General features: G+C 37.4%; 2 protein-coding genes across 3 annotated transcripts; both read left to right on the top strand.

Moving 5' to 3' along the window:
- The first annotated feature begins 3,762 nt into the window (after nt 1-3,762).
- Nucleotides 3,763-35,070, top strand: TNFAIP8 (TNF alpha induced protein 8). Of its 2 annotated transcripts, none has more exons than XM_032213629.1 (2): nt 3,763-3,834; nt 33,716-35,070. In XM_032213629.1, coding segments are annotated over exons 1-2 (567 nt in total). In that variant the 5' UTR covers nt 3,763-3,833; the 3' UTR covers nt 34,282-35,070. The 2 variants fall into 2 exon arrangements, with proteins under 2 accessions (XP_032069520.1, XP_032069519.1); XM_032213628.1 differs by lacking the exon at nt 3,763-3,834 and adding an exon at nt 21,001-21,108.
- Nucleotides 35,071-44,245: 9,175 nt separating this feature from the next.
- HSD17B4 (hydroxysteroid 17-beta dehydrogenase 4) lies at nt 44,246-108,661 on the top strand. The gene is made up of 24 exons (XM_032214116.1): nt 44,246-44,364; nt 47,611-47,664; nt 61,668-61,775; nt 63,771-63,830; nt 65,038-65,059; nt 65,165-65,211; nt 65,335-65,419; nt 67,229-67,416; nt 67,525-67,616; nt 68,876-68,900; nt 69,743-69,871; nt 74,592-74,698; nt 77,569-77,805; nt 78,630-78,681; nt 79,577-79,648; nt 81,610-81,713; nt 82,702-82,767; nt 93,018-93,087; nt 94,393-94,499; nt 95,468-95,554; nt 97,650-97,736; nt 99,325-99,463; nt 107,072-107,199; nt 108,144-108,661. The coding sequence occupies exons 1-24, from the start codon at nt 44,307-44,309 to the stop codon at nt 108,231-108,233; spliced, it is 2,214 nt and encodes a 737-aa protein (XP_032070007.1). The 5' UTR covers nt 44,246-44,306; the 3' UTR covers nt 108,234-108,661.
- Nucleotides 108,662-121,896: the final 13,235 nt, after the last annotated feature.

Raw genomic sequence — 121,896 nt, 5'->3', positions numbered from 1 at the left:
ATAGGAATGGACCTAAAGTAAGAAAATAGCTTTATACACTTTACAGCCGTTGCACATATTCAGTTGCTTGTTTATAAAGTATATGTTTAATAGCCTAATCCTGTAATTGTTTAGGATATATGTATACACTTGGGGGCCTGAGCCATCAACAACAGTAATGTTCTGCTATGTTTGTAGGAAAATTACATTGACATAATAGCTAGTACCAGTATTTAGGAAGAGATGTTAAATGTTAGTGTTATAACCATTTATTTCATTTAAGAATATTAAAATTAATTCTGTTGCCCTTCATATTTCATTCAGAAGATTAATGTGGGAAAAATCATTTAATGCTTAGTATATAAAGCCTAATTTACTGAATTTTATATCTGAATTGCAAAATCCAAAATCCGAATTATACCAAAGTTTTAAGAGTTTAGCTTATTTGTAATTCAAGCTCCTTATATTAGATTTAACCTGGGGTTTTGAGAAAAATTATAATCTTTAGTAAACTTTTTGATAAGTTGCACTCAGTTTAAGACTTCAATATTGTGTAAAGCTCTGCATATTTTACTAGAATGATGTTCTACTAGTGTTTTCATTAAGAATAAGCTTAATCTGATATTTTTAAGATTGTCATGTATTTAGTACATACCTACACAAACAACCATGTACAACTTTTACGATGGCATAGTTGCTCAACACTTTAATTGAAGGCTTAAAGATTTAAGTTATATTAAAATATTACGTGCCTCTCTTTTGTCCAATTAGTATCTAGAGAATGTTTTTCTCCTTAATGTACTTCTCCCTTCTCTTTTGTTAGTGTACCAAATGAAGTAGCTGGAATTTTCTATTTTTCTAAAACCGTATTAGAGGTTCAATTTATTTCTTCTGTAATTTAAAACAAGGCAAAATAATCAAATGCTTAAGCATTCTACCGCTAGTAACTGCTCAAAAAATAATAGGAAAGACTGGTGCAATTGTCAATATTGTAGTTGCCATTATTATGATTCTGTACATTTCTCTGTGTACAAAATAAATTACAAAGCATATGCATAGGTTTAGAACCCCCAAATAAAATTTATCATTAGCTAATTAGTTCTGTTCAATGTTTGCTTTTTAAATGGTATACAATTTCAGAAAAATAAACTTCTAACACTATTTCTAATGTTTATGCAAGAGATGCTTCCTTACCCCCATTCCGACTGGCATTGGGCCATAGCATGCCAGAAAATGGGCCATGCAAACAAGCGAAGCCCCATCTGCGGGATGCAGGCAGCACATGAAACCACGTTCCCTTTGGTTCGTGGAAAAACCTCTCCATGGAATGGGTCCCTCGTGCCCAAATGGTTAGGGGTTACTGATTTTAACTTTGACTATATTAGAACCTTCTTGTAATTTACACTAAAATCTAAGAATTTTTGTATTGTTTTGTACTTCATCAATATTGTGGGGCCCACTATATCTCAGGTTTGTGCTGGGCTGCTGTTGAACTATATACCAATATTTACCTGTATTTATCCTGACATTATCATATCTTTATTTTTCATTACTTTAATGGGATCCATTGTTTCTTAAAATCAGCTTAATACTGTTTAAAAGAAGTTATAGAATAAAACAGAATTCTCCATAGAATTAATGGATAACTCATGACATGGAATACCAATACCATGCCATGAATGATCCATAAATGTTTCTTAAATTATGATTTGAGGATATGCCATGTTTTATAATATAATTCATATTTGTACTAGCTGTGCAATTAAGGAGACCAGAACTCAAATATTTTGAAGATAAAAGAATGTCCTGCTTACCACATGGCCCAAGTGCGCCTTTCATTCATATAAGGAGAAATTACTTTTGTCTGCATCAACTCCTGGTCTGCTTTGAAAACAGCAACCTGCAGATAACTTAATATTGAAAATTAGTATCCTAGATTGCTTTACCCTTCAGAATTTTTAAAAAGCAGCCATCACACATTGCTATACATGATCAGCCCAATCAAAGAATCTCCAAAACCATTCCCACCAACATTGATAGGACAAGCCACTAGAGCAAGGATGTCAAACTCATGGTCCGGATGTGTCATGTACTTGCCACGCCCGTTTTAGTGAAGGGAAAAGTCACAATATGTCACGTGATGATGCGAGTGACACCCCTGCACTAGAGTATAAGTACAGAGAAAAGTGCATTCCTTACTTGCAGTGATGATGTTATCTAGTTTGGGTAATGAAACATCTGCAAGAAATTAACCAAGTTCAGCACCAAAGACCCTGAACAACAAATATTCTCCTTTATGGGTGCATACATACATCCATTTTCTGTGTGTTACATAGTATTATCATGTATCTCTTGAGCCAGCTTGCTATAGGGAGGAGGTGATGAATATTTGTTTCCATTTATGAATAATGTAAACTTCAGCTGCCAGTCTGATTTGCGCCTATACATAAAATAGCTGTCTTAGTAGTATACCTTGGTACCAGTCTTTTCAGTCAAAGGAATAGGAGAAAAAGTTAATGGCAAACTACTTCTGTAATATTTTTGAGAAAACAATCAAGTGTGTGTGATATCTAGGGCAACGCTTCTTAAGATTATTTTTGCCTTTTTGCTGAGTTTTTCCAACACCGATGTTAATCTGAAAATACCTCTAGTAAACTTTAATATCCCAGCTTGAGTTCCTGAGCAAAAGTTGTAATATATCAATCTTCAAATGATTCTGTGGTAGTCCCCATTAGAAAAAGGTCCCCTTTAGATTTTTCCAGTCTGCTAAAATGGTCACTTTATAATATCACTCAAGCCTAATGAAATTTAAACCACTGTAAAGGTGTGAGTCTTTCACTGTATGCACTATGTATTCACAGTTGTAAATTAACCATCTAATTTAGCCTAGATATGCAAACCCTACCCTTGTTGGTTTCTAGTTGTGTCTTGCAATTTTCTAAAACTGAATTGAGTAAACCATAGATACGCTTGTCATGAGAATAGCTTACATTTATTGATATTAATATGGAAAATGTGCTGTACAGAACAAGCTTTTGATGGGCAGAATCCTCTATTTTACTACATAGTTTACCAATACCATTTTTAAACAAACATGCACCCTACAAATCAAACATGTCTTTGTATATATAGTGAGAGGTACTACATCTAGCAGCTGACACATAAACAAGAATATGCAAACAGAAGAGAGCACTGACTACAACATTAATTTAAAAGGTCTACAAGAGCAAATAAGGAGTGTTCCCATTGTCAGATTGCTCAGTCGTGACTCATTCCCAACTGATACGGAACTGATAAAAACAAGAATGGGCTGAATGTCCATTTCGGTAAGCATCACACCCACGTTTTCAACTCCTTTTGCAAAAGAAATCATTGAAAAATCCTTTTCGGATGGTTACTCAATCTAACGTTACTCATCGTGCTCTCTCTAGCAAAAGCGAAAAATAGTCTTGCAGAGCCTTAATGACGAACCCGTTGATCAGATCAAATCGGAATCTTTCAGGCCTTCGTGGGGAACGAAGTGGGGCTGTGCTCTGGGAAAGCTGCAGCTCCGACCCCGATCCCCGCTCCTCTCATCCTAATAGGATGAACGGCTGGTTTGCGCGGGAGCGGCCGCGGGATCAAAAGCTGACGGCACCAGTCCAGCACACCTGGCAAACCACCACGCGAACTCCTTCCCCTGCTGCCTCCGCTCACCGCCCGCCTCTTAGATCCTTTTCCAGACAGCGATTGGCCCGAAGTCTCCAGCACCGCCTCCCTCCCCTTCCCTCCTCTCTCCAGAGCCTCGGACAGACTTGGAACTACCTTAAATTGTTGGCATATGCGTTGGGATCTCTGGTGTCCGCGGAGCACATAGTAAGCGGTTTGGATGCTACGGCCGGTGGGGAGCGACGGGGTGGGGTTATCTATGCCTGGCGCGCTGGAGGCACAGCAGGAGTTGGTAGAGGTGGGAGGGCGAGAGAGAATGCCTCGGGTTTAGCAATGTTTGATGTTTTCACTAAGAAGAGACGAGTGGGTGGTCCTCGCCCAAAGCTTTGGCTGGCTGACGGTGAGACTTTTCATAAGCAGTCAAGTCTCCGTTTTCAAGCCAAATTCTTCCTTGTTTAAGTCTCTGGTTTGGGATTAATTACAATTCGTTGTACATTATGAGCGTTCCCCACGTTGCATATTATATATTGCGCAGTCCGCTTTTTCACTGGAACTAAGAATAGGACTAAGAAAGTAGGGAAGGAAGGGAAAGCTCCTCCTATGTAGAAGTACAATGCGGGCTAGATCTTCAAAACCAAATGCTGCCAATATGGAGAGTCCGTTTGATGTAGTGGTTAAAGTGCTGGTTTTAGAAACCTCGAGACGGAGTTCTAGTCCCGACTTTGAGGCAGTCAATTTCACCCACACCAACTCACTTCACAGGGTGGTTGTTGTCGGGGAAAATAGGAGAGATTATTATGGGGGAAATGGGAGAAGGGATTATTATGTATGAAAATAAGATAAAAATCTAATAAAATATCTCACTGTTTTAAATATTCTACTGTTAATAGAAATATCAACTGAAGGCAGGCAGCATGTGTTTGTGTTTTCCAGAAGCTAGTAGGATTTTCAGAAAAAGGGGAGAACAGCACATTTTTAAATTTGACATCTGTATTGTTCAAGGTAACCTGTTGAATGCAAAGCTTCCCCAGTCTGGTGATTTTTCCCTCAGGAAGCTGCAAATACCACAATCAATTAGGAAGACAGCTACTGGTTGAAATTGTGGTTCCTCATAACTGGATGGATACCTGGTTGTAGAAATCTAGATTGGCTTTTATCATTGTGAATACATATCCTGTGCATAATGGCAATCAACAGTTCAACAGCTGAATTGTAGTTTTTAATTCTATTTTTAAAGATTCCTGACATCAATAGGATCTAAGCAGTATAACTGCATATGATTGTGGACCAGGCATTTAGCTGTTAGATACCAGCTAATTGTGTTGTAAATTATGTTGTGACTAAAACTTTTATTTATTTGCCTAATTTATTTAGGGGCTCATCTTATATGGCAAGTAACTTGGTGGCATACAAAACTAAAGCATCAAAAATCATTACCTTTATTTAAAAACTATAAGCACTGAGATTAAAAAATAATAGATGAAGGGAAGTTAACAGTGATGAGGCCACCTCATTACAATACAATACACTAGCAGAGTTGGAAGGGACCTTGGAGGTCTTCTAGTCCAATCCCCTGCCTAGGCAGGAAACCCGTTTCATATAAATGGCTATCCAACATCTTCTTAAAGACTTCCAGTGTTGGGGCATTCACAACTTCTGGAGACAAGCTGTTCCACTGATTAATTGTTCTGTCAGGAAAATTCTCCTCAGTTCCAGTCCCTCCTCAGTTCCTCAGTTCCAGTTAGATCATCTGTCCCCTGGAGCCTTACTGACATAATCAAGTCTTGAGTGATCTCCCTCGCCTCAGGGGAGATAAAACATAAATGATGAAGCTAATCTCACTTTAGGTAATCAGGTGATTCCACAAAATGGAACCCATAACATACTAGCTCTATTTGGATCTGGATCTGATTTAAAACATCAAACAGACTACTTTTGGCTGAATCTCTGTTTTCACAGGTAGTTGTAAAAACACTAAAGTTGCAGTAAAGTACAATAAGCTTTATATTCTGTCCTATATTTGAAGTCCTGAATGGTTCTTGTTTTCTCTTTTTGAGATGTCTGACAGATTTGCAACTTTGTGTTTAAAACATTTTAATTTAAAACAAAGTATGGAAAAAGTGTCCTTTTAATTTTGGAGAAAAAAATGCTAAGTTTATTAATGAATCCCTTGAGAGTTGTAATTATTCAAACTAAAGCGTTACTAAATAGTGAATGAATCATGTTTTTGGTGCTTGATGGTGTCTAATGATATCTAAAAGATCCAAGTATGTTATTTCACAGACCTTGGATGTAGAAACATGTCTATAATCTGTGGTTTAATGGTTTTCTGCTGCAATAAAATCAGGAAGTCTCAGGAAAGATACAAGTGCCCTGTATTTTCCCATTTTTCTAAAGTTTTGGGTGGGTTTGTGTAGGGCTTATTATCTTGCTCTGGAGGCTATGATTTGTGTAATTGTTAAAGGAAGGATTTTTCCAGTATTCTTCCTCTCTTAATAGTGGAGGAATTTAGGAAAAGAAAGAGTTCTAATATTACAGCAGCCCAATGAGTTTCTGAGCTATTGCTGGGGTGAGGGTGGGAGTAGAGAGAGATGCTTGCAGAGTTATTGGGATGGTGTAAAGTAAACAATCCCTAAAATGCTAACTCGAAATAGATTTGATAAAATGAATTAATTATCTAGATAGAAAGCAGAGATTAAACAACTTTGTCTCAGTTATGATTTTAGCATCCACTAATAGAATAGAATAGAATTCTTTATTGGCCAAGTGCGATTGGTCACACAAGAAATTTGTCTTTGGTGCATATGCTCTCAGTGTACATAAAGAAAAATAAAATCCATTCATCAAGAATCATAAGATACAACACTTAGTGATAGTCATAGGTTAGTAATGCGCAATCAAATCATACTAGGAAACAAAATAAACAATATAAGATTGTTATGATTGGAGATTTCCTTTCCTTTGAAGATTTCCTTTTGCTATTTTGTGTCATCAAGTCCTCAAGCTATTCAAGTCTGTTTCTTTTTCTATTTTACCAGAAGTCTTCTAGAAATCTGTTTTATAAGTTGTTGATGGAAACAAGTACCATATAATCCACATCAGGATTGGGAAGACTCAATGCCATTGCTGAACAGAAATTAATTTGGCAACTTTTACCTTCCCTGTAATGCCAAATTACTATAGACCTTTGTTCCTGTTATGTAACCATAACACCTAGTGCCATGTAAAGCTACAACTTGTTATATTCATTTGTAAAATAGTTAAGTACATGCATATCTGCTTTGGATCTCTGTTCTTATTAAATGAAGTGAAAAATTTCATAAGTGTACTTTTTATTATGATGCCAAATTATATATTTAAGATGAGAGTAGAGTACAAAAATAGATGATGTAACCACAAGTTACATTAGGGAAGCTGGAACAATTGATTTTCTAAACAATTGATTCCATATTTTTAAAAACTCCACTACTATTTCAAAGTAGCATTGTTGTACATTGGAGATTAATAGTTTTGCTGTAGCAAAATCTTGGTAATTTGGTAATTGGCTGAATCCTTCAGTATATATTATGAGAGCTAATTTGAAATATCTTTTTTTTTTTACTGTCAATTTAAACTAGACAACTGCTTTGGAATCCGGTCAAAGATATTGATTTGAATATTTTAAGTTATTTAAAGGGGGTAGCACATTATTATTATTTCCAGTGGCCTTTCCTAAAGTGTAGGGTTTTTTTACAAGTTTGTTTTATGGATTTTTTAAAATTCCACCTAATTCTATGCAATATCATCAAAAGTTTACATTTTTCTAGGTGATACACAAGTTGTGAAGTAATAGATACTTTGCACTAAAATGGACACATTTCATATGATACATTTAGTTTTCATGAAGAGCTTGAAAAATGATGTGCCCTAAAGGCATCTATTGACACAAGTGAAAAGAAAGATCTTAGGTAAGCAAGTTCATTAACTGAACCAGTTGGAGAAACAATATTTTAAAAGCTAAATATGAAGTTCTGTTTTTTTTCATATGAATTCACTTGAATCATTAAATCATGTCTGTGAATGAGGTGAACTCAAATTCGTCCCCAATATGCTTCTATCCTGGTGTATAAGAGCTTATAAGTGACAACCAGCATAGAAATACTGACTTATTTGTGTGAGGAAAAGAGTCCTATACTTATATGTGAAATTGCCTACAGAGTAATTAGACTGAGAACTACATAAAGATAAACTAAGGGCCACTATAACCCAGCATTGCACCCTGGTCCTAAAAAGATTGTAGTCCCTTTATTTGTGTTGAGAAGAAGCTACTCTGGTGAAGGAAATTACTCATTTACTCACACTAGTCTTTATTGTAATCTTGACAGTTGACATTCTCAAACTATTATTCATTCATATATGATATTTGTATGAGATGGCTTTGCTAGCCAGCATTTCAGTTTTTACAAACACAACAAGCAGAAGATGTATGATGTTCTCTTTTGTAGAACAATTGTCCTGCTGAGATTAGGTAAACCCTCAGTGTGAGTCTATGGATTATGATACAGTTATGGACTTGCTTTGGCATTTCCTCTTTTTTTAATGGTGTCAGCACTAATTATGATTCTTGTACTGTAGGGTTTTAATTAAAATGGAAACCAATATAAATCTGAGAAGAAAAATTATCCCAACAGAGAAGAACATGTTTTTCTAGGGTTTGTGTATGTAGTCTTCATTTATTCTGCAGTTTTATTTCTTCTCTTTCCACTCTAAAAAGAAATTTATTTACTTAGCTCCTTGGTTGGATTCGTACAGCAGGTTTTGGAATTAGTTTGCTGATGATTGTACAAGTAGACTAAATGTTTAATTCAATTAGTATGTCATAAAAATCATCAGTGCAGCATTTTTATTCTAAGTGTGGAAGAAAAATACCAAGAAAACATCATGTGGTAAATGAAAAAAAACCGGAGCGGTGACTCCGCTGAGAATGAGGAGCAGTATTGCTAAGGTTGACTTTGCCACAAACAGCCACAATTTTCAACTTTTGAAATTGGTCAGAAACAATTTAAATGTTTGTTTTATTAAGAAGAAGTCACATTAGGTAGAAGATAAATCAACTCATTAGAAAAATAAAGGTAAATTAATCAAAACAATATGGTTTAAACTTTTAAGGTAGCTCGACCTAAATTATTTTAAATCAACATTTGTTTACTTGATTTAAAAGGACAGAGGACAAGATTCAAACATGTTTTATGCCAAAGGATTCATTAGAGTTCCAATTCAGTTATGAGCCAAGTTAAACTTTTGAATTTTTAGTCTCCACTTATAGACCTGTTGAGCGTCAACTGAAACTAGTTCCAAAAGTGGAGGGCCACTTTTGAGAAAGTCTTGTTCCTAATGCAAACAACTTTTGAAGCTTTTAAATATATGCATCCAAATACGCTTTCAACTTTAAATATGGCTTGGAAATAAAGGATTAAGTAGTGTAGCTGGCACTATTTTAAGTACCTCTTGATTCAGCTTAAGTAGATGTACTGCATTATTGAGGTTTACAAAAATCATTAAGGGTAATCACTGAAGAAGCTTTTCCTCCTCCATGTTGTCTTACATTCAATTGAAAAACTCTCTCCCCTCAATGGCTTAAAAATTATCCTATTTTTCAATCAACCAGTGGAAGGGAGGAAAAAAAGATAGAATATTAAGCACAGCAACCTACGGGTAGGGACGGATGTGGAAGAGACTGGAGAGAAGCATTCTGAGGGACATCCTTACTTTTTCAGCAGTCCATCTGGCCATGTTCCAAGATTCAGATAGTGTCAACAAGAGACACAGTGTAGGTTTGGGGAAGCATTCATCATAACTTCCTCAAATGTCTGTATCTGAATGACACACTAAAATGTGATTTACTCAAGCCAGGGTTTTTTCTGATTTGCAAGACATACTGAATCATAAAATATCCAGGAAGGCATGCAGAGCTCATTCAATTGTAAACGGATAATACAGACTGAGTTTGCATAATATGTTAAAAAAAGTTTTTGGCTGGTTCATGCTACTGTATATCATAAGAATACAGTCAATAGATGAAAAATAGATTTTGTTCAAGTCGCCAACCTGACAGCAATAAAGTTGGGTGCTACTAGTGAGCAACTTATATTCATCATGTAGTTAAGTTAAATGTAGAAATATATTAACTGTTACCCCATGGCATTATTGAAATGTAATCAACAATGGATGATTAAGTCAAGTTCCAACTCAACCAAGAAGCTCTAAGAAATATAAAGTGACCGTTTTTGTTAGGTTTTTACAACCTATTCTAGAATTCTGACCAAATCATTTTTCTTAAAAGTATTTCACAACCTTTATTTATTCAACCAATTATCTCTCATTAAAGACTCTGAATGACTTACAGAATTTTAAAACAATGCAATAAATTTTATGTAAAACATGAATAAGAATCAGATCAATATAAACAACCATAATAGAGTATCTAATTATCTGTATTTTTTGCACTATTTTTTGCAAAAAGATGCACTTTTTTCCATCAAAAAAGTGGGTGGAAATGCCTGTGCATCTTATGGAGCAAATATTGCCAAAGCCCTGCCCACTCACTGGCCCATCTCATCTTATGTTCCAGAGCATCTTATAGAGCGAAATCTTTGGTAAATGATTGATTCTGTGCTGGGAAAACATGCATTTCTTAAGAGCATTCCATGAAACCAGAAGTGTGACATCCAATCTAATTTTGGGAGGAAGGTTGATCCATAGGACAAGGGCAGTCACAAACAAGACCCTCTTCTTGGATCCTCCAAGATGACATTCTTTGACTTATAAGACTCACAACATGGCTCTCCCATTGGATCTATTGAGAAGATAGAAATAACAAACCATCCTACTTTAACTTGGCATAGAATCAACAGGTACCAATAAAATTATCAAAAGGAAAGGAATTACAACACAAACAGCATTGTAAAAAACTAGGAAAAGGAACAAAAAGAAGTATGTGAAGAAATTAAAGGTATCCAATAAGAAAAGAAAATATTGCTACATCTAGCTTACACCTACACCATTCACTTTATTTTCCTAACTTTCTGTAATTGCAAACTATGCATCATATTTGTTTACTGCTTCACCCATAGTCTTATTTTCTTTACACTTCCCACTACTGCAAAGTTTGTCATCAACTTGGATAATACTTTGTCGATCAGGCTTATGTAGTGTGTGGCTATTGTGAGGAGGCCTGTTTGATTTTCTAATGCGTATATCCATTGTAAGGGTAATAAAAAAAATATTTCTAACATGCACATTCATTTTAAAGGACTGTTGACTTTTTAAATATCATTAAGTTTCAATGTCTTACATTAAAGTACAAATTAGCATAAAAAGGAAAGGGAGTTACATTAAACAACTTTGACAATCTATCTGGAGTTAGATACCATATATCAGTGGTCCCCAACCCCCGGTCCACGGACCGGTGCCGGGCCGTGGAGTACCTGGCACCGGGCCGCGCAGCGGCCGGGGGCCATGATCGCTGCAGCGGCCGGGGGCCATGATCGCTGCAGCGGCCGGGGGCCATGCAATGGCCGACTCTTCACTCATGCAGCGCCGTCGCCGGATGGGGGGAGCTGCGCGGAAGCACAGGAGCAAGTGAGGCGAGGAGGAAGAATCCCCCGCTACTACACCACCTCCGCCCCCTCCCCGAGTCAGCCGTCCCCTCAGTGAACGCCTCCGCCTCTTTCTCCTTTCTCGCCTCAGTCGGCTCGCCTGGAAGCGAGGCGAGGAGGGGGCGGACCATGCGCTGGAAGCGGAGCCCTTGGAGGCCCTGGCGGCTTCCCCGCCCGGCCTTGGCTTGTGAGAAGGAACGGCGGGAGAGGTAGAGAGAGAGAGAGAGAGAGAGAGAACGTCGGGCAGCCGAGGGCGGGGGGGGTCTTTTGAGGGGAGATGGGGGGCAGCGCACGGTGGAAAAGCGGCGGTCTTGCCCACCCCTTCCCTGCCTCCCGCCCGCTCCAGTTGCCGCAGCCAGGGGTGGGGGCTCGGTGCCTGAAGTCTCTTGCCTCTCTTCCAAAATTTCGCCAATGGGCATCGGTGAAGCGCGCTCTTTCTCTTCCTCACAAAACACATTTCCTTTCCCCCCACACGTAGTTATTGGCGATATGGACTCTTGGAGGCTGCGCTCCCGGGTCGCATTTCCTTTTTGCAGCCCACGAGAATGCCTGGTTCTGAGCCTCAAAAAACGAGAGTTCTCTTAAGGCTTCAAAAAAGGAATATACTTTGGTCCTTGAAGCGCTTTTCCTGTTATTTGGACATTATATATATATACGTACGTACATACGTACGGTATGTATATATGCATGTATGTATGTATGTATGTATGTATATATGTGTGTGTGTGTGTATATATATATATATATATATATATATATATATATATATATGTATGTATGTATATATATATATATATGTCTGTAGTCCATAATATAGTGATGCTTTAAAAAAAAATTAGTTGAGCACATGGAATCTTTTTTCTTTTAGTATATTTTGGAGGTGGGGGCCCGCTTTGTTATTTAAGATAGTATCTCCTTTTATATATGGTAGTGAAGATACCTAATACTCCCACCCCCTATTTCCCCCACGACAATCAATGTGTCGTCGCGAACAATGCCCCCCCACCCCTGCGCCAGCGGGCCATGGTAAAATTATCAAAGGCTGACTGGTCCGCGGCGATAAAAAGGTTGGGAACCACTGCCATATATCATTCAATAAAATTTTTCTTTAAATTATAATTCAACATAAATTTTAACCCTTATGTCTATGGATATTCCTACTGATCAAGCGTAGTAGTATAACCAAAATTGTTAAGCCATTTAGCCATAAGAAGAACAATTGACATTTTAAAAAAGCCACTAATTTACAGTGAGTTAGAAACAAACAAACAACCCTGGCAGCAAGACCTTCCAAAAATATTAAACAATTAAAACAAATTAGTATTGCACATTTATAATAAGTTATAAGATAGAAAACAGCAGAGCACATATTTAACTCAATGAAAAGATGACAAGATATTGAATTTTTGCAAGGCAGTAAGTACATGGAATGTATATTCTATAGCTTGAAAACTCTATCAAGAATGAACTTTCTCAGGTTGGAGGTAAAAATTCACTGCCCTATGTAATGTCCTGAAAAACAAATTTTAGATGATTGGCTGATATGCAAAGAAGCAAGTTATATCTTTTTTATGTATCTAAATATGACCTTATAGGTTCCTTGAATGTAGTTCAGTTGTAAACTGCTGGTAGCTTATATTGATTTTGGAACAGATGCAGAACCTTTGCAATGGTAGTTGCCTTATCCTAGTGAAGATCAAAAGGAACAGTATAATTCTTGTTTCAAACATAAACAAATGAATGTTTGGTGTTATGCTATCAATCAAGGCTGAGCAACTCATGAGCTCATGGTTCGTAATGCTGTTTTAAAAAAAAGCCCTGTTTCTTCAAGGTCCAGTAACTATGGAAACTTCTAAATACAGAAACTAGAACATCTGATACTCTTGTTTCTGATTTAGATGGTTTTATGATCACAGGGCTTTGCAGAAACAGTACTTACTAAAAGGAAACTCCTCTTCCACCTCATTGCATTAGTTCCTTCTTTACATAAATATTAACATTAAAATTAGCAAATATTATCATTTTATTGTTTAATGTATTATATTGTCATTTTCATCTTGTAAATCTGCTCAGAGCTGCTTAATAGCAAAATGGGTGGCAAATACATTAAACAAACAAACAAACAAACCCAAACAGCAGCAACTATGATAATAGAAAGTCAGGATACCCTGATGAAATTTGACTTTCCTCCACAGCAACCTTGATTATATTGAAGACGTTCTGTGAAAGGGTTGGTATTCGTATCTATGCCTACATGAACAGGTGGCAAGGGTCATAAAGACAGTGCTGTGGTCATTAAGGGAACCCCATAGTTGTTAAGTGAACTCATTGTTTGCTATGAGAAACCAGAAATAAATGCCAGTTTGTGGCAAAAACCTCAAAAGTCGTGATCATATGGCTGCAGGATTTTGCAGACACCTATAAATGTGAGCCAGTTTCCAAGTACCAAAATATGGTCACAATGAGTATATGAGGAGTAGCTGTTGGAACTTGAAACCAGATTATTAGTAGCTTTTGTTGGGTCTGTTATAACTTCAAATGATCACTGAGTGAGCATTCTTAAGTCCAGGACTGTTTGTATAAAACTCTTAGATTAGAAATTACACAATTCCAATTTAAGTAATAAATGTGATTTCTTGTTTTTCTTTATGCTTCCCCTGCTGCATAATATTCTTTTGGTACAGTTTTATACATTATTGATACAATACTGTAACGATTGGCATTGGTACAGAAGTTAAATAGAAGATTTATGTGGGGAGAATATGATGCGCCTTTTGGTTATCCATTCTAATAATCTTTTATCAGTTACATCAACTATACCTGGGGTTGCTGGATTATTAATCCTTGAGTTCAACATGATAAGATCAGGATACAAGTACCAGCTCAGACCCTGTGCATGACTCACCTCTTTTGTATATGTTGAACTTTTGAGTTTGACTTTAATATAAGATTGGGAGAAGTCCATGCCACCAAAGAATTGGAGAAATTGTCTTGAGCCTTCAGAAAACCCTTGATTTTACAGATGCTGCTTGGCAGTTTTTAGATAGACTTATGCCTATCTTATGACAGAAATCTTTTTCAAGTTCAAAAGCATCAATACTTTCTATCCTACTTTGAAGTTCAGCTCTTGCTTCCATAGAGAATCAGAGGGTATACTGTTGATTGCACTGTTCTGAACTTTGTAGGTGTATGTTTTAAAGCAGTATAAATTACAACTAGTCTAGAAAAAAAAGATGTTCAGAATATCTAAGGAAGACAATCTTGTGCTTTGCAAATATTTGAATGTTAGTCACAGATTGCACAACAAGGGATTTGGAGAGTTAAGAGTTGAAAAGTTTTGAAGGACAACAGATTGCCTGCCTACACATGGTGGTATTCTACTACTCTTACTTTCAAATTAAATTCATCATACATGAAAATGCACACCAAAAAGCAAACTAATGATTCATTTTTTCTTCGCATTTCCATATACTTGAGTATAGAATTTGTGTAGTTCTCACTAGAGCCAAGAGTTGAGTGTTAATGCATGGATTGAAACTTAGTGAGTATGACACAATATTTCTCTATCAATTTATCCTTTTTTGAAGTCTCAGTAATGAAATTCTTTGTTCCCCCTGCCCTCAAGTTGAGTGTATTGTTTATGCTCATCCAAAGATGGTAATGTAGCAGTTTCAGTGAACTTTTAATATGCCAGAGCCTTACTTTGATGAACAGCTTTTAAAGCTGCATCCTCTGAATTACTGGCTGAACTTACTGCATACTAGCTCCCCTGTTTTAGCAATATATTGAATTATACCAATTTATTTACAAGTAGAAGTAAAAAGATGAAGACTCAAAGTGATCTCAACTCCTGATAATTGCCATGGCATCTTTGCAGCAGCACGAGAGAAGTAGTTTGCCACTAGATTATTTCTGGGCATTTTTTACTTCTGAATCTAGCTACCACACTGGGATTTCTTGGTAAAGCACCTCCCAAATCCAATTCCTGCTAAGCTTTTTATATCAGCCACTTATAAAGATAGCTAGATTCAAACAGCAATGCTGCAATTAGAATCATTTAACCAGGATCCATTTATAATCTGATGTTGCTTTACAGAAAATAGAAAGCTTTCAATGCTAAATGCAATTCTCAGGATGAAAGCTGAGTTCAATCGTTTTGTGAGTGTGTATGTATTTTTTTTTCTTCATGCCTCTGAGTCAGATTGTCTTTACTTCTGATGACTGCCTGGACTAGTTCCTGCAGTTATTTTGCCAAGGTTTTTCAGAAGTAGTTTGCAAATGTCTGTTTCATAGGGCTGAGAGAGAGAGAGAGAGACACTGGTTCAAGGAAATCCAGCTGGCTTTGTGTTTATGGTGTGATTAGAACTCACAATCTCTCAGTTTCTAGCCTGTTGGCTTAACTTGCTCTCTTTTGTGTCTTTGGGGATATGCTTTTAATATCAAAATGAATGCAGGCTTTTAAACAGCCAAAATTAGGTGCCTGCCTTCATTGTTTAATTACCCAATTAAGTAAGCTGATTTATTTACTGATATTTGAATCACGACACAATTTATTTCTCTGTCTTAGGAAGATGAAAACCAGTTGAATTTATTTTAATGTATTAAATTCTGGAAGACAAGATATAGATGGGAGTGTATATATTACTAAAACTCTCATGTCTGTTTGTAATCTTCAGTTGAGTGAATTTGGGAGGTATAGAGCACAGGTGTCACATCACGTGACATATTGCAACGTACCACGACATTCGTTGCCTTTGCAGAGGCAGGATAGGTGTGGCCTATGTGTGATGCATCCAGCTCATGGGCCGCCAGTTTACCCTGGTATAGGGCAACAATTTTGAATCAAGATAATTCAAATGGACTAACTTATGACTCCTGTGGGAGTAAAAATTTGGAAAGGTGTGGCCAATTCAGTGCTACTGCATTGTTGCTACCTTCGCACTGTTTTGGGCTACCAAGATCAGCCCATGTGATCCTCATTTCCAGTGTTCCCTGATAGCTTTTCAGAAATCAATTGGGAAGCCAGCAGAAATTGTAAAGTTGTTTGTGATTGCAGGGAGAAAGTAATGGAGAAGCTAGCAGGTAAGGTAGCAAGTTCCTCAGGAAAGTCTATCCCACCTACCAGTCTCCCCCAGTCTCACAGTGCTTATACTGCATTGGCCACTCTCACACACACACCCCTATTCCCATCCCCATCTGACAGCAACTCCTTACCTGCCTCTTGGCTTTGGACTTGCAATGTCCCCAGGGAAGCTGCAGGAATTCTAAACTTTTCTGGGTTTCTCAACACAGTAACACTTTCAAGAACAAGGCCTCAAAAGAGAAAGAGCAAGGCAAACCAATTAATGAGTTTTGCAGGATTAGGAACTAAATGTCCCTTAGTTAGGAAAAAGGATATTTCTTCAGTAAGTATGAATAGCTTGACATCAAACTAACTAAATCTCTGATAATTACACAGAATTCAGTCATGGCATATTGCTTAAAATGTACTCATGTCAGGCTTCAATTTGATGAACAATAGTAACACAACTTTTCTCACACCATCTTCCCACTAACTGGAGTAAAAAAAACAGATGTTAAAGCACATGCCAAAGTTTCAAGTGTACCGTATCAGGATTGCCATCTATTGGTGGCTTATAATATTGGACGCATTATTTTCCATTAAAAGTCCTCATATGATTCTGAGCTTCTCATCCAGCCATGAGAAGTTGGAGGTTACAGTTGGATCTATGACTGTCCATCTCTTGCATTTCAGAAGTGCAATTTGGGGGGAAATGGTCCTAGAAAAATTTAATAAAATGCATCCAGTAGCAAATAATTCTGTAAATTTATTCACATTTCTGAACTGCCTCCCTCCCTCAAAGTGGAGCCTGGCTGGCATACAATAAAATTTAAAAATATAAAACAGTATATGAGGACCCAGGTTGTTGGGCGCAATATGGTGACTCTGTAAACCGCTTAGAGAGGGCTGTAAAGCACTGTGAAGCAGTACCGTATATAAATCTAACCGGTATTGCTGTATATAAAAGTTTAAAAACATTAGGAGAAGGCAAGAATGATTAAATTTAAATTTTAAATTAACATATTTTTAAAAAGTTGACAAAACCTTGAACTTTAAACAGCCTAAGCAGATTGTGGAGACTATGTACAATATGTATGACACGATTCTTACATACTGCTCCATAGTCAAGCATTGGCATTCTGCACTACCTGAAGGTTAAGTAACCCCATAAAGTGCTTATTTCAGCAATCTAAATGTAGAATTACTAAGCAAGGATATTTTTGTTCAAGCAGCTAGTGAATGGAGCTAGTTTTTATAAAAACCTGAATCTCTGGTGACAAAATTTGATTAGTGTATATTCTTTAGCTTCATACCTACTTTTTAAAGAAGGTAAAGGTTTTCTCCATCCACTTGTGTGTGTCTGATGAGCTGAGCTGGGGATGGTGCTCATCTCTGTTTCTTAACCGAGGACACCAGCATTATCCAAAGACATTTCTGTAGTCATGTAGCCAGCGTAATTGTACACCGAGGCGTACAGAACACTGCTACCTTCCCAGCAAAGTAGTACTTATTTATCTACTCACATTTGCATGCTTTCAAAGAGGAATGCAACTCCATCCAGAACAGATCACTTTTTCATCATCTTGAAATTTAACAATAGCAGTATCTACAGCTTGTTAAGATTGAATCTCAATTGAATTGTTCTGTATCCATTATCACATGTCATAAAACTATAGTTATTATAATTATCAAGAAGATGATGAGTGAATAGAATTCCAAATTCACTGGTACATATTTGCATAAATGTGGCAAATATCACCTTCCAAAGCAGCTTGTCTTATAAGATCACAAGCAAATGTATGTCATCCAACCACTGGTACCATTTTCCAATAATATCTTACTCAAAAGATTGTCAAATAGTTGGAAGCTGTTTAGAACTTTTCAAAAATTATATAATGGTCATTTCTCACATAGTTTGCAGTGTCTCCACATAAGGCAAATATATTCAATAATAATTACCATAATTGTGACAACAGCAGAAGCCCTTAGAGGCTGCAACAATCCTTGGGACCGTAATAGTCACTAGTTTATCAAGGTTATATTGTTGCATTAAAAAGTCGTTAGTCTTAAGTTGCTGAGTTACACTTATTTGTCAGTTGTATCATGGCTATATAGAAGTTATTCCAGGCTCAATTTCAGCCTCAGATTCTCATGTCTAAGTCTTCACAAAAACCTAGTAATGCCTATTGAGAACTCATTAAGAAAACACATTAGACATGTCACTAGTAAAACAATTGGTGGATATTTTTTTAAATATATTTTTATTATTTTTACATTTAAAACAATGCAATACCGCGAAGTCAAAGTGACCATACATTCAGATTATATACAGCTAGTTTCAGCCATTAACAATTAGCCTACTTAATACATTGTCTATCCTTCTGTCCAATCACAATATATAAATTTTGTTCCAGTCTTGTCACCTTATCTTATACCAATCATAAAATCTGTTCCAGACTTCAAAATATTCTGATTCCCCTTTATTTTTAAGTTCAAGAGTGAGCCTATTTGCGGACAACACTTTTCTGATTATATCTAGCTCTGATTGTGTATTTTTTCCCAATATTGTGCATAAGTTATGCGCGCCGCAGTTAGTATATGTATAATTAAATAAAGTGTATCTTTCTTAAACCCCTCCGGTATTATACCTAGGAGAAAAATTTCTGGTTTAAACATAAACAATTGGTGGATGTTGTTCACAGAGAAACACCCATGCCTTATACAACAGGACAAACACTCAGATGTATGAAACAACCTACTAAGCTACTTCAGGACTAAATACTGTAAATAATGTCACTCTAAACTTTTTGAAATCATGATTTGTTGAACAACTTAACAATGACTATGTTAGATGGGTTTACATGTTACTTTAAGCCAAAATGAAATAAATAAATTTATATGAATAGATTCTTTAATGTTAAGACTACTCAGCACTGTGGATTTGAAAAACAAAATATATTTCAGAGCATGCAAGTGAAAGCTAATAAATCCATCGGCAACTCTTAACTCTTATCTTTTCCCAGGATCCTGCTATAGCTATAGGATTCTTGGGAATAACACAGCTGCTTCCAGGAGTTGCAGACAGATCTTCCAGGAGTCCCGCCCTGCCCTCAAGATCACATTGTCCTCTTTGAATCTGAAATGCTGCCCAGCCTTGTTGAATATAGTAGAGACCCAATGGCAAACTATAATCCATAAACATTTATAATTTTTGTAATATCTGAATATACAAATTATGGTTTGCCTTTGGAAATGTTTGTGGATCCATTGGCTATCTTGGAATACCTCCTATAGGAATATAGCCATAATCCAATGTGACTTGAAGATTCTCTTATTAGAGGCAATTTTAATAAAAGAAGTGTTAGCTTCCTGTAGACTTAATTTTCTGGTCTGGTTTATGTAGTAGAGTTCCCTCCCCTTATAATTTGCCTATCATGGAGAAAGGAAGTAGTTGCCCCTTCCCATGCCATCCCATGGGCTGTTGTCTCTGAATCTGCCAAAACAACAATAAGTTAATTTGACATCCTTAATAAAGTTTGGTTCTCTTGATACCCAAAGCAGTAAAAGAGGAAGAAAAGAAGAAAATGATTTACAAATCATGCTGAATTGTAACTCTTGTTTAATGTAAGCTAAACAAGTTGCTTGAAGCATTAGCTAAATAAAATATAATGGAATGAATCTGATAAATCTTGATATTTTAGCTTGTATAGGTTGGCATCATCCTGAAGATCTTTCTATGTCAGGGGTGTCAAACTCACGCGCTGTGGGCTGGATGTGGAACCCACTCGCCATGCCCACGCCCATTTTAGCAAAGGGGGGGAAGTCCTTATACATCACATGACAACAACATTATGCTGCGAGTTTGACACGCCTGTTCTATGTGGTTATTAAGCATTATCATTCACTGGGCATATGATTAGTATTAGTTTCAGTCACAAATTTTATTATAGTATGGTTAGTGGAACTGTATTTGTCTATTTAATGGATAAAGACCTTAATGTAATCTTCAAACTAAATCCATAAAGTATCATCAATGTAAGTCAGGTTTGTTGCAGTGTTTGAGAAATCATAGTTAATGTATCACTCTGCTCCCATAGGCTGCTCCCCTGGAACTTGACAAATCAGTGTGAGCTGTGAAAAGAAACAAATTTTCTCAATATGTTTTTGAAAACTGATTCTGTATGTGTGTGGATAGAATGCTGATCACCAGTCATGATTTAGGGTGATATCCTGGAAATTAAAACACAAAGCAATAATGTGTGACACATAAGATGAAAAAAAAACCCCCTCTTTATTGTACTAAAATTCTAGCAAAAATTAATGGTTGATTTAAAAAAAAATGTGGGTTGTTTTTTCCAGCCAAGATGGAAGAAACAAGTCCAATTTCTATTGTTTGTGTGATATGGACTCGCACTACTCATCAGTCTATAAAACAATACTTTAAAACTGGGTATTCTTTTTCTGCTGCTTGGCTTGCAGTGGTTTCACATTGTATCACACACACACATTGAGCTGAACAGGCAGCCATTTCTGGCAAATGAAAGGGGTGTCTGAAGGTGCTCTTTTTCAGACGATTCTCAGATGCATTCTCCAAGAGGTGGGACTTTGGAGCACCGCTGAGCTCTCATTGGTTGATTTCACAAAACTTTTCCTCTCTTAGTCCCAGCCCCCTTTTCTTCTTTTGAGAAGTTCAGTTTGCTGCTTCTCAAACAGGCACGTCATCTAAATCTTCAAAGATTTAGGTTGCTATCATGGGTTCCGAAGCAGATGATTCCAAAGAAGGTATGCTTTTTAATTATTTTTTCTCCCAAGGAGGTTTTTAAAAAAAAAAACAAACGGTTGCTTTCCAAAGCTGCTTTTGAGAGATGATGAATAGAGGTTTGTATTTGCTGTAATACTGAACTGTTTTAAGGGAGGGGAAAGAAAGCAAAGGAATCCGAAAGCTATCTGCATTTCACTGAAAATGCAGCAACTAAGCCCAAGGATGTTTTGTTGTTTGTAGAATGACAAGCATGCACAAAGTGTAACTTATAAGCTTTGTGTGCCTATGTACTCAGAGGCAACAATGGCTTGAAAAGGGGAAAGAGATAACGTTAGTTTGAACACCCTCCGACTTTTGTAAAAGGAAGTTGTGTAATTCAGAGAACTGAAAGATCGTTATTTTAAGAAGGAGCTTTGGAAAAACAGCTTTACTGGTTGATGCAAGTTGAATTGAATAACAGTATGTCTGTGGCAAAGTTTGTCAAAAGGGAAATATCCTTCCTTTCTTTCCATGGTATGATGAGCATGTGGAAGATCTGGAAACGTTCCAAGAAAACTGAATATTTACCAGAGTAAATGTGGGTTGGGTAGGGAAATGACTGTCTGGTGAAAGAAGACGACCCCCCCCCTCTGAAAATTTAATGCGATAGCCTACTTAAGTCCAAAGACAGGGTAAATATCTCTGAAAACATGGGCATATTTTAAACAGTTCAGAGTTTCTGATTTGCTAGGAAGCCAGATAAGCTGCTAGTATAAACCACACTAAGTAGATCTTCAGTTTGATAGTGAGCTAGGGAACTTCAAAATATTGCAGAGAGGCTGCTTTCTTCTCATCTGACAATCCCCACAATAGTAACATTTTCCACATATCTAATGTGAGTTAAAAGTTTCTGATTCAGATTCAAGCCATTTGGCTGAGCAAAAGTTACTAAATTTAGTATAACTGGTGGAACAAATTTATTCAAATGCTCCCATATGCTAGTCCTTTCTGTTCAGGGAAGGGAATAACTGAATCTAAATCCAGATAACTATGCTAAACCCTTTTCCTATCACTGCTTTAGAATCTAGCATTCCAACATGCTCATTTCATTTCTTTTGTGTAGTAGATGAGTAAGGAGCATGCATGTTATGACAAGACAAGGACTAGGAAGAAAACTTGAAAGTAATCTAACTTTACCTGCAAATTCATTTGACTAAATTAGCACAGCTATCTGTGTTCAGGAGAATTATAGTGGTATCAATACCTTGAAGAAACAATTCATTGTTTCTGTTTTTGAAAAACAGCTGAAATTAACACAGGGTAGACGATGAAGAAAACTAGTGTTGGCTTTGATTCTAATGAAAATTAAATTTATGTTACGTTTGTATTTTGCTTTTTAAAAAAATATGAAACATTAAATATTTTAATAAAAGCGGTGAGTCTGAAATTCTGGTTAAGCTCTAAATTAATTTCTAGGGTATTTCCCAGTTGAGTTGCTGTATAGTTTTACACCTCGTGGAGAAAATCTATATGGCGACTAAGACTGACTTGATGGGACACCACAAAAAGTTTTGAATATATATGTGTCTGATGGCAATATTCTGTATGTTTCTCATGGATATCTTTTGATACTTACAGATATACTCATGGATATCTTCTGATATCTTATACTCCTTCCATTAAAAAGCATTCAATGCATTTTATTTGTCTTTAAATTTCACTGGATTAAGGAAAATTTATTTCTAGGTAAATCTCTATAGGATTACCCATTATTCAGTAACTTTAGTGTTTAGATAGTGTTTAGTTAATGGCTGCTGCTCCTAATTTTATTTCAGCTGTATGACTGTTACATACATCTGTTTTTATTTTATTTTAATTGTTTCATAAACTGGAGAACTCATGAAATATATGGGATGAGGGCTTTAATATGTATGTATGTATGTATGTATCTATGTATCTATCTATCTATCTATCTATCTATCTATCTATCTATCTATCTATCTATCTATCTATCTATCTTATCTTATCTTATCTATCATCTTCCAAAGTGATAAAACTGTAAATATCATTAAGTTACATTTTATGCATTTTTGTATAACTTCCAGAAGAATAATACTTAGATATTAAACTTTTAACAGCATTGAGTAATACACTGCTGATTCTACAGCTAAGGAGCAATTATACTGGATCTTTATAATTGAACCACAGTGCACTGCCAGAGATGTGTTTTTATCATTATTTTCCATTGCATTTTAGTTTATGAAATATTAATGGAACCTTTGTATTGATCAAACATACATCCTAAGTGAAATATAATGTACTATAACACAAATTCTTGTCTTTTAGAGATGGAAAATATCCTGATCAGGACATTTGTTTTCTAGTTCATTTTGAACAAATATTTTCATCTCTTTGGTTGCAGTTCTCCTTTGTGCAAAACACACAAGCCTTACAACATATTTGGGGCTGGTCGAAATGAATACCTATCTCATCTACTTCCTTCCATTTGGAATAGTTGAAATAGCCAACAGAATGAAAAGTTGAGAAATGCTTTTTAACATTTATATATCCGGGATTTATAGCTTTCAGTTCTTGGGCCTAATCTCGCCTGTTAGGCCAGCCCTACTTTTAGGTTATGACTCCAGCAGCATGAAATGCTTTAGTTATCTTACATTTTGTGATAAAGCAACAATTGTAGGTGGCTGATCAATTTGAAGGGTGATTACGCTTGAACTGTCCTCCACTATTCCCCGATTGTAGAAAGCATTGGTAACAAGCTATCTTGCCAAACCATCAAGTGGGATCTAAGTCAGAGAAACATACATGGAGTTGTAGTATCAGTCTTTGGTATTATTCTGACTTGATGATTTCATTTCTCTTTAAAACTGTCCAATTGTCTTAGCTTACATGGAATTGTATCTTCTTCAGCTTTCTAGTTCAGTTATAGAATTGATATATTTCAAAACCTTTATGTAATATAAGGGTATAATGCAGTGGTTCTCAACCTGTGGATCGGGATTCCTTTGGGGGTCAAACGACCCTTTTACAGGGATCGCCTAAGACCATCGGAAAACACATATTTTCGAAAAAATACAGTAAACATAAAATAATTTTATGGTTGGGGGTCACCACAACATGAGGAACTGTATTAAAGGTTCGCGGCATTAGGAAGGTTGAGACCCACTGGTATAATGCTTCTTGTTGATACCTTTTCCTCTCCCCATCAACTGAAATTACCCTCAACGTGAAATTTGGAGGCATTTTCTGGGTTTTAAGAATGACATAAGAAGCAATTTGTCTCCTGGAGGCCATTTACTCTCAGTTCCATGCTAAAAACACACCTCAGCCCATCAGGAGATGTCCTTCCACAAAGGTTAGGCACAATTGTTGTTCCTGAACCCTCTCAATGCCATTGAAATACACCATTCTGTCCAGCCATCATATAACATCCCAGCACAAGAATGGATTTAAAATTTGGCTTGTAAGTGAACCTACCTGACAGCACAAAGAAATCTCTTGGCAGTCCCAGTCTTTTTCTCAAATAAGTCACAATGTTAGTAAACCTATTTCAATTTTTTCTGCTATTGTGGACCAATTAGCAAGTGATTACATAAGCTGTCTTCAAATTAAAGCACCCTAGGTTGCTTTATTATTGTTGCAGAAGGACTCTATGCCAGCTATTTTGTACAGCTACAACTTTCTTAGGTTTTGCTTGAAGTTACATCACATATTTCTAGTGTTTAAAATACATATTATTTTTGACCCATGGCCTGATAAACATTGCTTACTTATTTTCATGATAAGCTAAAATTACTTTAAGCACATCTGTACAGGTTAACTCTTAGGTAACATGATAAGGCTTGATGATTATAGCATATGCAATGTAAAGCAAATATAAATGTTGGCAGTGTGACTATGATATTGGCTTAATTGATTGCTTAATATGTTACAAATGATATTCTCAATCTCGTATATCAAAAGTATATTAAAAGTTTATATACAGTATAAAACTAGACAGAGAATTCAATATGAAAATTGATTTACTAAATATTTGAAAGCTAAGAATGAAGTTAATTGTGAAGAATAACTGTAGTTGAAGAGTTGAAAGATGCATTAAGCAGTTAATTTCAAATGGAAGCAAAAGGTTCTGATTTCTTATATGAAAGAAAAGGAATAGTGAGAACAAATGATCTTGTAAATTGTCTGGAATCACAGCTGTATTTACCAACCACAAATTAGTGTTTGTTCTCAGCATTGGTTTATGAATATATGGATAAATACCAATGACATGTGCTCTTTTCATTACAGTATTTTCAGCCTTAAACCTTTCATTTAAAGTTAGTTAATAATCCACAAAAATAAGTCAGGTTTATAAGCTGCAAAAAACAGGGTAAGGCTTGGACTCTCAAACTGAATAAAAATGATTTGAATTATCATCTTATATGGCCACTGTCTTCTAAATAAATGTTCACTAAAAGTGTATAAAACACTATTCCTCAAAACACTATTCTGCAGGTTACTTGAGCCCCAACTTTACAGTCTTAATAAAATATCTGTCACAAGTTATCATTTTTATGTTACATGTTTATCTGATAGTCCTTGAAGGCTGTATGTCATAAACATAGTTCTTCAAGGCTGCATGTTATAAAGAATTTCAAGAACAAACCTCTGCAATAAACTACTATATCTTGTTTCTTAGCTGTAAAAAAGAAGATGAAGCTCCAGTTCATATTTTTGGAAAACAAAGCTGAGAGTTGTTTTGTTCCATCATTGAGCTGGAGAAATAATATATAAGAAGTCTTTGTTTAGTGACAACAATTTAAAACCAATAGCTTGATCATTAAGCAAAGCAGTTTGTAAGTGTAATTGTGACTGTGCTTACAATCTTACTTTAGCATTTCTTTGCTTTAAAGATCTGCAAAGGTTGTAAATGTGACGATTAATCATAAAATTACTTTTCTGTCACTTTTGTAACTGGAAACCGTTACTAAATGAGGCAGTCACTAAATAAGGTCTACCTGTAGTATGAAATAAAATTTCATAATAACTCCCATGCAGTTATGGTGTCAAGGGAGAGAAATAAAAAGAGAAGAGGTATGTGAAAGATCTTGAAAGTATGAGACTAGTAGATAAAACAGGGGTGTCGAAATCAAGGCCTGCGGGCGGGCCATGGGTTGCTTAGTTCTAGCCTGCGGGGCTGCCCTGGAAACAGCGAAGGACCAGCCCACGGTGCCTCAACTAGTGAAAATGGAGGTTGGGAGGGCCGCACGCGGCCCTCCCCAGGCTCCATTTTCAGCTGTGACAGCCTCCTGTAACTGTCTGCCAGCGAAAATGGAGCCGAGGGAGACAGCGCACACCCCACCAAGAAGACCCGTGACAGCCTTCTGCAGTGCAGGCTCTTATTTTTTTTGGCAGAGGGCTGCAGAAGACCGTCGCAGCTGAAAACGGACCCTGGACAGGCTGCACACCTCCTCCTTGGCCTCCGTTTTTGCTGGCAGAGGGCTGCAGGACACTATCATGGCTGAAAAGGGAGCCTGAGAGGATCATACTTGGTCTCCTTGAGCTCCATTTTCGCTGACAAAGGGCTGCAGGAGGCAATCACAGCCGAAAATGGAGCCTCGAGTGATGTCAAGCTGGCTACACATCCAGCCACACCCCTCCTGGCCCCCCAAGATCAAACGCAACCCTGATGCGGCTCTCAATGAAATTGAGTTTGACACCCCTGAACTAGAATATGGATTGACTACAATGAAATCATGGTTCAAATTTGTATGCCTCTTTCTTTCTCCTGTACAATGTAATAACTAGAAGCTACTCTATTTTGAATGAAAGAAACATTTCCCCCCTGCCTCTTGTTTCAATATTGGACTGATATCAAATTCATTGATTGTGATATGTAAGAATTATCCTCTTACTTATTTAGCATGGTATAGTTATAGTGGTCATGTTTAAAGGATTTGTGGCCCAATTCACTCATTGGAAGCCTTTAGAAAGGTGTGTTAGAATATTTAATTATATACAAGGAAACTTAAGTGACAGTTTAGGTGCGATTCAGTTAAATAAGAACAGACAAGAGTGAAACCTTACAAAAAATCTGATTGTCTCCACTAGTGTGAATGAGCCAATGCTTCTTATAGCTATGGTAGCTCAAACCCTTAACCTTTTCCCACTGTTCTTTTCATTAACATATCATTAGTGCTTGGCCTTGAAGCTAAGTGATTACTGTATTACGAGAACCACCACATGTCTATTTAACTTTAACACTTGGAAAGGACAACAGGGTATAACATAATGAGAACAATATATTTAAAAGGATGAGGTAAGTCTACTGAGTCTAAGGAAAGTCAGTTGATGTAGTAGTCAAAATATTGCATTGGAATCAGGGAGCCTTAAATTTAGTAGAAGTTGACGGATTTTGGAGTAGTCATTATGTCTGAGTTTATATTATTTTCAAAAACATAAATGAAGAATGTGCGTGTTTAAATTTTATTCAGAATACAGTTTGCCTTGAAATCAGAAATTTGAGAAAGTGCAATTATTATTGAATGTAATTGGGGCTTGCAAAATCAATTCTAATTACTAGTTTAGTTTATTCAAATCATTACTGTTCACTTTGACTATTTCCTTATTTTTCTATTAATTTTACTAACATACACACACACACACACACCAACCAATATGTCTCCTAACTCTGAAAGGTTAATGTAGTTTTAGTGTATTTACAGATCACATTTTAAAAGAACTTCTTTCTGGAGGATAAATAGGAAGGAAATAGTTTCACTACTGTTTTGAATAACTGACTGTGCAGTAGGAATGGAAAGTGAACAACTTCATTCCATTATTTTCTTTATACTACACTTGTTTCAACTAGAATATATATACTGTATCCCCAGAGGTGATAAGAACCCCTCCATTTTGTATGTGAATGACACAGACTGCCAGACATTAAAATCTGCAATAAATGATGATATACAGGTAGTCCTTGACTTATAACTATTTAGTGACTGTTTGAAGTTAGAATGGCACTGAAAAAAGTGGCATGACTGTTTTTCACACTTACCACCATTACAGCATCCCCATCATCACGTGATCTAAATTCAGACGCCTGCCAATTGATTCATATTTATAACAGTTGCAGTTTCAGGGGTGTAGGTGTCATGTGATCACCTTTTGTGACCTACTGACAAACAGAATCAATGGGGAAGCCAGTTGCATTTAACAACTATTACTAACTTAAGAACTGCAGTGATTCCCTTAACAACTGTAATTAGAAAGGTCGTAAAATGGGCAAAACTCACTTAACAAATGTGTCGCTTAGTAGCAGAAATTTTGGGCTCAATTATTGTCATAAGTCGAGGACTACCTGTATATATACAATACAATACAATAGCAGAGTTGGAAGGGACCTTGGAGGTCTTCTAGTCCAACCCCCTGCCTAGGCAGGAAATCCTATACCATTTCAGACAAATGGCTATCCAATATCTTCTTAAAGACTTCCAGTGTTGGGGCATTCACAACTTCTAGAGGCAAGCTGTTCCACTGATTAATTGTTCTAACTGTCAGCAAATTTCTCTTCAGTTCTAAGTTGCTTATCTCCTTGATTAGTTTCCACCCATTGCTTCTCGTTCTACACTCAGGTACCTTGGAGAATAGTTTGACTCCCTCTTCTTTGTGGCAACCCCTGAGATATAGAACACTGCTATCATGTCTCCCCTAGTCCTTCTTTTCATTAAACTAGACATACCCAGTTCTTGCAACCGTTCTTCATATGTTTTAGTCTCCAGTCCCCTAATCATCTTTGTTGCTCTTCTCTGCACTCTTTCTAGAGTCTCTACATCTTTTCTACATCGTGGCGACCAAAACTGAAAGCAGTATTCCAAGTGTGGCCTTACCAAGGCATTATAAAGTGGTATTAATCCTTCACGTGATCTTAATTCTATGATCCCTCTGTTGATGCAGCCTAGAACTGTGTTGGCTTTTTTGGCTGCTCATGGCTGCTCATATTTAAATGGTTGTCCACTAGGACTCCAAGATCCCTCTCACACTTACTACTATTGAGCAAGGTACCAACTATACTGTACCTGTGCATTTCGTTTTTCTTGCCTAAATGTAGAACCTTACTCTTTTCACCATTGAATTGTATTTTATTAGATAGTGCCCAATGTTCAAGTTTGTCAAGATCCTTCTGTATCATAAGCCTGTCTTCTCCAGTGTTGGCTATTCCTGCCAGCTTGGTGTGATCTGCAAATTTGATGGGTTCCCCATTTATTCCCTCATTCAAATCATTGATGAAGATGTTGAAGAGTACTGGGCCTAAAACAGAGCCTTAGGGTACTCCACTGCATACTTCCCTCTATGTAGATGCAGTTCCATTGAGGACTACACGTTGAGTGCGGTTGGTCAGTCAGTTATGAATCCATCTGGTGGTGATGCTGTCCAACCCACATTCTCCTACTTTATCTAGTAGTAGATTATGGTCTACCTTATCAAATGCCTTACTGAAGTCCAAGTACACCTATATCACCGGCATCCTCTGGTCCACTAATTTTGTCACATTCTCAAGAATGCAATAAGATTAGTCTGCATGATCTGTTTTTGACAAACCCATGTTGGCTTTTGGCTATTACTTTGTTTACCTTCTAGGTGTTCGCTAATTCCTTGCTTGATTATCTTTTCCACAATCTTTCTCGGTATTGAGGTCAGGCTGATAGGTCTATAGTTTCCTGGATCTATTTTTTTTCCTTTTTTGAAGATGGGAACAGCATCAGCTCTTTTCCAGTCCTCTGGCAGTTCCCCAGTACTCCAGGATCTCTGAAAAATATAGTTCAATGGTTCTGAGATCTCGTCTACCAGTCCCTTCCTTATGTTTTAAAAGATTACATATTTATGTAATATGTAATAGAATTATATATTACATAAATATGTAATTATATTAACAGTGCCAGCCTTGCTACTAGACTAGAAACTAATCATAGCTAATGTTTTCTGATGTATTCATTTTATTAATAGTCCGTGTCTCCCTTCACTTAGCGGAATTAGTGTGTTTCAGAGTAACAAGCACATTTATAACTACTTGCCTTGTGATTATTGTCAGCGGTAATAATTGTAATGTTGTAAAATCTTTCAAATAAACAGCCAAGTTGTAAAATGAAATTCTATATAAACTAGAAATCCAGAAGTCCTTTCTCAGTGGGCCATAAATATTTACCTTAATAATAAACTCCGTCTGACTTGTTACCATTAGGCCCAGGCTACATAAGAGTACTAATTTTTCTAGAACATCTTACGTCATATAGCAGGACAAGCTGTGTATCCTACAATTAAATAAATTATTCAGAGTTGCATTATTTGTCCATCTGTTGTATATGTTCAGAAAAAGTATTGAAAAGTTAATTTACATAACATCTGCTGTAGCAGTTACATATTTAAAAATATGATACATCTTTGACCCATTGGACATTTGACAAATAGGTAACTTAAAGAAGGGTTCTAAATGATCAAAGAACTATGTCCTCTTTGGGTATACTCCATTTACCTTCATTTCCCCTCCCCCTCTGCATCCATTAACTGTTTTAAGTTATATGTGCCCTTAGCATCATAATTTTCCAATAGTATTATTTGGTAATTGCATTGTGGGTTGTCCCAAAACTGTTGGTCCTTTTTTAGTTCATTTTGGTAATACTCATAAAAGGATCTTAAAAAAAATAAATGAGCAGTTTCTATCATAGAACTTCCTTCTTTAGTTCTTCTCCAGTTAGTTTTACTCCATACTCTGTCACAATTTTCTTTCACAATCTCCTTTGGTTTTCAAGTAGAGAAATAAAGGGGAGACTTCAACAAGAGTTGGCAGAAGGAAAGAATCAAGGAGCAAGTCTGGATTTCTCTGTATTCTCCTTCCTGTTCTCATTCCTTTTCTTGAATAAAGATTTATTTTTATAAAGTTCTGCCTATGTAGCATTCCCATTTTCCCCATATGTATTCTGAAGCAATAGCTGTATTAAAGCTTGAGAAACACTAAGTCATATGCAAAGTCTGAAGCTCCCACTCAATGTATCTGCTTGCAGCTGGATAAAACATTTAGTTTAACTTTCTCAACAGTTCCTTGCTGAATTGCCTGTGGTAAATTATTGTCTGTGGAAGCAGTTAGGTGAAATAAGAATGAATTAGTTCTTTGGGATTCCAGAAAGTTGCAAATAACTACAAATGCTCCGATTCTTATGAAACTATGAATATTTGTGGGGAAAATGTTTGATTTTTTTTTGAGGGGGTGGGAGACTGATTAACAAGCAGCAGGCTTAATCCAGATGAATTATCTTGAGAGGTTGAAACTGTTCAGATAGGTGAAATTCGAATTTTTATTCTTCTAATATAATCCTAAATTCACATTTCTTGCTTTGAATTATTAGCTTTTCTCTGAAGTAAGTGGAGAGCTGCTGCCTGACCTGAAAAGATCAGACATTTCAGGCTGTTCCAGTAAAAAAGGAAAATCATTATTTCAAAGGCAAACTTGATTGCTGTAATATGCATTTCTTGGAATACTTCTTCATAAACACACAGTGTTGAAAGAGGGAGTATAGATATATCCATAGTTGGAAGAGGAGTATGGAGTAGCAAAAAGAGAGAAACCTAAAAAAGTGTAGCTACTGACAATGCAGTCACTCTCTGTGTGGAGTTAGGCAATTGTGGCTTATGGTTTGCATCTTTAACGGCTCTGAGATCATGCCAGTAAAATTGCATAACAAAACCACTAAATTTTCGGTAACACTTTAAAAAAAAAATTCTTATGGCATTTAAACTTTTTAAAATTATTCCTGCAATTCCAAAAAGCCTTTAAGTGGCTTATAAATAACATAAAAATAAAATGAAAATGTAACTACATCTCAGAATTAAAAACATTAAATCCTACTGTGCATTAACATAAGGAGGACAACAATCATTGCCTACTGCAAGGACCTGCTGCTGCATATTCAAATCCCTGAGGCTTTCCAACAAAATTAAAGTGTTAAACTTGATGCACTGAGTCTTTGGCTTTCAATAATTACTATCAGGTTAATTTAATATCTGATTCTGGTTTGTAGAGCTGTTGCTATAAGTGTTTGCCACCAGACCTGTAAATATTTGCTATACATTGTATAATACAGGAAGTACAAACATAAAGCTTTGTGATAATTAATGCCTGTCCAGAAGAAAAAGGATGATAGATTTGACCATTTAATTAGGCATTGTATTAACATTTTTAATATATTAGTTTGTACCTTTATCTAATGTGTCATTCATAAATAAAAAATTACAGTGAAATGTATTTATTAAAACAAAAATGGAAGATTAAAAACAAATGTGAAAACAAAGATTGTATTGATTGGTTAATTTAAGATAACTTATAAAAGAATTAGTTAAATCTAATGTGTCATGCCAAGTTGTTAAAGTCATGTTTTGTCTTTTTTTTCAATTTTATATTTCCAGTATTTTATTCAGTAGAGGCACTTCCTTTGGCTGTTTTCTTCAAGGAAGTGAAAATGTTTTATCAACATGCTGCAGAGATTTAGAAAGATCAGCTAAAATGTAATATTGAGCTTCACTGAAATGTTCAGGCCTAAAGTGTAAAGAAGAGTAATGTAGGTGTTGTCACCCAAAGTGGATTTCCTAGTTGGTTCATCAACTAGAGTGCCAATCATTTGAAGGCAATTTTGTAAGAATTGTATTATAGTGGGGAAAAATTTCAAAATAGTGGAAAGCACAGACGTACCTTAAGTTATGTATGTGTATGTAGAGTATGTGAAGAAAAAAGGGGGGGGCGAGGAGGAGTGCAGAATCTAGATCCCACACATGCACAGTTTTGCTCACCTGCCACTTACCTCCATCTGTAGACACTAGACCCTAACAGGCCTCGGATCAGTACCAGTCCAGAGTCCAGTGGTTGGGGATCCCTGATTTAGGGCACGTGAATATATTTCTATCGTATATATATTTACAATAGATTGCAACACTTTCTCTGGTATATATACTTGGGGAAATCATTGAGCATTAAAATAAATTGTTTAGACTATGCTTAATAGCATAGTTTTGTGATGAGTAGTATTAGGACTTCTTAGACATATTCCAAGTTCCAGGTTTTGATCTGTAGGAATCTTTCAGAGGGAATGTTAGATGATAGTTTAAGTCTAATGCATCTCAATAAATATTTGTTTTATAAAACAAATATATAGAACTTTGTTAATTTATATTCATGTGATAATTTTTGTTTACATGTATATTAAATAAAGCAATACTTATAGTCCAGAGATGGGTTTCTCCCAATTCAGCCTGGATCGGGCGAACCAGTAGTGGTGGCGGTGGGAGGCTGCACCCATCTGTCCAGATGCTTCTGGAACATTGTGCGTGTGCGCGAATGAACCAGTAGTAAAAAAAAATAGATACCCACCACTGTCATAGTCCTATAGCTCCTTGTAATCAATATATTTTAGCAGTTATATGGGGAGGGGAAATCACACTGTTTTTGTTTGTACAGGAAATATGTGTATATTATAAAATACTTTAAAATAGTTACTTTACTTTTATTTTTCCTTGTAGTGTTTTTAAAATGTTTCAACTGTAATTCACATGGAAATGACTGAAATGTCTGATTTGTATTCGTTTGTTTTCTTCTAGTGGCAACAGATGTCTTTAATTCCAAAAGTTTGGCCATTCAGGCCCAAAAGAAAATTCTATGCAAAATGGCTTCCAAATCAATAGCAATTGCTCTGATAGATGATACCAGCAGTGATGTGTTGGATGAACTCTACCGAGTGACAAAGGAATACATACAAAACAAGAAGGAAGCTGAGAAAATAATTAAAAATCTCATTAAGACTGTTATCAAATTAGCAGTCCTCCACCGGAATAACCAGTTTAATCAGGAAGAGACTGTACTTATGGAGAAGTTCAAAAAGAAGGTTCACCAGTTGGCTAAAACTGTGGTGAGCTTCTATCAAGTGGACTATACCTTTGACAGGAATTTTTTATCAAAACTCTTGAATGATTGTAGAGATCTACTTCACCAAATAATTCGCCGTCATCTGACTGCAAAATCTCATGGACGTGTCAACCATGTGTTTGATCATTTCTCGGACTGTGAATTTTTGGCTGCCTTATACAATCCATTTGGATCTTACAAGACTCACCTCCAGAGGCTTTGCGATGGTGTCAACAAAATGCTAGATGAAGACAATATTTAGTTTTATCATTATTAATTGTGCATATAATCAAAGGCTAAGTATTGTTGATGATCTTAGGGAGCCAATGAAAGAATGAAGAAAGGCTAGATAGTATTGGTGGCAAAGAAGAATTTAATATCAATTGAAAATTATTCAGCAGATTTATTTATTTATTTGGAATTTACCTTTTTTCAGTTTTAATTTTTTTAAATAATACTATGCTTTAAAAGATGGATTTATAAAGCCATAAAATAGGAGTACTCAAAATAAATAGGACTTCATGAAATGGGCAAGGATAATAAAATGTCATATTCTAAAAATATAAGATTTATAAGATTTTCAATAATTCATGATTTACAGATTGTATCTATGCATACTTGCAGAGAACTGTGCTACCTATGTTGAATGAAGTTAAGACTGAATAGATTTAACAAAACTTTTTTTAAAAAATTCATTTAAAACTGTCTGCGCGATGCATAAATGTTTAAGTTACATTGCCATAATTATACTATTGAAAAATTTAAGTGGCTCTTTAAGGTGGCACGCAGAGCCCTCTCTATGGGCATGTGTGCCGTCACCAGCTGCTCTTCTGGTTTCTAGTGCACACATGCGCACTGGTCTTTGCAGGCACCGAAGAACTGGAAAATGGCCTGAAAACTACCCGAAAAAATGGTCAAAAACAAGCCATTTTTCAAACTGCTTTCAGGCCATCCATCATTCAGACTGTTTTCCAGGCCGAAAAATGGCCTGAAAACGGCCTGAAAAATGGCTGAAAAAACAGCCTGAAAATGATCTCAAAAACAGCCAAAAAAACGGGCATGCACATGCCAGCCAGCTGGTCTTTGGGTTTCCAGCACTCCGACAGGTGCATACATACACATGCATGCACATGCATTCCAGTTTGAGCATTCGGTGCTGAAAAGGTTCGCCATCACTGGTCTAGAGCTTAATTTTTTTAAAAATGTTCAGGGCTTCCACTAGAAAATAATTTAAGTGGTCTTTAAGTTGCTGTCCTCCAGCTATTCTTCTTGCAATAAGCTTCCCAGAAGAAAGGACTGATTTCATATAATGTGCTTCTGAAAAGCCCTGAACTAAATTTATACTTCCAGGGCAATAACACTGGGCTTCTTTTATGTGAACCTTTCTTTAATCACCTTTATGGCTTGATTTCTTTATCTGTTCTGGAATAATTTTGTATTATTTATCAATGTGTATGTATTTGATAATCACTGAAAAATTACAGACATTCTCCACATCCTAAACATGCTTAATAGCACCACTCATATATAGTTAAAAGTATAAATGTTTCCAGTTATATTTTGTAGAAAAAAATGTCCTTTCAGATGCAATTGTTCAAGAAAGATAAAACTGGAATATGTGTGCCATCTACATGTATAGGTAATCTTTAACTTACAACCCCAATTGGGACCACAGTTTCCATTCCAAAGCAAAGCAGTTGCTGAGTGAGTCATAACCAACTTTTTTGCCACAGTTGTTAAGCAAATCTGGTTTTTCCCAGTGATTTGCTTTTTTGATGCTGATGTCATAAATGACAATCACATAACCCAAGGACACTGCAATCTCATGCACACTGCAACTATTGGAAATACATACTGGTTGCCAAGGGCCTGAACTTATATCACCTGACCATAAGGATGTTGCAATGACTGATAATTGTGAACACCAGTTGTAAATTGATTTTTAAATGCTGTTGTAATTCCCAACTGTTGATAAGCAAATAATTGTAAATTGAGGATTATCTGTATGTACATTTTAGGACAAGGTAGAGAATGTAGTGATTCTTAGAAAAAGATGTGAGTAGTAATCTGGATGTAGAAACTACAAGTCTGTGAACCAAATTTGTAATATTTGTGTATTTTTGTTTTATTCAGAAATCAATATATATGTCATGTAGGTTGAATATATAACAAATATTGCAAAATATATTGCAGCAGCTTAAATAAATTTGTTTAATCTTTGTACTGTTGAAAAAATGCTGAACATGTAATGCTTTATACTTCAACCAAGTGTTTAAAACTTTTTCTTTGTCAGATTTTTTTTATTTTCTGAGTAAACTGAAGAATATTTGCACTCTTAAGTTTTATGCATGATTTTCTCTATCATTGCAGACATGGGCAATTTAATAACATCCAGATCAATTTTTAACTTGGCTTTATAATTTTCTATTGATTACTGTAAATTATTCCTCTTTTGCTATGACACTTTCCCCTCGTCCTCCTTTCTCTCTTTGCACATTACCGTATTTTTCGGAATATAAGATGCACTGGAGTATAAGACGCACCAAGATTTTGAAGAGGCAAATTAAGAAAAAAGTTTTTGCACTCTACAGACCTCCCCAAAACAGCCCATTTTTTGTGAAAATGGGCCCGTTTTTTGTCAAAAATAGGACATGAATAGCTTTTAGGAGGCTTGTAGAGTGTTCCTGGGGGTGGGGGTAGGGCAAAAATGAGCAAAAATGCCCCATTTTTCACGAAAATGGACCCTTTTTTGTCAGAGAGGATGCATAGCTTTTAGGAAGATTATAGAGTACTCCTGGGGGCTGGGGGGATAGAAATGAGCAAAAAAAATGGCCCATTTTTCACTTATTTCTGCCCTCCCAGCCCCCAGGAGCATTCTGGAAGCCTAAAGGCAATCCACGGCCATTTTGGTGAAGGGCGGGGTTTCGGGAGGCAAAAAAATGCTGTATTCAGTGTATAAGACGCACCCAGATTTTCAGCCTCTTTTGAGGGAAAAAGTGTGTCTTATATTCCGAAAAATATGATATGTTCTGTATATAGTTCCAAGCAAAGAAATCCCCAAGTAAATATAATCTAGAAATTCAGATGTTACTGAAGTAAGTGTAGCTGCTTTAACTTTTAGGAGTGTATAATACTTTAAGGCCCATATTTAATAAATAACTTTTGCGATGGGCCAAGGAGTGAAATGGATAGAGCGGAATTATGCATGTCTGGGATATGTAATTCTCTCTTTATAAAATCCTTTTTAAAGCAAGTTTTACCTTTTCCTTTTTAATTAGAAAAAAGAATTGGATTGGGGTTTTATTGCATCAAAATGGCAGACATCTATCTGTCAAGACTATCTGGTCATTTTTTTGTGGTTTAAGCATTTTATCTTGCAAAAATATTAGGGTATTTAAGCAAAATATAACCTGATCATAATATAATAATGTATATGCTACTAAAAGTTAATGTCCATAACATTTAACTGGATGAAACGGGATCATGTCAATCACATCACTTCAGTTAGGCTTAAAAAAATGCCAGGACTTAATATACATCATTCTTCCACTGTTCTTTGTTTATATTAATTTGATATTTCCCTCTAATTCACTCTTATCCTCAGCAATTTTAAGAGGGGTGGACTTCCCCAGAACTCCCCAGCCAACTCCCAATTCTGACAGCTGCAATCCACTCGTTTTGCTGAGGTTGGGAAACACTGCTCTAATTCTTCATTTCATTTCCTTCCCCATCAATGTACCATGGTTATCTTATTTATTCAGGAAAACATTCAAGAGAAAATTTCAGTGCGATATTATGCAGTTTATAAAGGCTTCTACCACAATTAGATGCATGCAAAATGTTTTGAGATTAAAATACTTTGTGCAGAAATTGTACATTTGAAATGTTTCATGCACCATGTACAATAATGGCTTTGCTAATATTCAAAATAGCACAAGACATTTTTATTTTACATTTTAACTACAGTAATTACTATATTTTATAGCCATAAATTTAAAACCAGGAGCTCTACTGCTTTTTATTACCCGATGCTATTGACCTGAATGAACTCTAAATTGAGAGTATTGAAATTCAGTTGATGTTAGTGTGATTATTCTATATAAAAACATTTGTTCTAGCATGATTTTTTTCACTTTCCTCATTAAAGATATGTCATTTCTACAAAAAATCTAAATAAGGACCTTGAATTGATCCGGCGGCACACTCTCTTATTGAACACTTTTTCAGTGTATTTTTTCAGTACAGATTAGGTGAAACCTGGCTTAATAACAATAACTGTGAGAGGGACTTTTGAACATGAGCCAGCAGTGTGTGGCAGCAGCCAAAAAAGCTAATACAGTCCTTGTATAAACAGAGGCATAGAGTAAAAATCGTGTGAAATGTTAGTACCGTTTTATAAAGCCTTAGTAAGTCCGCACCTGGAATACTGCACCCAGTTTTGGTATTCACATTACCAAAAATATGTTGAGACTTTTGGAAAAGTGCAAAAAAGAGCAATTAAGATGATAAAAGAGTTGGAGACTAAAACATATGAAGAACGGTTGCAGGATTTGGGTTTGGCTAGTATAGAGAAAAGAAAGACGAGGGGGGACATGATGGCAGTATTCCAGTATTTGAGAGGCTGCCACAAAGAGGAGGGGGTCAGCTTATTTTCCAAAGCATCGGAGGGCAGGACAAGCAACTGGATGAAAACTAATGAAGGAGAGAAGCAACCTGGGATTAAAGTCAGTAAGGACAATTAACCAGTGGAACAGCTGCCTCCCGAACTTGTGGGTGTTGTATCACTGGAGGTTTTTAAGAAAAAACTGGATAGTCACTTGTCTGAAATGGTATAGCATCTCCTGCTTGAGCAGGGGTCTGGACTAGAAGACCTTCAAGGTTCCTTCCAGCTCTATTCTGATTCTGTTTCTTAGCCATGTCCCTTCATTTTACATCTTTGTTGAACATCTTCATCAGTTACATATTAAAGTACATAAACCTGCCCAACAGAGCAAGAAAGGGGCAATAGTTAACTCTTATCTCTGAAAGGTTTCCCATGTTAATCTGTTAATCATACTTTTTAAAAATCAAAAAGTTGCAACGCTATTTGTAACTTTAAGTACGCTATAGTAAGAGATATGTATATGTATATTTCTGTTTCTGTTTCCCAAGTGGCTTTTAATATATAGCATACTGACAATTCTATGAATTAATTCACTCAAGAAAAGCACGTGGTATTAATAAAAGGTATTAACATTATGCATTTTTTTCTTTTTTGAATTCTTTATAACTTAATTATAAGCAGTCAAGTTGCCATGTGGGTGTGCGCATGTGTTCCCTAGGACCAGCCTAACAAGAGAAACCAGTATGTTAGGTTTGTACCTTAGGCGCTAGTTATTTTAAAAATTAATTATGCACTGCAAGTAAAAAGCTCAGTACTTACAGCTAAACAGAACAGATCAGTCTTAAGAAAAAGGAAAGTGAAGTGCTTCTCAAGATATTTGCATTTGCCAAATTGTTTTGAACTATGTCAACTATTGCACAATACTTCTTGCTTGCCATCACATCCAGGCAGAAGATTAAAAAAAAAAAACTTATGTTGATGACAGATGGTCAACTGCATAGGTCTGACAAATCTATGACTTTGCTATTTTTGAAGCACACAATAAGAAACTTCAAGTTATTCTAATGCATCTGTACTAAATTAGCAACTTGTCACGCATTGCAGGAAGTATTATTGCCACAGAAACTCCAAAAATATGTTCCAAACTGCTGGAAATTATTACTTTGAATCAGACCTCTCCATCTTAGTATTCCTCAGATGTATGATTTAGCTCCCCAGATTCTCAGCAAATACTGCATGCTAATTGCTAGAAGTTCTAAGAGTGAAAGTAGATGTTTCTGAAAGTTTCCAAAATTGAGCAAGCATTTTTGCTGTTAACAAAAGAAGGCACCTGATCCCTTAATGAAAGAATGATGTGTGGTGTGGGCTTTTGCAAGCAGCAAATTTCAGGCCCAGTATAATTCATTTACTTTCCATAGGATTTTTTACTGCAATCAAGCAATTAAAAATAGTCTCTTGACTTAAGCTCAACTGAAGATGTCTGTATAGATTAGTCCATCTAGATGACAGAAATTTGCTATTGCTTTCTATCAGTAGTTCTTCTTTTACTATTTAGTCCAGCCAATAACCATAGTCTTCTCTATGATCGTGCCTACTTAAAAAAAAAAAATCAGAATTAGATAGATGGTGTCACCTCTTGTGATAAGAAAATAATTATTACTGAAATAAAACCCTATTTGCATATGTGCTGCTCAAAACTTTCTGAATATTTATAAAACTATTTTGTCAGAATTTATATCAACAATTATTCTTGAAAACAGATTCATTGTGTTGAAAAGAAAATGCCAAATAACATTCATAACTGGCTTAGGTCAATACAGTGTGTATCTATACCTTTCAGTCTGTGATGATTCCTCATGATTGCCTGGTGTAGTCCCTTGGCAAGATTTTGGGAAGTGGTTTGCCATTTTTTTCTTTCTGGGGCTGAAGATAAGTGATTGACTCAGTTGACTTTGTGTCAAAGGCAGAACTAGAACCTGTGATCTCTTGATTTCTAGCCTAGCATAGCAGTCAAGGTCAATACAGAAAGAAAAGTAATTATGAAGTCTAGTGTTATACAATTTTTAAGGCTTGAGTCTGGAAACATTAAATATGGTATTTCTTTAATCATATTCAATAGGTTTCCCTCACTGCTGAATAACAAAACATGATAGAGGCATATGCTATTGTTATACACTATGCTGGCATGCAGGGGTGAAATTCAGCAGATTCTGACTGGTTCTAGAAAACTGATAGTGGAAATTTTTAGTAGTTTGGAGAACCAGCAAATACCACCTCTGCCTGGTCCCAGTGTGGGGGGGAATGGGGATTTTGCAGTATCCTTCCACTGCCATGCCCACCAAGCTATGCCCACAGAAAAAAAAATGAATTTCAACACTGCTGGTATGGATGAGCTTGGTTGTCTTCTTAAAAAAGATGTTTCTCTGCTCCTTGGAATTGTCATATCCTTTTCTAAGCCTAACCTCTTATCTTTAGCAGGTAACAGCAATGTGGTTAGTTGGGTTCTGGTCAAAACACTGTGCTTTGTAAATTCTGGTTTTGCAAATTATGTTTTGCTCAATAAATTATGGCTAAACTATGATGTATGCATACCTAGACATCAAATAACAGGCAATAAAACTTGCCTGGGAAGACACAATGACTTGAGGTTTGTTCAAGGAAGCTTTCTCTTTTGCACTCAAAACATTGATCAAAGCACAGCTCTTGCTCCATGTTTTGGTATAATTTGATATCCATAAGGCATTTCAGATATAGAAGAAAAAGTATCAACCAAACAAATGATTCAGATCTTAAGAAAAGCAAAGGCAAGAAGATCAATGAACAATATAGTATTTGGCTGCCTTTCAATGAACAATATAGTATTTGTTCATATTATTGTATTTATACTCCATTTATACTAAGTAAGGTTTTTCAACCAGGTTTCATATTGTGTTGGTAGTGGATCTGGGTACTTGAGAGACCGCCTTCTGCCGATTACCTCCCTTCGACCGATTAGATCGCACAGATTGGGCCTCCTCCGGATCCCATCTGCCAGTCAATGCCGACTGGCGACTACACGGAGGAGAGCCTTTTCTGTTGCAGCTCCGACCCTGTGGAACGATCTCCCCGTTGAGATTCGTACCCTCACCACCATCCAGACCTTCCGCACGGCCCTTAAGACCTGGCTCTCCCAGCAGGCCTGGGGATAAGTTCTTAAATTACCCGCCCGAGTGTTGACTGTTGAATGCAAGTTGTGTTTTATTATTTATTTTGTTTACTCACTGTTTGTCTTTTATTATTGCACCCCCTTCCCTGTGATTGTAAGCCGCCCTGAGTCCCCTCAGGGAGAAGGGCGGCCTATAAATCTTAATAAATGTCTAAATGTCTAAAATGTTGAATTTATATTTACTGACAAAGAAATAAAGGGTTTCATATTGTTTTCTAATTAATTCAACCAAGCTTATTTTTCCACAGCAAATACATTTGTTGTAAGTTCAGGTACCCCATTCAAGTGTTCAAGCACAGTCTTTTCTATATTAGAACCATTCTTAGAATAAGTCTAGTACTTTTCTCTAAAATCATCAGATTTATTTTGAAGCAATTATATACTAATATGCAAAGTTTAAGATTGCCTTCACTTTTCAAGAGCTATTCACACATCCTGCATCAAACTTTATTTAGAGAAAATAAGAAATTCCAAACAACACAAAACAGAGAAATGATTTCATCATTATATAGGTGTAAAAGGTACATCTTGGTTAAGCATGTTTCCTGGTGACATAGGTGTGACACCCCTCTCAAAATTTTGAGGATTTGTGCTTGTCATCTTTACCTTTGTGAATTTGGATAAAATTGCTGAATAGTTATTTTCACCCAACTACTATGGAAGCAGTTCGAGCCTGCTATTTGTTTGAGCTTTGCCCACTGAAAGCAAATAATAAATATATTTTTATCATCCTGCTTCTTGCATTTTCTGACTTTTAAAGCGTAAGAGTAGATTTCCAAAGTCATAGAGCAGGCTCTCAAAATATCAAACGAAAGGAGTTCGAATATAATGAAACCATGGCAATACTCCCTCTACTGGGTTTAAAGAAAAACATGTATTTGAAGAGTCTTGAAATAGTTTGGTGATTTTGCTTATGCTGAGGGTTTGGTACCATACAACTATTTCAGAGGTGGCATTCAGCCAGTTCCGACCGGTTCTGGAGAACCAGTAGTGGAAATTTTGAGTAGTTTGGAGAACCAGCAAATAGGTGGGGCCTGCCCATGCTGCCTCCCAGCCTATCTTCTATTGTTGTCCTGAACAGGAGAACAGAGCTGGAAAGCAAGTTAGTGGGGTGGGGAGGGAATGGGGATTTTGCAGTAACCTTCCTCCAGGAGTGGGGAGGTAATGGGGATTTTGCAGCATCCCTCCCCTTCCACGCCCACCAAGCCACACCCACCAAGCCATCCCATGTCCATCCACACCCACAGAACTGATACAAAAAAAAAATTTAATCCCCACCACTGAGCTATTTCTAGCCTTTTTAATGGCCCCAGCCTTCAATTGTGGCTTGTGGACGCAGGGAAAAAAGAGAAGCAGGTCTAGGACTGGGCAGATGGCTTCTGCAAAGATGATTCCCCAGGAGAAACATTTTTTAAAAGTCTGTCTTAGAGAAGTACCTTTCACTTTTATGCATATGCACCACCACTCCTACATTAGACATGGGCATGCAGTTCTGATGCAAAGAAAGTCTTAAACTGTCATTCTCTGTGTAATATAATATAAGGGGGTATATTCATAATTTTGTATTTATTTATTTTGTGTATGTAGTATATATTGGAAGTATAAATTTCATTTTAATGTACGCCGATTAGTGTACGTTCAAAGTGACAAAGTTTTCAAACTTGGCAATTTAAAGGTGGGCGGATTTCAACACACAGAATCTCACAGCCAGCAAATTGAGAAACACTGGCTTAAAGAGGGGAGGAATGTTTTCGAAGTCAAAGGGCTTTACTGAAGTGCTTTGCATAATAACCACAATCTGGATCTCAGACCTGCTTTTAGTATATGAGGGCTCAGTTCACCTTAGTACCTTCCAGATGTAGTCGATTCTCGGTCTCATCTCATGGTACTCTCAGTTATAAATTAGCCCACCACTAATTAGCTTTTGCTTAGTGTGTTGTGAACAGTATCTAATTCCTCTGGTTGAACGTACTCAGGAATTGGGGTTGAATATGCCAATTTAATTTAACTATCCATAAACACTCCCTATAATTATCCTTATTCCCATTACACAATGGCTTTACCCCGATTGGGGAGGCTGCTATAGTGAAACTAGTGTGGGTGGGTGGGAGCGGGATGTACGGTAATTATACAATGAAATCCGCCTAACTCAGTGTAGTGAACTGGTTAACAGAAGAGAGGACTCTGTGCGGTAACCGTGAAACAAGTAACTTTTATTTTAAACAGCAAGCTAACAAGAGAACAAGTAATTCAGCCCCACGCTCTGCTTGACAGCTATTTATAGAGGAGCTGTCAAGCAGAGCAACCAATAGGGAAACTGCAAAAGTCCCGCTTGAGCCAGGTGCGCCATAGAAAACTACGTTTCCCAGGATGCAGCAAGCTATTGCGCGCGTGCGCATTCCCCCGTGCCCTTTGCCCAGATTCTATTTAGTCCAGCAGGACTCATCGGAAGGCTGATATTGCGTTGATCGGACGCAGAATGTCTTCTCCCTTGAGATTTGACGGGCGGGTAGTTCTGGTGACCGGTGCTGGGGGAGGTAAGTAGTGCATCACGATGACTGTTGATTTTCCGGAGTTTTCTTTGTAAGTGTGCTTGATTGCAAAGAGGCTGCAAGGAGATCTTTGCAGCTTTCGCAAAGAGGCTGCAAGGAGATCTTTGCAGCTTTCTTGTATTGTTGTTTGCATTTCTCCTTAAGGACGAAGATATGTAAACCGCCCTTTTAAGTGAAGCTGAGATTATAATTCTGTCCATGCCTCTCCGGACTTTACTTTTAAGTTAGATCCAATGATAGACCTTTGTAAGCGCAGCTTGTTTTCCGTCCAGAAACAAAGTCGTTTATTTAGTGGTGACGATTCGTTGTTTAAATCCTCAGCCTAATAATATCTGTTCACATACTTCTTGTTAGTTTCTGGATTGAGCCTGGAAGTTGGGAGATATCCTACGGAACCCACCTGGCAGTAAATTCTGTGAATTAAGTCTAGTAATTCATGCACTCAAATCATAATTCAAAATGACATGATCTGGTCCCTTTGAATCCATTTTTCTTTGGTGATTATTTCTCTACTAACATTAAAACCTTATGTACATATAATATTAGAACTGATTAAAGAATAGTTAAAAAAAATCCTTTCCATTTTTTAAAATGTCTGTAAAATATTCCTAGTTTTAGCTAGGCAGAGATTTGATAGTTACATAGTTTTAAAGCTATACTGCCTATTCAGAGATGAAGAAGCTTGACACCAAACAGGGATGACCAAGATAGAATATGTGATAATTTATACTCACCATTGACTTGTCAAACTAGTTTTATGGAATAAGATTTTTTGTATCAGTCTTTCTCCATTAGCAATTCATTTGCTGATAGTGATTTTTTTGTTTTAATGGCATTACTTATGCACTTTTTGTCTTTTAAGTTATGGAAAATTGACTTTAGGAGACAGAGGCTAATTAACATCTATTAATACTTTAGAATAAGGTATGTAGGTTCTGATTTGTCATGTTCAGTACAAAATAATCACCCATCTGATTTTTTCCCAGTGCAATGTATTTTAAAATTAAATTGAAGAATTACCACTATGTATTTGAATTTGACAGAAATTTAGCCAAGAGTATTGAAACATTACTGAAATTAGAGAATATTTTTTTAAAAAATGGATGAGATTAGCAGACTGTTTAATTCATGCAACATCAGATGTCCAAGTACACCACTTTAATAAGGGTTTTGGACTTTTTACTCTCAATCTCTGCTCATGCCCAGATACTCCAAATCAGCTCTGTAAGATCTCTCAGGTCTCCAGGGAAGATTTAAGATCTTTGGAGAGCTGGAATGAAAGGAAAATCTGTTTTACTTGTAAATTGTTAAGTATAGTTTATACTTATTGTATATAAAACAAAATGAAATTACACTCCTAAATATAGTGAATTGAGGGAGCCGCAGAAAATTTATGAGATTTTTGAGCAATATGTAGAGGATTGCACTGACAGATGTAATACACTGAAACTGTTCATACAAGATTAGAGTCATTCTCACCAAAACAGACTTGTTTGGATTATGAAATCATCAGTTAATAAATTCACCAAGTTGTTAACTTTGCTCACATTTGGAAATAGAATCTATCACTAGCTTTAACTACAATTAAGGAGAGGAAAGATACTGGCTTGCTGAGAGTCCCTGGGTTTTATGTCCTCTGTTGGGCCTATCTCAGGGCCTCCCGCTCCTGTACAAGAAATGCACTTTGATTGGTTCTCACTCCGATAGGGCCTTGCAGGGCAACTCTGTAGGCTGTCCTGAGATCCAAGCCTGTTTGTCCTGCTGACTGATGCAATCCTCCCAGGTGCTATGCTGTGAGATGGGTAGAAGACTAATCCTACTGTTGTTATGTAGAATAGACTGGCCCATTGACAAGAGGGGGGAACAGGGAGCTGTAGGGAGCTACTTTGTCTTTAAAAACATGTTTCTCCCTTTTCACATCCAGGCAAATATAATATTCTTAATATTTTGAATATTTCCTAGGATATTTCATTCTTCTAGGAGAGGGGTGGGTGCTACCTTCCTACATTAGAACCACCAAGATCTCAGTTGAAGTTTGCTAAAGAAATACAATAATCAAAGATGAATTAATACCTTGTCAGCATAATTCTTTGGAACTTTTCATTGAAAAAAGGACATTGAATCATTCTGTTTGAAAATGATATATCTCATATATTCTCCGATATGTTCAGATCAGAGATTGCCTATGTAAAGAAACTTAATTATCAATCTTGTCTCAGTTTGAAAATGTGATTTTAGTTTCTAAATGCTGTAGATATCAGAACTGCATAGTTTATCTTCACAATAATTTTATCGGAGTGGAGAAGACAGCCTCAAGAACGATCTCAGGATAAAATTCAAGAAAAGGACACTATGTGAAAATATTTCAGATCATATGTATCCTTTTCTGTTTAGTCGAGATGTTTTTTAAACTATTTCACTTATACTGAAAAGAACTTCAAGTAATTTTCTCACGTGTCAAACTTTTCTTTAAAAAAGGCTTACAAATTTACAGTAGTATCATGCAGCTCCTTTTAAAGAAAACAATTTTCTTTTTCTCTTTAATGGAAAATTTATTTCTTTGGATGTATAAAAAGGAGGATACCTTCTAAAGTTTTGGAGCTTAATTGAATTGTATTAATCTGCTGTATTCTGAGTAGTTCTTTGCCTTTTCTTCTGTAGTGACCTATTTGGAATTCCCAATTGATTCTACAACAACGTTTCTTAACCTTGATAACTTTTAAGACATGCTCCTGGGAATTTATAGGAATCGAAGTCTATGCATCTTAAAGTTGCCAGGATTGAGCAATACTTGTCTAGATCACATGTCATCAAGACTGAGCATTTTTCTACTTCTGTTTAACCCAATGCATCAGATACATGCATCAGAGGAGCCATGGTGATGCAGTGGTTAGAATGCAGTACTGCAGGCTACTTCTGCTGCCTGCCGGCTGCCTGCAATTTGGCAGATTGAATCTCACCAGGCTCAAGGTTGACTCAGCCTTCCATCCTTACGAGGTTGGTAAAATGAGGTTGGCAATATACTGATTCTGTAAACCGCTTAGAGAGGGATGTAAAGCACTATAAAGCGGCATATAAGTCTAAGTGCTATCACTATACTCATATCTAAGAGCAATACCACATTTTGCTTTTAAGTATATAATTGTCTCCTTTGATGTTGACTTCCTGTGTGGTTTTTTAAAAAAACGGTCAGGTTATAAAATACTTTACTTATTTTTTTCTTTATGCTAGGACTGGGCAGAGCATATGCATTGGCTTTTGCTGAAAGAGGAGCTTCTGTGGTTGGTAAGTATTTTTTTTTCTGCCAGTAACTGTTAAATTCATAATTGTGTTTTAAAATGAAACTTATTCTAATCATCTTCACCTTTTTCTTAATAAAATTATTTTCTTTACTCTTCAATTATTTTTGCTTCTTTTCCATTGAAATTCCTCATGACAAAAATGATTTGCTATGGTAATGAAGATCCAAGGAGGTTTGTCACTTAGCATACTAAGATACTATTGTGTTTCCCTGAAAATTTGACCTACTCAGAAAATAAGCCCTACCTTATTTTACATATGTGCCGAATATAAGCTCTATCCTCAAAATATGCCCTAATTAAGACCCTGTCCACTCCAGGGTACACAGGTAAAATTAAGCTAGGGTTGGGATGGAGCTATTGTACTATGTACCTTCAGACAATTGCAGCCAGGCCTTACACACCTCGAACCATTTCTTTTGCAGCCGGCAAGATTTTGCTGAAGGTCTCTCTAGCCGATAACACAGCTCCAGATCCATCCAGAGCTCTGTTATCGGCTGCAGAGGTCTTCAGGAAAGCCTTGTTGGCTTTGCCAGACGAAGAAGTTCCTGAAAGACTCTGATAGCGAAAAGAGGCCAGTGCAAGGGAGATGAGTCAATGGACAACATCCTCCCAAAATAAGACCTGTTACCTTTTTGGGGGGCAAAAAAAATATAAGACAAGGTCTTATGTTCGGGGAAACACGGTATTAATGTGCCATCTTACCCACTACTACTTATTTATGCGGAACATATTGCTAAGTTACAATGGTAGTTACGGTTAGAGAATGTATAGTTCCTGAAAAACAGGTTCATTTAATATTATGCTTTCTGAAATGCCTTAGAGGACTGTTTCTAAATCCTGTGTACAACACTAGCCTACACAGATAACATTGTGAAAGTTAAGAGATTAATTTGTATATTTGGCATACATTTTTATTTATAGCTCTCTTTTGCAACAAGTATTTCATAGCATATTAAGAAATATTAAGGAATTGCTTACCACATATATTTGTACACCGACTATGTTAGTTTTGTCCACTGAAGAGGTAACAGGTTAACCAAATAATATTTACATGACTACAGAAGACTAAATCAAGTTTAGCTAATGAACTGGAGAAAATTGGAAGATAAAATGCAAATGTTACAAAGTCCATATTCTGGTGTAACTCAATAATGAGTGTAGAGTGTCTAGTAAATTGGCATCCTGTCAGAAAACCTCGCAAAGCCAAATCTTAAAAACTATACCTATTTTGGGAACAAAGAACAAAATAGCTTGTACAATAGTTTATTCAGCAGGAGCTGGCAAGAAATTTTATAATGCAAATGTACAGTTTTAAGAAATTTAGGTAACATTCCAACTTGCTGGTGAGATCCCTGACACTAACTAACCACAGAGGATATTGTACTTTGGAATTAAATAACTCTCAGTTTCTGATTTTCTCATATTCACATTAGTCTCTGAAAAACTAGTATTGTTTTCAATCTGAATGTTTTTGAGTGGGACGTAGCATTTCTCCACCCTCATAATCTTTGAACCCTAGTCCTGTTCAAGTAAATAACGTCCAAGAAGCTAAATTATTTTTTTTCTTTTTTGACTTCAATTTAGAATTGTGTATTTGAATACTAATTCTTGAAAAATAGTTGAATTCAACAAGAGTTGAATAATAACTTTGATTTAAAAAAAGGTTTTCCACAGTTGTATTAAGAATTTTTTAAATAACCAATTTCGTTGTATTTATTTTGTACAATGACAATAAAGACTATACTATACTAAGGTCTTTGTCCAATGCAGGCTATGTAGTTTCACAGGTAATACTTGTGATCTTTGAATTTTTAACTAGTATTTCTAGACTTTTATAAATAAAATCCAAAGTATCTTTTAATTTTTTTCTTCCCAGCTGTGCTATAGGGACTAATGTTTTAGACTATTCAGCAGACAGAGTAGAATAATGAGAAACTTTAAATGACAACAATCTAAGTTATATTATTAATGAAATGATTTTTATTTTTATTTTTTTACAAAAGAATGAATGTCAGTAACCCTCAGTTTATTAAAATTCCTACAGATACATAAATCTGCTTTAGTGACATGTGTTTGTAATTCCCTGTACTTTTTCAGTATTAACACTGCTGTCCTAACTGGGCAATATATGTTACTGAAATCCATGAGAACTGTTTCTGAATAAAGAGATCTGGGATTAGCCAATAGGCACTTTGGCCAACTGGATTTAGTAACATCTAATTCTAGTTTCCATTTAAGCAAAAATTATTATGATAGCTTGAAATTACCTGGTACTTAGAATGAACGCCAAACCATTACATCCTGACTGGATAGTTCAGCCACTAACTAATAGGGTTATCTTTTGAACTTCAGCTTAGCAGTAATGGAAAAGATTATTAGACTGGCAACCTAATTTAGCCCAGTGTGCTTACCTAAAATGTGATGATGAGCCTAATTCAGAAATTCAGTAATGTAAAATAAATTAAGCATCACTGCTTAATTGCTGATTTGCAAGACTGTGTATCTTGGTTCATTTAAAAATAATTTGGGGCTAAATTTGTTGGTGATAGAGGTGTTAAATTTCCAAATAATGATGAAAAGTAAATTAGGTATATTTACAATATTTACACACAGACACAGACACACAGACACACACACACACACACACACCACAAATTAAATGATGAGACACGGATTTTGAAGGTATTAAATGGAAAAAATATATGTATTTTACGTATGAAGTGGGTGGCTCTGATTGGAAGAATGCATTGTTGTTCGCGTCTAGAAATAGAGACGTAGCAAAAATGAATCCAAATTTAAAGGGAGATTATTTTGTAAGTATGCCTGGAAAGCTATTTGACCAGTTTGTGATTATTTGAAAGTTATTGTACCAGTTTCTGATTATTTCCCCCTGCACCCTTTTAAAGAGCAGAAAGTGAGGAATGCAGGGAATATGTAGTTGATCTTCAGCAGGTCATTGAGAAATCAATGTGAAAAAAGTATACATTTTCTTGTTTAGAATAAGATTGCTAAACTGAAACTGCAATTATTATGAGGGTTCTCTGAGGATTGGTTTATTAGCCCAAAGGCTTCAACTTTAAAGGTTTTTCATTCTTTGATACAAAAGTCTCCAGTGAATGAAAACGGAAAAAGTATTTTCATGGCATGTCATTAATCTAGTTTAGCTAACCAGTTAACTAACTAAATAAAATAACCTTTTTTTTGCAAAAGAATTACTTTTTCACCATTTCATTTTGGTTGCCTATCTGACAGTTTTTTTCATTATTTACAAGACTGTTTGGTTTGGTTGTTGAATAAAATGAAAATATAAAATCCCTTGGCAGGATTCTTCTACTTATAAGAGGCAATTATGTTATGCCTGAAAATTATTTCCAGTTGTGCCCAGTAATAGAAATGGCATTGGCAGTTCTCAAAGGAAAGAGGAAATCATGTTTTGTCTTCCATTTGGCATGTATTGTATCACCCTCTAGTAAGAAGCAATCATTTCTGCCAATATTGCTAAATGTCAGATTATTGTTGATGAAAAGCAGGAAAATACAAAAAAGCAAATAAGTACACTCTTGTGATGTAGAAAAAATATTTTGGCAGTTGTGGGTCTTCCAGGTACGTATTTACTTATTTATTTGCAGGATTTATATTGCTGCCTATCTCACATCTAGGCCCGTGATGGCGAACCTATGGCACGTGTGCCAGAGATGACATGCAGAGGCTTGTCTATGGGCATGAGTGCCGTCGCCAGCTGCATTTACGGGTTCCATTGTGTGGATACATTCTGGCCAGCTGGTCTGGTGTGCATGCGCATCCGGACAGCTGTTGTCTTCTGGGTTCCATCACACGAATGCGTGCCGGCCAGCTGGCCAGTGTGCATACGCACATTGGAACCTGGAAGTGCATCTAGCATGGTATGCGTGCGGTGAGCCACTCTCTTCTAGGTTCCAACATGCACATGCACACTAGCCAGCTGGTCTTCGCACATGCATGCAACAAAACCCGAAGTGCAGCTAGTGATGGCATGCATGTACACGTGGCCAGCCACTCTCTTCTGGGTTCTGACATGCACATGTGTGCAGACCAGCTGGCTGACACACATGGATGTGATGGGACCCGGAAGAGAGCGGCTGGCATGCTCACTGGCCAGCTGCTCTCTTCTTGGTGCACTGGTCCGTGTGCGCTAATGCAAGTGTGACACTTCTGTTTTGGAACTCCATGCCAAAAATGTTAGCCACCACTGATTTAGGCAGCTCACAATAATTCATAAAAATTATAAAAATTAGAATATTTTCTCTCCCCCCCCCTCCAACTGTCACACCAAACAGCCTACCACTCAAAACCCAACTTAGCTTCACGGTCCTTCAGAAGGGTAGGGATCCTTCTCAGATTTTGGACAGGGTAACACACATTTGATGGGAGTCAGTTGGGTGAATCACATTGGTCCTTCTTCCCACCTCTGCCCTTTTCCCCAAAGTAGCCGTTCCCAAACATCCTGACTTGAGTGGTTGACAGACAAGGGAGAGAAGTGAGGAATTGATTTTGCTTGTTTGTTTGTTTGGAGCACCAGCAAGCAAACCTATTTTCCCCGTTTCCCCCCATATAACCCTGCAATGAGATAGAAACAAGACTTGTGTATGGGGGATGTTTTGCCACATATCAGACTCACACAAATCCTAACTTTCCGTTTTGTTTTCCAGGACTTTAGATTTCAGCCAACTTAAGTCCTATTTGGAGTTCACTTTGAATTCTATTTTATTTTTGAACGACCTACTGAGCTATTAAATCAAAGGATAGAATAGTAGGCTAGGAAGTATGAATGGATGGGAATGTTACCATGTCTTTAAATGTCTTTGTTAATGAGTTGAATTAAGATATGGAGCTGAAGCTTTGCAAATGTTTAAGTACCTCCGAACCAGGAGACTTCATATTTCTCAATACAAATACAAGTAGTCCTCAACTTATGTTCATTTATTGACCATTCAGAGATACAACAGCACTGGGAAAAAAATGACCTAGAACTGTTTTTCAACCTTACGACCGTTGTAAGATTCCCATTGCCGCGATTAACATTTGTACACTTGATAACGGTCTCATATTCATGATAATTCCAGTATCCTGGGATCATGTAATCATCTTTCGTGACCTTCTGACAAGGAAAATCAATGGGGAAGCCAGATTCACTTAAAAGCCATGTTAAAAGAAGATCAGCTGGGAGTCTGGGAGGCAGCAGGGGACAGGTCTAGCCTATTTGCTGGTTTCCAAACTACTCAAAATTTCCACTACCGGTTCTCCAGAACCTGTCAGAACTGGCTGAATACTACCTCTGATGTGTGGACTTCAACTCCGAGAATCAGCAGCATTGCCGAGGTTGACCAACTTTGCTTTACAGAAAATTATTAAAAGTGGCTAGAACAAGCCTTTATCACTTTGTACTAAACCTATAGATTACATACAAAAACAAGTGTTTTATAGCAACAAAACTCCAAGCTGGATAAATTTTGTTGCTTCCTTCTTTTTAGATCTTTTTAATTATCTATAAAATGCCCAGAATTATTGGGAGTTAATCGGAGTTGGAAAGCGTAATAATTATTTATAATTATTTATAATTTAAAACCATATTTTAAATAATGGAAAAAAGGATTTTTCCATTTCTGTTACTGAAATAACCATAATATTAAATATTTATGATTGAATATTTTATATAGCTGCTGTATTGAGCAAATGACTATAAATATAAGCAGAATAATTTTACAGATAAATGCTAAGTGGAATCAGAATCCTTGCCAGAAACACTGAATGCAAACAGTCTTTTTGAATAAAAATCCAATTTGTATGAAGCTATTTTTTTCTCAGTAGCTTTCATGAATTTTGTATTGGCCTATGAGCAATTTTGTTTACTATTTTGCTTTTGTGAGGATCAGGCCTCTTTAGAATGAACAAGAGTGGAACAAGGTTTTCTGAGTTGCCATTAATAAGATTTATGAGTTCTTATGAGTTTTATTATTATTTATAGGCCGCCCTTTTCCCTGAGGGGACTCAGGGCGGCTTACAAAATATAGGGAAGGGGGTACAAAACAGTAAACATGAAACAATACATGAGTAAAAATAATACACAACATTCATTCATCATTCAGGTGCGGACAGATTACGATCTTTATCCCCAGGCCTGACGGGATAGCCAGGACTTGAGGGCTGTGCGGAAGGTCTGGACGGTGGTGAGGGTACGAATCTCCACGGGGAGGTCGTTCCAAAGGGTCAGAGCTACTACTGAAAAGGCTCTCCTCCGTGTGGTTGCCAGTCGACACTGACTGGCAGATGGAACTCGGAGGAGGCCTAATCTATGCGATCTAATAGGTCGCAGGGAGGTAATTGGCAGGAGGCGGTCTCTCAAGTACGCAGATCCACTACCATGAAGGGCTTTATGGGTGGTAAGTAGCACCTTGAAGCGCACCCGGAGATCAACAGGTAGCCAGCGCAGCTCGCGGAGGATAGGTGTTATGTGGGCGAACCGAGGTGCACCCACAATCACTCGCGCGGCCGCATTCTGGACTAGCTGAAGTCTCCGGGTGCTCTTCAAGGGCAGCCCCATGTAGAGCACGTTGCAGTATTCCAGCCTAGAGGTCACAAGGGCTCGAGTGACTGTTGTGAGAGCCTCCCGGTTCAGGTAGGGCCGCAACTGGCGCATCAGGCGAACCTGAGCAAATGCCCCCCTGGTCACAGCTGACAAATGATGGTCGAAACTCAGCTGTGGGTCCAGGAGGACTCCCAAGTTGCGGACCCTGTCTGAGGGGTATAAATTTTGTCCCCCCAGCCTGATTGATGGAACATTAACCAAATTTTTGGGAGGAAAACACAACAGCCACTCGGTCTTTTCCGGGTTGAGCACCAGTTTGTTAGCTCTCATCCAGTCTTTAACAGCCTCAAGGCCCCGGTTCATCACTTCCACCGCTTCATTGAGTTGGCACGGGGCGGACAGATACAACTGTGTATCGTCCGCATATTGGTGGTATTTTATCCCGTGCCTCCGAATGATCTCGCCCAGCGGTTTCATGTATATGTTAAATAGTAGGGGGGATAAGACTGAACCCTGCGGCACCCCACAAGTAAGGGGCCTCGGGGACGATCTCTGCCCCCCCACCAACACCGACTGCGACCTGTCCGAGAGGTAGGAGGAGAACCACTGCAGAACAGTGCCTCCCACTCCCACCTCCCGCAGTCGTCGCAGAAGGATACCATGGTCGATGGTATCGAAAGCCGCTGAGAGGTCAAGGAGAACCAGGATGGACGCATGGCCTCCATCTCTGGCTCTCCAGAGATCATCGGTCAATGCGACCAAAGCGGTTTCTGTGCTGTAACCGGGCCTGAAGCCAGACTGGAAGGGGTCAAGATAGTTAGCTTCCTCCAAGGTACGCTGAAGCTGGAAGGCCACCACCTTCTCAACAACCTTCCCCACAAAGGGGAGGTTGGAGACTGGACGGTAGTTGTTAAGAATTGCTGGATCCAAGGACGGTTTCTTCAGGAGGGGTCTCACCACCGCCGCCTTCAGCGCGGTGGGGAGGTGTCCCTCCCGAAGAGAGGTGGTAACAACCGCCTGGATCCAGCCTCGTGTCAACTCACTGCTGTTGGCAACCAGCCAGGAGGGACACGGGTCCAGTATACAGGTGGAGGCGCTCACAGCTCGCATAGCCTTGTCCACATCCCCGGAGGCAACATCCTGAAACTCAACCCAGAGATGGTCTGCCAGATCATTCCCCTGTGTCTCGGCTGGATCTGCAAGAGTGGAGTCCAGGTCCGATCGAAACCGAGCAACTTTGTCCGCCAAGAACTGTACATATTCCTCAGCCTTACCCTGTAAAGGGTTCTCCGTCTCCCTCCTATTTAGGAGGGAGCGGGTTATCCTAAACAGGGCGGCTGGGCGGGACTCGGCGGACGCTACCAAGGAGGCAATGTGTGATCTTTTGGCTGTTCTTAGAGCCCGAATATACTCCTTGGTGCAAGCTGTCAACAGTGCCCGGCTCGACTCAGACCTATCAGACCTCCACAGGTGCTCTAGGCGTCTCCTCCGGCGCTTTGTCTCACGGAGCTCCTCGGTGAACCAAGGAGGCCTCCGTGGGCCGCTGACCTGGAGGGGCCGTAGTGGCGCAATCCGGTTAAGAGACTCTGATGCTGCCGAGTGCCAGGCAGCAGCAAGAGTCTCCGCCGAACTGTGGGCGAGAGCATCTGGAATAACCCCAAGCTCCGTCTGGAACCTTACTGGGTCCATAAGTCGCCTGGGGCGGAACCACCTGGTCGGTTCCTCCTCCCTACGGTGGGGGTTTGGCCTCCGGAAGTCTAGCCTCAGTAGGCAGTGGTCTGACCACGACAGGGGAATGGTCTCATTTCCCCTCAGACCAAGATCATAACTCCACTGCTCCGAGAGGAATACGAGGTCGAGCGTGTGACCCGCTGAGTGGGTTGGGCCTCGAATTACTTGGGTCAAGCCCATGGCTGTCATGGAAGCCATGAACTCCTGCGCTCCATCAGAGTGTTCACCGAGCGAAGGCAAATTGAAGTCCCCCAGAACCATAAGCCTAGGGAACTCAACTGCCAGCTCGGCTACTGACTCGAGGAGCGAGGGGAGGGCTGCTGCAACGCAGTTGGGAGGCAGGTACGTGAGCAGCAAACCCACTTGACCCTTGAGGTCCAGCGTCACCAGTAGGGACTCACACCCGACAAGCTCCGGAGCAGGGATCCTACGAGGTACTAAAGACTCCCGGATTACAATAGCCACACCGCCACCCCTTCCCTGGGCTCTCGGCTGATGAAGCACCTGAAATCCGTCTGGGCACATCTCTACGAGGGGGACTCCTCCTTCTGTGCCCAGCCAGGTCTCAGTAATACATGCCAGGTCTGCGCCCTCGTCTGTTATCAAGTCCCGGACGAGGGGAGCCTTGTGAACAACAGACCTGGCATTTAGCGACAGCAGCCTGAGACCAGGGTCCTGACTGCTCGCGCCATCTGACCTTGGAGTGGGACTCATAGGGCCGGAAGGAGGGATCTCTGTGATATAGCGAACCCTCCTTCCCCGGTAATGGCCAGCCCTAAAGTCCCCGCCGTATCTGCCCCTCCCTGTTATGACCGCAATGCTCCGACCCTCTCCCGTGGATGTAGTTCCCCCAACCACCCCGGTGGCCCCCGCAAATCCCACCAGGTCCTCCGAATCATACATACTCATTCACTCACTCAAACAGTCCCCACATAGTAATTAAAACACAAAAAATACAACAGTAATAATGATAAAAGTGGGATCATTCATTCAATCTCATACATACTCCTAACATATCCCAAACACAGTAAGAAAAAAAAAGAAAAGATAGAAAGATAGAAAAAGGGAGAAAAAAATAGAATTGCGCACTTATTACGTTGTTAAAAAGCGAGTCCAGATAGAGCCAAATGGCTCTCCATAATTAAAGTAAGTAAAATAGGTGGTGTGATTAGCGTCCAGTTATAGTCCGAAGAAGGTATACGGTGGGGTAGATCGTATTCCCCTCTTCTATTGGTCTGGATAAGTCCAAAGAGTCCGGAATAAATAAAGGGGATAGGAGGTAGTCTTCCACCAGTGCTGCTCCAAATAGAGTTCCCAGGATAATAGTGGTGAGTGATGTTACTGATGGTACTCAAAGTCCGATAAAGCTGAGCTAGCAGGTCTGGAGCCAGATGAAACTGAGATAGCAGGACCAAAGGCAGATGGAACTTAGCTAGCAAGTCTGGGTAACCAAACACCACAATCAGATGTGGCTGGAGGTTAGTAACCCACCATAAGGGGGCGACAGATGGTACGTGGAAGACACAAGGCAGAGCCTCACCGAAGCAAAGGGAGGCAGGAAATAAAATACGTCCAGGGAGCCACCTGACTGGGCAGGGATAAAGAAGGGAGGAGGCAATGCTGGGAGGGAAGTAAGGCTGGATGGAGAAAGGGGCCATCCGGAGGGGCTGGTGCAGCATCGGGGGAAACCACCCATCCACTCTGCTCAGTCCCCCCACTGCTCCGATACGTTCTCTCTCCCTCCAAGATGATGATGGTCTCACACAGCCCCAATGAGGCAGTTCAATAAGCCTGGTAGAAAAAGTTCGATAAGCCAGGCAGAGAAGCCAGGTAGAAAGGCGAAAAGCCACCACCGTTGCAGCCGGCGTGATGTTACTCCTCCCACCGCCAAGTAATGCAAACAACTCGCGGAGCCCAAAACCCCAAAGTTGTAAAGCCCGGGGACGTCTAGAAACGGCGACCCCTGCAAGGGGCTGGGCTGGTCCTATCAATTTTCTCTCCTTCCAAGGCGGCAATAGTCCCATAGAACCCCAGTGCTGTGGCTCAATAGTCCAAAGGAAATCGCCTGGATCGAAAAACGCTGACACGACGCCGCCCCCCCCACTGTCGGATAACGCGGGCGGCTCGCCGTTCACAGACCTTCGAGATCGCACTGTCCGGGGTCGCTCAGAAATGGCGACCCCCACAAAGGTTTGGGCTCCTCGGGTCCCCTGGATTCCGGACATCCCCGGGACCTTCTTCGGGCGCATAAATTTCAAAGTTTTCAGATGTTTTTCCGGCGTTTGCTCTCCTTATCGTCTGGAGCAAAACGCCTAGGCGCCATCTTCCGTTCTCGCACATGCGCAGGATAAGCCAAAGCAGAATGAATTTTTAAAAAAGAAACAAAAGTATAAAATAGAAGAACAAGTGCTGTACATATCTCTGTTTCATGGCTATATTTGGTGTTTGGAGTCAGGGCTGACTCCTGGTAACTACCTGGACATATTCCTGCAGTTTTCTTGCCAAGATTTTAAAAATAGCCTGTTTCCCTGAAAATAAGACCTTTCCCGAAATAAGATCTGGCATATTTTTTATATGTGCACCTAATATAAACCCTACCCCCAAGTAGGTCCTATTTAAGAGCCTATGCAGCAATTCGCTCACCCATTCCGTCTGGTTGTTGTGCCATAGCCACGAGGGTGGTGGAGCTTACCCCAGGGCTCCAGTATCCATGCCATCCATGCCCTGACACCTGCCTCACAGCAGCAGCACCAGCAGCCATGTGCAGCAGGAGCCATGTGGCTGCCAGCCCACTTCTGCTTGCTCACAGCCGCAACAGAGCAGGAGGCCAAGCGGTGTGCTGATGCCACAGCTGTGAGGTGAGGCAGGTATCATGGTATGGGTGGCCTGGCTGCGGAAGCCCTGAGGTAAGCTGGTGCAGTATACATGGGGCAGCTCCACCACCCCTGCCTCGTGGTGGTGGCACTGGCACAACGTACGGCCTCCTGCCTCATCGCAAGCAAGCAGAAGAGCCTTTACATGGAAAAAAGGACACCCTCCAAAATAAGCTCTAGTGCTTAATTTGATGTCCAAAATAAAATAAGACCCAGTCTTATTTTAGGGGAAACATGGGTAGCTTGCCATTGCCTGCTTCCTAGGGCTACAAGGAAGTTAGTGACTGGCCCAAAGTCACCCAACTGGCTTTGTGCCTTCTGATTTCTAGTCTGATAGCAATAGCAATAGCAGTTAGACTTATATACCGCTTCATAGGGCTTTCAGCCCTCTCTAAGCCATTTACAGAGTCAGCATATCTCCCCCACAGTCGGTCCTCATTTCACCCACCTTGGAAGGATGGAAGGCTGAGTCAACCTTGAGCCGGTAAGATTTGAACCGCCGAACGGCAGATAACAGTCAGCTGAAGTGGCCTGCAGTAAGGCACTCTAACCACTGCGCCACCTCGGCTCCTTTAATGATGCTTTAATCACTCCACCAAACTGGCTTTCATGTCATGGATAGTCTGTACCTACTTGGAAGCAAAAAGTAGACTAGCTAGCAAAGAAAATGAAGACAATTTTGTAAAAAATGCAGGATCTCATTGAAATAAAAAAGTAATGCTAGAAATTTAAAATTGCTGATTTTTAAGTCAGTTTCCCCCAAAATTGGTTCCCTTCAACTATACTGCCAATTAAAATATAAAGACTCACTTGAATCAAGCTCAACTCCTGGTGACTAAATGTATTCTGTCTATTTTGAATACATTCCATCCAGTGAAATAAATGATTAAATATATTTTTCTGGTTAAAACATTTTTAGGTTTGACCACACGGGGGAGATGCTGCTTCATAACAACAGATATTTTTTTAGTATAATTGGTTCTATTTTAAACTCTTCTAGGTGAATTGTTTTCTAGTATTATTGCTTAATTTGGAATTTTCTGTATTATTTAGATAGCTAGCAGTCCATTTATCATGAAAAAATGTAGTGTTTTGGAATTGCTTTTTGGATTAAAAATAGTCTGTGAAGGGTAATAAATTATTGGATCTGTCAAAGGTTGGTGCACTTTCAAAAGAATCGGTGACTTTTGTGCTTATTGCCACAAAAAGTTTGTCCAGGGTTTAAAACACATATTTTTATTTTCAGTTTGTACATCAAACACACACCTGTTCTCACAAATGTTTTTACTTATCAAAAATATGGATTACTTGATGATTCCTCAAGATTCTTCAACCAAACTATTTTCACCTACTCCACAAAAGTAAAATTGGACTTGTGATGTTGTGTGGGAAAGTGTTTATATATTCTTTCTGAAAATCTTTTTAAAATGTATAATTTATTTTATCCCCTCAGACCTTTTGATCTGAATGTACAGTAAAACTAAATCAGTAAGGGCTATCTGTATAAAAGTAAATTAGATATGAGCCCTAGTTGAAAAGAATAACTCCTTTGACCTCATGGGCTTTGATCTGTTAGCAAAGAAAATAAATAAATGAAGTGTAGCGCTACTAAATGGATGAGTGTAATTAAGTTTGAAATTACAGTTGTATGTTATCCTGGTCATTAAGTGGATCACCATGTGCCTGCCTGCACCAAATTTTAAGATTTTTTTGTGGGTCATAAAGTGAATCACCATGGTCATTAAGTGAATTCATTATCCACAATGGGTATTTTTTGCCAGGAATTGGACATAAATGCCAGTTTCAGGTAATTTTTTTAAAATAAATTATGACTGCTGGATCCTGAAAATGGCCATAAATGGTGGCTGGTTGCTGAGCACCCAAAATGTGATCATGTGACTGGGGGAGGGGGGAAATGCTTTCCAACCATCCAGTTATGAATCTGGATTATAAGTAATCCTGGAGAAGTATGTCATAACTTTAAATGGTTACTAGGTGACCAATTATAAGTTGAGGGCTATCTAAACTCTGGTATTCATTAAAATAGCCAGATTTTTTTCAGGCTTCCATGCAAATCTTAAGAATAATAATGCTGTTTTGAAGAAGCCATTGATTAAAATTAATGAAATTGATAAATCACTTTAAATACAGGAAATTATATTTATTTATTATTAAATTTATATTGTTGCCTATTTACCCATGGCATAATATTTAATACTTAGAGCAGTTGATTGGATAAGACAAATTGCTTAATATCTACAAAACTGCTGCAAGAATAAATAGACCTCTTCAGATAGCAATTTATGGAAAGAGACCCAAATATTAACAGTATGTTAAATATAAACACTATTTCTTAACAGAAAGACTCAGTTCAATTATATTATTGTCACACCTTCATAGGAGATGCTAACACTTCTGATATTTGACCTCACCAACCTGAAGTCTGAAATTCGTACATTCATTGCAGCATCTGGAAGTTGAGTTATAGCAACTGGATCTCTTTTTTTGTTGATTTGAAATGTTTTGTTGCTTATCCAAATAGCTTCTTCGGTCTGGAAGATAAGAATTGAATAAGCATTGAAATGTTTCAAATCAACAAGAAAAGAAATCCAGTTGCGATCACTCAACTTCCAGACAACTCTACCTGGATAACTGAGAATCTTCATCGACATTCATTACAGCATGAAATCTTCACTCTACCAGTGAGGCAATGCCTGAATGATCACTGAAGGCTGCAGAGAATGACAGCTATTTTATTTAAGTACTAGTTGGACTCAATTTCTCTGACTCTCTTTGTCTTTTTTATATCTGTCACAGTGAATGATCTTGGAGTTGACATCAAGGGACAGGGAAAGAGTTCTTCAGCTGCTGACAAGGTGGTTCAGGAAATACAAGCCAAAGGTGGAAAAGCAGTAGCTAATTATGGTATGTTTCTCCCACTGTATTCCAGTGAAAATATCTGCAGATAAATTCTACGGTAGAATTACTATGGTAATTCTACCATAGTTAATGCTAGAAAGAAAATCATCTGCCATTTATCATTGAGATGATTGTTGTAAATGATAATCAAAATGAAATCAGAAAGTTCCTTGAAGATTTAAATGACTGTCCCATGATAAATTATTTCAGCCAATAGAAAGTGCCTTGAATTGCATGATATTTAATGAACTCATGAATTGTTTGTGATTGCAAATCCATGTTAGATTCATAGCGTTTAGTATTGAACCATGATCGGTAATTCCAAAATGTGATAATTTTAAACTGAGGTTCACTGTCCGTTAGATTTTTATTCTTTGTTATGTTGTGGTTGTTTGATTTTGAAATATATATTATATAGATGCATTACATGAAAAAAATTCAGGTAAAATAGTCCTATTTTTAAAACTTCAGGATCTTTGTGGATAAACAATGTATTCTTTAGCTTGATATATTCATTGTGCTTCACAGAGTTTTATGTTCACTTAAAGATATAATAGTGCAGATTATCACATGCCACTGTATAATGTGGAGGTTGTTGATAAATTCTTATATCTGAACATTTTATTTTGTTATTTGAAGGCAACTGCATTCTCCTAATTTCATATTCAAGCTTATCTGTGTGTCATTAACAGTCCGTGTTTTTCTGAGCATAAGAAAGTTTGGATACAAACTCTCATTTGCACATTTACTGCATCTAATGCTATCAGAAGCAGACCCATGTGTGATGACCCGGGGCACAGCACAGAGGCAACACAGTCAGCTAATAGTTCAAACCTCCCTTTTATTGCTCCAACTTTTCCCCAACTGCTCTCATGTTTTTATCAAGTCCCAGAGCAAAGTGAACACACACACACACACACACACACACACACACACACACACACACACACCTCCAGCAGCCCCTGGCTGCAAGTAGTCCAGCACAATGCTGTGAGCACAACTGCTGCAAAGCAAGAAATCCAGCAGGGCAAGGGAATAAGTCAATGAGTCCAGGAAGCAAAGGAACAAGGCAGTTAATCCAGGAAGCAAGCAAGAAGTCCAGAAAACGTTGGCAAAGGCACACGACACTCCATGAATTCAGCGTTTGTTCCTGACATATGCCCCTCTCCACAATGTGTCCTTAAGTCTCAGTCCTCAGATGTGCCTTGTGAAGAGGGGCAGGGCGCTTTCCTCCCAAGTTGTCAGGTCATCCAGCGCTCTTCCCTCCTCCTCTCCAGTTTCCGTGATCGAGGAGGGGATGGTCCTTCCTCCACTCTGTTTCTCATATTCACTGCTTAGCCTTTCTTGGTCAACCTGCCCCTGTTCCTCCCTGACTACAAGCCGCTCCAATCCTGAAAGTCCTGGACTGACTCTGCCTGCTCCTTCCCACATTTCTCCAAAGCCAATGAAGTTGACCCCTCGATCTCCGTCAGCTCCAGTTCAGGCTCATCTTCCTCCGCAGATTCATGCTCCGACGGGGGCATGACACCTGTGTGCCTATTTTTGTAGTTATTCCTTAAAGGCATATCTTTGGAATAGCACATTTTGAGGAGATGGCAACATAATTGGGAAATGAGGATATTGGCTTTTATGACTAAACCTAAATTTTACCACTCACAAAGAAGAACATTTAGAATCCAAATCAGCATTTCTTTCCCCTGTGCATCCTGTCTTCCTAACCATAGCTATCCACTTTTGTTAGTAACACCTCAGGGAATTATGAATACAGTTGAAAGATTTCAGTAGCTGCAGTCATAGGAGCAACTTCTGTCTTTTTTTCTGTCATGAACTTGCTATCTTTGGTAAGTGCATACCAATGAATAACTTGCTTATGAAAGAAAATATTCCCTCAAGATTACATTCTATTACCATTTTGTGTTCCTCTCCCATTATGCTAGGATCTCCGTCATTTCAATAGATTCTGATCTGTGTTTCTTTCTTTCCTGTTTTTCTTCTTCTCAGATTCAGTGGAAGCTGGTGAAAAGCTTGTGCAAACCGCTCTGGATGCTTTTGGGAAAATAGGTACATTTCAAATAGAGGCATAGTTTGTTAGATTAGATAGCTGGAACCTCCTTATTATTATTCTGTATTATTTCATGAAAAAAATGAAGCAGTCTATTATTCAGGAGAAAATCTGCCATAACAAAGGAATGGCTTTATCAAGCTCCTTAACAAATTTACTTTTTGATGAAAGCTGTAATTACTTGTACTAGTAGTAATCAAGATATTTTCTCCAAGATGAGTTCTCTTTAAGTTTTTTTAAGATTAAGATTTATTTATTTTTTCTCTTCCATCTGTAAATTTTAAATTATATTTTTTGATATCATTAAAGCTTTATCATGGTCAACACAAAATTCTGCCTCAGAAGAAATTGAACTTCCTCTGAAATCAAGCCAAATATGTTTGATCATGAAAAGACCTCTCCATCAAGTAGAGGAGGGGTTGTCAAACTCACGTCATCACGTGACATATTGGGACTTTTCCCCTTCACTAAACCGGGCGGGGGTGTGGCCAGAATGTGAGTTTGACAGCCCTGAAGTAGAGGCATGAGCAAAATAAAAATAATAAATTCTTTTTGTTTAAAGCCACATTCCATTGATGGAAACAAAGCAACAATAAAGAATCCTCATAAGAATTTTCACTTTTCTCCCTTTAAACTACACATACGCAAAAACTGATATGGTTATTCTTTTAGATAAGATCTTTTTCCCATTAGCAGCGCAACTGCATATTTATGCTAAATTGAATGGTGGCCTGAAACCTGGACTTGCTTACCAGCAAATAGCTACAATAGTATGCATCAGCATGTTCTTTTTTCTTTATTTTATAAATGTTACTTCATAGAGATACAGAAATGCATTTGAATTACAATGAGGCTGTTAAGCCTGTTTTAACTTATTGCAGAAAGCAAGCAAATGGCTGTCTGCTGCACTTGCCCAGAATTCTGAAACCATTAAATTCATTCTACGAAAATGCAGTGTGTCCCTTTCTATGTCTGAGTTCATTTTTACTGCTTAAGAGATGATCATAGTTCAGACCTACATGCAGTGTCAAAGGTGTTTGCCAGCCTTTGATAACCATAATAATTCTGAAAGTCTTTTTTCCTTTATCTATTTGGGTAAGGACAAAATTAAATGCAAATAAGGTGTTAATAAATGTTATCCTTCATGCCAGAAGCAAGAATAGCTAGATTTGTTTCTTAATAATTTTGTATTGATTTAATTTACAGATATTCTGATCAATAATGCCGGGTAAGTTGATCTAAATGTTATTTTATTTTTTTCCCCATTACACTGGAATATTTTTGATTCAATTTATGACAATTTCTCTCTTCTTTTTTCTTCTTTGACACGTAGGATATTGAGGGACCGTTCCTTTGCTAGGATCAGCGACGAAGATTGGGGTAAGTTGTACCCCAGTTACAATTATATACATAGTCCATTTTTAAAATGAACATATGATATACTTAATGTATTTCATGCCTTTTCGATGTCTAGATATATTCTATGGCTTGAATTGTTTCTAGATATAATTCACAAAGTTCATTTGAGGGGATCCTTTCTCGTAACCCGAGCTGCATGGAACCATATGAAAAATCAGAAATTTGGAAGGTAAGTAGACATGATTGCTCACCAAATATATATACTGATCAGACTAAAACCATTAGATTAGACACAGAGAATATAGTTTGTGGTTTGTGATTCTACTGTACCAATAGTTATTTCTCATAAAAATTTCAGCATGAAAAACTACATCTAAAGTAGAATCCTCATCTCTACAGGCAACCAAATAGAGGTCTATTCATATATCAGAATATTATTAGATTTTTTTTAAAAGCAACAGTATAGTTGCTAATACTAATCAAGGTAGTATTTAAAGTGCTGAAAAAAACCTGCATTCTTTATCTATAAACTTTTCCACAGCCATATAAACTACATTTTCCATGTTGTAGCTGCTGCAACTGAACCTGGAAATCTTGCCTAAGATTTCCAAATGTGGAGTTGATAGTGGAATTGAAGCTACCATGAATGGTTTCTTACTGAGTACTGCAGTAATTTGAAAAAGAAGCATGGGTGGTACAATTCACAATAGTGTTTAATTGGAAGCCCGGAGTACAGGGATGAAATTCAGCAGCTTCTGATAGATTCTGGAGAACCGGTAACAGAAATTTTGAGTAGTTCGGAGAACCAGCAAATACTACCTCTGGCTGGCCCCATAGTAGGGTGGGAATGGGGATTTTGCAATATCCTTCTCCTGGAGTGGGGGGGGGGGATGGAGATTTTGCAGTATCCTTTTCATGCCACGCCCACCAATCCATGCCCACAGAACCAGTAGTAAAAAAAATTCACCACTGTCAGAATACAACCCTTTCTGATCTTTTATGACATTATGGAAATTATGATTAGCCACATCTGAAATCCACAAGTTGGAAATTATGACAATGGAGGTGCTGGATTCTGAAACTCCTATATACCATACACATTGGAAGTTGTTTTTAATTAGTTTTTTCCCATTAGCCCCAAAGCCAAAACATTGCTAACTAGCATTTCACCCAAACAGCAAGAATAGTTCTCAGTAAGAACTGAAAGCTACTCCTGTTGTTTGGGTAAAATGCTAGTTCTCTGAATAATTTTAATGCTTTTAATGTTGATAGATTGAATCTAAAATTCAATATTTTTTAGGAAGATATTTCCCTATTACATTACATTTGCGTCATTGGTTGCACTTAATCACATTTAAATATGATACAGTTTAGAAATAATGATCATATTAAAAAAGAATTGCTTGTTCTGTTTTTATTTTGTCTGCATTCACTTTTCTCAGTTTGTAAACTGCTTTCCATAAGTTGTCCCTAAATAAGGACTGTGAGTTGTTTTTTTTCTTGCAACTCTTTGATTCTATTTTGATCTACATTCAGCTAATTTTCATTACCAATAGCACGTTCTGAAAGCAAATTTATTTGTTCTGTGAGTTAACTGGGACCTATCTCTGTATTCAGTACTTATGAAATATAACCTTTGTAGTTACTCCATGCCTATCAGTTCTTCAAAGACGTTGGATTAAAAGTTGTCTGATGGTAATCACGGTAACACGCTAAATGGGTCCCTTAAACACAGCTACTTCAATATTTTTTATGAAACCTAAAGCAGAATAAGAGAAGATATTGAAAACAGTTTATTTTCTGTTTAAAGAATGTTCATTGTCCCTTTAAAACTTTGTTAAATGGCAATGTTGTCTAATTAGCACAATTTTTACATCTTGTTGCTGCTTTTTATAGAGAGGTTTATGTATTGAGCCAAATGTTTTTTTATGCAGTATCACCCAATTCTATTGCTTTGACTGATGCAATCCCCTTCAACCTTCCATCAGGCTTTTTGTTGCTGTATTCTAATCTCAATTTCCTACTGTTTGTTTTCAAGAATAATCATGACTTCCTCAGCTGCTGGAATATATGGGAACTTTGGCCAGGCTAATTACAGTGCTGCCAAACTTGGTGTTTTGGGTCTGGCAAACACACTTGCAGTTGAAGGCAAGAAGTACAACATCCACTGCAACACGATTGCTCCCATGGCAGGCTCCAGGATGACACAGACAGTTATGCCTCCAGGTAAATAATTGTAAACATTCGCAACAAATTAGCTTGAGTGTATGATAAAATATCTCTTCTGTTCTCTACTCCTGAGGCTTGTTTTTGCATAAATTTCATTTTCCCTAGCTATGTTGGATGCCCTCAAACCAGAATATGTGGCCCCTCTTGTCCTTTGGCTGTGTCATGAAAGATGTCAAGAGAACAGTGGACTGTTTGAGGTAATATCCATTTATTGTTCTTTCCTAGCAATGGGCCTTGCATCCATCACATTTTCCTTCTCTCTCTCTCTCTCTCTCTCTCTCTCTCTCTCTCTCTCTCTCTCTCTCTCTCTCCCTCCCCCTCCCCCTCCCCCCTCTCCCTCCCTCTCCCTCCATCCCTCGTCCCTCCCCCTCCCTCCCTCTCTTCACAATTCAAATCCATGCAGAAATCTGTTCTCACATTACAGATAATCCTTGACTTACAACAGTTCATTGAGTGACCTTTCACAATTACAATGACACTGAAAAAAGTGACTTACAAACATTTTTGACACTTATCACATTGTAACAGTTTACATTCAGATGCTTGACAACTGCTTCATATTTATGATGGTTGCAGTGTCCTGGGGTCATGTGGTCCTGGTCTGACAAGCACAGTCAATGGGGAATCCAGATTCACTTAAGAACCATGTTACTAACTTAATAACTGCTGTAATTCACTTAACATATGTGGCAAGAAAAGTCCTAAAATAAGGCAAAACTCAGTTAATAATTGTTACTTAACAACATAAATTTTGGGCTGCGTTGTGGTCATAAGTCAAGGACTACCTCTATAGGATAAGTTGAACATATCATGTGAATATCATGCTGAAAAACAGCAATGGATTTGAAATCAAATGTTTTATCACAATGGTGAAAAGAATATTTATTAAAACGATTCCAGCACATATTGAACCTTAGGGACAATAATCACCATAAGAAGAAGGAATTCAGCCTTATCCTACATGATCACCTTATATTCTAATTCCATACTCCAGATAACACTACATTCACATCCCAAATGGCAAGGACCAAGGGAAACAGAGAAATATTACTAGACCTGCAACAATCTCACTTTTTGCAGAAATATGAAAAAGTTTAGAAAATCATCTTAAATAGAGAATACCCTGAGAATGAACATGCTCAGAACCTAAAGTTGACTGATGTTGAGCGGAAAAAACTGAGGAGACAGGACATAAAAATCAGATCAATGCTTTGTAATATAAGAAGCTAACGCTGTTTAAAGCTGGTCATGTATTGGTTGAATTGAACTAAATCTAATCATAAGGCCTTTTGTAAGAATCAACTTCGTATGGAGGTAAAAAGTAAATGCATATTTTGATCTATTGGAACTAATCTGTTGTGATTAAATGGGAGCTACTCCCATAAGATTTGCTGTCCATGCTTCATTTTCAGTTTTCTTTGTAAATTATATTGATTTTTAAAACTGTATGTTACAGGTTGGAGCTGGCTGGATTGGAAAATGTAAGTCTTCTTGCTCATTTGGTCTAGTGAGAAAGAATCTGAATTTGACACAAAATCCAAACTAATGTGTTAAACTAGATTATAACAACATTAAATCATTTCATTTTAAGAGTGGTAGAATTTGAGGATAATTTCACTGACTCTCATCTGAGCCTCCTGCCCTTGCTCTCTTTCTTACTATATTAGGATTGGATTTTGTTCATTTGTTTGTTTATTTGGTTTGGTTAAAAGAGATTAATCATAGATAGTTGGTAAATGCAGTTTGCTTTAATTGCAATAGCACTTAGACTTAGATACTGCTTTGCAGTACTTTATAGCCTTCTCTCAGCAGTTTACAGAGTCAGCAACAACAATCTGGCTCCTCATTTTACTCACCTCAGAAAGGATGAAAGGCTGAGTCAACCTTGAGCCGGGTGAGCTTTGAGCTGCCAAATTACAGGCAGCTGGCAGGCAGCAGAAGTAGCCTGCAGTACTGCACTCTAACCACTGTGCCATCACAGCTTTACCTTCACCAGGGCCCTCAATAAATTTTTTTTTAATTCCACCTTTAACTATTCTTAGCTGTCAAAATGGTTCTGGTGTCCAGCACAAACAAACAATGTGTTGATGACAAATCAAGAAAAGCTGCTGCAGTTTCAGATTGGAATAAATACTCTATTCAGAGTTCTCAAGAATGTGCATAGTATGCTAAGTTCCAATTTGCTATCTGCAGGGAAGATAATCCATACTTTGTTTTGATCAGAAAAAATTTAACATTTATAAAAGGAACTAGTGATGCAGCTACACCTGAATGGTTATTTTTAATTGGTGTTTAATAACCTTTCTAATTGCTATTTGCTTAGTACGCTGGGAGCGATCCCTGGGAGACGTTGTCAGGAATAAAAACCACCTAATGACACCAGAAGCCGTGGAACATAATTGGGAAAAGATTTGTAATTTTGATAATGCCCAAAAACCTAAAGAAATTGGAGGTACAAGCAACTTTATATTCATTACATATTTTGTAAGGTTACAAACTGTAAATATTACAGTATATAAAAATAAAAGTGCATAATGATTTATTTTAATTTTAATATATGTGTGTTTGTGTATGTCTACTTATGTCTTACATATAGCTTTAGAAAGTAATTTTTTTTCATAATAATTCATTTTTCCCAAAGTTTTTGATTTTTTTAAGGTTATACATTTTGTATAATATAAGTAGATATTATAAGTCATACCAATTTGCATAAAATGTTTCCATTTTCTTTCCTTAATGTTACTAATTTATAAATTACCTTTTCCATAAAGACTAAAGTCCAAAGTTTCATCCCAAAGCTAATCAAATGGGTCTGTGTGTAAATATATGCTTAATCATTTATCAATTCATCCAGACTGATGTACAATTTATTGTATATAATTCCAACAACAGATCAATAAAATGATAGCAGGCATATACATTATCCAACAGGATCACCTATTCATCCTTTTTCAAAATTTCAGCCAGTATTAAATGACAACTAAGAAATTGCTGATAAATCATTGACTGTCAATTCAATAATCCTACCTTCATTATTTAACAGTGAAAATCATTTTTGCTGTGATTGGAAATGGCCATGAGATTTCTAATTGATTGAATTTAAAAAAAACTATCTACAACCTTATTTTAGAACTGATCATTTGGCATTTATTGTACTTTATTGTATTGTAATTGTGGACTGAATGCTGAAAATTAGGTCCAGATTATGTTTCTGGGACAATTTGAACAAATAAGCCTAAATACATATTACAGGTACTAATTTTTGGAAGAATTAGGGGAAAAAAGCATATCGAGGGGCAAAGATGGTGGTGCTCTCTTTTATCTCCATATCTTCATTTCAAATAGACACTTTAGGTATTAGTTTGTTTCATTAACAAAATATAATTTATTTCTAAATAGTTGATCAATAGTTCAGGAATACAACATATGCTTTGCATGCAGTAAGCCCCCTTGGTAAGCTCAAGAATTGGATCCCCCCAAATCAAGTGGTATGCTGCCAGTTCGCACTGGTTCGGGCAAAGCTGTAGTGGCAGTGGCGCGAGGCTCCGCTACCCACCCTGATGTCATCAAAGAGCTTCGCGTGCGCTCCCCCTACCAAACTGGTAGTGAAGAAAATAGAATATCATCTCTGCCCCAGATCCTTAAAAATCCTTACTGTCAGTGTGGACAGTATTGGGTTAAATTTATGAATGATCTGAGTTAATGTAAGGTTGCTTCCTATGTTTTTAAGCTCTGATTACTTAATGCAGAAAAGAGCGATTTCAAGCACTTTCCCCCCTTCTTCATGTTCTTTCTAGCAAATCCAGGTGGACTCTAGATAGGTCAATCTGTCACAGACCATTGCTACCTAGGTATGATAAATAGGTATCTTAAGTAAATATGCAAGTGTTTTAAGATTAGGGCCAGATTGCTAACAGTTGACACTGACTTCATGGCATATAGTCAACTTTGAGAGTCTGATATGAAATGATACCTGATACAAAAATTATTAGTTCTGCTTTGCATTATTCTTTTTGATTTGGACACATCAATAAGAATATAGCTTGTTATATATAGCGGGTCTTTTAGTTTTCTACTAAAAAAGGCATTCTGCGTGGTTTTGGGATAAGAGTCCAACTTTTGAATCTTCACCTGTGAGAATAAGCAAAAGAGGAAAAGAAAAATGCTGCACATATCTGATAGACTATTTAGTTTTTCTGTATTAGAGCATTAGGAAATTAGACAATTAAAAAAACTTTCTCCCTTAATGCCTGAAGACACTGAAGTAAGAAAAACTAATTAAGAGTATTTACATTAAAATTGAAGCCTTTATATCTGCAAATTCAAGCTATCCTAGAAGATTTCCTTAAAAACTATCACAGCATTAATGTAAGTAAATTAATGTTGTGAAAAGCTGTTATACACTAAACCATTGCATATAATTATACAAAAATATCAATTAGCGTAAGCCTTTACCTATCATTTGTAAGGATTACCTAGAGTTGTATTTATTTGCAACCATAGGATTTAGCAAAATGCATATAGAATTTCAGCCGTTCAACACATGCTCTCTAATATTAACAGTACTATTTGCCGATGTGGTTTCATATGTTTCTTTGCAACCATTGCAAACAAAGCAATTTGTTTTGTTACATTTGTCTCTCTCAGATTTTTTTTCTTCTAAACTAGACTGATTCACTTGGATTAACGAGGGTGAATCTAGCTCTAGCTTCCTGATAAAGTTTGCACAGTAGATCAAATCTTCCACCTGTAAGTTATTACAAATGCATAAGTGATGTGTAATTGGCAATCCTTTTTATCTTCCATCCAAATAAACTGTTGGCATTGTTTGAAAACAGCTCTGTGAAGGCTTTTCTCATTGGTATAAGAGACTAAATAGTATGGCATTCCTTGTCCTTCTTTAAAAAAAATAGATACCATTTAGCTAACTTAAGCTTTCAAACCTGCTTTATATCTTGTCTAAAACCTTTAAAAATAAATAGTTCTTCAATAATGTATGCTAATTTATATCACTCAGAAGTTTCTGATCTAGTCAGAATTGTGAGAGTAGTTTTAGACACTAATTCATCCATTTGTTAGCATTAAATTGTTTGTGAAGCATTATTGTGCCAAATAAGCATCGGGCATATTCCAATAATATTTCTATAACATAAAATTATTGCTTTCTTTTCTTTATATTTATTGATGGAAGGCCCACTTGTAATCCCAACATTGCTATTGGCATACATGGGAATAAGACTAATATTGAATTTATGAATTTACTCTGGACTACCTCTAACTCTTCTGGTTTACTAAATCCCCAAATTGGGCCTCATATACGATTTCGCCTCAGAAAGATGCTAAGCACAGGCTGTACTAACCATAGTTTATATAATTATAAATTGTGGCTCAGAATGATATGCAGATATTTTAGTCTCTGAAAGCATAATATACATTTTCATTTTCCTGACTTTAACAAGCATGAAATGTTGAGTGCTGTATCATTTCAAAAGTGATTTCTTTTTGTAATGATCTTATTAAAATGATTATAAGCCTTAATAATGGATCAGTGTTTGTATATTTCCTTGCTAGATAATTACTGTATTTTTTTGGAGTATAAAACACATCTTTTCCCCCCAAAAAGGTGGGTGAAAATCTGGGTGCATCTTATACACTGAAGCATTTTTGGCCTCCTGAAACCCTGCCCCTTCACAAAAACAAACATGCAGAGGGTTCGGAGGCCTGCAAAGTGCTCCTGGGGCCTGGGGAGGACAAAAATGAGTGAAAAAATTGCCTTTTTGCTCATTTTTGCCCACCTCCAGCTACCAGGAGCGCTTTGCAGGCCTCTCAAACAAAAAAAAATGAGGCGTGCAGAGGGTTTGTGAGGTCTGCAGAGTGCAAAAACCTTTTTTTTAAAATTTACCTCTTCAAAATTTTGGTTGTCTTATACTCTGGTGCGTCTTATACTCCGAAAAATATGGTGTAGCATCTTTGTCCAAAAAATATTATTAAAGAAGTAAATAATCAATGATGTAAGTTACTGTAATAAGTAAGTAATGTAATAAGTTACTATAATGTTCCATTTAGATATATGCTTATGTGGAGGCCTGCCATATCTTAAGACTAGCCAATTATGTTGAGTTGGCTCATGCTTGGGAGTGAAATTCTCTTAGCTCTTAAGTTCATTTGTCAAGTTGCCATGTCTTAAATATTGTGATCAGTTAGAAGGTCACACTGAACTTTTGAGTTAAGATGAGATACAAAGGTAACAAGGAATGAATACACCATAAATATATCATATATGAAGCTGGATAGCTTTTCAAATAGGTTTTTTTCCTCTTCTGTGTGGCATTCTCTTCTCTGGTATCAAACATTTTGGGCCAGATGGGACTAATAATTGGCTTGTAAAGGCCAATTGTAAAGGTTTGTAAAGTTAAGAGCCAGTGTTACTCACTTCAAAAACTAAAACAAAATCTCACCATAACCATTTGCGCAAGGTAAATTTTGTCCAATTGTATTTAAAGAAATTAGCAGAATAGGGCTCCGAAACATATCTTTTTATTAATCACACTGAACCCCTACTTTGTTTCACTTCACACAAACAATATGAACAAGATATAGAATTAAACCAAACTGAAGTAGGTCACTCATTGTGATAGCATTGGCTAAGAAATACAACATATATGTATAATCTCTATCTAAATGTTCTAACACCACCCTCATTTAAAAAATAATGATTCTGCTTCCAACCACACCTGTAAAAGTATTGAAAGATGTTTTACGATGTTTAGGAATACAGACTCCCTTTCTTCAAATGATTTTTAGCCTCAGTGTGATTCTTTGGAATCTGATTGCAGCTGTCCTCCTTTGTGGAGACAGAAGCAGTTTCCAAAGCACCCATGTGAACATTTATTTATACTGTGATAACACAACATGCAGAAATAGCAGACTTACCTACACCGTCCCTGCTTAACTATAGAAGTTTCTTATTCATTCGAATCAAGTAACACTTCTGCAATTTACAAAATGTATCTGACATTCCAAGTATGACGCAGTTAAAAAAAACACACCTCTTCGTGTGAAATCAAATGCCATGTAACATTTTTTGTTGGTCGTGTTACAGCTCCAGAGATAGCTATGGAAAGACTACTTTATTTTTATAGCTTTGAAACCACTATTTTTTCTATTTCCAGAATCTCCTATTATGCAGAATGAAGTGCTGAATCAAATAGAGTCTCAGAATGTCTCTGCAAATCCTGTAAGCCACAATGCGCCCACATCCTCTACTGACATTAACCCTGTAAGTAAAATGCATATGCCCATTATTGTACTGGAAGACATTCCACTTGCCTGAAACCACAAGAAACTTGTTACAGATGTGAATCAGAAGATGCAGTGTATAGTCTTAAAAGTTCAATTTCAAAAAGACAAAGGAACGAAAATATCTTTCTGTCACTCTTAACTGTTTTATTCCTTAAATAGCTTTTATAAGAACCATTGCATTGATTAGGTGAGAGATGAATTGGTTTTGCTCTGGAGAATTCCAACTCTTAATGTTTGTTTTTTTAAATAGATTTAATTTTTCTAAGCAGTAAAACAAAGTACAGTTTCTGCCAAAAATAAAAGTATTCCAATTCATGATTATTGTGACTTAATATCCCAGACAATATACTGCAGCAATGCCTTTTAAACAATTAAAAGTAGAAAGGACATTTATATCCTAGGGTTATTTGTACCTTGTAAGAGGGACACGGTGACTCAGTGGCTAAGACACTGAGTTTGTCGATCATAAAGGTCAGCAGTTTGGCAGTTCAAATTCCTAGCGCTGCATAACAGAGTGAACTCCTGTTATTTGTCCCAGCTTCTGCCAACCTAGCAATTCAAAAGCATGTAAAAATGCAAGTAGAAAAATAGGGACCACCTTTGGTGGGAAGATAACAGCGTTCCATGCGCCTTCAGCATTTAGTCATACTGGCCACATGACCACAGACATCTTCAGACAGCGCTGGCTCTTCGGCTTTGAAACAGAGATGAGCTCTGCCCCCTAGAGTTGGGAACGACTAGCACATATGTGCAAGTGCAACCTTTACCTTTAAGCTGTCTTACTACATTTCATTTTGCAGAATATGATAATTTAAAAAATGGAGCTGGGTCACCTAGCAAATAGAAAAGTGGAACTTGTTGTTTAATCATACAAGAATTGAGTTAAAGAAGACATGGAAGAACTATGGCTGAATCCCAACACATTAGCTGCCTTTTATTTTGACAAGTGGACTTTCTCCTGCTTTCCCCACTTCTAAAGCCCACCCCACCAGTCTTCCACAATCAAATATCATGATCACTTTGGGGGATATTTGACCATTCTGCTTAATAAAGTCATTCCTATAACAAGCATTGTTAATTGGAACTATCTATTTTGGTAAGTGTTTCTCATTGGATACACTCAGGTCCTCTATCCTTTATTTCTAATATTTGAGGGACCGTCACAAAGAAAAGGGGGTCAATCTATTTTCCAAAACACCAGAAGGCAAGATAAAAAATAAAGGATAGAAACTTGTTGTGGCCCAGCAGGGGCCATTGGAGCTGCCACCAGACTCCGACAGCTAGGGGCCCTATGAATCAGCTCTGGAGATGTGGAGGACCCTGGACAGGGTTCCGACTCCGAGCAGGGCGCAGAGAGACTGGTTGGCCACCAGGTGGCACCTGAGCCTTGGACCAGTGGGGAGGAGACAAGGGAGAGTGATCCAAAAGCCAGCAGTGAGTTGTTCCTCGATGCCATTGAAGAGCTACTCGGCGTCAGGAACAATTACACAATTACAGGAGGTAATTGCACTCAGCTGGTGGTCATTAGGCTCCTCTCCAGACTATAAAAAAGACTGCTTGTGACACGCCCCTCTTGCAGACGTCAATGCAGGATTGAATGTTGGAGGACAGTACTGGGAGCTTGGCAGGCTGGATTGCTGCCAAGCCTTATCTGTGTTTATTGCTGCCTGAGTTTGTCTGAGTTGCTGCCAAGGTCCTTATCTGTTTGTTTTGCTTGGCTTTCAGCCACCGAGGTTTTGGTGTCTTGTTATTAAAGGACATTCCATTTAAGCTTGTCTCGGCATTCGTTACTGGACAGAGGAGGGGGTCAGAAAAGAAACTGATCAAAGAGAGAAGCAACCTAGAACTAAGGATAAATTTTCTAACAGAACAATTAACCAGTGGAATAGCTTGCCTTCAGAATTTGTGGATGCTCCATCACTGGAGGCTTTTAAGAAGATACTAGAAAGCTTCTGCTTGAGCAGGGGTTGGACTAGATTTCCAAAGCCCTGCTCAACCCTAACCCTAACCTTACATAGAGATATTGAAATAAGGGTGCATTTGGCTTTTGGGTTATAATTAACCCATAATACATTTACCTTCAGCCTTCCTGACATTTTAATGCTTAGAATCAAAGAAATAATTTGTTATGTTTGGAATGATTTAAATCTTGATAAGATTTATTAGGATTATATGCTAATTTCTAAAATGATTTTTTATAACTATAGCAATAGCAATAGCAGTTAGACTTATATACCGCTTCATAGGGCTTTCAGCCCTCTCTAAGCGGTTTACAGAGTCAGCATATTGACCCCAACAACAATCCGGGTCCTCATTTTACTCACCTCGGAAAGATGGAAGGCTGAGTCAACCCTAAGCCGGTGAGATTTGAACAGCCGAACTGCAGAACTGCAGTCAGCTGAAGTAGCAGAACTGCAGTCAGCTGAAGTAGCCTGCAGTGCTGCATTTAACCACTGCGCCACCTCGCCAACTGACCCACACCTTCATTTACATTCGGAGTGTCTCACTCTTACACTGACTAGAATTACTGGCAGTGGGGGTTCAGCAACAGTGTTGCCCTATATGTTAGTTGGTAAAATGTATTAGTCAATAAAATGCTTAATGTGTTGTTATTTATATAAATAAAATAGATGTTGTTAAAATATGTAAAATCCTTTTCTGAGAAATGTGAACCAAGTGTTTTCCTGTAAGTATGTATACATCTTGAAAGAACTAGATATGATTATCATCACTTATGGCAAGTGTTTATTTACAAACTTTAAACACTTTAAGCTCCTTGAACTAATGGCAAATATTAGTAGCTAAACATCTAAATCAACAAATAATGTGTGTGTTTAATACCCACAGGCAAAAAGCATTGGCCACAAGTTACCCGAGTTTGCATATGAATACACTCATTTGCAGCCCATTTTGTATGCGCTTGGAGTGGGTATGTCCACCAAGGATCCGGATAATCTGAAATTCCTGTTTGAAGGGAGTGAAGAGTTTTGCTGCCTTCCTACTTTTGCAGTCATACCAGCTCAAGCTTCCACGATTGATGGTGGTATAGCCAGTATTCCAGGACTCAATGTTGATTTAACAAGAGTAAGGATGCAATAGAGCAACTAATTTGTTTTATGTTACAACCTAATAGAAAACTGTGTTCATTGCCAGTACAAAATGGGGAAATGGAAAGAGTTTTATAAATAAATAAAATAAAATAAAATAAATAAAACTTTAAAATCAAAGTACCAAATCCATAGTTTGGCTTCCCGTTTTTCCTCAGTGTCCAAGATAATGTGGAAGTTTGGGAGTCGGGTGGACTCAGTTCTGTAGCATTGATATGAATATCACAGCAGCCTAATAGCCATCACAATAATTTTATTGGGATGGAATAACAAAGTAATTGGATATGCTTTGCTAGACATTTCGTGTAGGTGTTTTTTCAATGCTTTTTTGAAACCAGACTGAAGTAGTAATGAGCTTGAGGTATTTTACGCTTTAATTTCTACTTTCAAAAGAAAGAAAAAATAAACAAACTATGAGGGATACTGACAATATGATTTAAAAAACAATACCCAATCACTGAAAGTTTAGTGAAAGGAAAAAAAGGAAGTGAATTAAATGAAAACTACTTTTTAAATTGGACCCTTGGAAGAGATAAGGATATTTTGCATCTAATGGCATATTCACTTCCAGACAATGAAGATTTACAAGGCCATAAAATAGTAATGCCTCATTACTTTCATTACTTTTCAACAAATAAAAAAGTAATGTCTTTTATTGGGAAAATCCTCAATTTGAACTTTAGTCCTGTTTCCCCTCCCCCCCGCCCCCCACTTTGCCAAATTAAACTGGTAATGTATTTAAGAAAATAGTTTGATGTATATTTCAGTTCTATATTTTGTGAAAAATATTTTTCCTCTTAGGCTTTACATGGTGAACAATATTTGGAGTTGTACAAACCGTTTCCTACATCAGGTGAGACTTTTACATATCTAATTAGCTTCATTAGAATATATTGTATTTCCATAAATGTACCGTACTATTTCTCTTCTTCTCTTCTAGTTATTGTTTTTCTCTCTATGTAGTTATATGAATAGGAGTTCCACTGGAATTGAACCACTCCTGAATACTATAGAGCTATATCTAAGATATAACTTTTCTTCCTGCTCTTAAGGGGAGATTTTCTAAGTACTATCATGCATCAAAGAGCAGAGCAAGTATTCAATATAATCTTCTTCAATTTAGTGTCTCCAGATTGGTTAAGGTTCAAATAATCCATGCCACCTAGGAATAATGGAAGTGAAAATGTTTCTGAAGACTATGTTTTTGTAGGATGAGTTAATGTTTTTATGCAGAAGAATGCACCTTTTGCATGCAAGGGGCCCAAACTGTTCAAATGATTGCCACAACTCTCCAGTATCACAATGGAAGTGAAAAAGTCTTGGGGCTTCAGTCACATGGTTGCACATGCCCTCTTGACTGTACTTGGTTTCCCTCAAATGTCCTTGGTCCAAATAAAATTTTATTGTTTCATATCTATTCTGTGCTGTATTAATAATAATCATTTATACTATGATACTATGAAGAAAACAGAAAAATATATGGGTTTTTTTTAGTACTTATTTGTTATTAGTCATCCAACCTTGTTGAATTATTGTTAAATTATTGTTAAATTATTGTTAAATTATTGTTAAATTATTGTTAAATTATTGTTAAATTATTGTTAAATTATTGTTAAATTATTGTTAAATTATTGTTAAATTATTGTTAAATTGTTGTTAAATTGTTGTTAAATTATTGTTAAATTATTGTTAAATTATTGTTAAATTATTGTTAAATTAATTATTATTGATTTTGTTTTACATTTTAGGAAAACTGACTTCACAAACCACTATTGCTGACATTCTTGATAAAGGCTCGGGAGCTGTTATACTTTTAGATGGTAATTCTCTTGGATTTTGTGATGGATAAATAGCTGGAGATGTTGGGATAGAAACTGCCCTGAAAACTAGTTGATGATAACTTGGAAGGCCGGGAGCCATCTCAGGTGAAAGTCGTATAAAATGAATTGGAAACACTCAATTTTACCATAAGCTTCAGTTTTCCCTGGCTTGTCCAAACCATTTCCATAGCATTCCATTTCTACAATGTAATATTGTGGCTCTTTTTTTTACAATGCAAGGCAATAATCTGAAAAAGTAAATGATATGTGTGTTCATATATAACTGGAAAATTTATAGTTATGAAGTCCAAACTTTTAGAAGGCATATTGAAGCCTAGAACCTCTTACACCAACCAAACATTCTTGTTTTCACTTATAACCCTATTCTTGATACATTTTAAATGTAATCTGTTGTATTTAAAATACCTTTACAATTCCTTTTAGCTGTTCCTACAATAGCTTGTCGAAATCTTAAAATGAGCAATGAAAACAAACTACAAATTTTAACAAATAGGTAGAATAAAGTCTTGATCCAGTTGATATAAATAGTAAGGTCAGAATAAAATAAAAACATTCAAAACCAAAAATAATATAGAGCTGGCATATTCACCAGTAGCTAGTTTCCTGATCTCAGAGGGAAAAATGATAGAGCGTATGGAAAAGCCTCATGTAACTTAAATTCCTCTAGATGTACTAGGGATGTTCAGTTGTCCCAAAGTATTAGCTCTGTATGGCTTTAATTGAACATGCTAAGCCTTGACATAAGGGCTAAAAATAGAGTAATAAAGGTAGTACTTGACTTACAACAGTTCATTTAGTGACTGTTGAAAGTTACAACAGCAATGAAAAAAGTGACTTACGGCCAGTTTTCACACAACGATTGCATCCCTGGGGGTCACATGATCAAAATTCAGATGCTTGGCAACTGTCTCGTATTTATGATGGTTGCAGTGTCTCAGAGTCATGTGTTCATCTTTGGCAACCTTTTGACAAGCAAAGTCAATAGGGAAACCAGGTTAACTTATTGTAGGTAACTTAACAGCTGTAGTGATTCACTTAATAAATGTGGCAAGAAAGGTGGTAAAACGGGGCGAAGCTTACTTGAAAAATGTCTTGCTTAGCAACAGAAATTTTGGGCTCAGTTGCGGTCCTAAGTTGAGGTTGTCATTGGAAATGAATGGGGTGAAATTCATGATTTCCAGCTCGATAGAGTCAATAAGTAAGATCCTGGGGGTACCAGAACAACAAAGTGATTTTGGTTAAATAATTAAATTGAAACTAAACCTATAGTAATTCTGATTTGTCCTAGTCCAGTCCTTGTACATTGCCGGAACAGTCATGTCCTCCTTATCTTCCCTCTGAGGACAGAGAAATAATTCTAGTTCATTCTTCTGCCCTTCATAGAACTAAAAAACCCTCATCTATATTATACAATACAACTCAATACTATAATGTACCAGCAGCTGCTATACACATTACTTATGCCAGCGGTGGGCCCTTGTATGACTTACGGACTTCAACTCCCAGAATTCCTGAGCCATAAGCCAGATTTCTGCCTACCAGTGTTGTAAAACAGAAGCCAATCTTCCCCTTCTAGTGTTTTATAACTAGCTCACCCAGTACTCAGTTCATTCATAGCTCTAGTCATGATGATATATTTCATATGCCAGTGATAGAGTTTAGGATAGCAAAAGAATCTCTTAAGAATCATCAATCTTTTTAGTGTCATAGTTCTATCAGTTTCAAAACAATATAGAATAATAATATAAGCTCAAAGCATGTGAATATTTCTCTTTCCAGATTGGACCTTCAGCGAAGTTAATGCTCTCCCAATGATTTTAGTTTTTTACCTTTGAAAAGTGTAACACCCAAGCCACTCTATTCATTTTTTTTAAAAAAAAAAACAAGGTTAAAATTAAAATTTAAAAAGGCACCTTTTTTGGCTTCCTCTTCCTCTCTAGTACACACATACCATGGAAAGGATCTTTTGTGCTATAATCAGTTCTCTATCTTTGCTATTGGAGCTGGAGGATTTGGTGGAAAGCGATCATCTGAGAAAGCCAAGGTAATATGAGTTTTGTGTTAGGCTACTGAATTTCAAATGTACTGCCAATTACTTAACAGTCATAAAAAATAATTACTCCCTGAATTCAGTTCACTCACTTGGAAGTTGATTTTTTAAACACTAAGTTCTGTTCAGCTCATAATATGCTCCCTACCATCAGCCTCTCAAAATGTATCTATTTCATTGGTTAAACTAAGCAGGGCGGATGGTAGGGCACTGCAAGTAAACTCCTTGGCAACATTTGCTATTTAGGGAGGGTGGTCAGGTTGCTGATCTTTGAACTAATTTTACTTTGATGTATTATTACCTCAGTTTAAGATTTTGCAGTATACCTAAGAATCAATTGGTTGTCCTCTGGAATCTACCCTGAAAATAAGACCTCCCTGGATAATAAGGGCTTTTGAGCATATGCCAGAGGTGGGTTCCTACAGTTCAGCTGAACCAGTAGTGGTATGCCGGGCTGGGTCGCAGAACTGGCAGCCACCCAGGCTGGCCATGCCCCCAAACCAATTTCCCAGTCGCTGCCATTGCCATCTTTTTTTGGAGTTCTGCGCATGCACAGAACAATTTGAACTGTGCATGCGTGCACACAAGCGAACCTGCAGTAACGCCAGCTAGAATCCACCCCGGCGCATGTGCTAAAATAGCCCTCCCCGAAAATATTGCAGCAGCCATGAGGTGACCACGGTCGCCGCCTCCTGCACCTCAAAAATAATAAGACCTCCCTGAAAATAAGGCCAAGCACTTATTTTGGGGGTCAAAAGAAAATAAGACCCAGTCCTATTTTTGGGAAAACACGGTATATTCTAAGTACTACCTCTTGTAATTTTCAGTACAAGCGCTCTACCTGAGAAACTGCCCACTCTAGTTAAAGCTTTAGAGTTCACCAATTTGTGTAAAACTATCAAACATCCAACATTTCATAAAGAAAAATAATGTTTCTTCTTTTTATTTCTTCTATATTCATTTATTCATTCCTCTCTTTTAGGTCACAGTGGAAGCCCCCAAGAGACCACCAGATGTTGTAATCACTGATGCCACTACAGTAGATCAGGTAAATACTTTAATTCTTAGTGAAAAGTTCCACCTGTACAATTTCTTATGATGAATCTCAGTTCACATTTTTTAGAAATACTAAGTTACTATGAGCCAAGGTGGCGCAGTGGTTAAATGCAGCACTGCAGGCTACTGCTAGATCAGCAGGTCAGCGGTTCAAATCTCACCGGCTCAGGGTTGACTCAGCCTTCCATCCTTCCGAGGTGGGTAAAATGAGGACCCAGATTGTTGGGGGCAATATGCTGACTCTCTGTAAACCGCTTAGAGAGGCCTGAAAGGCCTATGAAGCGGTATATAAGTTTACTGCTATTGCTATTGCTATTACTACCAAAATTAGAGGAGTTGATTAATGATTTTAGAATTTTGCAATACAGAGCTTGTGAGCAGTACCAGTTGGTAGCTAACTGCTTGAATCCATTTGGGTCTTGGACTAACTTAGGTCTTGTATTCTACTGTAAACATCCCCCTTCCCCAATGCTACCTTTTTAAAACATGCCTTAAACATCCATTAATAGAACTTTGTTTTTTAAATAAAAATATTCACATCTAAGAGAGTCCTATTTAGGGTACGTCCTTACATAAAGTACAGGTAGTCCTCAACTTACGACCACAATTGAGCCCCAAATTTCTATTATTAAATGAGACATTAGTTAAGTGAGTTTTGCCCCATTTTATGACCTTTCTTGCCACAGTTGTTAAGTGAATCACTGCGGTTGATAAGTTGCTAATCTGGTTGTTAAGTGAATCTGGCTTCCCCATTGGCTTTGCTTGTCAGAAGGTCGCAAAAGGGGATCACATGATCTTGGGACACAGCAAAGGTCATAAATATGAACCACTTGCCAAGCATCTGAATCTTGATCACATGTTCATGGGGATGCTGCAAAACTTCGTAACTGTGAAAAATGGTCATAAGTCACATTTTTCAGTTCCATTGTAATTGTGAACAGTCATTAAATGAACTGTTGCAAGTGGAGAACTATCTGTAAATCCAGGCATTTTTATTGATGCACTGCCGCATGTCATTTAAGGACGTGCTCATTTTAAAGGACAATATGGTTGTATTATTTTTTTATTTTTTTTAGATTAGTATACTACGTTTTCCCAAAAGCTTGATGTGGGATACAGATCTAATGATGTCCTTTGTTTAGTAAGTGCCCCAGAAGCAACACTCTGGGGTAGGCCAGGGCCAAAGTCACAGACCGATCTTCCATGAAAGAGAAAGAATTTGAACCCAGGGAATGAGAGACGATACCAGCTCATTTCAACAACTCTCTGAATCTAGGATTTCATTTGCACCATATTTTATTCATGGCATTGAACAGCAAAGGCTTTAACCAGCCACAGTACAATTTTCTAATATATGGCTGAATAACTGTTGGCAGGAATTAGTCTTTCTCTCTTTGCCTCAGTCATACCTAGAGAGACAGAAGGAGTCAGAGGATGAAGAAAATGTTCTTAGGCAGACGTTTATGTCATTGTCAAAACCTTTGTTGCATTCACTCCATACTGAAAATCCCCATCATCTGTCACAGCTTGCATTGGAAAGCATGAAGACAGGAGTGATGGAGGTAGCAGGGGTTGCTGTCATGTCAGAAGCCTTAGGTCCTTTTCTTTATCTCTCTCTCTCGGCCTTTGAAGCATATAGCAAATATTCTTCCATCTGCTTTTGCACAGAGTGACTGACTTTGCCCCTAATCTGTTAAAGTCAGGCTTTTGGCCAGTGAATGAACACTAACCAAGGAGAATAGGACCAGCAGTGAAACACGAGGCTCATTTCCTTGACTATGAGGAGGGATAATGAAGGAAAGAATTTAATGAGCTGAGGGTAACCAGAAGAGTTTGTTTTATAACTTCTTCCATACATCAAAGTGCAAGAGAGCAAATATTTCTAAAAAGTCTCCCATCTTCTCTAGCAGCCCCATGATTTGAGGCTCTCTGCCTTAAAACAGTGAAGGAGGAGGGAGAAGAACACTAACAGCTTGTCCTAAGAATATATAGTGATCTAAAATCAGGCTGGATTCTGGATGAATGAAGTAATGTGTTCTAAAAGTTTCAACATAAATTTAAAAAGATTTTTTTTGTTCAGTCATGAAGAGCAAGTGCTGCCTTTCCCTCCCCTACCCTTCCGGTTGCTTCTTTGTAATGTGAGCTTCTTTCAAGTGTGTTTTCTTCTGTTTAATCTTCGCATCATGCAAAAGTGTTGACAGAAGATTAAACTAAATCTAAAAGCATTTAATTGTTAACAATTTGTGAACCGATGAACATACCCATTTCAGTCCCACAAGGGGATGCTCTTACTACAGAGTTTAAAAGCTGCTTCTCAGTACTGCCAAATATCAGAATGAGGTTTTAAATCAATGAAAAGATAAATATTTTGTCAAGGGATTTGTTTCCCTATTGGGAGTCATCTCTTGATCTGTCTATGATGGCTTTTGGAAAAGGGTTAATAAGAAATCAATTTTCACAAACTCCTATCATTTGAAGGCACTGAGGAGAAAATAAATTGTGGCAAAGAATAACGGCAAGGATCATAGGCAGCCATTTGGGCAACAGTTGTGTCATTGGTAACACATATAATGCCCTGTATTCCTCCAAGATTAACTTAATGGAGTTTTAATTCCATTCTTTTCCACAGAGTACAAATACCTCTGGTATTAATGCCGGATATAAGACTGATATATTCTCAGTTTTCATGTGTTGCTTTTTAATTCCTTTTTGTTTGATTCTTTCAACACTTATTGTGCAAATATTATAAATTGACCTAATAAGTGTTGATTGATAAAATATATCTATGCATGTCTAGGAATTAATTAGATTTCAGCTGTTGTAGTTATACAACTATATTGGAATATACACAACCTTCCTAAAGCTGGTTGAAGCTAGTACCTAAAAAGGCATTTTATTAGGATTACAGGGTTTTCTTAATATGTACTATAAACCACTAGAAAAGAATATATGTAGCTCAGAATTGAGCTGTGGGATGCTTGGTGTTTTCTGAATGTGGTTGTTTTCCTCTAGAAGTTTCATTAGCCAACTAGGTAACATCTTCAGTCCTAGGTGAAGAAAGTACCAAGGACTTTGCTATAAAGCACAGATTCCACGAAATACTGAATTTTCAACAGCTTTGCCTTTAAATTTGTTGTGTAAAACTTTCACTGTTCAGCTTCCATCTTTTGTCATACTGCTATGTAAAAATAGGGTTTTTAAATTCTTTGTTAGTAGTTTATTTATTTATTAAATATATCAACTGTTCAACTCCAATATGACCCTAAGCATGATACAATATATAACATTTAAATTAAAACATTCCACAACTGCAAAAACAATGTCCAGAGAAAACAAACGCTATCTCCTAAATTGGTTTCAAACAGCTGCCCCCACTCACCTTGTCCTTGAGCAGGAACAATAAATCTGAGAAGATTCCTCAAATTGTGCACCAGTCCTAAAGAGGGAAGTTCAACCTCCCCTCAGATTAAAGGTGGAACATCTCCCCCCATCAGGATGGTCCAAATATCCTGTCATACTAGAAGCTGTTCTTAAGATTGAATACAGAGTTGTATAATAATTCAGCATAGATGTTAACGCTACAAGGCAGACAAGATAAAGAAATAAACTTCACACAAAACTAAACATTATTTTTATTTGGACTGGCTATAGTAACATCATCCTGCAAGTTGATTGAGCTTCCGCTTCTTCCTTTTTTTAATAATAGTGTAAATAGAGAAGGTGGCTGAGAAGTTTGTGTACACTTTCCACATGTCACAGATTCCATCTAAATTTTCCTTTTCAGGCCCTTGGGAATGGTTTTCCCGTCTCTCCTTCAATGCCACCTTCTTTACTCTCTACAATAGAGCAATTCAAACCCAGCATTGCAATAGTTTTTAAATGATTCACAGTGGAGAAGATTATGAAAGAGATTGAAAGGATCTATCAATAGTTGCACCTCTATATATTGAATGGACATACAGAACTACAGCTTTGTGTCAATGTGAAAGAGACCTTTACTGAGACAAAGGTACATGCAGAGAATTTCTCTGTTTGAGGAACCCATCAACACCTTTGCACTGAACCGATGCTTAGAGAAAAAACATGAGATACTTGTATAGGAGGTTCCACTAGTAGGTACCATTTTTCAGCCAATTAAATTTTCCTACCTCTTGTTGTTAGTTGCAAAGTCGTGTCCGACCCATCGCGACCCCATGGACAATGTTCCTCCAGGCTTTCCTGTCCTCTACCATCCTCTGGAGTCTATTTAAGCTCATGCCAACTGCTTCAGTGACTCCATCCAGCCACATCTTTCTCTGTCGTCCCCTACTTCTTTTGCCCTCCATCTTTGCCAGCATTAGGCTCTTCTCTAGTGAGTCCTTCCTTCTCATTAGGTGGCCAAAGTTTTTGAGTTTCATCTTCAGGATCTGGCCTTCTAAAGAGCAGTCAGGGTTGATCTTCTCTATGAGTGACCGGTTGGATCGCCTTGCAGTCCAAGGGACTCGCAGGAGTCTTCTCCCGCACCATAGTTCAAAGGCCTCAATTCTTTAGCGCTCAGTCTTTCTTATGGTCCAACTTTCACAGCCATACATTGCAACTGGGAAAACCATAGCCTTGACTATACGCACTTTTGTTGGCAGGGTGATGTTTTTCCTGTCTAGATTTGCCATAGCTTTCCTCCACAGGAGCAAGCATCTTTTAATTTCCTGGCTGCAGTCCCATTCTGCAGTGATCTTGGAGCCCAGGAAAATAAAATCTGTCACTACCTCCATTTCTTCCCCATCTATTTGCCAAGAGTTGAGAAGGCCAGATGCCATGATCTTAGTTTTCTTAATGTTGAGTTTCAGGCCAACTTTTGCACTCTCCTTGTTCCTACAACAAGCGGCGCTTTAGTTCCTCTTCTCTTTCTGCCATTACAGTGGTATCATTGCATATCTGAGGTTGTTGATACTTCTGGCAATCTTAATTCCAACTTTTGATTTATCTAGCCCCATCTTTTTCATGATGTGCTCTGCATATAAGTTAAATAGGCAGGGTGACAGTATACAGCCTTGCTGGACTTCTTTCCCAATATTGAACCAAACAGTGATTTTGTGTCCTGTTCTCAGTGTTGCTTCTTGACCAGCATATAGGTTTCTCAAGTGACAAATAAGATGGTCTGGTACTCCCATCTCTTTAAGAAGTTGCCACAATTTGTTATGATCCACACAATCAAAGGCTTTAGCATAGTCAAAGGCTCTACCTATAGGCTTTATTTATTGGTGACCTGTACAATTCATACTGTTCCTAATCTGGGTTCAGTTTGGCCTCTGTTATTATGTCTCTTACTGTAATTGCATTGAATTGTGCTGGATATTAAAATGCTGCATAAAGTATACTATTAAAGATTGGGGGAGGTGGGAAACTTCAGATGTTCTACATATGGCAACCTCTTTGTTTTCAACTCTTATAGTAAGCATAAACAAGCAGTGGAGTAGCATAGCAATAAACAGCATAGCCAGGAATCCAGACAGCAGCCTAGTCACATAAAAGAAAAGAAGATTTCAAAGGACTTAACAGACCAAACAGGTCTTTTGCCAACTCAGTAGCAGCAGCACCTGCATCCCAGGACTGTATATCTTACAGCAGAAATTTATGAGCAGAAATATGTGCCTGTTAAATATTTTAAAAGGATACTTGTAATAGCCTCTCTGATTCAGGAAAACAAAAACATTCTCAGAACATGGATGTATGTGCAATGAACATCGGTTTCATTACCTCATCTTTAGTTTAATTCTCTTCCTCCTATCCTTCCACATCTCAAAGTTTTGCTCAACTTCAAGGAAGGCGAGGGAGATTCATTGTCAAACTGAAACCTGTGGGTCTTTGTAATATTTGCTTTTAATTTGGTAACATGACATGCCGCAAATGTATGTATATTGTTTCTGCCATAGATTGATTTTTTCCTCTACAAATTACACAGGCTTGGATGCTTTGGTGTTCTTTTATTTTTGTTTTTCTTCCCTTGCTATTTCAGCTGCTCTTTGATAGGGTTATGGAGTTAAACAAGAGGGCTGGCCTTAATTCACAGTGCTGCTGTTTGTTATTATAGAAAATAATCTTGTATGGGATTAATCTTGCAGAAGGGCAGACCTAATTCTAGCTTAGAGGGTTTTTTTTAAAGTGTCCTTTGGTCAGTGTGTTGATTTCTAGATGATAGGGGATAAAACTGTAGCTTAAGGGATTTGTCAGACATTGTGTTTTCTCTCTTACACAAATGTTTAATATTTGACAACGGAATTTATCTTTATAGCATCCCTTGTTATATCAATTTTCAGAGCAAACATTCCTTTTTAAATGTGTGTGTGTATGTGAAGCTACTGATATTTTTTCTATCCGCAAGTACATTCTCTTATACAACATATTTTGCTTACATAAAAAGTCAAACTTTCAAGAGCTTTATTTTAAACTTTAAATATGTGATACTTTCAAGACATTCAGTTTTCACACATTTTCTTCTCCACTATAAATATTTTTGAAACTATTTGGTGCTCAAGCAGAAAGTCAAATAACAATCCTAATCATTTTACTCTGGACCAACTTGAATTTGGCTACACTAAATGTAGCCTTTCATTGGTATGTTTTAGATTGATAGCAAGAGGCCAATGAGAACCTAGTTCTGTGCAGGTGTTCACACAAGAATAGATAAATGGGAAAATGTGCACGTGATACTCCCATCCACATAGCTTCTTTCAGTTTTTATTATGAAGAGCTCTATAAAATGCCACATGTACACTTGCATTGGTATGTGTTATATTTTGTAATTAAGGGAAGAGAAGAATTTTCAGTGCTTTTGTAAAAAAGTACTGCAACAAAATTCTTCACCATTTTCCTTTTTTGAGAACTGTAATCCTCCACCAGATAGGGGCAGGACTGCTCTTTATCAAAGTGGAATGGGATAAGAAATTAAGTTGTGGATCCACATATCTTCCAATTTACCTTTATTAATTATTTATCTATACTATGCCACTATGATTGTTTGTTTTATTCTAGATCTGGAGGTATATTTGATTAAAACAATTTTTACTTGAGAGAAAGGGAGAGACTGGTTCATTTTCTCTCATTCATAAAATAATGCATGCTGATATTGTTGGCTTCAATTTATGTTAGTTTTGCATGTAACCTTTACTGTTGACAGCTGGCAATACTGAAAAATTGCTACAGACAGACTGGATATTGTTTTTCCACTTTTGATCTGGCAGAACGTCTAAATTGTTAGGAAATAAAATTTGACAGTTTCTGTTATTAATTGGAGAACAATCGAACCATATCACAACTGACTTCAGTCTATTGCTCCTAATCATTTGATTTTTGTCATGGTCCAGAGAGGGATCCATTTTTACATGATATTGAAAATGAAAGGAAATACCATTGTTGTGGGCATGCAAAAATTGCATATTTTTCTTTCTTTTGTTTTTCAGTTCCCTTTCACCAATTTTATCTGTGCTTTAAATTACTTTTAACTAAGACAGAATTTGAAAGGCTCATTCGACATGGCAAAGTGATTTTTGGAAGTATGAACATTAATTAAGCAAGTGGCAAATTTGAAAGCCAGTTTGGTCTATTGGTTAAAGTACCAGAGCAGATACATGGAGACTGTGATTTCTAGTCCTACCTTAGGCATGAAAGCCAGCTGGGTGACTTCTGACAGGGTTGTTTTAGTGGGGAAAATATGAGAAGGGAGGAGTATTAGATACCAGTATGTTGAATTATTTACAAAAATAATAAAGGCAGGATATAAACAAACAAATGAAGCCAAGTTGTATATAGCAATCTATAAAAAGCGATTTGTATGCTTCTGGACGTAGTGGCTAAGATGCTGAGCTTGTTAATCAGGAGGTCGGCAGTTCAGCGGTTCCAATCCCTAGTGTCACATAATGGAGTGAGCTCCCATTACTTGTCCCAGCTTCTGCCAACCTAGCAGTTCGAAAGCATGTAAAAATGCAAGTAGAAAAATAGGAACCACCTTTGGTGGGAAGGTAACAGCATTCCATGTGCCTTCCACAGGACCATGGAGACATCTTTGGACTGTGCTGGCTCTTCGGCTTTGAAACAGAGATGAGCACTGCCCCCTAGAGTTGGGAACGACTAGCACATATGTGCGAGGGGAACCTTTATGCTTCTGCAACAATTCTGCATTCTTATATACTCTAGTTCTACCTTAAGAAACATCTGGTTGCTGCCTGCTCCCCATCAGTCCTAAATGTCTCAGTTATATAGTAAAGTAACATATACTAACATATGAGCAAGTTCACTCTAACTGTACATCAGCCTTCGTCAACCTCCAGATATGGTGGACTGTTATTTTCTTCCATTGAAGATTCCTCCAGTGCAGTTTATAGACCAAAGACCAAATATGTCTCTTTAGACCTGGTTACCATGTCACTATATTTACAATTAATTCTTTTATTCAGATGTGGAATTTAGTAAATATATGTTCTGACGCAGATGACCTTACTGTACCGTAATATGGATTTTTTTTAATGAACTGTGGAGAATCACATGCAAGAACCTAAATGATTCTTCTGGATCTTCACAGCTTAACAGCATTGCAGATCTGATCCCATTGAGTTCTTTCATGTGTCAGTTATCTTGTCAAAAATTTATACAGCAAAACCAGAATCTTAGCTTTCCAAAATTAATAGCAATTCTTAAGCTGAAAAGATATAAATATGCAGTAACAAACAGCATTTGGATTATCAGGAAGAAACATGAGGCATAAATTTAAGGTTAGTTCAGTTGCACATATAGCTTATGGAAAAAGAATATTAATATGTGCCTAAAGAATATTCTCTGCCCAGAGGGTCAGTCTGAAGATGGAAAAGAAATAAAGAGTGGCATAAATGCTAAAGGTTTTCATGGAAGAAAAAGAATCCAAAATGTTGCTGTTGGTTATATTTAGAGCATCTGTCTTGATTTTGAAGTGTCTCTTTAAATATGAATTTGGTACAACTATATATCTCCACCCACACAAATTCCACACGCACACTCACACAGTCACACACACGTGTTTGTGTGTGCAACAAACACATGTTTGTATGTGCAACAATAGCAAACTCATTTTTCATGTGCCAGCCCCTATAGCAAAACAAAACCAAAAACAAAACACCACAACTTAATTACACACAAGACAGACATACCTGAAGGCTTAGGAAATCTTAAGTTTTGTCATACTCCAAATAACATTTGGTCTCTTCTTCAAATCTAAATTCAATGAATACTAGTCATTCTCCTTAGACAGAAGATGGTTCCTCATTATTATCAAACCAAAGCAAATATTCTGTCAAACAGATCTTCATGGTTAGCAATGTCGTGTTGTTTATGTGGTTTCATGGCGATAATGCAGAAGTGGCTTGATGTTGCCTTGTTCCAAGATTTGGAGCTTCTCTGTCTAGCCTAAAGCCCTAGGATTTGGGAGTGATCATCTAAGTTCTGTATTAACTGATTTCACTCTTCTTACCTGCTTTTCTTTTTTCCCTGAACCCAGTTCAGGTCAGATAGATGCTATCACCTCACTGGACACTGTGAAGAAGAAGAAAAAAAGTCAAATAGAGCATTTGGAAGAGTCTTGCAAAATAGCATAATTGACTTAGCTGACATGTTAAATAAAACATTCCAAAAGCATTGTATTTCATATAGATAGCAGTAGTAGTATATTGAAACAGAACTGGAACCAACTTCTCAGATTTTGACACTGTAATTAGTAGCTCAATTGACATGCTTCAGTTTCTTTGTTTGTTTGTTTACAAATTGTTGTGGTTGAGTAGTTGATTCAAAATAAAGTTGTATAGAAACCTTCTCCATCTCTCATTCTATGTGCCATCCCAGCCCGTTGAGCTGAATCAGGAGACATACACTCCGTACACTGCGTCAATCTGTTCTGAAGGATGAAAACACAGAAGACTTTCCATTCTGGCTTGATGGTTGTGCCAAGAAATGCAACTGAATTGAGCCTGTTTGGTTGTGTTACAGCACCAGTGATGTGCCTTGTGACAGACACCTCCTGCTTAGCTTCTGTTCCTTGAAATTTGTTGTTGTTTGTTTTTAACAACTTTTGTTTTATGATGTTAGTCACTTTATTTCCCGTCGGTATGGAAAGAGAAACTGTAGAGTGCATTGCAAATGAATGCATTTTGGAGCAGATTCTGTTCTTAGTCACCAGGAAAAAAAGTAAACTTTTATTTATTTGTTGATCATGTTTTTCGAATTATTTTTGTTCTGTAGGCTGCCTTGTATCGGCTTAGTGGCGATTGGAATCCTTTGCACATTGACCCTGGGTTTGCAGCCGTTGCAGGTGAGTTTGAGTAGCTTCTCCAAGAAAATGAATGACTATTACTTTTTTAAAAAAAAAATGTCATTTTTTGAAAAAAAATATATAATTAAGGGTTAGAACAGTGTTTCTCAACCTTGGCGACTTTAAGTCTGCTGGCTGGGGGGATTCTGGGAGTTGAAGTCCACGGGACTTAAAGTCGCCAAGGTTGAAAAACACTGGGTTAGAATGTTTGAATTGTAGCAAACAGTCTTCTTTCCCTGGTATAAAATGGCTGTAAGTTGCTTTTGTTTTTCCCTTATGTAAAATACGATGGTGTTTTTAGAGACATGAAAGAATGTTTCAAATGTATAACAGTAACAACCGTTTGGGGGGGGGGGGAATTATTGTTCTTCAAGATTAGAGACAGTCATCAAAAGAAATATTGAGTGCATTGAGAAAACTAAATTTATCTAAAATTAACTTGTGGTGATTGAAACAATGAAACGTTGAAGGGTGGGAGAAATGACTAATTTTATCTAATACCAAAAGAAGAAGAAAAATAACGCTGCGTTCTTGGAAAAGATGTTCCATAAACAGGGAGTCACCAAGCAGATATTTTTAGCCACTTTTTCAGCCTGGAAGTAGAATGTAATAAAGAAGAAATTTCCTAAAAGGGAATATTGTCCTTCATACACTGGAGGTCAAGACATTCATAGATCACAGCATTTAAATACAACCAGAATTAACTGCACAGTACCTTTTATTTCTCCAAAAAAATAAAGGGAATTTACTATTGCAAGATATGTTGCCAGTTTTAACATCAGGTGGCTTTAAAGGGAGATTGGGCAAATTCATAGGGGATAAAGCTGTTTCTGAGTCCTAGTTACAAGGCTATATATTACAATATATGCAACTGTTGGAATCCACAAGCAGTGCTATTATAGTTATGGCCTGTTTATTGGCTTTCTGTTGGCATCTTCATGGATCAAAAAACTCCATAAGGCAGGCTTTGATCTGATGATATATATATCCTTTGTTCTCTCCAGTTCCACACTGTGAATCCTGGTTAGCAAATTGGCTGCTGTGTTATGCACCAGTTGAGGCTTTGGAGAGTGACTGGATTACAGTCCTTTAGCCAGCAATGTGTTATATTGCAATTATTTCATGTAGCCATCTGTACTAATTTCAGAATTTTTGCTGGCAGACAGATTCTAACTCTGTGTGCGTGTGTGCATATGAATAGGTTTGTAAAACAATAAATAGTCATGATCCCTAGAGTCTGTGTTTAAACTGAGGAATGTAAATAAGAAATAAACTCTTAGAAAAAAAATTGTGTTCTCCTAATAGGATTTCAGAAACCCATATTGCATGGACTTTGCACTTTGGGATTTGCTGCCAGGCATGTTTTGAAACACTTTGCTAATAATGATGTGACCAAATTCAAGGCAGTTAAGGTCTGTATGTGTTTGTGTTTTCATTAAGTATAGAAGATTACTTTTCTTAAATACAGTTCTTAAAATTACAAAAGTGGTATGCTATGCTGTTCAAACAAGCCAGAAAAAGTCATTGTTTGGTTTTTAAGTTACTATTTTTGTTTAAACAAACAAACCTCAATTTCCAGTTTGGTACATCCTATGGGGAATCTATGGCTCCTAAGATGTTTCTGACTTATCACTGCCAGAACCCTTTATAATGGGCCACACTGGCTCATCCATCATTAAGATGTCATTCAGCAGGCTCTGGGGTCCGTACATTTTCCACTCCTGCAGTGATAAAGCAAGAATTGAACTGTAATGACTTTTGAGCTTCTCCTGACTACAGGAAGGAACAAGTGGATTTCTTGATAATTCAAGACTCTATGGTTCTGGCTTATTATAATATCCAATCCTAGCAATTATTCCACAGTGAGACTTAATTTTGAGAGTAGTTTCACAACCATTATTCGCTTTTCTTAATATTAAATTTCCAAATGTGCCTCAAATGTACAAATATGCACCAATCATATCTTTTTTTAGAACAGCTAATGAAATACTTTTTTTTTTGCTTTTCATTAACTCTTAAATACAGTTTACATATTCCAGAGTGCTTTATAAAAGTTTCCATAAAACTGTTTTCAGTTTTTATTTTCTACATGCTGATATTCAGTTATTATATAAAAAAGAGGAGGTCATAGCAGTAGGACAGTCTTTACCAATTGCCCTAGCCATATCCGCATGGCACAGATAACGCCTAACCTAGAACACCTTAGATGCCCATACTGGCTTGATGAAGTTATGCAGGATCTTCACAACAAAGTTGTCTGCATTTTCTTTCTTTTTTACATGTGACTTCTTGTAGCAAAAAGGCAGAAATTGCAAATGTTTGTGTTATGCAATTATGTTTTACCTATATTTAATTTCTTTGATTTTTTTTATTATGACAGATTCGTTTTGCAAAACCAGTTTTCCCAGGGCAAACTTTGCAAACAGAAATGTGGAAGGAAGGAAATAGAATTCACATTCAAACCAAGGTCAGAGTCTCAAAAGTATAGCATTTGTACAAATCTCACTGATTTCATTGGGGAATAAACAGAAGAAACTAAGATGCGTCTTTTTGTATCCAGACTTCCTAAACATATAAGCATGAACTTCTTTTAGTGTCTAAAACAGTTTAAAACTGCATGTGGAGAATTCTAGATATGGGATAAGGAAATTTTTTTGATGAAAAGTGGAAGGATAAATCATGTAGGCATATATTTAAATTCAGCCTATAGATTTTGATACATGTTCACATTATTCATATTTTGTTTTTAGATAATCAATACTAACAATAAAAACACTTTTAGAATATAATGAAGATTTCTCATTCCCTGAACATTCCACTTTAATTACCAGCATTTACTGTACATGGTGTATCCAACAATAACCCCAGTTCCATTTTTCCATTTTGAAACCTGTTTTAACACTACACTGTGTCTTCTGGGTGTGCTGTGTTACAATTCCAATCCTCATGACCAAGAATAGTGTGAGTTGCCTAACATATGTCTAGGTTTCATGTTGAGGTGGTTTGCTTGCACCAGTATTATTTTTTTTCAGTTTCAAAAGTGAATAGTTTCGTATTCCTGGCATTCTAGACAGTCCTCTCTATTCCCATCTGATAAGCTGCTGTTGCTTGTGGGCTAGAGAAGCAATGTTCGAGATTAAAATAAATATCTAGACAGATGCATGTATGGCCATGGACAAAATTGGGTTGGAGCCATAATGACATTTATTCTTAGGCACGATTTGTATTAAACCATGGGCAAACATAGGAATGGACACAAGGACAGGACAAGTCAATGTGGAATGGAACTCTGGTTCATGGTGGCCTTCTCTGCATGTCTTCCAACTAGTTCTCCAGCTTCCTGACCAACCTGCCCCTAAGTAACGCCCTTGAGGAAATTCCACTTGACATTCTGTTGTGTCCTCCAAAACTGACTGATTGGTCAATGCTACTGTCTTCCCACTAATGAGTGTTTAAAAATAAATAAATAATAAATAAATAAATAAATAAATAAATAAATAAATAAATAAATAAATAAATAAATAAATGGAGAATTTAGAGTTACTTTATATCGTAAGATACTTGACCTTACTTCCTGCCCTAGCTGGAGGGAGCAATCTAAGGTTTAAAGAAAGTTTTTCTGATCATTTCCCCAATCCTTATTTTTAACTGCAGATAAACAGAAACTAGGATTTTTGTCACGTGCTCTGTCGGATTGCTAGATAATCACCTTCACTTCTTTTTTTCCCTTCATAGGACTTGATATAACAATTTAAGTGCCATTGCTTTGAAGAGTTTATCTTGTCTTTTAAACTTACATTAAAAGTCAGGGAGAAAAGAATTAAAATAGCTTTTAAAAGCTCCTGTTTCATGTGCTTGAATCTCTCTTCTCTTAAAAGCTGCACTCAGACTTTCTTGGCCTTTAAAAAAAGATCCATGTAAATAGGCTTTGTTGATACTGCCCCTGGCTTGGAGTCTCTTGGCATCACCCATCCCCTCCAACTTTTATTTTTCATTCATCTCAATTTTTCTAAAACACATTTTCTTCCTGTATTTTTGTAAAAAGCCCACAGCAAACTGAGAAGAGCTATTGCTGTGGAACTGTTTTGAAAAACGTAAAGTGTATTTTATTGAAACAAACAAAACAGATTCCAAGTTAAGTGGCTGCAGTTTATTAAATGCTAGAAGCTTGTTGTTCCATTTGCAGTTTGCTTAAAATATGCAGCCTGCTCTTTATAAATCTACATTTAATACTAGAAGTGATTCTTTTCTGTGCGTGCGGGTTTTATCCGTAATTGTGTCAGGAGTTGTAGATTTTCTTTCATTAACTGATACTTGAATTATCATAATGAATAGTTGCAAGCACAATTGTTTTATGTTTAGGAAGGTTTGCTTTTTTATGATTTCTAATTCTTTCACTTTTTCATTCCCCTCATACTGTTGCTTAGTTTGTTGACCTAAATTGTGCAATGAAAGGAATGGAGAGGATTTCTCAATTGACATAAAGCATAACAATTAACCTTGTTTATAATTGTGATGTAATGGAGATGAAAAACCCACTTCCATTTTTTCCCCTTCTACAGGTCAAAGAAACTGGGAATGTTGCAATTGCAGGAGCTTATGTGGATCTAGTGTCATCTTCTATGCAGCCTTCAGCTAAGGAGCCTAAGGTAGGAAAATCACAAGTAGCCTCTGGTATGATGGCCTCCAGATTTATGTTTTCTTATGTCTGCTTTCCATCAGAAATAGCAACAGCTTTTGCATATAGCATTCACACTTCCACTAAAGTCCAAATTATATTGCCTGTTTACATGTAGCCAATATCTGTTTATTTGCTCTGTGAGAATTCTGGCTCTGCATTTTATTTAAGCTGTTGAGGCCACTTTCATTTAGCCACTCATATTCTTCTTGCTAGTTATATGGTCAACTCTTGTGTTTTCTAAATTGAACTCTTTCTACATATGAGCATCAATGCTTATTAATAATATTCAAACATATAAGAACGCTGTATTTTTAATCCAATAGTCTTGGCATTTTCTTTGGCGAGTGAGAGATTGAGAACATAAATTGGAAGGGAGGATAATCTGAATATTTCAGGTTAGAAAAAAAGACTTTTAAATTGTTTCATATCACTTAAATGGGCTACATCCCAAAGTGTATAAGAGCATTACAATTAGTGAAATAGACTTAGATATCTACACCCTGAATATACCTCAATCCTAGAGGTATATAGAGTCATGACAAAAATATGAAAAATGCATTCTATTGAGAGATGCTATTCTATAATTTGACCAATATATTTGGTTGCTACAACGTTCAAAAATACTTTGTCTTTAGACTGTACGATAGGCAAAATGTTTATCTGCACAGTAGTCTTCCATAATGATTTAGCTCAAAATCTGGTATGTTTCTACTATTCTGTTACATATTTCTATTTCGTACACTGCGCAATTGATCATAAGAAAAATATTAGAATTATAAAACAGTACAGCAATAAATGGTGAAATGGAAAAAATATGGATGAAAAAACTAGCAACAAATCACACACCTCCTCAAAAGAGGCTATGCCCTTCCTAGCTAAAGTCATGGGCAAGGAGCCAAGTCTTGAAGGCTCTCCGAGACATTACTCCTATGAGAATTACCTGAATCTCAGGAGGAACCTCATTTCACAAGACAGGAAGGTGCACTTACAGATGGCATTGTTCAGTTGAAGGAAAGAGCACAGAAACCCTATTGGATGCAATTCAGCAATAGCAATAGCAATAGCAGTAGACTTATATACCGCTTCATAGGGCTTTCAGCCCTCTCTAAGCGGTTTACAGAGAGTCAGCATATTGCCCCCAACAATCTGGGTCCTCATTTTACCCACCTCGGAAGGATGGAAGGCTGAGTCAACCCTGAGCCAGTGAGATTTGAACCGCTGAACTGCTGATCTAGCAGTAGCCTGCAGTGCTGCATTTAACCACTGCGCCACCTCGGCTCTTCGAAGAAGATAGGCAGTGCCTCAAAGTAGCTGTATCCTATGCCATATAAGGCTTTTTAGGTGATCAGGTTATGAATGACTTGAATTGTTCCCTGATTTAATGAATAGTAGCATATTAATCTCATTTCTCTTTCAGTTTAGTTATTCTCTATTAGTGGGGGAGGGGGGCATAATGTTATATAAAAGTGGCTGATTTAAATAATATGGACGTGAGCCGGGCTTGGGTGATTTGGTAACCACAATATCTCTCAGAGAACATTCAATTTATATGCTAGGCAACAGAGTTGCAGAGCAATCTTATTTTTGAAGAAATTGGTCGCCGTATCAAAGAAGTTGGAAATGAGCTGGTGAAGAAAGTAAATGCTGTATTTCAGTGGAACATCAATAAGGATGACAAGCCTGCAGTACAGTGGAGTAAGTTGCAAAATTAATTAATTTATAGAGTGTCTTATTATGTCCTCTAATGGAATTAGTGAATCTTGTTTCTAAATCCCGCTACATGAAAAGCAGCAACATAATGTTCACTTCTCCTAGAGCTGACAATTGTAATTGTGCCTTTGTCGGCCATGGACATTCATAAATTTGAGCCAGTGGTTATGTCTTGGCTCAACTTGTCACATAGATTTGTTGCAGGAAAAGAAATGGACACAAAAAGGTTTGTGCAACCTTGAATTTATGAAGGAAAGGCAGCATTTCAATCTAATAATTGAATGAATGCCATGTTTTGTGTTGCTATCATAATTTCTTTTATATTGTAGCCCTCACATTATGTAGATTCTGACTTGCTTAAAACCTGCTTTTAACCAACGTATAATAATATTAATAATTGATTGATGCGGCCCTGGATAGCTGGTAATGTGGCTCCACAAGATCATAAACATTTAATATTATTATTATATATTTTATATGCGGCCAAGATTTACATTCAGAAGTTACCTTTAAGAAGAAAACTAAAACAGTCTCTATAGAATATTCTATGTGAGCAAAAATAGTAAGTGCATAGGGAATTGACTTACCTTGTCTTTAGGCGAAAGCAGAAATGTTTCTGGAGCCACCCTTGGATTTCCATTTTAAAAGGCAAAGCTTCATATGCCGAAGCCTCTGGATCAGCATCTGTCTGAGGAAGATTGGAGGGGGGGGGGACAAATGCATAGGTTCTGGCTAGTTAATATTTCAATTCAGACATGAGATAGATTGACCAAAACATTATTATGTCCTAAATTCTGCTTTTTTTTCATATTGAATATCCCAGTGGTGGGATTCAGCCAGCTCACACGTATCCGGGAGAACCGGTTGTTAACTTTCTAAGCAGGTTGGAGAACCGGTTGTTGGAAGAAATCTCATTTTGTTTTTTCCCCACTTTACAGGGCTAATCCCGTAAGGAAGGCAGAAAGGAAACATTCTGGTGCTGTTTCTAGCCTTATTGCCCTGCTTGCAGAAACTGCCTCTCTGGTTAGCCCTTAGTACATTGTAACAGCTAAGGCGACGCGCCCATCGACCTGAATGACGTTGAGTTGGCCATGCCCACACGGTCACATAACCACTGAGCCATGCCTACCCAGTGGGTCATTAGGGCAGAGAACCAGTAGTTAATTTATTTGAATTCCACCACTGAATTTACCCTTTCAGAGTGGCATTTTTATAACAACAAACCTAGGTATAATCCCCCTCTATTTTTGTTTAATTTTGGATAACGCTTGCTTGCTTGCTTGTTTTTACTTGAGTTTTTGTCACTCCCCACAACCTTTCTTCTTGGATCCTCTGTTGTTAATAGCTAGTAAAACTGAAATTTAACTACAGATGTTAGCTTCTGGCACTTTCTTTTTTCCTGCCTGGCCTGCTAGGTTTGCTTGTATTGTTAACCATGTGTTGCAGCCTACCTTGGCTTTGCCTTTTCACCGTTCCCTGGCCTTCTGCTGTTCTGGACCCTGTGGCTGCTGAAAGCCCTGGCTACCTTCAGAAATCCTGCAATTTGTAGCTGTTGTGGGCGGTGATTTAAACTCTGGCAACTTTGCCTGATGTCCTTGGGCTGCATGTCAGGAAGAGGATGGGGGAGAGAAAGCCCTTAAGGAAATGATTTGCAGTTCTGGTTGACATGGCCAATAATTTTATTCTTCCCAAATTCATGACTGCCAAAAAAGCTTTTATTGCTTTGTGCAATTGTCTGTAGCCTCCTCCCTCATATCACGCCAACCTCTTCATTTCATTAGTGTCCCTTAGCGGCTGGAGTACGTGAACTAGAATTAATATTTGCAATGGGAATGGGAATTCTTCACTGTGAAACTTTTAGCAGCTTATTTTAATAATAACAAGATTATATTTGCAGGCTGAGCAAAAATGTGTTTGATATATCAGGATAATTCCTTGTCTCTACCTCCTTCCCTCCTCCCACAAACAGACATACCATGTTTAAATCAGGACCATTTTCCTTCCCTGATGAACTAGCTTTTTGAGGCTATTTAGCATTTATATTCATGCAGCATCTTTCAAGTGTCCAGAACTCGGTGTATATGAACACCAATAGACCAGTCCTGTACATATGCATGGTAAATTCAATTAAACAGAAACTATGTAGAGTTGGCCTGTACTACTATATGATCCCATACTGCTGATGATAAACAGAGGTATAGTTTAGCAAGTCGCCTAATGTTTTTGTAGGTAAAGTGAAATGTGAATCTAGGATTCCCTGGGTATGTACTGGTGTAGACTTTCATGGCAGTGTTGAACTTCAAGATTTATCTGGACAGTAGTTTTTATTTTTATTTTTCACAGACAAGGGTGGCTGGCATTTTCAGAGGCAAGATGGTCTCTTCACAGACCACAGGCAACTGAGCAGAAATTGACTGGGCTTTATATAGCCAGGTGATTTGACTTTTGATTGATCTTTAGCTGAATTAGTTTCCAATTGGTGCAAGTGAAATTAACCAACCAGCATGGACAATAGATGAATCAGGTATATACACCATTAAAATGACCAATCAAGATCAGGCACAAAGAACCAATCAGAGATAGTCTTCACCAATCTGCACCAAATGTGGTCTGCGTAGTCATAACTGCTGGTTAAACTTTACGAAGTCTGTCTGACCATAGCTACTAAATCCTGACACTCAATACTGCCCAATAGCATTTTGACCGTTGCTTATACTCTTGTCCAAAACATTAAATTATTGATATACACATGTATTCAGCTGAGTTCTAGTATTTCTACCAATACATCCTAAAATCTCTCTATCAAAAAATAATTGTTTTCTGTTTCATTAACCTTGATCAAGCTCTGTTCTTCAAAATGAGTAACATGACTTAGCCCTTTCAGTACATGTATTATGCTATTGTAAATGGAGCAGGTTTTTAAACAAACTAATAAATCAAAGCAGATTTTTCATGTGCATTGGTAAATGTAAAACTATTTTATATTAAAATATTTTTTAAAAATATAAAATTGGTTTAGATGAAAATATTTGTAGGAAAAGAGTAAAGCAGCTTTCAAATTGTTGCCTTATGATGGCAAGATTGCCACAACATCATAATTAAATCTGCCAGGTTCGTACAAGAATAATAATTAACAGTCTTTGGTTTTCCACTCCTTATATGGAATGAGAGGAAAAAATAACTGAAAGTCCGCAAGACATGAAAACGAATTGTCAGAACACAATTTTGTCATAACATTCTCCATTGCTAACATCATGATACCTTACAATTTAGGTACCTCGCAGTAGATCATTTTGGCAGGGCATCTTGTGCAAGAAATAGGACTTTGAAAATCAGACGCTTTGAAAAATAGTAGTATTTCTTGAAGAAAGGAGATATACATGGCTGAGATTCAGGGTACTGAGTGAAACTGTTTTAAAGAAAAAACAACAGCAAAAAATACTGCATTATTGCATGTGTGTTCACTGAAGAAAGCCTGTGATTTCCTGTCTAGGAAATCAGAATTAAATAATAATTTCTCCTTAAATATTTATAAAAGAATAAATGTATGCTGCTTTCTGTTTTTCTCAATCACAACTGTGAAAAAAATCCATTTATTAAATATGCTATTTGATTAGAGTCTTGGATGGTTATGTCTTTTTCAGTAAGAATGCAGTGGAGAAAATTCAGCATATTTCCATGAGACTGAATGATAAAAATATGTAATAATTTGTAGAGCCATGTCTCTCTTTTTCAAATATAAGATTTAACATTGAGTAGTTTATGCCCGCAGTCTGAGCAAATGCCTTTGTGTATTTCTTTTCCACTCTGCAGTTTCACAGCACTTGTGAGCACCAATTAAAATAGAATAGCAATAGCACTTAGACATATATCATTTCATAGTGCTTTACAGCCCTCTCTAAGCAGTTTAAAGTGTCAGCATATTACCCCCACCAATCTGGGTCCTCATTTTACCAATCTCAGCAGAAGGGCAGGCTGAGTCAACCTTGAGCCAGTCAAGATTGAACTCCTAGCTATGGACAGAGTTAGCCTCAGAGATGGGTTCCGACTGGTTCGGTCCAGCTGAATAACTAGTAGAAATCTGGCGTACCTTTCCAAACCAGTAGTAATGATAGCCTGACCATGCCTCCAAACGGTTCTCTTGGTGGTGCCATTGGCTCCGCCATCTTGGATTTTGCTTCTGCACATATGCAGAGCAATTTTTATTGCACTGTTTGGCTATGCTTGCCTGCTCTGACGCTCGCCCTCCCTCACCTTCACCATGTGGACCCACAGAGCTTCCTCTTCCTGGCTCCTGCCTACACACAGGTAAGCAGCATTCGCGCTAGCCTAGCTTTTAAAAGCCCTTTTCCCCAGTTGATTTGCCTGAATGGGCAGGAAAAAAAGGCTTTAAAAAGTTTTTTTTAAAAAACTTCTGACAATTGCGGAGCTCAGCTGTGAAGTGCACGATTGTCAGAAGCTTGTTTTTTTTTTTACTTTTTAAGAAAGAAAGAACTGTTTAAGAAAGAAAGAAAGAAAAACAGCACACCAATTTAGGACTAGAAGACTGCTCGGAGGTCATCTAGTCCAACCCCCTGCTGCAGCAGGAAACCTTACATTGTTTGGATTATTTTGGTGCCTCTAACAGAGGAAAATTGCCTAAAAGGAGAAGCAGTTTACTAGGACAAAGCTGCATGCAGAGGAAAGCAGGGATAGTCCTTATGACTGCAATTGAGCCCAAAAGTTTGGTTGCTAAGCAAGAGCATTGTGAAGAGAGCTTCACCACATTTTACCCAATCCATGACATCTCCTGGTGAGTGACATCAAGTTGGCCATGCCCACCCAGTCACATGCCCACCCAGTCACATGACCGTGGAGCCGTGCCTGCCCAGTCACATGACCAACAAGTCAAACCCACCAAACAAGCCACGCCCACAGAACCGGTAGTAAAAGTTTTTGAAACCTATTTCTGGTTAGCCTGCAATACTGCATTTTAACCACTGCACCACCATAGCTAGAATTAGAATTAGAATACTTTATTTGACCAAGTGTGATTAGACACCCAAGGAATGGTCTTTGGTGCAGAAGCTCTCAATGAACTTGCAAAGCAACAGAATACCAATACCAATAAGATGGGGTAGTAAAGAAGATAAGAAGGATAATAGTAATATTACAGCCACACATACAAATAAAGGAAATGAAAAATGAATGAATGACAACATGGGTAAATATGCATAGACCTTAGACAATAATGTGAGAATTGGGTGTTCAGCAGAGTGATGCACAAAGGAAAAAACTGTCCCTGTTTCTAGTTGCAGTTGTACAGCAGCGCCTGAGGGGAGGAGTTGAAACAATTTATGTCCAGGATGTGAGCGGTCTGTAGTTATTTTCTCAACCTTTCTTCTGGTCTGTTCAATATGCAGATCTTCTATGGAAGACAGGCTGGTTGCAGTTATTCTTTCTACAGTCTTAACTATCCATTGGAGGCTGTGCCTGTCCTGTTTGGTTGCTATACCAATCCAGACAGTTATAGAAGTACAAAAGACAGACTCATTAAAAAATTCCTATCAACAGATCCTAGGGTAATCTGTTGATGCAGGAAGAACATTCTTTGTTGTGCCTTTTTAATCATGGTTCTAATTTTGGGTGCCCATTTCAAATCCTGGGAGATTATAGAGTGGAAAAACTTGAAGTACTCTACTGCTGATACTGTGTTGTGAAATATAATAAGAGATGATAAAATAGAAGAGCTCCTAAAATCCATTCTGAACTAGAAATAATACTTTCCCTACTACATTCTAGATCCGTGATGGCGCGCCTATAGCATGTGTGCCACAGGTGTCACATGGAGCCATTTCTAAGGGCACGCGAGGCATTGCTCTGTCAGCTCCAGCACACATGCGCGCACTGGTCAGCTGATTTTCAGCTTTCATTTTTCGCCCTCTGGAGGCTTCCCTAAGCCCAATACACAAACCGAAAGTTCGGGAACTGACTTCTGGTTTGCACGTTGGGCTCTTTTGCACCCTCAGGAGGCTTCAGGGAAGCCTCCTGAAACCTCCAGAGGGAGAAAAACCGCCCAACGGGCAACCTGGAAGTCCGGTTTTTGTCTCCTTCAGGCTCCTTGAAATGGCGAAAAACAGACCTACCAGGCCCACCGGAAGACAGAAAATGGGGTATTTTTGGCCTCCGGGGTGGGGAGAGGCTGTTTTCACCCTCCCCAGGCTCCTACAAAGCTTCTGGAGCCTGGGGAGGGCACAAAACGGACCTACAAGGCCCACCGGAAGTAAGAAAATGGGACATTTACGGACTTCAGAGGGCCTCCGGATGGCGGGGCAGGCCGTTTTCACCCTCCCCAGGTTGCAAGGAAACAGTGCGCACATGTGCAGGGGGGTCACACACCCATGGGCCGGGGGCATGGCATGAGGGGACATTAAATTATGGGGGGGCGATAGCACACACGTGATTTTGGCCCCCAAGGCATAAAGGTTTGCCATCTAGATAATCTAGAAAAGTAGCAGGAAAAAAAGCCCATGAAGAAAAATAACATTTTTAAATAGAATAAAGAAAGAACCCATGGTGTGGATTGGACTTTGTCCTATGTTCTGCCCTTGTAGGTTGGGGTCAGATGACTTTCCATGACTAATGTTGTTGAAGTAGTTGATATTGGCATATTGAAGTGGAAGATTTGTTCTATTACAGTTATTAATCATAATATAAAACAAACTCTTTTTTATTAATTTCATGGCTCCTCTCTTTAAGGCATTTTTCATTTATTTACTTAATTGGAAGCTGTATTCAGTGCATGCTCAGTGAATAACAGTCACATGGAAGGATTTTAGGCAGACATTGAACTTAAATTCTGAAAAGCCTGTTCGGTTCATTTACTATTTACATTTGGTCACTTTCACTGGTTAGAGGGTTACAGAAGAGAAGAATATGTTCATGTCATAATATGATGCATATCCCGTGTATAGATAAATCAGCAAAGATGCTATTCAAATTTCAAACTAGAAAGTGATTCAAGATTCAACTGGAATTTGTGAGTCATATTGAAAGGTGACGATTCTCTTTGAATTGCTTCAAGTTCCAATTGGATAAAAAATACCACTGGGGAAAAGTCGGTATAGATAGCTTTGCATTTATCCCTAACTCCAACCATTCTGTTAGCACATTAATACAGAAACTAGAATGATTAATGACTAGAATGATTGCACGGGATGCACATAATTAGGTATATGTTATTACTTCTGTGCTTTATTAAATTAATTTAAGAAGTCTATGGTTTGAAGTTTGAAACTAAGTGGGAAGAGGGTGGTTTTCATAATTTCTGTAACTATATTATTTCCTATTTAATGTTTAGTTTTTAAAACTAATTCAATGTATAAATTAAACTCATTTTCTTGAGTTACTAGTATTCTGTCATCTCCTATAGCACCCATCTTGAACTAAAGTTTTTGGGTGGAAAAATATGTTTTCCAAGAAGCATGAAGAAAATCCTCTTATTTTCTTCATTAACTTTTTTCCCTCCAATGCCCTACAGATAGTTTTAAATAATTAATTCCACATTTCCTCCTTCTCTTAATGTTTCTTTTTGGTATCTTTTTTTCTCACCAGCTATAGACTTAAAGAATGGTTCTGGAGATTTATACCAAGGACCTGCCCGTGGAAAAGCTGATACTGTTTTCACTGTGGCAGATGAAGACTTTATCGACATAATACTAGGCAAGATCAATCCACAGAAGGTATACCATTGTAACTTTGAATGGTCATTAAATGAATGGTTGTAAGTTGAGGACTACCTGTTTTTGCAAAGTGGTAAAAGGAGCCCCTGCGGATTTTAGTTGCCTAGTCATTGCTGACTGTAGAAGGTGGCGCTCATCTTCGTTTCAAGGTCTGTTGAGCTAGCACATGTCCACGGCCATGGGGCCCACATGACATCAATTTGCAAAGCGAGAATAAATGAAAAAAGAAAAAGAAAGATAAGTAGGAAAAAAAGACATAATTGTAGGCCAATCATTTTCTTTCGGCCTAAATCCAGGTTTTTACTTTGGGGAAAATGGAAGGAAGGAGCAATATATTCATGTTCTTTTAACTGAAAAAGGACTGTTTTCACTGTGCAGAGAGGAATATATATAGAAGTCTCTTGTTAACCTCATATAATTTGGTATGCCTAAACGTGCAAGTGTTCCATATATGCAACAAGTCTCATTCCCCCCCACCCCAAATTCTTCCTTCTCTTGGGGTTGTGTTAACATGGGATGTGCATCAATTTTGAAATATTTTCTATCACAATAGCTCAGGTATCAAAGCCATTTTAAAAATAAACTTGGCCAAGAATTACACATCAGTTGAGATTTCAGCGACTCCAGATTTCAGCCTTTTTTCTTAAAATTGTGGGATTTAGTTTTTGGTTGTGTGTTTAGAGATATTGGAAGCATTACTGATTTCTTGAATACTTCTTATGTCTTCTCCATAATCTTGGCAAGTTATCTAATGAAGGTGACCACGTTGGATATTGAAAATAGTCATTATGTCATTGGGTTTTATTTCTTTTCATTGGTTGCAGTTGAAGTATGTGCATAATTGTGGTTTATTGTACAAATTTGGTCTTAGATGGTTTTAACTGTTTCTAAGGTTCCACTTTCAGGTACATTTAATTGTTTTTCTTTCCTCTTCCTACTTATAGGCATTTGTCACTGGTAAGCTAAAAGTTAAAGGAAACATCATGCTGAGCCAGAAACTAGGGACGATATTACAACAATATGCAAAGCTGTGAATTCCCTGCTGAAATGATTTACCTTCTGAAGCAAAAAAGAAACAATTTCAGCTAGCAGGAGAAAAAAGTAGTTCTTTCATTTTTTTTAGAACAATCTGAAATGTTATGCTAATTCTGTATTAGATAATTTCCAAACTACTTTATTGCTAAGATGAAAGTAGTCTTGATTCTTGCAGATTCAGACAGTTGATTATTACTGTTTCTTCTCTTTTCTTCTATATTGCGAGGCTTTGTACCAGATCTCCTCAGGCTGGTATCCTTAATATTGCAGATGATGGGGTTTTATTATACAATTCACTGTGAAAGCATCTTATGGGAGGATACTTGATTTATGTCTCTTCCTTATTCTTCTTTAATTAAAAATGTAATTAATATATTTCTTATGAAATCTAAATGTAAGTAAATAAACTTTGATACTAACCAGCTGATTTTGTTTCTACTTCTTTTCTGTGGCGTAAAACAGATTTCTTAGTTAATTAGATCCTTAGCCTATAGAACTCATCATTTGCTAAAAAGCAAATTAACTGGGGATTGATTAGTGGTTATATTAAGGGGAGAGGAGAGGACTGTATTTTATTGTATTTTACTTTGATATGCTGGTTAGTCTGCAGCCTGCAATAAAGACAAATAAAATAAGTTGTTATTTAGAAAAAAACATATATAAGTTGAAGAATTTTGGAGATTGGTGCATTCATCTCTAGCCTATGATAGTTCCTAGGAGCTACCAACATAGATTCAGTTCACACATAGTGCTAAACTGAAATGCAATTTATTTAGCATATTACATAACTTCTGGTAAACATTTTGTTCATTAAATCAAAGTTAATCAAATGATGGGTTAGCAAAATGTGTGAACCCTGCCAGTAGAGAAGCTTCCATCATTTGGTAGCTTAAAAGCTTGGGAACAAAAGTCATAATAAAGAATTTAAAGTAATCCAGCAGCAAAAATTACAGTATATTTTTAAACATGCAATAGTTTTAATTTCTGCAATTGGATTAATGCTGAAGTTACTGGATGTCATATCATTTCAGTCTCCTGTGAATTCCTGTGTGTGGCCCGTTTCTTTCTGGCTTCTGTTGTACTATCAAGCATTTCATTCTGCTATTCCCATTCCCTATGATTATAATCATTAAAATTGGTCTTGAAAAGTAAAACAAAATATGCAGATGCACTCAGATCATATCTAGCTGAAGCGGTTTAGCACATACTCTCTCTAAAACATCTGTATCTAAAGGCACGTATCTTGGATCTTTAATCAAAAGTAGTTTGCAACAATTAAGATTGCTCTAGCTGGGAAAAGCAATAGACAATACATACAATGGATGGTATACTTTAAAAAATATCTGTGTAGCCCATAAGACAGCTGTTTTGGTTAGTTGCATACAGAATTTTGGAAGGTGAAAAGGACAAGTTGCTTTCATTTCAGAAAAATAGAGGACGAGATGCAAATATGCAGAGGTGAGATTCTACCGGTTCGGACCTGTTTGGGTGAACTGGTAGCTCCGACCATAAGCTGGGAGCAAACCGGAACATCCCGCCCAACCGCCCCTGTACTTAACTCACCTATACCTCATATCAGCTGAGTTGTGTAGCAGAGCAGATTGCCACGCCACAACTGTTTTCCTTCCCAGCAGTAAAGCGGAAGGTACTTTTTCTCAAAACTGCACATGCATGCAGCAAGCATTAGGTGCACGTGACAGCAAAGTCAGCGTCCGTGCGCAAACCGCGCAATCACCAAACTGATTGTTAAACTGGTAGTATCCCATCACTGCAAATATGTAATAAATTGAGAAGGGCAAGTAAGTTTAGTGTTAGGATTAGTTGAGTAGAAACCAAATAGGATATTCTGCATGGACAAAGTTAAGGAAAAAGATGTAGCTTTTGTTGGTATCTAGAGGATTAGTTTTGATTCAGAATTTTGAATTTGCTTGACTGTGTCTGACCTATATACTAAGCCCTAGTTCTCAAACCACATCCTTCTAAAAAGACAAGAAGCAGGGAATAGCTGGAGGAAGGTGGTAAGATGAATCTTGATCTGGTATGGTGCAGAAGAAAAACAAGATAGATGCTAGTCTTCAAATAGCAAAGAAATCCATAAATTCTAAGAAAAGAACCAGTTTCAACATATCAAATCTGAGGGAGAAAAGGACTTAAAATCATTCTTAAAAACTAGATGTTGGATAAAGGATTTTCTAGCAGGATCAGAAAAAAATAATATGGTTGTAAATGGGGAATGTATGGTGCAAAAGTGCAGAGTGCAATAAAATTCTGTTCAAATTTTGGTACTTTTATTATGTTAATAATTTAGTAATCCACCTAGAAGGCCTTGTTACTGATAAAAGATAATTAACTTTATTTGATAAGATGACAAATCAATGAACTTAGTCCCAGGGTTTATATCTTTGTTTTTTTTATTAATTGCTTAGCAGAAAAGTCATTTGGTCTTTGTTTAAATTACTCTTGTGATAAATTACGGATCTAAAGAAAATGAGAGTTTCTGAATAAAATGAACAATTATGAGCTTTAGCTTCTGCTGAATTTCTTCCTGGTCCAAAGTAATTGAGAAAAAGAGTTATGTACAGTTGCATAACACTGTAAAAGTACCCATTATTTGCACTCTTTGATTTGAATTTAACAATCAGAAAATAATTACAATTCTTAGTGATTAATTCACAGGAAACTAGAAAACATCTGATTGGAAATATTACTAAAGTCCTAGAGATTTTAAAACTGTTACAATCAAAGTATTCAAGATTAAGTGACTTCATTACAGAGTCCGTCTTGTAATATGATTTATGATTCTTAAGCATTCCTCATAATACTGAACTAAAAAAGTCTCTTTAACAGTGTTTGTGGAAGAAATGTATGTACTTACATTTACAGCAGTTGTAGCACAAATGTGAATTGAAAATTTATTCCGAAGGCATCCATTTTATTCCTTTCCATTTCCATTGAATACAAAAATCTTGCCCTGTTTCAAAAATCTATAGCACAGCCTACTATTCCGCATTGATCTCAGCAAGCACTGTCATTATCTATATACTACTAAAACTCTCATCATGACCTTTAACTGTGCAAAATGATGCTTCCTAGGGCAACAATTTGATCCAAGTACTTCAAATGAGCTAAAGTACAGAATGTGTCTAAAATCCCCCCCCCCCCAGTGCATCCCACTGCATAAGGGGGAAAGGGAGGGGAGCTGAGAATAGAACAATCAGCAAGTTTCTGAGCAAATATAAATTGATACTCTGAGCACAGTTAATGTAAATAATTGAAAAGAATTCCCAAAGTCTTCCTTCTTTACCTTGTCTGAATAAAGCTTCTCCAGCTTTGTTTAATGTGGTTTAATTTTGAAAGACTGCTGATTATGGAAAAAAATCCTTTTAAACGATTATCCTGACATGTAGATTGTCTTGGCAAATAATACTGACCCTCCCAAACAATTTGACTTTGCAATAGAGTAACAAATCTCTAATGCATTAGAGTACACAATAATTGATATTTTAAAGATACATTCAAGAAAAACTAAAATTGCCAGTGGTGGTCTCACTGGATAAGAAAAGAAAATATTGAACATGGAAAAGATCTTCATTTTGACCTTTGTTTCTCTGTGAGACCCAAGGGCTCAACTACAGTAACCACAATAGGCATAATTAGAAGGCAGTTTTATATCTTGGCAGGGATTTGGTTCTTTTTCTTAGTCAAAATTGAATTGGATTTCCAGCATTGCAGACTGCAAGACATACATGGATGCTGTTGGGATAGAAATATAATTTTACACTTTCTGTTAATATACCAACATTTTGGAATATACCAATATATGAAAGACTGGTTTATTTAACATGGGATATTTTTAAAAAAGTTTTATAATGGGATTCCTGGGTCCTGGATTTAAAACTTTTATTGATGATATGTAACCACATTCTGTTTATGAACTTGGTTCTTTATTGATGTAATAGAAAATATTGTTCCCTATGCTCATAGTTTATATGTTTAAAAACTGGCTTGTCTTTTATATATTTTACAATCTGTTTTTGCATCTTCCCCCCTTTCTTTCTGCTTAGGAAAGTGATACAGCTTTTAAAAAAATAAATACAGTACTTAATGGTAGTGGAAATGCCTTAGGCGTGTCATTATCAGAGCTCTAGTCAGCCAATTAAAATGTATATATCTTCTATGACTGCAAATTTTTGAACAAAGCTGTTTCCAAACCACATGTGTGCAGGGACAAGTCAGGAGCAGCCTCTTGGGTCAGCCATAGATGCTTGGAAAAATATGTAGTTACTTCAATTATTTGAAAAGAAGCACTTCTTAATACAGACCCCTGTATATTCTGAAGAACCTTTTTCGAACAGTTCTGACACCTAGATGCTTTAGACACAGGGAATAGCCATCTACAGAGGGCTTCAGGTTACTTGCTTAAAATGTGAAACTACAATAATCTTGCAGGAGAGTAATAATGCTCTGGGATTTTTGAATTTTGTATTGAGAAAGTCTGCCACCACCACCCCGCCCAAGCCTTAAGGATGCAACAATATAAAAGAACTGTAAGGCTACTTTTGCATTGGTAAAGTAAAGTATTAATACTTCTTCTCCCCAAATATCCAATTTTCTTTACTTCTTGAAGCAAAAGGGACTTTAACCTAACTAAAAGGCTAGAAATAAGGAGCTTGTATGATTGCCAGTGATTTTTAAAGGAGCCTTTATGTTATGGTGTGCAGGTTGATGACTCAACAGTCACAAGAGGATTAACAATTCTTAAAACTGGTCTTTTTGCTGACCACTTATAGTAGCAATTCCAAAGATAGCTGTCAAATACATTATATTTTAATAGATAAATGAAATGAATGCTAAGAGTACAGAAAAAAATTATGAAGTCATTTTTGAACTGTATTCTTTGTTCAATGAAAGCTCTTTAAATCTCTTGTATGGAGTTTCGTGGATTTTTTTTCTGCTGAAAAATCTGTAATAATTAGGTTTATTTTCCCCAGTGTAGATCCAGCTGAGCTAAGATCAGAGGTTTACGGTCCTTAAAACACACTTTGCATAGCTCTACATGAATTACAGTAGAAGAAGAATATATAATCTTTCTGATTTTTGCCTTGTTTCCATGAAATTTGAGTTATGGTAAAACACATCATTTTCCCTTGCAGGAAATGGTTGCATTCCCAATGCATAGACAGAGAGGTAGGCATAGATATGGTTTGGATGGCTAAGGATACTTACATTTGATTAGGCCTATCTGTAACAAAAACAGACGTGTTTTCCTCACAAAAACACGAGGTTAGTAATGAAATTACAGTCACGGAGAATATGTATTTTTCAGATGGTAGATAATTATATGAGCGAGCAGAAGAAATGTGAGAAAGACTAAGGTTAGGCGTATAACTTTTAAAAGAAGTGTTAATGAGAGTAGCGCTTATATAAAAGAAAAAAGGTAAGTTTGATTTAGGCAACAATATAGACACAGGAAACACGAGTACCTACCTTTAGTACTACAGTTAAGAGCTATAATGTGCTGTCCTCTATTATGGAAAGACAGCTAGTAGGCAAATACTTGAACTGCATAGATCAGATCTGAAGAGCAAGGCTGAGAGGAACTGTGATGAAAAGCCCTGAGAATATTGGTGTAATCAAAGTATATCATCTATCTTTTCTATGGGAAGAAAGAAAGCACTTCAGCTCAGCCAGCTCATTGTGCTATATACTTCGCACATAATGATTGATACTTGATATTAAAGTACTTTCTATGTGAAATAACTTTGGAAATCGGAATTCAACTTTATTGTCCCTGTGCATAATTGCCTCTTTCTTGGCTCTTCCTTCTTAAAACGCAATATCGGTTTGTAGAGCCAAGTTAGTTCTTGACAAACTTGTGCTACAGATACGTATTGTCCTGTAGATGAGAGGGCAACTTTTGACTGATTTTTTTTCTTGACTCTCTTTTCATCCTTACACCACATAATATATAATCAAGATAAATTAAAACATATGTCTTTTTCTTATTCTAACATCTGGCATATGAACAGGGGCCAGCTTGCCTTGTGGGAACGTTGCGTAAAGCAACAGTTGATTCAATTTTTCATTCCAAGCACTTCCTGCTTATTTGAGCCCATAAATACTATTTTGGAACTTGTTCAGGATTTTTTTTTCAGGCTCTGTGAATCATAGTGGCTGTTGCTTTTATGTATGTTCCTCAGTGTCTCTGTCTTTATATATTGTACATGTGCTTGATGAGCATCAAACTGCAATATGACGATGCTCTAGTTGAAGTGTGTAGAAGTTTGAAGACGAATATACATGTTCCAGGATAGTGTTGTAGGATCCAATCTAGGTCAGGCACTGGACGCAAAGGTTTTATCTTCCAAGATTTCAGGTTCGTGCTGGAGTCCATCCTCAGAGAACTTCTCTGTGTGATCAGGGCTGTTGTGTGTGTGGTGTTTAGATGGTGGTTGTTGTGTGTCTTAGATGTAGATTGGGGTGTTGATGGTTGGCTATTAAGTCCTTCCGCCAACCATCCTAATCACACAACAGCCACCATATAAATACTTTAGCGCACTGGCTGAATGAAATAGCACTTGACTACAGCCACAACTGGAACTGGAACTTCTGTTGCTATGTTATGCCATTGTAAGCATGATGCCCCAATTGCCCTTGTAACTTCAGATGTGTGGATTGTTAAATGGGAAGCAGGAAAGAGAAGCTGGAAGTGGGAAGTGCCAGATAAGAAACGTGGAGGGAGCCCTGGAAAGCCTGGCACAAGGCATGTGTGAGTTGTGGGGAGGCGTTACTACAGTGTGACTTTAAGGAGGCCAGGGAAAGAGAATATGGAGGGATATGTGCATGCATGTGTGCAAGTACAGGGAGGCTGGACAAAAATATATGCTGTGGCTCTGGGGCTTTTCAGTGCAGTACAAAGAGGCAGCCACTCCTAGAAGTCTTAGCCACCCCAATCTGATCCAGTAGCACAGCACAAATCTACTGTACCCCAGAAAGCTCCTAACAGCATGGCACAAAGACCTATGCTCTGGCAAGTGCAAAGGGGCTTTATGGTGTGCCACAGCTCTTACACTGCAAAATATTAAAAGGATGCTTACTGAGATGTAAATGTAGGACAGATGTACTAGGAGAAGAGTGGGAAAAAAGGAGGTTTAATGGAATTTACAGATTGAGGGAAGTTGTGGGACAACTCGCTGTAGCCAACTCACCATGGCCATCTTGCCACAGTCAATTCACTGCAGTCAACTTGACATGGCCAACTCACCATGGGACTCATGTGATCTCATGGTACTTTAGGCCTCCATTCACTACAAATGCATCAAAGGCCTGAAGCACTGAAGCATGCCAAGAAACTGAAGGCTCATTAGATCTCCCAGTGCCTCTGGAGAGCTGCTCAGAGGTGGGGGGAAATAGGCAGGGCAAATGTTACAGTGTCTCTGTGGTCATTCATAAGGGTGAACAACTGCCCTGGTGCTGCATCATTCGTAACTCTGGTACTGTAAGTACTTTTTTTTTGGGGGGGGGTTAATATCGTAACTTCAAATGGTCGCTAAGTGAACTGTTATAACTCAAAAATTACTTGTGTAGCAGTTGGTAGCCAGGATGCAAATACTGTACAAGGCACCCGTCAGACCCAGGAAGGGAAAGTCATTCTAATCACAGCAGACAGTGCATAGTGTGGTTATCACTAAAGTGGAATGAAGTACAATAATCTAAGAATGTGGAAATGTTAAGGCAGCTCAGGATGGAAATGTGCATTTGAAGCAGAATCAGAGATATATTTATGGTGGGTTGTTCCTGGATGGAGAATAACATTGTCAGTTCCTAAATTAAAAAAAAAAGGTGAGTGGTTCATAAGTGGCAATGGACAAAGAGACAATGCAGGAAATAGTTTTCCTTCCCCTTTTTTAAAAAAATAGTGTTAGGTTCTTAGCTGTTCAGCTAAGAATTCAGCTGTTTTCCAATTTAGCTATTGGAACATCATTCTCTCAGAGATAAGTTTGGCTTCCATCTTCTTGCTTCTTTGCAAGTCTTTGAAAATGTGGCTTTGTCAGCTAGTTTGGAGACCCGATTTGGAGCCAATCAAGTGATTTGTCGGATTATCTTGTCACTGCCATGGAGTGGGACGGGGGCGGGGGGGAGGAGAGTTAAACTGTGGCTTTTTAACTGAGGGTTTTTAATGTTGTATAGCGCCTGGAGTCATTGTGTGTCAGTTGGACGGCTATATAAATTTGTTTAATAAATAAATACAATAAATATTGCTTCTTTATATTCCTACCAAATTACACGAGTTATCGTCTTTTTATGCTCCCTCATATTTCAGAAGTTAAAAATCATAGAGAGGAACATCATAGGAAATGTATCAGTTTATGCCTACTTTTTTGCAAGTAGAACTTTACTTCTAGGATCTTTAAGACTCTGGATATAAAACACAATACAAAGTATTTCAGCTGGAAGCTATATGCACTGTAGAGTCCCAAATAACCAGGACGTAAAATATGCTAAACAAAACTAAATGTTCCAATTGACTTAGCATGTCACAATCAAATTTGTTTCTTGCACTTTTAAACCACCCATTACACACAGGATTTGGGTTCTTATTTGTTCAATATGTATGGAAATGGTGTTGCCAAAAAGGATTGCTGGCATTTTTCTCTGTCAGGCTTACTACTCTGCGGCTAGCTTTGCATTAATATTCCATTGTTCATCTGAGTACGGGGGTTTTTTTGCATTGTTTTTATTCTTTACAATCCAACAGAATGCTGGAAATGAATTATGCAAAGAGTCTCGGGATTCTGTCCAACCATCTGCCTGACCATCATCAGGTTAAGTCTTTGAAAACAGAACAGAATGGGACAAATTCTGATGTGGTGGGGAAGCTAAGATGGGAAAGTTTGAAAATGGATCAGAACCAATGATGCTTAATTATGTATCTTGACATAACAGTGCAAAAGTCTTCATAAAGTCAGTGCACTGAGTTTTGCTAAATCATTTTTCTTCTTCTGGAAGATGGAGAGATATGAATTGAGTCAAGCTATGAGTTTCAAAGAAAAGAAAAAAATGTCCCTGCTGTCTGTCTCAAGGCCTTTTTGTATTTTCTTTGTGCCAATGTTATGGATTTCTAGAGGTTTTTGTGATTTTTTTTCCTGCAAATCAGTAGAAGAATTGCAATGGAACATTCCCTTAAGTAATCCATGTAATGGCTTTCAGATAACATAGGAGAAGCAAAAGAGAACTAAAGCTTTTTTATGCATTTGTTTCAGCTTAATCTAGCTCCATGCTGCCGACTATTATGCCTTCAAGCCATTGGTTTGGCTCTTAATTAGGTTATTCTGGAAGATTTCCCAGCACCTAAGAACTATCTTCAGGAATTGGCATTGCTTATTAATGAATCACTTTAAAAATGAATGGGATGATAAAGGGATGAGAACGTTGTAGCTTGGAACTCCTGGAGCTGCAACGGGCTTTGAAAGGGTGAACCATTGAAATACTTCCATACACTATGGAAAGGAAGTATCTTCCCTGGTGTCATATTTGGTAACCTGCTGCAATTCCCACAGATTTGTAAATGTAAGATAGCTATACAAGAGCTCTCTAAACACTTACTTACATAATTTGTTCCTTTTATAGACATAAAAGGTATTCTTGTAAATATCCCAGCTACCATATCCTTAAGAGTGGTTCCCTGGCATAAACCCATAACTTCCCCAGTTACAAAATCTATGGAACACAAAATTTGTAACATGCCTACAAAAACAATGCTTCCTCAATGGGAATGTGTGGGACCAGCAAAGTCACCCATCCAGATGTTCAATTTTGTCATGTACAAATAGTTTTCAGCATATGGAACAAGACAGGGTGGGAACCAGTTTGGGCAAACCTGTAGATTTGAAGATTGGCTGGGAGCGAACTGGTTTGGTGCCACAAGCAAGTGGGCCCACCTGCCCACCCCTGCATTTTACCTACATTTATCTTCTCAGATGAATCACATGGCAGAGCAAATTGCGGCGCCTCAGCTGTTTTCCTTCCCAAGCAACAATCTGAAATGTAAGTATTTTGTATACTGCGCACACATGTGCAGCACTCAGGAAACCAGTTTTTAAATGGGTAAGAACCTACCTCTGGAGCAGAATGTCAACCATGTATTCCTGTGCAGAAAATGAATGCCATCAAGGCAGTCCATATGTTAAGAAGTCAGGTCTTCCATCTTTTAAGCTGGTATCCTGAACCCGTTCAAGTGCCCTATCTCTAAACAATAACATAATAATTGCAGGTGAGATTAAGATAGTTCACTTCAGTCTTGGAGGAAACCTCAAGAAAAATATGCTAATCTTTGCAGCATTTTTATTGAAAAAAATGTAACTTCTAATATGAGGGAAAATACTAAGATATGCTAAGACCCAGTTTATTTCTCTTTACCCAATCAACTGCAAAATAAAATTTGTGGACTGCATTTGAAGATTGCAGAGCATAACGTTTAATCAAATTCCTTGTGCTGATCTTGGACTTTTGGAAGATATTAATGCCATATAAATCTAGGAAAAAGCATCTTTCTTGTTTTCATTCCTTTTTCCCCTGACAACATGGATGCTTTGGAGATGTTGTTATAGAGTTAGGGAAAACCAGTCCTTCAAAATAGATCAGATCAGGAGATGGAGAACAGTTCTTAATAGAAATAGGCTATAGTAACAGGGTTTTTTTTGCAAATTTTTCTCTGTCTGCATTCTCTCTCTTTTATACCCAAGGGATTCATGTGTTTATGTGTATGCATCTGCAACTGATTTACCTCAACCTATGTTTGAATTTTATTTCCCAGATCATTTCCCTGGATGGAGTGAAGTTTTATGCAAGAGGTAAATTATTCCCAAATCTAGTTGGGAACTGTGGGTGACATCTCAATTCAATTAAGAAATACATAGAAAGCTATGTTTACACCCAAAATTCTGTGTGAAGTTATTTTTGTGAAGTAAACAATTTAAAAACTGTTCTCACTAAATCGACAGTTTTCTGTGAACTCTTAGAATTTGCTTACCCTGTTGTTAAGATTGAGAGGAGATATATGAAATCAAGAAGCAGTTAAAAGAACAAAAAGGTAAGACTGAACCAAATGAGAAATTAAAATCATCTTTAACTATGTGAGACAACAAGAACAACAAGCCAAAGCTCTCCAAGGAAACCTGGATGGCATACAAGGTCCAGTAAAAAAAAAGTTTGAATGGATGTTTTGATTTACAAGATAAAGAGATTTTAATAGAAACAGTAAAATGATTTCTAGACTCATTTCAGATAGACTGCACTGAATCTATTGAAACAGACATCTAGATCTAAGTTATGTGTGCATGTATGTATGTCATCGTTTTTTCAGTCCTGCCTGATGTCAGCAGAAAATCCAATAAAGTTTACCAGAAACAGCAGCATATTTTATTTTAACTTTGATCAAATAAACCAATTTTATATTCCTTTTTTATAAGACTTAACCCTTAGTCCATTTAAATTTATATAATTTGATTTCTTTTCATTTTTTATTTGTCCCAAATCCAATGTAAAAAAATATCCCAATCACCCATTTGATTTATTATTTGTGTTTGATTTTTGAAACACCGAGCAGGTTACTTTATATTTTCAGTGACTGATCCTCATTCAAATCATTCTTGTAGCTTCTACAAATAATATATCTTATAGAATAAAACTTGTTATCCATCTGCCATTGCTTCAGTGGTGGGTTCCAGATCCTGTTCCAACCGGTACGGTTGGAATGGGCCCGGCGTTGTCCACATGGACACGCGCAGCGTGTGCATGCATCTTGCCATCCAGCGATGCCTCTGTAATGCTCCAGCTGCTTGGTGTAGTGCAGCGCAGGTGCTGTATGCGCCCTGCACGTGCGTGGAAGCACTGAAGACTGTAAAGACATGTAAGGAGCATGGGTGGGCCCTCTGGAGCACCATACCAGAGCGGCATCCAGTGCTCCAGGCAGGGTCCGGTACGCCTGTACCGGGGCTTACTGCCTGCAACTCACCACTGCATTGCTTCTATAACATCTTTTAGACATAGTCTATATATAGAACAAGTATTGCTATTGTGGATACTAACTTCTGATTCCATTTTTCAAAAGTATTCTTTAGTATTTTCAAAGTAATAATGTTTTCTGCCAATTAGTTAATTAATTGTTAAACAAACATGGGTATTTTTATCCTTTAACTAAAATATTTAGTTGTCTCTAATGTCCAATTTTCAAACTTATTTATCTTTATATGTCTTGAAAAAAAAATCCAAACATGGGTAGAAAGAACCTTATTTAGTCCACCATTTCTTTCAGAAGACTTTCAGTCCTGAAAATATGATTTTTAAATGTGTAATAAATGTCCTAGAAATTTGGGATATATGGTTAGGTGATTTAGTGCTCATGAGCCTTAAGTAAATCTGTAACACTATTCATATGGAATCTAAAACAAATCCCCTGGACCATATAGACTACATAGAGGTATTAAAAAATCTAGGGGCAAAACATCTTTTTCCTTTTTTCCCTTTCCCTTTCATTCTCTTTTTATAACATTGAAACATACAAGCCACCATGAATTTTTCCAATTTGGTGGTCAAATAAGACAAATAAATCATTCTACTATTACTACAATATTGCAAACTAATAGCTAAGGTTTTTTAAGACATAGTAAAAAATGCCCTAATTTCTTCCATCCTGTGGTGTATAATAGCAGGTCATATAGGTGACAAAATTTCCCAGGTCTTAAAAATAAGAAATGCTGGCTGTAGAGAATGAAAAGATTTTAGTAAAGTAAAGTAGTTACAGTAGTTTCATAAATGAAAGGACTGTTCTAAACTATAGAAAATAAGATCCTTGAAACTGCATTTAAAGTCAAGGGTGCCATTATTATGACATTTTTCTCAAAAGGAAAGTGATCACACATGCCGAATCACAGTAAGAGATTTCACTTGTCTGTACAATGCACATGTTGGGCTGCAGCTGGTTTGGCTTCAACAAATTTCTTAATGGAGGTGTATGTGCGTGCGCGCATGGGTGCACGTGTGCGCGTGTGTATGTGTAGACCCTACCCTGTTCTATTTTTTTTCTTTTATACAGTATGTAATAATTAATTTATTATTCTGAATTGTTTTACTTATTATATTGACTACTCTCCAACCATTCAATATTTATTTCTTTTCTTTCCTGGTAACCTTCCTTCAAACTGTTTACAGAATATGGAATGCAGAAACATGTCTGGGTTTGATTAATTAGATGTGTGCCAAAATAGTCTTGATTCTTTTGGAAAAACTCTTATATTTCACCCTCTGACTGTATCTCCTTAGCAGTTGTAACAATAGGTGGAACAAATTATACTCTGCAGGGGAAATAAACAGGCAAGCATCTACTTATCATCTATCATCTATATATAACTATGTCTGTCTGTCTGTCTGTCTATATCTATCTATCTATCTATCTATCTATCTATCTATCTATCTATCTATCTATCTATCTATCTATCGAAACGTCTATCCTATTGTACCAGTTGTATGAGATCCATTCTTCACAGCTACAAGACAGTGTAGCTATCTATTTTGGTTGTAGTCTACACTACAACCTACTGGTTGTATATTTTTATTTTATTATGAATGCTGGTATTGAACAATTGAGTTCTGTCTGAAGAA

This window comes from Thamnophis elegans, chromosome 3, assembly GCF_009769535.1.
Source record: "Thamnophis elegans isolate rThaEle1 chromosome 3, rThaEle1.pri, whole genome shotgun sequence".
Taxonomy (NCBI): domain Eukaryota; kingdom Metazoa; phylum Chordata; class Lepidosauria; order Squamata; family Colubridae; genus Thamnophis; species Thamnophis elegans.
Note: the sequence above shows the minus strand (reverse complement) of the source record. Positions and strands in the feature narration are given on the sequence as shown.

Excerpts from the sequence above, each read along its gene's own strand:
- TNFAIP8 (XM_032213628.1), top strand. The coding sequence starts at position 21,078 with ATGGGTTCCGAAGCAGATGATTCCAAAGAAG. Across the intron at positions 21,109-33,715 it reads AGCAGATGATTCCAAAGAAG|TGGCAACAGATGTCTTTAAT; the intron begins GTATGCTTTTTA and ends GTTTTCTTCTAG.
- HSD17B4 (XM_032214116.1), top strand. The coding sequence starts at position 44,307 with ATGTCTTCTCCCTTGAGATTTGACGGGCGGGTAGTTCTGGTGACCGGT. Across the intron at positions 65,060-65,164 it reads ATTCTGATCAATAATGCCGG|GATATTGAGGGACCGTTCCT; the intron begins GTAAGTTGATCT and ends TTTGACACGTAG. Across the intron at positions 65,420-67,228 it reads AAAAATCAGAAATTTGGAAG|AATAATCATGACTTCCTCAG; the intron begins GTAAGTAGACAT and ends TTTGTTTTCAAG.